Consider the following 144,179-nt stretch of genomic DNA (forward strand, 5'->3'; position numbering starts at 1 on the left):
AACCAGGAGTGGATTAAAACCACAGAAAGGATCTGTCCACACAATGTTGAAACTGAGTGGATGGCCGCAATATATCGGTAAATAACTGCCATTATTTTAATATAACAGACGTTGTTCTAAAATAGCAGCAAATATTTGCCATTAAATGGCGGCCATCCACTCAATTACAACATTGTGTGAACAGATCCTTTCTGTGTTTTTAATCCACTCCTGGATTTTGTTTGCAATATGAGGACCACAATACTGACTGAAATATACGTAGTGTGAACCCAGCCTAAGGCTATATCCCAATATGTAGTGAAGGAACCAATGTTCAAGTCTCTTTTCACCTGTTAATAGCAAGTAATGTATAAACATAACTTCAGTCAGATGTACAGCTGTTGGCTGCTTGAAGTGAAAAGATGGAAGATAGCAAACACTGTGAATTGAGCGATGTGCCTGTATAGGTGGTAATTTATGCTAAGCTGCAATGACGCACTGTCTGCTGAGGAGAGACAACAGTGTCGTAAAGCAGTGAGTAACATTGCTGACAATACCAAAAACAAAAAGGATATAATTTCACCCACACGCCACACAAAAAAAAAGATAAAATTACAAGTAATTGCTTTCACGTTTATTGTTGTTGGTCACATACCTATATGCCAGCCCTGGACATACCGTCATACATATATATAGTCCTCTTATGTCTAAAGCCCCCCCATGGTTTAGCACACAGTGCTCTTGCATATGAGACTCCTGGACTATATCGCTTCTTGGTCACTTCAGAAGATGCCCAGACATTGGCACATCTATGGGAGATGGAGATACCGGGCAAGTCCTCTCTTCTGTCACGAGTGATCCTGCGTTTTCCGAACCTCACCTTTAACACTTCTTATGGTGGTCTGTGAGATGAGGTTTCCTCAAGGTGCGTTCACTCTTAGCTTATATGTGCAATTTAATACAATTGCCGACAAAGTGCAGTAGAAACTTTTCCATCCAGCAGAGGCAAATTTTTTTTTTTGGTCCGTATTTTACAAAAAAAAGGCTAAGATACCAGAGAAAATAAGCTACTTACTAAGGACAGGTAACAGGAAGGGCAAAGAGAGAATAAGAAATGCACAGAATTTACAGCGTAAATGCTAACGGAGAACAATACGTCTATCTGAAATAGCCATTTTGGTCATAAGCTTACAGTACACATGTACACTGCCAATAAGAAAGTCCCCCTCCCCACCTTATACCCTCCATTCATTGTCTATTGCTTCTAAGAGTGAACGCAGCTTGAGCTAGATTTCCATGTTTTCTCTTGTGTGGGGTGGTATAGGGATGGCGCAAGGGGGGCTATAATTATGGCTTCTTGATGTTGGAGTACCTTGCCATACATTGCTCAGCAATGTTGGACAGCCCCCAATAACACTGACAGTGTACATATTCAATTGTAGAAAGGGGCAGCCTGCACCCTCTGTGTTATTAGACGCCACCTCCATCGTAAGGTGGTTACAAGAATGAAAAGTCTTGACCAACCCAACCCCGTCGATGTAACTTTTTCCTGATGGAAACATTCCAGCTTCACTAATCTTGCTGTTCATTCATTTCCATATCTGACACCAGAATGTTTTTATCGATGGATCCATCCGGGCCGGTGCTGGTGCGGCTGTATCTGGCGCTCTCAAAAGCTCCCTGCTGAGCGGCCAGCTTCCTGCGGCGGTACAGGTAGATGATGACAACGATTAAGATGCACAGTGCAAAGGTGGATAGCACTACAACCGCCACGGCCGTGCTGTGCTGGGGTAGGACTGAGAAGATAGAAAAATAGTTAGAAAACTAGAGAGAATATTATCTTGTTCGGTAAACGAACATCCCCAAGATGGAGTTATGTTTACAAATTATCAAATACAACATGGAGAGAAAGGAGCGGCTGCACATCCCACCTATGGCTGATACTAATGCCGCTAGGCCTATTTTAAAAACCAAAGCCAGGATGTTGGTATGTAATTTGATCAAACCATATTGCCCCGTGTACCATGTGCAGGTCAAATTATCGATCGTTACAAATTATCGATCGTTTTAATAAAGGTCTGACATGTAATAGTTATAAGTAAGGGTCCTATTCCACGGGCCGAAGAGGGCCCGATCAACAATGTAAACGAGCGGCGATCTGCTAGATCGCCGGTCGTTTACTGGGTCAATTCCACGGCCCGATGATCGTTGAGCGAGGAAAGGTACCCTTTAAGGCTTGGAAAGCCCCTTTAATAGTTGCAAATAAATTACTGAATTTTTAAGAAAATCTTTTCCCCAGCACAGTGAGTATACATCCGTGATTCCATGGTTGTTTTTACCTATTCCTGCATACAGTGGCTTCTGACCACGATTCCCTTTTATCTGTTTAATACATTTTAAATCCTAATGTACTGTAATGGTGTTACATTAATTTCTCAGGATTTGTAAGGAGTACAAGTTCTGTAAAAACTCTTTGCTCCTGTTGAACCCGTTTACCCCAGAACTAAGCTTGTCCTGTTGTACAGTTATTATAAAGAGCTGTGTCATGCAGGTTAGTAAGGATGGGGATCTTAATAGCAGTGTGACGGTAGAAGAAAGTATATTTTATGCCCAGCTTACTGTGTGTAACTTATTTGGGAGAATATCTACACTGAGTGCCTGTACTTCAGTGTGTTATGCATTGTAATAATACCCATGTGTTACTTACCAGATCTGTCCATTTTGGCTTCCTCCACTATAAATGATACAAAACAGATGGATTATTTCCTGCTTAACTTATTTTTAAATACATTTTAGAATTCACACAAACTATGGAACTGATTATTATACCAAAACCCCTTTGGACCATGTGTAACACTGCTCAAAATCTACTGACACCTAATGCTGAATGGCATTGTTTTATATTTTATATTATGATATTATATATTGACCAAGTATGAAATGTCATATAGTACACATCATTTTGTACCTGCTTTTAGGTCTGGAATATCCATTTTTACAGTGATCCTTCATAAATGACGGCTTAATAGGGAATATCACTGCAGAGTCCCCCATTGATCTACAGTATTATGCAGGGGGTCCCCAAGCAAGTTTTTAGCTTCTTTGTAACTCTACCCCAGGGTAAATGAAGCATTGCACAGTTCTCACTAAAATCAATTAGCTGAGATAGATAGATAGATAGATAGATAGATAGATAGATAGATAGATAGATAGATAGATAGATATAAGATGGTCACAAGCAGCCCCCTACACAGCTCTATTGGAGGACAGATGAGATAGCCCTTGTGTGGCCATTTTAGCTTACCTCGAGACACTTTGCAAATGACCCCTTTGCTGATGTTGGTGCAAGAGCCCAGACTCCACACTCCATTGCTGCCTTCAATCCAGTAACAAGAGTTGGGGCTCAGTAGACTGGGACCTGAGTCTTGTTGCCCCCAGTTGGAGTAATTTACTGGAGTGTTATCATTCCATAGAAGTGAACCTTCTGCGATAGAAGATGACACAGGCACACATATGTTAGTTGGCTTTGCATCACTAGACATACAATGCTGTTTTCCACTGTTCTTTCTAAAAGTTGTGCAGTAAAGTTATCTTAAAGGGCTCATCCATTTATATAGCTGACTATAGCTGAGAGGTGGGAGGTGCCACTGGCCTGATTGCCTAGAAAATCATCTGGCGCTGGAGGACACTCCTGCTAAGTAGGTTTGTAGAATGATTGCATAGGCTTCCAGAGAGCCCACTTTCCTGGCCGTGTCTCCCACTGTCACTGCTGGCAGGAGATGCGGTCAGCTGCATAAATGGAAATATCCTTAAATGAAGGAACAAAGAGATGCCTCTTCCCTGCCTGGATTTAAGATGTATATTTCCTTTCTTCCATTAAAAGAATATAATATGTTGTATTAAAAAATATGAAATACATGACCATTACATTTTTTTCTTTCTCTCCTCTCTTGAGATGGGGGGGGGGGTGGTGAGTTAATATGAGTAATGTATCACGTTACTGAATACTATATGTAATATAAATGAAATATGATGTAACTCTTGTAATGGTATTTAATGTATTTTATAATGGAAAAGAGAGAGAAAAAAAAAAAAAAGATTCACACCTCTGACGCTGAAGGACATGCCAAGCCAGGCTCCCTTGGCCTGAGTCTCGTATGTCTGCAGATGTTCCCATACGAATAGGTTTTCAGTCTCATCGACGATGGTCAGCACCTCTCCGCCAACTGCAAGATAGCAAAGAGAACTCAGCAAATTGCATTGCCTCACCTATGAAAAGGTTTCCGCTAGGATCTACCAAATTCTGTCAGTCCTTACACAGCAGACAAAACAAACTGGGACACCATATAAAGGATTCAAGAGGAAATATGTGACATGCTTCACTGGATGCTATGTTACACAGCTATTATGCAACGCTACAAAAACATGGCCACTTTCTTCCAGAGACAGCACCACTCTGGTCTCTAGTCTGGGTGAGCGACCTGAAACCATTCGCCATATTACACAGAACAATAGTCATTAGTTAAGATCGTTGCTAGGATTGTTTACTCCATCTGATCCCTGCAAATGAACGAACAATGTGGAATTACAATGAACGATTAGCGAATAAGTGCGGAATTAGAGCGAACGGTTAACAATTATTTTAGGGTCAGCTCAAAAGATGCGATTAATGACACACAAACAATTTTTTGATCGTTGCCTGCATTCACACTAAACGATTATCGATTAAATTCGAACAATATAACGATTTTTCGCACGATAATCGTCTTGTGTAATAGGGCCTATAGTTCTATTAAAGTGATTGGAGCTTAATTGCAAACCAAACCTGAACTGGAGACAAGAGTCGTCTCTAGACGTAAGTGGCCATGTTTTTGTAGCTCTGGATAACCCCTTTAAAGCCTTGCATGTAAGCACGGACATCTCCATAATAGGGTAGCATATGGAGGCACCATACAAGAGCACATGGAGTGCCTACAACTTTATAGCTCAGGGATGTAAGGACTCTGTGTGTCTCTACAATAGGATTTACTGTACTGGAAATAATATATACTACATTGCACATTGAAAGAGTTATAAAGCACATTGCAATCATAGCTGTAAGCATTGTGGTTGCTATACTATGTATAGGTATGTTTTTCACATATCTGAGATCCTGGAAACATATATGAAGAATTACCTTTCTGGCATCTCTTGGCTGCATCCTTCTGGCCCACAGTAACCTCCATGTGGAAGGAGTAGCAGTAGTCACGGAATGGGACCCAATCAGAGTCGCCTACTGAGTTAGGGCAAGTCGTGTTTATACTCCACTTGTGAGGTTTGGTTGATGCTGTCCAAGAAAAAAAAAAGAAAACATAAGGCCTTATTCACACATCCCGTGACGTTGTCCATAATTGAGGATCCATAATCACGGTTCAAATTAGTGCACATTGATTTATATTGGGCTATTTACACAGTCCGTGTTAATTTTGATCCGTTATCCATTTTGTTAAAAAAAGGAAATGTCCTTGTGCGGATTGAGATTGCGCTACGGATTACCAATAGAGGTCTATGAGATCCGTATTTTTTATAATTGACATCCCTAAAAAACCAGATCGAATCTACGTGTATGCAAACTAGTACTATTCACATTTTACCAAAACAGATACAAAAACGGATGCAATTACAGATGCAAATACAAATGATTTTCCACGGATCACGGGGGGGAAATAGCGTGAGGTTTTGCAGCCCAGAAAAATGACTATATGTGTGAATGAGGCCTAAGGATAAAGAATACTGTGTCTCCCATACTTTCCTTATATATTCCTTACTTGATGTAACTTGCAAGAAAGAGATAATAAATAAATAAGACTTACGAGTGTTAAAGCTGCAGATAGCGCCAGGTAACTTGTGATCACAATCTGCTGGGCTCCATGTTCCCTGCTCATCCATATACACACAGCTACTCATGTACTGGGGCTCCCCATCTCTCCAGTTGGTGTACAATAACCCATCGTTTGTGAGCCAGGAGTATGATCGACTACCCTAAAATAATCACAAAGTGACTCATTACAGTGTAATACCATGTAGAGAACCTATGTATATATGGCATATTGTATCTAAATTTCCTGCATAGACAAAAATGATAAATTCTGTCTGCCTGCAGCCACCACTTGGGTAAGGTTAGAAAATGACTGTATTCTATGACTGTATATATTTTGTACATGATTTAGAATTCTATAACTGTATGCAGTGTTGGCTGCAAAAAAAAACAGAATTTGATCATCCGTACTATTGTTGTGCTGACTTGCCAAACTGTTCGGGTTCAGCAATGTTCTCCAGACCCCAACATTCAGTATTTGACTCTGGACTTTGTATCCATATCTTCCAGGACTCCTTGGGTGGTATCCAACTTCTCCAGACGTTGAGTGTTCAGGTTCGGAAAACATTGATGATCAGGCTATTCTGGGGATAAGCCATTAATATCAAAGTCCTGTAAATTCTCTTTGAACCTGTCATCACTTTCATGCTGTCTGAACCATGAGACATCCAGTGGTTCATGATGGCTTTTGCCCACCCTGGCAGCCCTGATTGATAGATATCTTTTTATAGCCAAAAAGGGACTAATCTATAAATGAAAGCTGGAAAGGCAGCATATTGGAAGCTGATGACTCAAGGAAACTGAACACAGGTTCCCTTTAAAGTGTCACTTCACCAAACTTTTGACATGTCAAAAGTTTTGATCGGTCCGGATCTGATTGGTCAGACCCGTACCGATCGGGAAAAGACGTGCTACAGCTCTTCCTTTTCCGGGTTTGTCTCACGTGATCAGTTGAACAAATTAGTTGGGCTCCATAGAGCGCCATTATAAGTCTGACTGATCATATGACAGAGAGCCGGCAGAGGATGAACTGCAGCTCGTCTTCTCCCGGCTCTATTTCATGGTCTAAAAACTCAGACCCGGACTGATTAAAACTTTTGACATGTCTCTATGACATCTGTGTAGTGACACTTTAAAGGGGTTATCCAGCCCTTATCCGGCCACTTTTCCCCCCTACTGTTGTCTCCAGTTCAGGTGCGGTTTGCAATTAAGCTCCATTTACTTCAATGGAACTGAGTTTCGAAAGCCCGCCCAAACTGGAGACAACAGTAGAGGGAAAGTGGCCATGTTTTTGTAGCACTGGATAACCCCCTTAAGGATGTAGGGGATTCAAAAGTGTGGACAATGGAGCCTGGATCATTGTTAAGAAATTTTGGGTGCATAAACAAACAAGAAGCCTGTGAAGTTTTAATAGGTACCAACTTGTAAAGTGATTTATAAATTGGTGTTGTAAAATTGCTGCTTACATCTTCATTGGAAAGCCCGATCCATAGAGGTGTTTTCTGTCCGGTGGCAGCCAAGGTCAAATAAGCTTGTTGGAAAGGGTTGACAATGCTGGCTAGGGTGGCATTACGGGTTTCACACAACAGCCGGGCGTCAGACCAAGTCATTGGTTTTTGCAGAATCAGGTAAGAGTTGTTCCTGTAGCGCAGAGTGGAGCCAGGAGGGAATGGGAATGGCTCTGGAGGGGGGCTCAGGGCGGCCACTGCAAAGGAAAGGATAGGTGCAGTTACAGAATAAGCCCTATGCTTCCATTTTTTTGGTAGATCAGTAATGGCTCAAACCTTTGTTTATCTGGCACATGTAGCCATATTTTTCCAGGCAGAGTTTGTCTTCCCATCGTCCAGTGAACTGAGGTGGAGAACCATGCCAGACTGCCGCACAGCTAATCTGCACATAAAACACATGGCAAACACATTATAGAAGACTCTACTACCACATGTACATCTGCATTGATAGTCTGCTACTTATCACAGTTAAAGGGAAACTATCATCACTTTTTGTGTTTGATTTCAGCCACATGTCCAAATTGCTTTTTCAGCCGTCAGACCTCCAAATATCTGGAAGCAGTGAAATATGTCCCCTTTACACATTAGAGAACAGTCAGACTATCCAATGTGCATTGTGATGTTTGCAAAAGATGTCCGAAAAGAATTGTCATATATATAAAGCTAGTGGGCACCACTAATAATCAAGGAGTGCTTAACCAATGCATATAAGTAGTACATCATCCTCTCAAAAGAAAAAAAGCATATGCACAAAAAATGGTAGCACATCACAAAAATTTTTATTATAACACTGACATAGATACAAAATACAACATAAATAAATGAATGTACAGGAGTAGTAAAATGAGGGAGACAACACCCCAAATACTGCTCTACATTAAAAACACTAAAATGTCACCATAAGTCCTGCTGGTGTTCCAGCCAGGACTAATCTACCACTCTGACCATGGACTGTATGTACAATAACAAAAATCCAACATCTCTACCTTGACAGGGACCCAGTAAAATAAAATATAACCACAAAAAATGGAGAATAGGAAAAAAAAATAATTGGAAAAGATCACCATATACAGTCCAACAGAATGAGAGTCAGATGGGATAAAGAAATCACCCACGCGTTCCGCCGTCTAGCGGCTTCCTCAGGGATCTTTTCCAATTTTTTTTTCCTATTCTCCATTTTTTGTGGTTATATTTTGTTTTACCGGGTCCCTGTCAAGGTAGAGATGTTGGATTTTTGTTATTGTACATACAGTCCAGAGTGGTAGATTAGTCCTGGCTGGAACACCAGCAGGACTTATGGTGACATTTTAGTGTTTTTAATGTACAGCAGTATTTGGGGTGTTGTCTCCCTCATTTTACTACTCCTGTACATTCATATATTTATGTGGTATTTTTGTATCTATGTTAGTGTTATAATAAAGATTTTTGTGATGTGCTACCATTTTTTGTGCATATGCTATTTTTCTTTTGAGACGAAAAGAATTGTCATGATCATTTTTTTGACGTCCGCGGTGATAACGTCTGTAATTCAATACATTGTGTGCATTGGACGTCCGTCTTTCCCTTGACTTCAATGCATTGCATTGCACTTAGTTATATCGCGGCAATAACGGACAGGTTTTTTTTATTGCAAAAGCAGCCGCCTTTTCTCTATTTTTGATGTGGTGTGAACATAGCCTGATAATGCAGGCTAGTTGCAAACAGCATGCTTTCAGGGTCATTTTTTAGGTCATTTATTCATGTAATTCTATGCTCATTCTGGCCTAAATAGTCACATAGACAGTCCTGCATAGTAAATGACAGCTCTTTATATGCACACAGATAGTTGTTGCCGAGTAGAACCACCCACTTGGCCAGAATGAGCAAAGATTTACAAGGGTAAATGTCAAGTTATCCTGGACCTTTTCCCTATCCTGGATCTTTTCCCATAAAACTATATATCAATCCACTCAGCTCCTCCTGCACTATGAGATGTTGCCTGCTGACGAGACTGTTTTCTATATGACAAGCTCCCTTTAATTCCTTTCTAAACGTGGAAACCTCCTATATGAGGTGTTTCCATGGACTTCGGACAAAGACAATATTGTCTAGTCACCAACAGACCATAGAAAAGAAGGTAGTGCTTACTTACCATCTTCCCATTGGATGCACTCTGTCTGGATGGGGCACCTGGAGCCCAGTTCACAAAGGACAGTGGCTGGCCTTCCTCCCACTGGAACTGCTGACGACCATTATGAAGACCAATCCAAAGGTCAGTGGTTATATTTGGAAGAATTGACGTAATGAAAGCTGGCATGAAACAAGAATACGTATAGAAGATGAGTTTATGAGGTCCCTATCACAAAACACCAATTCAAGTCTCACTTTTCAAGTAAAGCGTTATATACCTTGTTCCAAGTAGTTGTCAATCGTGGCAATTTCTGCTGAAAGAATTTTGCAGGAATCCCGAGCTTGTTGCCATGTCTTAATATCAACCTTATTGTCTGCTCTTATACCGAAGCACTGCAATAAATACAGTCAAGAACAAAGCCTTCAGATGAGAAACATAATGTAGCATAGATGTAATGACTAAATCTGGTAAATCTGGACGACCACCACTATGGCCACTGCCAGGCTGACGGTGACAGATGGGAAGGAATGGTTTCATGTCTGCTGTAACCTACCTTGTTCAAGAATGGCAACCAGCCCTTAGGGCAGCCTCCAGCATTGGGTGATGGTAGAGGGGGTAGGGTGGGTGGTGTCGCTGTGGATCCGTTGACCCTTTTACAGATATAGGGTAGCGCAGTGATGCATTTCTGATCGCCCCATTCTGTTTGAGAAACATAATGTTACATCTTGGTAATATGTTGGACCTTTTTTACAGTATGATCTTACAAACCTATGTAAAAATTTATAAAAGTTTTTACAGTGTACACCATTGCGTGTGATTGCCATTTGGCATGCAATTGCTGTCCCTATGGTAATCATTCACAAGTTAATGCACTAAATGCACCAAATATTTTCATGCATAAACAATTGGGACCTTCCAGGCAAAACAAATTGATGGCCTATCCACAATATAGGTCATCAGTCACTGATCGGCAGCTGTTCAGTGCCCGCAGTTTACAGTGACCAGAAGTTTTGTATAATAATTTTGTCAGCCACATTCGCAGCTCACAGTTTCAGCTGTTGGTATAAGGTGTATGAGGGTCTCCTGACAGTCCACTGACAGATGATGGCGATGGAGAAACGGGTTGGGTGTAATGGAAAATCATTGCCCAACCCATTTGTTCTCTGAGAGGTAAGCCGCAGCCAGATCAGTGTTACAGAGAATGAACCTGTGTATGGGGAGGATGGGGGGAGAACATCATTTATTGAAGGTGTAAGGGGACCTTTACTTACCACGGTTTACCATTGTATATACACATTTCTTCTCTCTTGTAACACGACCTGGCCGACCTTGAGCCCAGTTTACAAAATTTAGCACAGTCCTATCTGACCATCTGGGGGGAAAAAAACATAATCGGGATCATAAAAATTTCTCTTTGTAATAAGATAAACCTTCCCATTGTTACTTGTTCTACTGAAATAGTTTACAACTGAAGGTACTGAAGATACATCTGTCCCTATATGAAATGTCGATATGAACAGTATTTTGCCGAGTGGCACATGACTACATTATATTTGTCTAAAAATCCCAAAATATTCCTATACATAGCTAAAAAGACGAAATCTATGAATCCTAAAATAAAAAGAACATGATTTACCTGAATCTTGCATCATTTTCATAAGTGTGAAGTCCAATCCACCAGTGCTGCTCCTGTCCCCGAGAGAACTTACCAAAAGAAGAGGGAATGAATGAGAATTGAGACATCAATAGAAAACTGAACTGACAATATTAAAGGAAACCTATCAAGAGATTATCAGGTGGTCCCTGTCTCTCCATGATTGGCTATCAATCAAAACCAGTGGGACAGAGAGAAGCTGCCGAGACATCTGGATGACTTATGGTTCAGGCAGCATGAAAATGATGCCAGGTTACTTTTAAAGATATAAGAGCCAAGATCATATGGTTATCATAGTTGATACGTCATGGCATCTGGATACTCAAAAAGCTGATTTCCCATCAATACATACATTTTCATGCTATATTGTGGCACATACAATTAGTTAAAGAGGACTGGTCACCACTTTTGAACAGTCTGTTTTAGTAAACACTTTTATTATTTTTACTAGAAATGTACAACTAAATAGCCAGCTGGGTGTTACCAGAGCCAAATAGTTTAGGGACATGCCCTTAGCTGGTAACACCCAGTTGACTTTTTAATAATAAACTTTTTAAACTAAGAAATAAAAGATCAACACAACAATGAGAAAATATGCTCCAGAACCTTTTAAGTGTTCAGAACTCCTTTTAGCTTATACATACAGTTAAAATATATAATATATACAATTAATTAAAATAATTAATTAATTTGATTTAATTGAAATATCCAACTTAAAATTTTTTATTATAACTGTACATAATCACCAGGGGAGGCTAACATACTTGTATATCATCATTGAGTTTAATGTATACATTGCAGGCAGTAAGTTCCTGCTCTGGGTTGTTTCAGGAAGATCATTTTATATTTTATTTCTATATCTATGCAGGGGCTTTGGTTCTCTATGTCAAAAGAATTGAGCCCCATTATAAGATTAACATACAAAATATACCTGCTGGACAGTGACAGATTGTGGGCAACAAATGCCATCATGAAACCTAGTCCTAAGGTAAGTTTTCTCTCTTCATTGTGTTATGCATGACAAACCAGTAAAATTAGACCTCCAAGTCTAATTGTGAATATACAGTAGCTACTTATGCTTGTTCTAGGAGCCTGGGATTATCAGAGTGGTAGGATTAGAATAGAAATCATTTGAACCCATCACTTGGTCATTTTATAGTCTGTACCTTCTGGAGATTTTGCCCCAGGAAATCCAGCTCTGCCTGACTGTGAACAGACACCAACTCAGCCCTGAACCATGTGCAGATCCGCTGCGCCTGAAGCCATGCCGAGCGATGTTCGAAAAATTTATATTCTGCATTCTCAAACTTGACCCACTCACTGTTTCCTGCTGGGAAAACAATGATATAACGTAGCATAAAGTCAATTGTACCAGCAATTGTTAAGGATAAGAGAAGCAGCGCACTACATAAATACAGATAAAAAGAATAAAAAAAGGGAGGAAAGCTAACCTTTTGGAACGTCTGGCTCTTTAATGCTGGTTCCTAGAAATACAAGAAAACTATAGGATTAATATATTATATAAACTCTAAGCAGTAAAATAATGTTAATGACATTCATAATTGCATAGACTTTAAGGAGATTCTTTCAAATCTTATCCTCGCAACTTTAAAGGAAACATAAAATATTGGAAGTAATGAATTCATAGGAGCGTACCTTTGGGAAGCTTGCATATCCAGTCTGTCTGAGATTCACATTCGAGGGCCACCCACTGCAGGGATGAAAGGTCTAACATTGCGCATCTCCTGATGTCATCATTATCCTGATTGCTGCGGTCAAAGTTGTGGTACACATACTAAAAGGGAAAACAAACTCAATGACATGATTTGCTGTAATGTTTACCATCTACTTAGGAAATGAGTTCTCAAACTAAGTAAACACTCTTGTGACTGTTTTATGTCAGTTATGTGTTGTCCCAACACATTTTCTCTCTATTTTGTAGGTGACTGATACTTTATATGACACTCTTGTTCACATTTTCTTTTTTATTCTATTTAATATACTAAAATAAATGAATAAATTATTGAAGCAATCCAATAAATAAAGTTCATAAAAAATTTCTAACTGATATCACTATGTGTCTCCATGGTAACAGACTACAAATTACCCTCTGCAGTCTGATCCTGCAGCCACCCTTTCCATCTCTCTATTATTTCTTGTTAATGTAAATTTAGTAGTTCAGAGGGAGGTGACCACTGGAAGAGAGAATGACCGTGATGTCAGTCTGTACAGGTCTGCACATCCCATCTATGGCTGATACTAATGCCGCTAGGCCTATTTTAAAAATCAACACCAGGGTGTCTGTATATAATTTGATCAAACCATAATAGCCCCTTGTACCACGTGCAGGTCCCCTGGTTCACACGGGTCCCTACGCTAACTCCACACCGTGTCGGTCAGTGACCGCCAACCCCGCAAAGCATGCACATGCAGGGAAGGGAGGCCATGGAATGGCCCTGCAACCCCAATGTCACAGGACCAAACCCAAAATGCCCCACCAGAACCCGGCCAGCACCACCGGTGGGGAAGGCTGGTTTTCGAGTCTGTTACCATGAAGACACATAAGATTACCTAGGAGCTGTAGGTGCAAAACAGTAGGAGAAATATTATCAAAACTATTCATGAAGTTGCTTTGATTGTCAGACTATTTTAGACTATTAAAAAAAAAAAATCTAGTTTCTTAAAGGAGAAGTCAGGAAGGGAGAAAAAAAGATAACATGCACTTGCCTCCCCGGCTCCAGCGCTGGTGGCTGCATACCACCGCTCCAGTCCCCCGCTGCTTCCTGGTTAGAGCGGGGACCTAAGACATGACATTCCAGGCCCACTCAGCCGGTAAAAGGCGGGACCGGGCAGAGGCAGGACCCTATTACAGCCATTGACTAAATGAGCAGGCCTGGAATGTCACATCCTAGGTCCCCTCTTTAACCAGAAAGAGTCCGGAGACTGGAACCGTTGTTATGCGGCCACCAGTGCTGGAGCGGGAGGAAAGTGCATGTTATTCTTTTCATCCGTCCCCTCCCTGACACTTTTGAAAAGTCACAACAAAAAAAATAAAAATAAATATGTTTAGAAAAATTAATAATTGAATAATCTTTATTGACTGAACAATATAGCATATCTTACCGACTGTCCATCACTCCATCCCCAACTTTGGTCATCACCGGGATTTCCTCGGTTAAGGCCAATCCAAAACCAATGCTGTTCATGGACCTCAGGATCTGATTCACTAAGAAATTCAAGGCACATGTACAAGGTGTAATAGGTGTAATAGGTGTAATCTATATAATAAAATAGAATGCTATTTCTGACCATTATATATATCCTGTATATGGTATTGTTCACCAGTTTTCCCTTTCCAGGCTCCAACTATAATTTTCAGTTGTCCCTAAGCTATTAGGCCTATTAAAGACTAGCTGCAATGATGTCTCCCATACACTGCACACAAAGAAGACACACCCTCTGAAGCAGCAGCAGCATGGGTGACATTAGAGCGCAGTACTGAGCAGTGTAATCTACTAAGGGTAATATATAACACCTACTAGCACTTTCAGCAGCTTCTCTGTGCTTTACTCTCCTTTCTCATTTAGAAGGAATTCCTCCTCTCCTTTCCCTCTCTATTGTCTTAAATGGGCAGCAGGACACCCAATACTTCTGATCCATCTGCAGAATGATTTTAGCAGTTCTGCTGGGATAAGATTGGGAGCAAGGGAGAGATGGAAAGGAACCTGACTAGTGGAAAAAGAGGATTTTCTTTAAGATATATTAGAAAATTTCACATATTGCTAGATTTCAGCTGACCCTTTTGTTCTCAGGGAAATAAGCTGCTACCATAGCTTACTCAGCTTAAAGAAGCATCTATAAGAGAATGGGAGACAAGAATTTAGCTCCCTTGCTTTGTCTAAAAAACAAAACAAAAAAACTCCCACACTGATTGTAATCCCACTATATAAGATCATGACTTATAACAGAAAAAGGAAAAAGCGTCTTACTGGGATATAAAAATTTATTTTTATTCAAGAAATAAAAAAAAAACCACACACCAAATAACAAATAAATAGTACCACTGAATGAAAAAAATAACTAAAAAAATACAAAAAAGAAGGAACATACAAACAAAACACAAGGGAACGGGGACCCAACACAGAGCAAAGAAATACAGGACTCCAATTACCAGTAAACCAAATATATAAGCAGCAAATGTAGACAGCGACAAAGACAAAGAGCGTATGTTTTCTGTTATAAAAAAGGAGTATTCAAAGCAGGACAACTCTTTTAATTCCTGAAATTTGATTGTTTTAATCTAGTGCCTAACAAAAGATGACAACCATTTTTATCCCTAGTGCACATACTAGAAAAGGCAGAAGTCTGGAATAAGGATGGTCCGAACCTGCCGAGGTTCGGGTTCGTATGAACCCAAACGGTCAGCAATGATTCCCGCTGTCTGGCCGCTCCATGCAGCAGGCGGATACAGCGGGAGGACCGCCTGGAAAACTGGGATAAAGCCTATGGCTATGGCTGTATCCCAGTTTTCCAGGCGGTCCTCCCGCTGTATCCACCCTCTCCACGGAGCGGTTGGATTCGGACCATCCCTAGTCTGGAACTATCCCCTGCATTTTGCAGGTGTCTCCTTATGGCAATCTAGTCTAGTGCGAAGAAGAAAACAAAGTAGATGGCCAGACTACATGGGAGTCTAATGCAGATTTACCAAAATAGCTCCGTCAAAGCTTGGGTAAAACAGCGTATATTTAGGAGAAGGAGAAATATATAAAGACTAGTTAACACCTACCCAAAGATCTTGTTTAATAAATGGGCAACATAATGTTCCTCTTCAATACTGGAGATACTTAGCAACTGAGCTCCAACTTCTCTGCAGGATTGTTGAGCTGTGCTCCATGTCTTCTTTTCCTGCAAATTTTCTGAATGAAAAACCTAGATGGGCAATGAGAGGCCAGCCATTAGTAACAAGTCGGATTTTATATGTGAATTGGACCAAAAAAGTAATAGAAGTGACATCTATAGTTATAGGGTTGCAGAGGTAGCAGTCACTTATAGGCCCTGGTGTTCTAGGCTCCCCTGCCTCATATAAAGACTTCAGTGTTATATATGGCACATTGGAGGTGATAGGCATTATGCAGCATTGTCCTGGTGGTTTGACATACCAGGGTCCATGTTTAGCAAGCTTGACCTTTTCTATGTATCATTATAATAAAGACACTTTTCTCCCATCTTACCTTATAGCAATGCCTTAGTGAGGGTGCAGAGCTCCAGTCATCAGGGCAACTTCCATTAATGCTTGGTGTTGGCCGAGCCGCAGGTAATAGAGGAACCATGGGAAGCAGAGTCTGCATACAGATGTACTTTGATCGGAACGAATCGCAGTCCTTTACCTCCCACAAACCAAGGGACCTTCCAGTAGCTAACACAACACATCCCCCTTTCTCATATCCTGATGGAGGAAGAACACTATTAGAATAAAGTCTTTAGTAGTGTTTATACTAAGTGACCCATTTACATGTAGGATATAATAGGATTCCTCTGTATTTTGTTACCTACCAGGTTCATCTCTGTTCCAGTGAGTGTAAGTCACTTCTTCTCCATTATACCAGCGAAAAATCCCAGTGCGGTTTATATCCTGCAGTGCTGTCCAGTAATAGCTCCCATCCGACTCATACAGAAGACTATTAACAAAGGCCTGGTCAAACCTACGGAGGGGGAAGGGAAGATTAAGGTGCTATCAAACATACTCATCCATTATTCTGTGCATTCAAATACATCAAGCATATATTTTCCTCTGGTTTTTATATGGTGTCTTTTGCTTTGCTTTTTTTATGTTTTGAATCATTCTAATTCCTAATTTTTCCTATGATTTGAAGTCTTCAGGCTGTGGTCACATATTGCATTTTCACCCCGTTTTTACTCAGTTACACAGCAAAAATGCAATATGTGAACACAGGAGGTATGTAACTACTATATATATATATATATATATATATATATATATATATATATACCATAGTGATAGTAGCAGTATACAGATAAAGCTGGACAGGCAGGAGATGGGTCGGTCATGAGGGAGGTGAAGTAAGCTAAGGGCTCTATTACATGTGGCTATTATTGTGCGGAAAATCATTAAATCATTCTTATTTAAACAATAATCGTGCGGTGTAACTGCAGACAACGATCGAAAAATTTGTTTGTGCGTCGTTGACAGTTTATTATTATTATTATTATTTATTTAGATCTGACCCTAAAATTATCGTTAATAGTTTGCTGTAATTCCACATTTGTTCACTAATCGTTCAGTGTAAATTCCAAATCGTTCCTTTTTTTGCTGGGATAAGATGGAGTAAACGATCGCAGTAACAATTGTGACAGTCTTAACTAACGACTATCATTCTGTGTTCAATATGGCGGTCGATTTCAGGTTAACGATAAACGGTCTTGTTTGCGATGTTTTTTGTTAATCATTAAAAATCACTTCAGCTAATAGGACCCTAACACAGGACAGACTACTTTCTGGAACACATAAAGTCATGTCATTTTCTGGTGGTTAGAATGCTGGTCATGTCACTCAGCTACAGTACTCAGAAGAGCAGGAATAAAAAAAGATGGCACTGAAGGAATAGTGTTGGTGGGTGTGGATTACAAGGGCAGAAAAAAAAAACCTGAAATTCCTTCTTTAGGGTGAGTTCACACGTACAGGATCTGCAGCACTTCTGCAGCAGATTTGATGGCCCAGATTAGATTCAAAGCAAACCTGCTACAGATCTGTAGCAGATCCTGTACATGTGGACGCACCCTAAAAGGGGTTGGCCACTTTATAGTAGAATTGCTCAGCGTTTTACACTGCTCCATGGCCGACATAGAGGAGCATGTGACTGAGCCTGTATATGCCTATGGTGGACACTGGGGCAGGGGCATGGTCACATGCTCCTACATGTCGGCCATCTTATGGACAGACTAACCACAAAGCAGGACAGCACAGCCTGGAGGAGGGGAGTCTGATATTAGCTCTATGAGGTACGCAGGGGGCTGCTGTCAGTATATATATATATATATATTGAGCATAGCTCCCAACCGTCCCGGATTCCGTGGGACAGTCCCGTTTTCGGGGTTCTGTCCCGCGGTCCCGGAACGGCCCCCCGTGTCCCGCATTATGTGTGGCCCGACCAAAAAAACAATAAACCAGTAACTCACCTGTCCGCCGGTCCCAGCAGCTTCTCTCCCGGCAGAGCGCACACTCCCATCATCCTCCGGGGCGGGGGTATACAGACACTGACTGTGCCGGAAGTAATTCATATAGAGGCTGCAGGTCACTTCCGGTACAGTCAGTGTCTGTATACCCCGCTGCCTGCCCCGGAGGATGACGGGAGTGCGCGCTCTGCCGGGAGAGGAGCTGCTGGGGCCGGCAGACAGGTGAGTTACTGGTTTATTGTTTTTTTCGTCGGGCCACACAAATGGGAGGATTGGCTACTATGTGGGGCGCTATATGGGAGATTGGCTACTATATGGGGGATTGGCTACTATGTGGGGCATATATGGGGGATTGGCTACTATGTGGGGCATATATGGGGGGATTGGCTACTATGTGGGGCACTATATGGGGGATTGGCTCCTATGTGCGGCATATATGGGGATTGGCTGCTATGTGGGGCACTATATGGGGGATTGGCTACTATGTGGGGCATATATGGGGGGATTGGCTACTATGTGGGGCACTATATGGGGGATTGGCTACTATGTGGGGCATATATGGGGGGATTGGCTACTATGTGGGCACTATATGGGGGATTGGCTACTATGGGGGGATTGGCTACTATGTGGGGCACTATATGGGGGATTGGATACTATGTAGGGCATATATGGGGGGATTGGCTACTATGTGGGGCACTATATGGGGGATTGGCTACTATGTGGGGCACTATATGGGGGGATTGGCTACTATTTTGGGGGATTGGCTACTATGTGGGGCACTATATGGCGGGATTGGCTACTATATGGGGGGATTGGATTCTATCTGGGGCACTATATGGGGGGATTGGCTACTATGTGGGGCATATATGGGGCATTGGCTACTATGTGGGGCATATATGGGGGCATTGGCTACTATGCGGGGCACTCTATGGGGGATTGGCTACTATGTGGGGCACTATATGGCTTTTGGATACTATGTGGGCACTATTGGGGGGATTGGATACTATGTGGGGCACTATAATGGGGGATTGGATACTATATCGGTTATTTTGGGGGGGATTGGATACTATATCGGGCACTATTCAGTCAGCAGCATGTGGTGACTGTAGGGGAGTGGCTATGGAGGGTCGCTATGGGGGCGGGGCTATGGAGGGTCGCTATGGGGGTGTGGCTATGGAGGGTTGCTATGGGGGCGTGGCTATGGGGACCGCGGCGCACATGTTCCTCTTTGCTCTTTGCAAAAGTTGGGAGGAATGATATTGAGTACACTTACTAATACTGTACACTGAACTATTTTACTATAAAGTGGCCAACCCCTTTAACAGCAAATCACTGTGGTATTGAGATGCTGCTATTGACAATGCGGTTTTCACAGGTGACACATGGGGAATATTTCTAAATGTGTTTCACCAGTGAAAACCATGTAAAACTGTGGCTACTTATACATATGCATTATAATATTTAAAAAAACAAAGCAACAAAACAATTAAAAAAGCATGAGCCTTGTTATTTTGAATGATGCAACTTTATGAAATGGGTCCTACCTGTTCCGGATAATAACCAGTCTAGAGGCACGATCAGAACATGATTTAATGGCTTCATTGTATGTCAATTGCTCATCACTAAGCCAGTAACAAGACGGACTGTGCCAGTTCCAACCCTAAAGGAAGCAAGGACATAATGTGAATCAAAAAGCTTTTTACTCTGAAATTAAGCAAACAGCAGGGGCGTAACTAGAAATAGCTGTTCCCCATAGCAAACCTTTTCAATGGGGCCCCCCCTCACCCCCCCCCCCCCCCCCCCCCCGGTCAATCCTCTATAACGGTGTCTGGAACTCTGACTCTGCCCCCCACCCCCAGTGTACATGCAAGTACGGCAGAGCAGAGGGGACCTGCACACGTACACCTACGTCTAGAGCCGTATTTATCGCTCCGGCACTAAACCTGAAGATGTTCCCTTTTCACTCACCAATTATCATCATGATTTACTACTTTATAAACAATCACATTGATAATTGATCACTCTTCAGCTATGTTCCCATATTTGCGTCACCATATGCAACTCCAACCAAACCCCTATGCAGTACCCAATAGCCGTATGGCCAATAATCCTGGTAACAGCACACGACTTCTGGGGAAGAAATGGATGCATGGTTTTTGCCACATGCATTGTCTAAATCTTTTTTTCTACATGATCTGCATATTGTCTGTGGCCATCCCATCACAGGACTGGTAGGTAATAGCTTCAGAAAATACACATTTAACATCACCATACCAGACCTGGTACCGCCATACTGTGACTAGATAATACCATCATACCAGACCTGACCAATACCCCCATACTGTGACTGGATAACACCGCCATACTGTGACTAGATAATACCACCATACCAGACCTGATACCGCCATATTGTGACCAGATAATACCACCATACCAGACCTGATACCGCCATACTGTGACCAGATAATACCACAATACCAGACCTGATACCGCCATACTGTGACCAGATAATACCACCATACCAGACCTGATACCGCCATACTGTGACCAGATACCACCATACCAGACCTGATACCGCCATACTGTGACCAGATAATACCACCATACCAGACCTGATACCGCCATACTGTGACCAGATAATACCATCATACCAGACCTGATACCACCATATTGTGACTAGATAATACCACCATACCAGACCTGATACCGCCATACTGTGACCAGATAATACCACCATACCAGACCTGATACCGCCATACTGTGACCAGATACCACCATACCAGACCTGATACCGCCATACTGTGACCAGATAATACCACCATACCAGACCTGATACCGCCATACTGTGACCAGATAATACCATCATACCAGACCTGATACCACCATATTGTGACTAGATAATACTATCATACCAGACCTGATACCGCCATATTGTGACTGGATAACACCGCCATAGTACCATTTTGGGGTAGATGAAAATTATTAGTCTCTTCTTATTTTATAGGATTTGATATGACCATTAAAAAATATAATAATTCTGGTCCTGAGTACGATGATCACCACACAGGATCCATACGGTTCTATTTCCATACATTGGAGGTCTCCACGTGTGGTGATACCAAAAATGATTATTTGTCTTTTACAATTTCAAGTAAAATGGAACAATTCATATTCATATACATGAAAGACTATTATTATGCATAGGGATGAGCTTTTCAGTTCTACAGGAGCTAGTCACAGGGTAGCTTTGTATCTAGATTGTGTGGGACTACAACTCCCAGTGTGGTATCTATGCAATCTGTGCCTCATTTGCGTCTTTGGGGGGAGGGGGGCACAGACAGCAGGCCACAATGGGAGTTGTAGTCCTTCACTGTTACAACTCCTGTAGAAGAAAAACCCACACTAAGCTGCTGGCAATAGCTGTGTGTAAGCAGCCACCATGCTCCCCCCTCCCCTCCCTCCTTATCAGTGACAGAGTTTACTTACTCAAGGAGTTGTCACTGTCTGAGGTCCGGAGGCAGGAAAGGGTCAGAGGTCATCCCTCCGTGCAGGCAGAAAGCAGAATCAGGTAAGTGTCTGCTCCAATAAGCGCTGCCCCGCACAGTGACGTGAGGGGGGAGGGGGGGGGAGCGTGGATGCGTTATCTCCCTCTCTATGCTCTGTGAAGGTGTCAGTCATGCCGGGCCCTGTGTGGGCGGCTGTGGCACATGCTTCTCTGTGCAAACTATTCTCCCCTGGTTAGCTAGTTTCAGGACAAACGTCCTGAACGGCTAACCAGGGGACATCACCCAGGCTGACCTTGCCGCCGGGCCCCTTGATGAGGCGGGCCCGTAGCAGCAGCTACTGCTGCTACGGCGGTAGTTCCGCCACTGGCAAACAGGTTTTCCATGATTAAAGGCAGCTACATTGCTATGACATACAGCTATATCTACAAAAGTTGCACAAACTGAAATCAATTCATATTTTTTGCTACTTTATACTCTCAGCTGGAATTCTAAAGTGTCCAGCAGAGAGAATACCTGGGAGGTCCGGATACTGGTTGCTAGGCAACCAGAGATTGCAGAATATGATTTGGGAAGGGATATTTAGCGGTAAAGGCATACTGTGTTACAGAGAGGATTATCAATGTGATGCAGACAATTTTCCCAATGTATATTAAAACTTCTCCATCCAAAATTGTGAATAATTGTTCTATGAACCCCTTTAAAGGGGTTTTCCAAGCTTATAGAAATATAGAAAGGTACCTAGGTGTGATGGCTAGTTGTGGTTATGCCACAATAGAGATGGGGTAGTTTTTTTTTTTTTTTTTTTGCTCTGTGCTAAACCTTTGTTTTGATGCTACCAGGGCTTGATGGTGAATGGGATCAACAATGTGACGAGCTACAGTTACCATGATTCCTTTTCCCTGTCACACATTCTATTTCCAGTTATCTGTGCGTCCCTCTATTACAGGGTGTATGATAGCGCAGTCATAGATCTAATACTGGGAGGCCTTCTTGCTGTTCGATTAGCTTCATATGATTTTATTAACATTTTGTAACACAAGTCACAGAAAGGTTAACAGGACAACAGAGGCAACCCAAGCAGAGAGCCTCGTCGATGCATGTTATCGACAAGAACATCATAAAGATATAAGTAACAAAAGAAGAGGATTAAGGAACAATAAATAATTTCATCATATAGTATAATCCACATAAAGCTTATACAATTATTATACATGGTTGTTGCCCAAAGGTAAAAGGGATAGGTCTGCAACAAACGCATAATACAAATTATGTAATCATTCTAAGTAAAAGTAGAGAGTATATAAAGTGCACCAAGGAAGATCAAAGGCATTAGAAATATCTCCAAAGTGAGTGAGATCATTGTGTAATTACTCATATAACATGATATGGTAAATCATTCTGCCCAAACTTAAAGAGTGTCTGTTAGGCCTTATACAATTAATGGCCTCTCAGGCAGGGGTTTCAGCAGTCAGGGCCCTATTCCACGGGACGATTATCGTTCAGATTAACGTTAAATCGTTCAAATCTAAACGATAATCGTTCGTTTGAATAGCAGTTAACGATTAACGACCGAACGAGAAATCATTGATCGTTTAATAAGACCTGGACCTATTTTTATTTTTGTTTTTTATTATATTTATTTTTCCGTTAGCAAATCGTTCGCCTTGAATAAGATGTTGTTCGGTCGTTCGCAGTAGTGACGAACGCAATAGCGCCGACAAGGCGACTGCAAGAACGATCATAAGTAACAATTATTGTTCCATGTAAATGGGTGAACAATTTCAGGTCTTTCGCAATAGCGGTCATTTGGATCGATTATCGTTAACGATTATGTGAACGATAATCGTCCCGTGGAATAGGGCCCTCAGACCTAATGACGATAAGCTGTTTAAAGGGGCCATGATTCCTACAACCTCTTCAACGTTTATCATTACCTGCATTGACGTACTAGTGGCGGTGCCAGGTACTGCAGCAGCAATTAAATGGGATAAAGCTAAACCATCTTGTGTTGCTGTAGAATTTAAAGTGAATCAATCAGCCCAATTGCAGCTAGTGTATAAAGCTCCTGTGCAGCTCGTGGCATGTAACGGCTGCAGCAGCAGCTTGATACCCCAGAAAATGAAGTTTAATCCTCCCGCATGTGGCAGGGAGAGCTGCAGCACATAGTCACCTGTGAGTGTCTAGTCACCGCTCTCTACCTGTCAGCGGGATGTGTGACAGGCAGAGAGGGCAGTTACTGCGATGCAGACAGCTTGTCCCATTGCCATCTGCGGGGTGCACTCCTTCTTAGAAGAGTGATGCGGGTCCCAGGGATGCTGCTAAGAAGGAGCGCACCACGCAGACGGCCCTGGAACAAGCTTTCTCCATTAGGACTGGTAAGAGGTGCCTTGACACCAACAGTATTTGTTGTGTGTTCTCCCCTAGACATACGAGCAGCGTGCAGGGGATACAAATTCCACACCATTTATCACATAGACAGTTACAGTCCAGGTCGTCTGAGACCTGTCGTACTATAGAACTCCTATTGGACTTGATCGCTGCTCCTTAGTGGATTCCATATTATTTTATGCACACTAGATTATTTCATATCTCTACTAGTGACTGCAAGTTAGTACTCCTCAAGGGCTGTTTTTAGTTAACCTCAACCCGTAATATACCCACTGTGAGCTGTGCCATCTCCTAGTATATTTTTTAAAATTTCTAGTATATTTTTGTTTCAGTTTTGCTTTGGTAAACGGAAAATCGCAAAACTGAAACGAAAATATGCTGTATTAAGTAACTATAAACTAAAAAGACTGCCGCTAAGGGAATCCCATCTAATGCATTAGCGCCAGTCATTTGAGTGTTTATAGTTACTTAATACAGCATATTTTTGTTTCAATATTTTTCGTTTACCAAAGCAAAACTAAAACAAAAATATGTTTTAGTGTGATTCTTTTAGGTTCGATTTGTGAATGTTTGCGAATTTGCTGTGAAATTTGCACATTTTGAGAAGTGAATTTCCAAATGCTTTGCTCATCTCCAGTTTTCAGCATTCCCGGTCATCCTTCAGTCTTTATTTTATCATATCATAAATGCTAAAAGTTTTAATGTTGCCTTGCTATCCTTGCAAATCAGCAACAGCAATTATATCAATTTTACTTGTAACAAATATGTGCTCACCCTAACCAATTTGGATTGACACTGTCACTTGTACCAGAAGAAGAGGCTGCAATGCTTATATGAGTGTTTAGGCCCCTTCAAACAACTGATCAGCAGTGGTGCTGAAAGTTGGACTTCTTCTGATCTAATGCTCAGTTTTATAAGGGTTAATAATATCCTTACGGCTGTGTTTCCACCTATGCATTTGGAATCCATTGCTGGGATTGTTGGCAACATTGTGCGTTTATTGGGAAATGAACTGGGGATGTGGTTTCCACCAGTGACTTGTCTTACAGCAAACCTCATGGACATAGACAAAATGAACGTCTCCAGACCCTACTCTTTGTATGGGACACATCTGTGAACATGCTCTGTGGGCGCAGTCTATAGCTAATGGGGGCCCAAGTTGTGAGCAACAGTTATTGTGTGCACCTCTATTATCTATACACTGGTGTCACCGGTCACTATACTCACATATGTGATGATAAGGAGGGCACTGCTAGTATATGTTTTGTACAGGACAGGTAGTTACGGCTTGGCTATAAGATAAAAACTGTAGATTTTAGAATTATATTACATAATAAACATAGTAAAATGGTAAAAATCAAAAAGTCACCAAAAATTCTTTAAAAATGTTTAACATAAAAATTCGATTTAACAAATAGGTCATTTTTTGATTCCCTTTAAGGTGCCTATACACCTTCAATAACTATGAGCTAAACCATAGTTTACGGTCTGTCCCAGAGTAGAGGGGTAAACTGCAGTCAGTCAGCTCTGGCATCGGATTATCCCTTCGAGAACAAAAGGGTTGGACATTGAAAATCCACTACCCTTCTCTTCAAAAACACAGTAGTGGATTATAACAGGGGCTTTTCGGGCGGCAGCCCGGGGCCCTGAGCTCCAGGGGGGCCCATGACCACCCAAAAAGACTTATACTTTCAGTGGTGTACTGTCTCCTGGATACACTTTCGCCATGATTTGAAAAAAAAAAATCACAGTTTTTTTTTATGGCAATTTTGCACAAATCAGGACATCATGACATTCTCTGTCCTGTACTATGAACGCCAGGCTAGTGCTGCCATAGTTACAGTGGGGTAGGGGGGCCCAGGCTTGGTGAACAGCCCGGGGCCTATGGTAAAGTTAATCCGCCCCTGCAAAAAGATCACCTGTTAAATGAGTGGCAGGTTCGGATGACTTTAGTATACAGTGGATGGGCACTTTTAGGATATGTAGTCAAAACACCTGTACAATTGGATGCAGAATTTACTGCTATGTAGAAGCTGCCTGGCCAACTATAAGCATGGGCCGACATGCTGCGTATGAGCACCAATCTCGTACATCGGCACTTGTTATTCGGCTCCAGCCTGTGTAGGCAGGGACGTATGAAGGTTATCGTCTACAGTTTTAGTATGAGATGTTCATAAGGTCTCCACATGTGCAGACATGCTAATATAACTATATTCTTTAGCGTTTGTGGTGAGCAGCTGGCATTGAGAGACTGGCATACTTCCTGGTCATTTGGGGGATGTATGATTCATCCAAAGTGAATCTACGAATCCTTACATCAGAGATTTCACAGTTCAATATCACCTTAAAATAATAAATATCGGCACTTCTATTAGTACCTTTTGGCAGGGTCCTTGGTGGTCCTCAGTGGTCCCCTGTGTGGTTTGTCCAGGCTTCTTGCAGATAGACGGCAGAGTCTGATTGCACGGGCTGTCATTCCATTTACCCTCCTGTTGGGAAAGTATTCAAGAATAACAAGCTGAAGATATTACTTGAGAACTGGTGAAATAGCATATTGATCTTGGCCTTGAATTGAGCTGCCTGTGAACGGTCCCATTGTGAAGCCCCCCCTTTGGTGGTCTTGCAATACAGAACTCATAAAATGGAAGTCATGTTAACACAATAGTAGACATGGCAGAGGATCAGGCCGGTGTATTGTATGAGTAGCATAAACTACTTGTCCCCAGGTTGTTTGTGGTATTGCATCACAGCTTTATTTCTGTCAATAGACTTCAGCTACAACAACAGACATTACCAATGGCAAATTATGTGCAGTTTGTGGCCAGGTTGTGTGAATCTGGACTGTGGGTTGAAGCAGCCAGGCTTTCCTAAACCTGTATCCAACTCTTTAAGAAAGCACAAACCTATGCATAAAAGCATGTGGTTTAGTTTGGATTTTCCAAAGGCACACACGCCATAATACTAATACATAATATGACAATGCCCCCATGATAAAAAAAAAATCCCTTTCTCACCGGCCCCCAGATGGTCACACAGTCCTCCATACTATCCCTGAAGTTGTTGGGCTCAAAAGGATGCCATGATGTAAAAGTGACGCTACTTCCATCTGACCACTCAAAGTTCATCTGGTGCTTGATATCATTCAGTCCAATCCACAACTCCTCCACATCTGAAAGAAGAAAACGCTGAAAGTTCAGACACTGATGTAAATTGCAAATTTCTGGCACTTTCTGGCACCAGTTGATGTGAAAGAAATTTTTGTTTTGCTGGAGTACCCCTTAAACTTATAGTCATAACTAGCGACTATTGCTCTGAGTGTTATGGTGAACAATTTCAGGTCATTCCCAAAAGCTCTTGTTTCCGAATGTTTATTGTTAATCAGTGATCGTTAAAAATCGCTTTGTCTATTAGGATCGATCTGAAAGAGCAAGCGAGTAGTGGCTGGGGGGGGGGGGCATGGGGAGCTGTGGGAGGGGCTCCCCGGAGAATCTTTAGCTTGTCCGGGAAGCCCATAGAAGATAGTGGCGGTCTGCTGCCTGTTACATGAAGCAATTCTATTCTATGAAGAAATTCGTTCTATTTTTTTTTCAACATGTCGAAAGACGCTAATAGTTACTTTTTAACAGGAGCTATTACACCATGTGATTAGCAGCCGTTATAGCTAATAATTATAATATATATATATATATATATATATATATATATATATATATATATATTAATATTATAATCGGCCAAATATGTTCGTAATAGGACCTTTAGACGCCGTACTTCAACTACATCTCCTCAGGCAAAGCATATGAAAGCAAAAGCATATAATGGCAGAAGTTGATCTTACTCCTTCATGTACTCTCTATGTGCATCCTGGCTGTTAAAGGGGTTATCCTTCCAAACAATGTCAAGTGCCACTCCTAAGACAATGAATAGAGCGCTGTCTCCCTCCACCAGTCATCTAGTTATCCCCTATCCTATGGATACAGAATAACTTCTAATTGTGGGATAAGCCATTTAAAGGGTTGTCCTATCGGGGAAACCTCTGCCTATTTGTTTGGACACGTAGATGTCACAACATAGACATCAATTATGCCTCATTTCTCAATAGAACAGAGAAAAGATACTGCAGACAGGGTATGTCCCTGATTTTTCACCTTGTTTTATCTGCTTGGTGACAAATTCCAGTTCCAGGAGGCTGTGGATGCTGACAAGGTTGCCCTCACTCCTCACACACGTCTTTCTTGCTTCTTGCCAGTTCTTCTTCTCACTTGTTAGACGGTAACAGTTTGTGCCGTAACTCTGCCATCCAGAATCACACTTTACAACATCTGGCTCCACAGGTTCTACAATAAAAAGGAAGAACATCTATCAAAGGTGACAAGAATCACTAAATAACAGCTGGAAACCAAGCAAGCGTTATTGCCTTCAAATAAAAATACATTGCTGTCATTACTTGGGGTGTTACCAAGTTCAGATTTAATATAGATTGATAAATCTGCCGTACAACACTTGTCCCATGGATCAGTGGGGTGACTGCTGTCAATCACCCTGCGAGGTGCTCCATGTCTATTCATAGGGACCCAAAAATTCCGTCATGTTATCCGTTTACCTGCCAGAAATAAAAGCAGCAGCTGCTGAGACGCTACAGGGCATGGGAAGGAATTACACTGCAGTACTGTGGACATGCAGCTGTAGGTACACTGTTATTACCCCAATTGCAACTGCATTCAAATTAATGAGTGCTAAGAGATGAGAGGGAAGCATTTATTAACCTTTTAGAAACACAGCACACAGCCAAGACTTTCTCTCTCTTTCCTGAACATAGCACATGCTAAGCCCCACCCCCAATTCCTGTATTTTGTCCTGATTTAGCTGTTACTAGAGACAAATTTTCCCTGACAATATGCAGCAGACAGTTGATCACAAAGAAAGGAGACACCTAGTAGCCAAGATTTTCAAGCTGTTTTCTGTGTAATTTTTTAGTAAATTAGCTGATTAGCAGACAAATGTTAGTAATCATTTATATCACATAGAAAAAAATTGAACTGATTTGTACCTAATGTTTCTTCTTTGTTACACTGAGCAGTATGACCTATATGCATGGCAGTAAATTAAATTAATGTATTAGGCGGCTTCTGTAGCATCTGTCTCTACCGGGACATTGAGAAAAATCTGTAGTGATTGGTGACCTCTATATCATTGCATTTGCTATATTTTTATCACACAACTTGCAATCGATATACATTGCAGTCAGTGGCCTGTGAGGCACCTTTATCAGAATCATTCCTCAGTGAATTTCCACTTCATATGAATGCACTAGTATCTGTGTAAAGATTGTCTGCCTCAGCAGGGCGCAAGGAGAGTGACGTTAAAAACATCATGAGACCTGCCAACTGGGAAAGAATGCAGGGCCCCTGCTAAGCAATGCTGTATATCGTTGTTCCAGTTACTAAATTCTGCTAAAATGGAAAATTCACAATTTCGTTAGCCAGAATATGATTTAATATTGTGGAAGAAAGACTGTGCCATGGAGTCACCTATATTATCTGTGATAAACCCAAGGGGTTATTGCTAGTGACTTTTCAATAGTATGACCTTTAAGGCTATGTTCACACTATGTAAGTCTCCGGACGTAGCGAATAAGCGAACGGAGATTTACGTAGTTTGCGTACAATGGAAAGTATACGATGTACGGCTGCACAGTTCACACTACGTACAAACTGTGTTTCACGGACGACATGGATGTGGAGGGCCTGTAGTGGAACCCCCCTTCCTCCACGACAGCATCTCCAATATGAACTGTATGGATATGTGCAGCGATGTAATGACACAGGCCTGGGGTAATTCACCACAGGCCTTCCACATCCGTGTCTACCATGAAACACGGAACGTGGAAATAAGGCCTTAAAGGGAATGTCTCACATTAAGAATGCAATCTAATGTGCAGGCATCATATTGTACAGCGGGAGAAGTTGAGCAGATTGATATATAGTTTATGGGGAGACAATTCTATAATTGTATAACTTGTCTTTTATTCAGGAAAGTCTCTGCTCATTCTACACTAATTTGTCTAGTGGGTGGTCCTAATCAAAGACTGACAGCTCTCAAAGCAGAAATAAAACACAAGGTATGGTGAAACTTTTCCTGCAAAACTATCTGCTCAGTTTCATGCCATGCTGCCTGCAGACTAGACTGCATTTACAACATGACAGGTTCGCTTTATGGCAGTCTTGCAGAAAACATGTTTAGGGTACAAACCCACTTGACGTATTTGCTGCATGAATCAGTCTTAAAAATAAGCAGGCAAAACGCAGGTTGGCTTTATACAATTGTTCTGCAATAAAATACGCAATTGCGTATTTTTGAAGCGTGAAGCTACATGCGTTTTTCACACAGGTTGTTAACAACTGATGCTTTGCTAACAACAAGCTTCACACTTCAAAAATACAATTGCGCAATTGCGTATTTTAACGCAGAACAATTGTATAAAGCCAACCTGCGTTTTGCCTGCTTATTTTTAAGACTGATTCACGCAGCAAATACGTCAAGTGGGTTTGTACCCTTAATCTCCTTTACTGACAGGGCAGTGTTGCTTAGTTTAAAGAGTTGGGGTGAGCTTTGTAGCACAAGCACTAAACTTTAACAAAGTTTTCCTACATGTACATGTATTTTCCCTGTAGGGAGTCAACAAGATGGAGGATTATGAGACACATAAGACATCATATTTTTGTTAATTTTCACTTTTCACTTAATTTTGTAATAGGGAATAGAAAAGGATTAGGATTGTAAAACAGGTACATTTGCTATTTTTATTTTCATGTTTATAGCCTATTCCGTCTAGGCACATTTACCACTCACCTACAGGAGGGAGGTTCCTCTTGGAGCTTTTCTTGCATACATAGGGCAGAGCATTATAGCAGTTACGGGTCTGCCAGGCACCAGACATCTCTGTACGAATCACCGCACAGCTTTCTTCTTCTGAATTGCTCGGCTGATCTAGAAAACAGTCAAGCAGCATTATTAGAATTATGGACTATTTATTCAATGAAGAGCTGGCTTTTTTCATGGCACTCAGACAAGCACGGGCAACAGCTGTAATGACTTATTTCACTAAACAATTCTAATAAACCACCCTAAATAATGTCATTCTATCTTCCATCCAAAAACATGCAATCATTGTAATGTAATAAATCACAGATGCAGAGTACTTCAGCATTTAATGCATTACATATCATGATGCTGCAAGCTTTAGTTTGACCTTTTCAATGGTGAGCAAAGTGCTAAAAGCCAATTTAAAGCTTGCAATGTAAATTTCAATGCTGTATCTTTGTATGTAAGGGTCAAATTATGGTTTTCTACATAACACACCTTGACTATTTCCATATACGACATTGAAAACACTCCAGTACTACTATTAATATCACAAAATGGCCAAACATGGCATACAGGTGGCGGAAAGAGAAGAATAAAGAAAGGGGTCCTACTTACCACTCTCCCAGTTTAAGAACTTTAATGGAGATCCATCAGACCACTGCCAGCCTCCATTAACATTTATATCATTGAGTCCTATCCAAAGGGTGGAACTGTATCCAGTCAGGAGGCCTGTACGGAAAATAGGCAATGTGATGGACATGACTGACATGAAAGAAAAACGGAATACTATAGGATCCATATACATCCTCTATGAACATGAGCGTAGAAACCTATAAGGTCGTCCTAAACAGAAAGTATGGCACAACTGTAAATAGAGCCTATCATTATCCTCGATCAGCCTAATATTGTGTGGGTCCTCTTTGTGCTGTAAAACTGATCCATTAAAGAGTGCCTGTCATCAATAATAACTTTTGACATGTCATCATGAGGTGAGGTACATGTATAGGTGTTGTTGTGACAACTCAGCCAAAGATGGGATTGTCATGATGCCAGTGCTTGTCCAGCACAAAGGTGTGATGTTGGTACCTGCTTTGTGTTGTGGCTGGCTGTAATCCCCAAATGGTCGGTAATCTGCCGGGTTTGCATGGGTCCCTCTGGTTCTTGTCACGGTAGTCCTGAGTGGCAATTGACCCACCCGGACTATCGGTACTGCCACCCACAGAAAGGGGTAAAATAACCCAAGGTGTGCAGATGATGTGTATGGGTGCTGGTGAATATAAAGGATGACAGAGTCCCGGTGATATAAAAATAGACCAGCTTTTACTGTAAAGTCTTTCAGTAGTACAACACACTTCAGTAGAATAGATAAATCTTCACATAGACTTTAGTGCTTAACTCGTTTGTGCCCGGGGAGGTGCCTGGAGAAGTAGAACAGTAGAGAGGCAGTCGCAGCAGTGCCTGAAGAGCCAAGAGTAGAGTAGAGGAGAAGAGCCAGTCAAAGGAGCCCCGACCCAGTGCAGCAATGTACACCACCAGAACCTCTTGAGAAGACTTTGTAGTGAGAAGTTAACTTGCACCCATGTATAGACTATATCTGACCACCTTGTGCCCTACAGTGTCGAGTGACCTATCCTAATAGGGTGATACAAGCCCCGGTTGTGGTTATCCGGGTGAAGCTAAGTTCCTGGAGGTGTCCCAGTTACCTGCACTGTGAGATATTATACATAAACCTTCCTTGGTAGCTTTGTCCTATCCAGGCTAGTTTCTCTTGTGTTTCAAGATACTGCCCTGCACTTTTTAGACGTGTTCTCGGTGTGGGTTAGGGCATTCCTGGACTCTTCTCCCTTTAGTGTTTAGCACTGCTTAGAAGGTACAGTAAAAGTAGTAGTAAAACAACTGGTTGTCTCTAGCTGCATCTGTACACTACTGTGTCTCAGACTAGACTGAACTCTTGGCCCTGGCTTGGCTACCGCAGGGACGTTTGTTCTGTGTGTCTTTCTCCCACGAGAATCTGATTAGAACTGAACTGCACTTCCTCCACCAAGTAACTAACTTCCTAAGTAATCTACTCTGTGAGTGGTGGGGATGAGTGTGTGCATAAGAAAGAGGGAAAGTGATAGATTAGAAGTAGAAAGCACCTCCCATAGGTCAATAAAAGCACATGGTACACAGAAATACAAAATACTGACATCTAGTGGTAATACTTTAAAAATACCTTTATCACCACTTAACCTGGAGAAAGAAGCTTTTACGACAGGTGCACAAGACAAAAGAAAATAACTCCAGTTGTGGGACACCACAATCAGACATATCAAAAATAATTGATCACAGTGTGTCTCACTGCCGAGGCCCTCTTTAATCTGGAGTTATAGCTGGGGGGAGAGAGTGGCAGCTGTGTCATCATCTCCCCTGCTGTATCCCATAATGGCCAATTCCAATAAAGTAAGTCTATGAGAGTACATTGTAGGAATTTGTGTTCGGCCTTCGAGTGGATCACGTCACTGTTGCGCTCTCTCCCTATATATACTGATCACAGTGGATCTAAGCAGTGAGACACGCTGTGATCAATAACTTTTGATATGTCTGATAGCAAGTCAAAAGTTATTTTTGATGACAGGTATGGTTTACACAAAACTCTTGAAAGGTGTCAAGTTGCTTCACCCGGCCATATCTCAGAATTGAGACCTAATGTGATTTTTAATATATAATATATCTCACAGCTGACAGGCACCATTGTAACCGGATAACCAATGTTTTAAAGTTATAGCTGATCATTGTATGTAAACCATGAGTATGCCACTGTTTGCTCTTAACCCACCATTAATGTACGTCTGCTCATGTATCTCATTGATGCTGAGTAGATTGGCATCTTGCTGCAAGCAACTGGTCCAAGCTTCTCCCCATGACAGCGCAGACTGGAAATTAAACTGGTAGCAGCTGCCGGTTAGTGGATCCTTATCCCAGAACGCTTCACAGTCCGGGTCTGAAACACAGAGAAAACACAACAATGCAGCCATTAGTCTCTATCAGCCTGAGAAACAGCAGCTAAAGTACATTACATCTTAGAAGGAAGCCAGACTAAACCCATTAAAGCCATCTGAATAAACATGGATATACGGCAGATAAGATCGGCACATTCCAGCCCCAGCTCCATTGTACCCGTAATGTATGGATTTTTTTTAACCTTCATTTCAGACAGAACGGCAGACCGTAAAGAGTGAAGCACTGAATTTATGATGTTTCAGCAAAACAATGGATATTGCAGCGAAAATGGCCATAAACAGGCAATGCCTAATGGTAGAAAATGAAAAATAAAGGAAAACAGGCTGCTGGCTGGAAGCGTCTAATGTATTTTTTATGATGGGGACATATCTTTGATGAATCAGTGCGCTCAGACTGAAATGAGACTGCATGTCATACAGCTCGCCAAAATGATAAGGTATTCCACAATAAACATGTCCTTTATTGGCACGTATGAGGAAAGAAAAATTAAAAGGAATGTTCACCAGTAAATTATTATTATTATTATTATTATTATTATTATTATTATTAAATATTACATTTATTGCAGAGAAAAATAAAAATTGTGAGAAAGCAAGTACTAATTCTGTTCACCGCTTCAGAGTGATTGGAAACATATTGGGGCCGATACAGTATGTACAGCACCCAGAGAGGGGAGACTGACTAGAAAACGCATTGATGACTACATTAAATGGGTTATCCAGTGCTACAAAAACATGGCCATTTTCCCCCTACTGTTGAACTCAGTTCCATTGAAGTAAATGGAGCTTAATTGCAAACCAAACCTGAACTGGAGACAACAGTAGGGGGAAAAGTGGCCATGTTTTTGTAGCGCTGGATAACCTCTACCAAAAGGGCAGAAGGAATGGAGTATGGAATACATTTACACCTAGTAGACGGAAAGATAAGGGCCCTATTGCACGGAGCGATAATTGGTCGAATAGGGCTGATTATCGCTCTGTGTAATAGAGACAACGATCAGCCGATGACTTTGATCATCAGCTGATCATTGGTTTAGGTTTGGACCTAAAATCGTTGGCTGACAGTTGCCCAAACACCTGACACCTTACCTCTTGCCGCTCCCGGTCTTCTCTCCTGTGCTCTGCACCTTCCCTATCCCGTCGGCTGCAGCGTCTGATCGGCCTGTCAGCTGCAGCCCTTACTGCCCGATTATCGGGCCATCTAATAGGTCCAGTAAACGAGCCCCAATCTAGTAGATCGGCGCCCGTTTACTAAAATGATCAGGCCGTAGTCGGCTAATGTAATAGGACCCTATGTGGGACTATATTTACAGCATCCAAAAGAGGAAGGAGATTGAAAACTTTCTGGGGAAAAGACTATAAAGAGAGACAGGGATCTTATGGGGGACTTTATTTACAGCATCAAGAGGGGGAAGGAGACTCACTAAAAACTTAGGGCCCTATTAGACAAAGTGATTTTTCTTTTTTGCCGACGATTTTTGGGAATGACCTGAGATTGTTCACCATAACACACAGAGCGATAGTCATTAGTTACGATTGTTACTATGATCATTCACTCCTTCTGATCCATACAAAAGGAGGAACGATGTGTACATACCCGGAAGATTAGCAAATATTTAGGGAACAATAGTGAATGATTAACAATAATTCAGCTTAAAAGATGTGATTAAAGACACGGCACAACTAGAGGAGGAAGCGAGCGCCAAGCTGTCAGATCAATGCTTAATTCCTCTTCAATCATCGCTTGCTGCCTGTTCTATTACACACACAGACAGCGAGCATGAGTAGTGGCAAGGGCCGCGGGAAGCTGCAGGAAGGGCTGCCTGGACATGATCCTTAGATTGTAAAGTCAGCGGCAGTCTGTGCCTCCATTAATATTGAACAGGGAAAATCACAGCAGATTGTCGCTGTCGAGTGCATGTCGGCTGTTCGTGTTCTTTACAGGCGCCATTACACCAACCGATTATAGTCCGGAGTGGCCAAGTAATAGTGTATTAGGGCCTTAAGCCTTTGTCCATACACCCAGAGAATACAAACATCAGTGAAACTATGGTTCAAGCTGTGGAACCAGCCTTGTCATATATTACATGATCATGATATTAGGTATATACTACACATCTTTTACAGTTATCACTGCACAGAAAATTGTCTGGCCAAAATGGATATTCTCAGGCGATAAACTGTTACAGGCAGGAGTTCTAGGAGCCAACCTGGTAGGACCGCATTACACGGCCTGATTAGCTAAATCGGCGCGCTTACTGAGCCTATTACACGGCTGGACGATTGCGTAGCAAGGGCTGTATAGATGTATATATTGTTAAAGGGGTTGGCCACTTTATAGTAAAATTGCTCAGTGTACAGTATTAGTAACTGCATAGCTCCCAACCATCCCGGATTCCGCGGGACAGTCCCGTTTTCGGGGTGCTGTCCCGCGGTCCCGGGAACGGCACCCAGTGTCCCACATTATATGTGGCCCCACCAAAAAAACAATAAACCAGTAACTCACCTGTCCGCCGGTCCCAGCAGCTCCTCTCCCGGCAGGGCGTGCATTCCCGTCATCCTCCAGGATGGGCAGCGGGGTATACAGACACTGACTGTACCGGAAGTGACCTGCAGCCTCTGTCATGAATTACTTCCGGTACAGTCAGTCAGACTCTGTACCCCGCTGCCTGCCCCGGACGATGACGGGAGTGCGCGCTCTGCCGGGAGAGGAGCTGCTGGGACCGGCGGACAGGTTAGTTACTGGTTTATTGTTTTACTGGTCGGGCCACACAAATGGGGGGATTGGCTACTATGTGGGCACTATATGGGGGATTGGCTACTATGTGGGGCACTATATGGGGGGATTGGATAATATGTGGGGCACTATATGGGGGCATTGGCTACTATGTGGGGCACTATATGGGGGGATTGGCTACTATGTGGTGCACTATATGGGGGGATTGGATACTATGTGGGGCACTATATGGGGGGATTGGCTACTTTGTGGGGCACTATATGGGGGATTGGCTACTAAGTGGGGCACTATATGGGGGGATTGGCTACTATGTGGGGCACTATATGGGGGGATTGGCTACTATGTGGGCACTATATGGGTCATTGGCTACTATGTGGGGCACTATATGGGGATTGGCTACTATGTGGGGCACTATATGGGGGGATTGGCTACTTTGTGGGGCACTATAAGGGGGATTGGCTACTATGTGGGGCATATATGGGGCATTGGCTACTATGTGGGCACTATATGGGGCATTGGCTACTATGTGGGGCACTCTATGGGGGATTGGCTACTATGTCAGGCACTATATGGGGGGATTGGCTACTATGTGGGGCACTATATGGGGGCATTGCCTACTATGTGGGGCACTATATGGGGGCATTGGCTACTATGTGGGGCACTATATGAGGCATTGGATACTATGTGGGGCACTATATGGGGGCATTGGATACTATGTGGGGCACTATATGGGGGATTGGATACTATGTGTGGCACTATATAGGGGGATTGGATACTATGTGTGGCTCTATATAGGGGGATTGGATACTATGTGTGGCACTATATAGGGGGATTGGATACTATGGGCACTATTGGGGGGATTGGATACTATGTGGGGCATTATAATGGGGGATTGGATACTATATAGGGCATTTTTGGGGGGATTGGATACTATATCGGGCACTATTCAGTCAGCAGCATGTGGTGACTGTAGGGGAGTTGCTATGGGGGCGTGGCTATAGAGGGTCGCTATGGGGCGTGGCTATGGGGACCGCGGTGCACATGTCCCTCTTTGCTCTTTGCAAAAGTTGGGAGGTATGGTAACTGTACTCACCGTATATACTGACAGCAGCTCCCTGTGTACCTCATAGAGCTAATATCAGACTCTCCTCCTCCAGGCTGTGCTGCCCGGCTCTGTGGTGTTTTGGTCCATAAGATTGCTGACATGGAGAAGCATGTGACCAGGCCCCGCCCCCCAGTGTCCACCACTGAGCCTGTTTATGTCTATGGAGGACACAGGGGACAGGGCATGGTCACATGCTCCTCCATGTCAGCCATTTTGTGGACTGAAACAAAACAGAGCAGGGCAGCCCAGCCTGGAGGAGGGGAGTCTGATTTTAGCTCTATGAGGTACATAGGGAGCTGCTGTCAGTATATACAGTGAGTACACTTACTAATACTTTGTACTGACCTATTTTACTATAAAGTGGCCAACCCCTTTAACAATGTCCGTGCAGCCCTTGCTTTCACATAGAAAATAAAAAAGTTTATATTTACTCATGCTTCCTTGATATCCTGGTGCCTTTTGCCTGTGTGTCCTTCTCCCTGCAGAATCGCCAGATTATTGCTCCATGTAATAGGGCCATAGCTTCAGCTGATCCCTGGAGCTCATTCCTGGCTATTCATTTAGAAAGGACATTGCCTAATGGCCCTATTCCACGGGTCGTTTAGAGAAGCAATATCGTTCGTATTCGGCCGATATCGGCCGCTACGAACGATATTCGTCCCGTGGAATAGAGTGCAACGATCAGCCGACATCGTTCATGTCGGCTGATCGTTGCAGTCGCTTGTTTTTCAACATGTTGAAAAACAAGCGACTGATATAGCAGCGATCTGCTGCCGTCGCTCCGTTGAATAGGAGCATCGGCAGCAGACGCTGCTATATCCTATGGGCTGCCCGGACGATAAGCGATCACCCGGGCAGCCCCCCCAGCAGCTCCCCGCCGCCCCTCCCGCACTCACCCACTCGCTGCCGCCGCGTCGAATAGCGGCGGCAGCGAGCGGGGAACGAGGAGCAAACGAGCGCTGAGAGCGCTCGTTTGCTCCTCCAAACGACTCGTGGAATAGGGCCATAACAGTATCCCATTTCAACCAAGCCATTGTCCCAGGTCAAGGAAGCTGAGATATGGGACATTGTTGGGGCCGGCTTACGTACATCCATGTTAGCTGTCCGTTGTGACATGGGTTGGTCAAGGTGGTAACTCCCATGTATCAGCCTATTGGACCGCTGTGAGTGTTATAGAGGAAGAACATAGGAATTTTGGGGTTAATTCAACCGAATAGTTCGGACAACTACTTAAAAAACATAAGAACTTACTTTTTACAGGACAGAAACCCCACTTTTCATCTTTGCCGTAGTCAACAGTGGTTGCACACCAGAGATGGCCATCTTCCCGCCCTGTGCTCGTGCAGCTATAGAACCACTGATTGTCATACTTAAAGGGGATGGCACAGGGGCGGCCATTGGAATTTCCTTGAATAGTATAAATATCTGTGTAAAGAAAGAGAAGAATAAATGCTTGGATAACAGGCAGTTCTTTTTTTTTACTAAAAGATGTTTTAAAGGAAATCTAAGGAGTAGAGTTACAATAAAAGTAGTTCCTATTATAAAGCAGACCATACCATTGAAAATAAATGATGAGAACAGTTCTGGTGCTCCTGCTCCTCCACCCGCACAATGACCTTTGCCTTTGTCACAAAGCATGCCCACAACAAAATGAAAAAGGCATTTTCTAATACTCTATTCTTAAAATAAAAATAAAAAAAACATTTGATACATCACAGTGTTGATCTTTCAGGGTTGGGGTGCTGAGACTACCATGACTGCTAGAATGAGCAGGGAGAGGGAGTCAGCTAAGAACTACTCTCCTTGTCTCTCTACTCATTGCAAAAGACTGTCTCCAGCAATCTGAGATATGGAGAGAAGCACTTAGCTGAATGCTTCTCCCTGCTCATCATACTAGCAATCAATGGGTGCCCCCACAACCAGGCCCTTACAGGGGTTATCCACCAAAAATATTTTTCTTTTAAATCAACTGGTTTCAGAAAGTTATATAGATTTGTATTTTACTTTTATTTAAAAATCTCAAGTCTTCCCATACTTATCAGCTGCTGTATGTCCTGCAGGAAATGGTGTTTTCTTTTCAATCTGACACAGTGCTCTCTGCTGCCACCTTTGTCCAAGACAGAAACTTTCCAGAGCGGTACAAGTTTTCTACAGGGATTTGCTCCTGCTCTGGACAGTTCCTGTCTCAGACAGAGGTGGCAGCAGAGAGCATTATGTCAGACTGAAAAGAAAACACCTGCAGGACAGACAGCAACTGATAAATACTTGAGATTTTTAAATAGAAGTAAATTACAAATCTATATAACTTTCTGAAACTAGTTGATTTGAAAGAAAAAGATTTTCAGTGAAGTACCCCTTTAAAATCTTTTGACAGCACGTGTCTGTACAGATTTCAATTCAATCACGAATACTGACCTTGCTACTGTTTTGTAGCCAAATGGTACTGTATCTTTTTGCACTTACCATTTATTGGAAAAAAAATTTTTTTTTTTTTCGTTTCTATGACAAACTATTTGATAGGTACTTACCTCGAAAGGCGGTAGAACAGATGCTTTGGTTACTTCCAAATATCAGCCATTGGCTTTTAGCTTTAGCTGGTGGCAGAGATAAGCCGGTGGCATTGGAGGCCTGGGGTAGTAGTGCAGAATTAAATACTTCTATGAAGAACTCACATCTCCCAATAAAGAAAAGGTTCTCATCACATTGGTGGGTGGAGAGTGCACTCGATGAGTAGTTGGTAACAGATATTAGGCATTGATAGTTGCCGAGATTGAAGAGCCGCCTTTTTGAAACCCAAACCCATTGCTGTGCAGGTGAGCTGGTATTACACGGCCGGGTAACACGAACCACCGAGTCCTGAGTCTCTAGGCATCCTTCCACGTCAGGGCTGTATATAAGAAATGGGGCTGTGTCTAGGTGAAACAAAAACAAGAAATAAGTAAGTAGAAGTAAAGCTAGTAAAGCTTTGTTGCAAGCACCTACTACTCTTTCAGTAAAAAAATATTTGCTCAAGTTGCTTCTCACCTTTCCCCCAACTAATCTCTCACTGTGTCCTCTTGTTCCACAGTATTCCAGATGTGATGTCAATAGAGCCCTATACAGCAGGATAGCAATCTCCCTCTTCCTTTTGGTAATACCTCTAGCTATACATATGATTTGCTTTTCCTACAGCCTGGTTGCATTGGTGACTTATTCTAAGGTGTCAGAAATCACTACCCCTAAATCTTTCTCTTCTGAAGTCTTTGCTAACACAGAGCTGCCGATATAATACTCCTTAGGATTCCTTTTAACCAAGAGCAATATTTTACATTTGGAATCATTGAACTGCAGTTTCTATTGTTTTGACCATTTATCTAGTGAGGCTTAATCATTTTCCATATTACTGACACCACCAGGAATATCAACTATCAATTGCACTTTTTGTGCCATCAGGAAACAGACAAATCTTACCTACCAAACCGTCTCTTATGTCACTTACAAACATATTATAATTAGAGATGAGCGAACCGGCTGAGGTTTCGGGTTCGTATGAACCTGAACTCTCGGCTTCTGATTCCCGCTGGCTGGCCGCTCCATGGAGAGGGTGGATCCTCCAGGCAGTCCTCAAGGTTGTATCCACAATCTCCATGGAGCGGGCAGACAGCTGGAATCAGAAGCCAATAGTTCAGGTTCATACGAACCCGAACCTCGGCCGGTTCGCTCATCTCTAATTATAATAAACAGGACCCAGAGCAGACCCTTGTGGCACACCACTTGTAACCAGTCTCTGCTCATATTATACATCATTAGCAATGACCCACTGATATCTATCCATAAGCTAAATCTATCAATAAATCCACTTAACTATCTAGGGATTAAAGGTCCCCATACACTTTTTGTCAACCGTACCTGCTGCTCATGGCAAGTTTGGCCATCATTATAAAGTGTAGGGGGTTGTCCCAACAGTCCACCGATAGACAGTGTCAGTGGAGATAGGGGTCAGGCGCCACCAGAGCTGACTGGCTGCGGCTTAACCCTCCCCGTAGAAAATGCTGAACAGGGAGTACGGAAGTGAAAACTAAGTTATTGAAGGTATGTGGCCACATTAAGTCCAGTCCTCACTTACTGCTATTAGCTCCTTATAGGGAACTTTGCAGAAGTCCAAATAAGCGATATCCATGGCACCACCTTCGTCCAACACTTTTCTGACATAACCCGAGAAATCAATGCTGACTGGCATTATCAATTCCTTGGATATCAGAACAAAGTGAAGGTTCTGGAGTGGCCATCTCAATCTCCTGACCTCAGTTTTATTGAGCCGCTCTTGGGAGATCTCAGGCACACAGTTCATGTAAGACAGCCCAAGAATCTACAGGAACCGGAGGCTTTTTGCCAAGAAGTATGGGCAGCTTTACCATCTGAGAAAATAAAGAGCCTCATCCACAACTACCACAAAAGACTTCAAGTTGTCATTGATGTTAGAGGGGGCAAAACATGGTATTAAGCACTGGGGTATGTAAACTTGTGATCAGGGTCATTTGGATGTTTTTCGTTGTCATTATCATTTAAAAAGAGAAAACACAGTAGTTTCACAATAAATGGCCTCACCCAACCACTAACCATGAGTGGGGAAAAAAGTTTTGTGTTATCATTCATATTCTTTGAAAAAAGGACACAAAAGCAAAAATTCTGCCGGGGTATGTAAACTTTTGAGCATGATTGGAGCTATTCTCCCTATCACTAATATAAGCATTCCCCCTGGTTACTAATATAGGTATTATGCCTAATTTCTGTTAAGCCGCACATTTTCTTCCTCATCCCCTCAGTAATATATCTGAAGAATTTTTCATTTCCCTCCTCAACAGATTTTGCCATTTCTTCCTCTTTTGAGGTTTTAGTAGAATTTATAAGCTGCTTTCCCTCCCTCTGTCGGACTTATCTCTCTGCCAGCTACAGTTCCACTCTCCCCATACACCCAGGCCCCCACCTATCAAATATTGACGTGTATCTGACAGGGCAGGGACACTTTAAACCATTACTGTTATTTGAAGTAATTTTTGATATGTCATTAGACTTGTCAAAAGTTATTGATCACACTGGATCTGACTCCTGAGACTCACTGTGATTCTGAGATACAGCTAAGGGGGAATGAGCAGCAGCATGTGCCTCTCCCCGCCACTACTGCACTCTTGGCAGTGAAACCCAATGCAATAAGTAACTTTTGACATGTTTGCCCATGTCTATGGTCAAAATGTTAACACAGACATGATGACACCATTGTGTTCAAGACACAGCTTCCAAGGGTATAACTTAACCTGTACTAAAAAATGTAGGTACAAGATATTTTTGTTACTTACTTATAGGGGTTTCTTTCAGAAACAGCACCATGCTTGTCCTGGGGATAGGGGTGGTGCTGTTTGTGCAAGAAAGCTTTTTTTATTGTTCTTTGTAAGCATTGATAACCCCTTTACATTTGCTTATATAACACTGTAAGGCTATGTTCACACAAGGTATATTTTCATAAAATTACAGCCGTTGTACCACGGCCTTGATTATACACGTGGAGTATACACGTGGTATACGCTTTGGCCGGGATCCCTAGCGGCACCGCAAACAACTGACATGTCAGTTTTCTGTGGCCCCTATTCAGTGAATAGCGGCCGCAGAAAACCATGTCAGTGCACACTGTGGAGCAAGCGGCTCCGGACGCTCGCTCCATAGTGTGCTGTGGGGAGTTCTGATGCAGACGCACACAGATGCACACGGACGCATCAGAACACTGCGGACAAAAAGATCATTCAGCCGTCACTGCAGTACCGCCTGGGATGATCTTTTCAGAGACCGGCCGTTCTATGATCCGGCCGGGTCACGGAACGGCCAGTCTAATACATAGTCTGCACATAGCCTAATGCTGTATGTTCTCACCACTTACTGTATATCACTGGTCTCCAGCTGTTGCAAAACTACAACTCCTGGCATGGTGTGACTTGGAGTTTTGCAACATCTGGAGAGCCACACGCCGGAGACCTTTGACATACATTATTTTATGCTCCCAATAGGACTCACAATGTAATTCTCCAATTTTGTAGGAATCTAATAAAACTACTAGTGTATATTTGGAGTATGACAGCAGACCGGAGTACGCAGAGGAAACTCAACATACAAACTCGATTCAGATTTTGGTTAACTTTCAACTAGAGATGAGCGAACCGGGTCCGAACCCGAACGTTCGGCATCTGATTAGCTGGGGCTGCTGAAGTTGGATAAAGCCCTAAGGTTGTCTGGAAAACATGGAAACAGCCAATGACTATATCCATGTTTTCCACATAGCCTAAGGGCTTTATCCAACTTCAGCAGCCACCGCTAATCAAATGCCGAAAGCTCAGGTTCGGATCGACTCCAGCATGCTCGAGGTTCGCTCATCTCTACTTTCAACCCATCATGAGCGCTAACCACTGTACCACCATGCCCCCATACAATGTAAAAAAAGGTTATTCTCTACTGTAATGTTTTAATTCACTGCCTGCAAGCAGAGATCTGCAAAATGTTGAGGAATTTAGTAAAACTTTGTTGCCATCAGCCATCAATCCCTTTAGGAGGCACCAGACTGCCAACAACGTGCCGTCATAGATACATTTTTTGGACTACAAGTTCATTAAGTTTACTGTGATTTAATTTTAAACATGACGGGAAACCAAAACCAGAGTTAGTGCAGGAGAAAGAGAGAAAATACACACTCAGGAAATGGAGCGCGGGGCTAATTCCTAGATGACACGTATAAGGCTGAACTCTTCACATGGGTCAAAGTTATTATGGGCACATACCTTTAACCCACCCACATAGTGATAATGACTTGGTGGAATAAACCAGCACATGCATGGCATATGTAGTATGACACTGCAGTCACTTAAAGGGGTTATCCAGCGGAAATCTTTTTCTTTCAAATCAACTGGTTCCAGAAAGTTATATGGATTTGTAATTTACTTCTATTTTAAAATCTCAAGTCTTCCCATACTTATCAGCTGCTGGATGTCCTGCAGAAAATGTTTTCTTTCCAGTATGACACTGTGCTCTCTGCTGCCACCTCTCTCCGAGACAGGAACTGTCCAGAGCATGAGAGGTTTTCTTTGGGGATTTGCTACTGCTCTGGACAGTTCTTGTATCGGACAGAGGTGGCAGCAGAGAGTACTGTGTCAGACTGAAAAGAAAACAATATTTCCTGCAGGACATACAGCAGCTGATAAGTATGGGAAGATTTTTAAATAGAAGTAAATTACAAATCTATATAACTTCATGTTCATGACACCACTGAAAGCAAGGGGACAATAGGTTTTAATGGTAGGACATGTATTGAGTAATAATAAGCAGACCTCTCAAACTGTTCGAGTTTGGCAACATCCTCAGAACCTGAACGTTCAGCATTTGATTCCTTGCGGCTGCAGAAGTTGGATGCAGCCCTAGAGAGTCCTGGAAAACATGGATACAGCCATAGTATATCAATGTTTTCAACTCCTGCAGCCATAGGGAAACAAATGCTGTGTGTTTGGGTTCGGAGAATGCTGCCAAATTCTGAACTAGTAATGAGCACCATTACTCTACATTTTCTTCTACTGATATGGGACGACCATGGGGGACATTTATGAAGTCCGGCGTTTTTCCCCGCATTCCAATTCAAAAGAAATGAAGTTCATCTGGTGAAGAACTTCACAGACAGCGGCCGTTCTGTGACTCAGCCGGGACACAGAACGGACGCTTTCATACTGCATGTGAAGCAGACCTTAAAGGGGTACTTTTTACTTTTTACTGGGCGGGTCCCGCATTGCGGCGCTCCGGTGCCCGGTTCCCGGCCACTTCCGGGTGTCTGATGCGGGCCCGAGACATGACGTCTCAGGTCCGCTCAGCCACTCAGTGAAGTTTGCAGATTTTTGTTAACTCTCAGAGATACGTGAGCAGCATTAAACAAATCAAAGGGTGATCTGCCTTGTTGAATTTTTATTCGGGCGTTTCCTCTTACAATCATTGGCATATTTTGAAAGTTGTTCATGAAAAATAACAGATGTGCACCATATGGCATGCTTAAATAGGTTGCAAAATTTCTTATTTCTCCACTATTAAGGTGCCCATACACATTAGAGGAAAGTTGGCAGGATGTCTATGGAGGAGGCTTATTCCCTTATTAGATTGCAACATGCCTGAACCCTTGTTTCCATAGGAGAAAAGCCTCTGTCTTAGGTGTCTGGCAGCAGCTTAGCCCCAATTCCCCAATGACAACATATACACGTTCTGCAGAGTTATCGTCCATAATGCATATAAGTCGATAAAACAGAAGTCCAGTTGGGGACTTAAAGGGGTTATCCAGTTCTACAAAAACATGGCCACTTTCTTTTAGCGACAACACGACTCTTGTCACCAGTTCAAGTGCAGTTTGCAATTAAAGGGGTTATCCAGCGCTACAAAAACATGGCCACTTTTCCCCCTCTCTTGTCTCAAGAAACTTAATTCCATTGAAGTAAATGGAGCTTAATTGCAAACCACACCTGAACTGGAGACAACAATAGGGGGAAAAGTGGACATGTTTTTGTAGCACTGGATAACCCCTTTAAGCTCCATTCACTTCAATGGAAGTGAGCAGCAAAACCCCGCCCAAGCTGGAGACAAGAGTGGGCTGTCTCTGAAACAAAGTGGCCATGTTTTTGTAGCGCTGGTTAACCCCTTTAATATGTTAAGACATCATTGTTTACCTCATCTGTCAATTTGGTTTCACTGTTAACCATCTGCTTTTATTATAGCATATCCATGATAAGTGATTACAGCCTTGCCATATTGTCTAATAGGGAACTGAGGTAGGATGAAAGCTTATGCTTTACACTGCAGCTTAACACAAGCCCAGCACAGGCTTACTAGAAAGGTATTGCTTCTAGAATGAATGATGAAATTAACCCCCTCCCGCCGCTGCACACTAATGTCGCTGCAGCCTATGCCTGATGCTGCAGCGACGTTAATTTACTGCACAGGATGACACAAGCGTAGGAGCTGCGTCTGGGTCATCCACGGCGGGTGAACATAAACATGACAACTCTCAGCACCGGAGACTCTCAGCAAGACCGCAGCATCTATAGGACTCCGGAGAGAGAATTCTCCCTCTACAGAGGGAGAATTGTCTCTCCGGTTTCGATCGGGGCTCTGCGAACAGATGGCAGAGCTCAGATGGTAGCCATAGAAACCGGAAGCCTCAGGCTTCTGGTTTCTAGCTACGGAGGCCGGCGGGGGAAGGGAGGCAAGGCAGGACGCGCGCCTCTGACCCCTCCCCTCTTGCCCCTGCCGCTGTCACAAGATTATGACAGTGGCAGGGGACTTAGGAGAGGTGACAGAGCTATGGATCATTGTGATCCATTATGGATCATTATGATACCATAAGCTGATGTCTTAAAACGACCTGGGCATTGAGGAATCAATGATCCCAGGTCGTGAAAAGGTTAATCCACTAGGAAGAAAATTAATATAAACATTTTTATCATGAGATTGAAAGTGATCTCCTACCCCCAGGATATCCTCAAGTATTTGATCAATGGGGGTCTGACTACTGGGACCCCCACTGATCTTAAGAATGAAGGTCCCTTGTGTCCCAAGTGAATGGAGCAAAAGCATGCTTCCTTCCGGGGCAAAAAAGATCACTTGTTTCATGATCTTTAGAGGTCCCCAGTGACTGCAACCAACAATCATATACTTATTAACTATCCTGTATTAGAGAGAGTTAGGCTTGGTTCACACTACGTTTTTGCAATCCGATTTTGCGGAAAAAAACAGATGGAAAATGGATGCATTTGTGTGCATCCGTTTTGATCATTTTTCCATTGACTTCAATTATAAATTATGGATTAAAACGAATCCTTCTAACCAACACCAAAACATAGTCGACCTCATTTTTGTGTGCGTTTTTTTTTTTATAATGGAAGTCAATGGAAAAAAGAGTCAAAACAGATGCGCACAAATGCATCCGGTTTTTTTTCCATCCATTTAAAAAAAAAAAAACGTATAGGAAAAACGTAGTGTGAGCCCAGCCTTAGGCTGGGTTCACACTGCCTTTTTTCCTATCTGTTAAATATATCCATTTTTAATTGGTTACTTGGTTAACGGACAGCAAAACATAGTCAACACTATTTTTGTGTACGTAAAAAAAAAAAATGCATCAGTTTTTTTTTTTTTATTATAATGGAAGTCAATGGAAAAACAGATCCAAACGGATGACACACAATTGCATCTGTTTTGCATCTGTTTTTTGCCATAAAATATTCACGTTAAACGGATAGGAAAAAGGCAGTGCAAAATCTGTAGTATAGTTACTCACGTCAAATGCTCAATTATATTTGTAGGGTAAGAAGAATTATTCACTTTCTCTCCCATGGCTTATATGTAAAAGTCAAGAATGTGTTGGAAATATTTGTAGAACAGTGTAAAAGACCTTTCCTATGATCCCCTAAAAACCTATTCGACATCCAGAATTATTGAGAGGACGCAGAAAGACATGCCAATGTAAACATGCTAACCGGGCTGATGTGTGCCATATGTTTAAAAGGCCTACATCAAGTTTACAAGAGTTACCAGGGTTTTCCCAAACATACATCGTTTCCTGTGCCCATACAACAATGTCACCATTGTTCCTGTTTGCATTCAACGCTGCTTGAAAAGGAAGCAATACTCTATATATAGGAAAATCTTACAGGTTTTCACACCACTTCAGGGATGGACAAAAAGCAGGTCATGTTTCAGGAAAATGCAAACAAGTTTTTAAAATAAAGAATTCCCATACTACAATGACTGATAGGGCATATGGGAAAAGACAGCTCCCTCAACCATTCAAAATGTATAGACATAATAAAAAAAGCGGTCATCACATGGGACTTCAGCCCCAATTACACAGGGCGATCTCCGGGAACAACCGTCGACTTGTCAGGTCAGCGCTCGCTTGTTCCCTGTGTGTGTGTGTGGGGGGGGGGGGGGGGGTCGGGGAGCTGAGCTGCGGGAGGGATTGTCCAGGGAGCCCATAGGAGATAACTCCTATTACACATTGCGACTGTGGCAGATCATTGTTATCAAGGTTGTTTGTCTTTCAACATGTTGAAAGGCAACGATCAGCCGACATTGTGCATGTCAGGTGATCGTTGCCTTTTAATACACAAATCGATTATCGTCCGGAATGGCAAATAATGGGCCAAATACGCTGATAATCACTTTGTCTAAGTAGATTGCAGACCTGCTCTGTAAGTTCGACGGACCAACCTGACACTCAAATGCTCTGTAATGGTACATTTCCCTTTGGTGGTGGCTCATCACAGTAGTAACCGCAGTATACTGGGGAAGGCACCAGGCATGCAACTATCAGCCGGCTTCTGACGTGCCACCTCTAACACTGTGGTCTTATGGCATCCAGGTCCTGAAAAAGACAACAACTGGGCACAGATGGAGTGATGTGGGTCACCAGGCATCCAAGGGGAAACCCCATCCAGTGAATGAGGCTTTGTTGCAGAGAAAAGCAGTAAATGAGCTGATGCTTCTAACTAGCAAAGTGGCCTCTTTATTCAGATAATCAGTCACAATCATGGCAGTAAAGCCCCTCTCCAAAGTCATCACGACATACACTACTGTACCCCTTGTAGCCATAACATTTAAGTCACCTGCCTAATATTGTGTAGGACTTAATCACACCACCAGAATAGCTCTGAACCATTTAGAACTCTAGGTTTCCTGTAGTATTTGGCACTAAGATGTTGTTGGCAGATGCCTTTTGGAGTGTGGCTGGGGCATTAACCTATTGAATGGGGTCATTGCCGTTACAGAATACTGCAGTCTTGACGGTGTGTGTATGTGGAGTCACAGTAACATTCATGTGATATCAGGATACAATTGCCCATCACACTGCCCCCACTGGCCTGTCTTTTTTCTATTGTGCATCCTGGTGCCAACTCTTCCCCAGGTAAGTGAAAGACATACACCCAGCCATCCACATAAGGTAAGACATGACCCATCACACCAGGCCGCCTTCTTCCATTGTTTCAGGGTCCAGTTCTAATGCTCGTTAGCTTATTGTAGACAATTTTGGCAGTGGACAGAGCCGAGCTAGAGCACATCTTTGATTCCCTGTGTGATCTGACTCTTTTCTTTCATAGAGAGCAGGAACTATTTCAGCATTTCATTTTACAGTAGGCATCCTGTGGGATCGGACCAGATCTGTGGGATCGGACCAGATCTGTGGGATCGGGCTAGCCTTTACTCCCCATACACCTCAATGGGACTGGGATGACCCTGTCACTGGTTCACCGGTGGTCCTTCCTTGGAGTACTTTTGGTAGGTACAAACCACCATAAACCAGGAACACCGCGCAAGGCCTGCTGTTCTAAAGATGCCAGTAGCCATTGTCAAAAGACAATGATATCTGCTTCCCTATCTGCCAAATTGTAACTTGAGTTAAGCAACACGTGACACTGCAACGAAGCCTAGAACTTTTTGGAAAATAGTACAACTTATTCTAAAGGGTTAATATCTGTACAACCTCCTTCTTCCATGTGTCCGTAATAGAGACTGAGGGATTTAATAAGCCTGTCCCTTGGACAAAGTCACACCCATCTCCAAGAGAAATGTAGAACACAGATCCCATTATATCACAAGTGACCACAGAGCTGACCCACTAGGGAGCTTGTAAAAACCTTGGCTGTGTTTGGTGGGGTGTGAGGGAGGAGACAGAATGAGGTCAAGAGCCCGATGTGTCGCTGTACATGAGGGCGGCCTATTAAATCATTTCAACAGTTAACTACTTCAGCGCCAGGATTCATCAAAAATTCGAGACAAGTATAAAAATAAGAAAAAATATGGGTGGAACGCATATCTATTCATCTATACACGTGAACCATTACGCTCTCCTACGGTAACCTCATGTAGGGCGCATAGTCATAATAGATATTACTGATGTAGTGGACCACACAGGGTACCATAACGTACAGTATAACAGTGATCCACCCAATGACCATCCCGTACCCTTCTAGATATAGTGCAAATGATCAAAATAATTAATACGAGTATCCACAACCCAATCGGGTCAAATCCAACAATAAAAAGCAGATAATCGTCCACTGTTCCCTACCGTTGTGTATAATCACACAACCTGTAGACAGACCATTTATAGCAAATAAAACTGCATAGACCCAAGGGAAACTCATCATATTGCACTATCCTAAAAGGTATCACTACAATGTTTGTCTCGAAAACCATAATAGGTTAGAAAGAACGCACGAAACTAAATTAGGGCTAAAGCAATAAAGAAACAATAATGATGTGTCTATTTTACACAAATAATAATAATAAATGTGGCAAGTCATGGCTGGTGCATATTTCAACAAATGGAGGTGTATGCAAACTATAGATACCCCACCAGGCTACACTTATACTGAGTACCTACAGAAAACAAGCATAACTAATCTGTTCGTTAAGACCCAGAGGACTTACAGTCTTAAGTCTAAAAGTCCAGCGACATTCCTTTTGAAGAATCAATTTATCCCAGTCGCAGCCACGTCTGGGAGGGCGCACTTTTTCAATGCCCACAAAGGATATCGCTCTCAAATCACCATTGTGGACCTCATTCATATGTTTTGCAATGGGCGTGTTCTCATTTCTCCTAATATTGCCAATATGGTCCTGAACTCTCTTTGTGAACTCTCTTATTGTTTTCCCTACATAATCAAGAGGGCATGTACATCTTGCCTTATAAATCACACCTCGCGTACGGCAACCTATAAAGTCTCTTATCTCAAACTCCTCCCCCGTAATCGAGGAGGAGAATTTTTTGTTTTTTTGTAAAAATTTGCATGCAGAACAAGATCCACAGGGAAAGCAGCCACTGGGTGGCTTGGGGAGCCATGTTCCATCCTTCACTGGGACAAAATGGATTATTCTGTCTCCAATACTTCTCCCCTTGCGATAAGTAATCGCTGGGTATGATGGTATTACCTCCTTTAGGACAGGATCCATGCGCAAAATGTCCCAGTATCTCCCCAGAACTGCTCGTACTTCCCTGTGCGCGCTATCGTAGGTGCCAATCACTCTCATAGTCTCATTCTTTCTTCCTTTTTTCTTTTTAGGTACCAGGAGTTCAGACCTCTTAGTGGCGGAAGCCACCTCCATCGCTTGATTAATGACCTCATTAGGGTACCCCCTACTCTGAAAGCGCCTTTTTAAGTCATTCTTTTCAGTCTCAAAGTCTGAGGGCGAGGAACAATTGCACCTCAGACAGAGAAACTGCCCTTTGGGGATGCCTTTTTTAAGGGGAAAGGGGTGCCAGCTATCCCATCTAAGCAAGCTATTTGTAGCAGTGCTCTTTCTGAAAATAGTGGTGCTAAGGGAGTAATCAGGATTTTTCATGATTTTTACATCAAGGAAATTGATTGTATTTTTGTCAATTTCACTTGTAAACCTCAACCCGATAGGGTTGTTGTTCAACCAGTTCATGAAGTCCTGAAACTCCTCCCTTGAGCCAGTCCACACCAGCATAACGTCATCGATATAACGTGACCAAAAGGGGATATTGGTGGAGTAGATGTTGTCACTGTCCCCAAACACCAAACGTGCCTCCCACCATCCCAATAGTATGTTTGCATAAGTGGGGGCGCAGGGGCACCCCATTGTGGTGCCCCTGCGCTGATGGAAGGCCCTCCCACTAAAGGTGAAGACATTGCTGGTAAGGACTAGCTCAAGTAAATCAAGGATAAACTGATTATGTTTCTGATGATGTATCCCTCGTGAGCTTAGAAAGTAAGCCACCGCCTTTAGGCCCCATTCATGGGGAATTGAGGAATACAGGGCTTCGACGTCCACACTGGCCAAGAAACTTTCCTCATCCAGGGTTAGACCGTCGATCTTTCTAAGCAAGTCCATCGTGTCACGGGTATAGGACGGCAATGTTTCCACAAATTCCCTCAACACTCGATCCAGATAAATTCCGGCATTCTGAGTGAGGCTGTTAACCCCGGACACGATCGGTCTAGCTTTCAAGGGATTTGTGCCTTTATGCAATTTCGGCAAACCATAAAATGTTGCCATTTGGGTGTGATCTGGAAACATAAAGTCATATTCAGATTGTGAGATAACATTCTCATCCCTTCCTCTATCCAGTACCCCTTTCAGTTTTTTCTTTAGTGTATGTACAGTATTAAAATCACAGGGTTCATATGTAGAACTATCTTTAAGGATATCCATACACATCTTTTGGTAATCATTGGTGTCTAATATTACCAAATTGCCCCCTTTATCTGACTTCTTTACAGTAATAGAGGTATCACTTTCCAGGCTCTTTAAAGCATTTATCTCCCCTTTACTTAAATTTGTATTAGGGGGTGGTTTGATTTTTTCCAGATCCTGTGTCACCAGCATCAGGAACGCATCAATGCAGGTAGGATCACCCACCGGTGCGTCCCTGGTGCTTCTAGGACACAGATATGTAAACGGGCCCTCTCCTCTATCTCTCTCATTCTCTTCCAGCAAAGCTGCAAGATCCCTTGCAGCAGGGAGTTCACTCCTCGAGATTCCCAATTGGGCACTCATATTTTCTTCCCTTGTTCTATGGAATTTAAACCATCTCAGCTTCCGAATGAAGAGATTAACATCTTTAGTCCATAGGAAGGGGTCAAACCTATTCACCGGCACATAGGATGAGCCCTTCCTAAGCACTGATAACTCATCCGTTGTGAGTGACCTGGAAGATAGATTAACCACCTGGTTCTCTGAGGAAATACACATGGTAGTATCTAGTTCTTGCTCCGTAGGGGGTACCCTACGCGGTGGCGACTGGGATAAATTGATTCTTCAAAAGGAATGTCGCTGGACCTTTAGACTTAAGACTGTAAGTCCTCTGGGTCTTAACAAACAGATTAGTTATGCTTGTTTTCTGTAGGTACTTAGTATGAGTGTAGCCTGGTGGGGTATCTATAGTTTGCATACACCTCCATTTGTTGAAATATGCACCAGCCATGACTTGCCACATTTATTATTATTATTTGTGTAAAATAGACACATCATTATTGTTTCTTTATTGCTTTAGCCCTAATTTAGTTTTGTGCGTGCTTTCTGACCTATTATGGTTTTCGAGACAAACATTGTAGTCATACCTTTTGGGATAGTGCAATATGATGAGTTTCCCTTGGGTCTATGCAGTTTTATTTGCTAAAAAATGGTCTGTCTACAGGTTGTGTGATTATACACAACGGTAGGGAACAGTGGACGATTATCTGCTTTTTATTGTTGGATTTGACCCGATTGGGTTGTGGATACTCGTATTAATTATTTTGATCATTTGCACTATATCTAGAAGGGTACGGGATGGTCATTGGGTGGATCACTGTTATACTGTACGTTATGGTACCCTGTGTGGTCCACTACATCAGTAATATCTATTATGACTATGCGCCCTACATGAGGTTAACGTAGGAGAGCGTAATGGTTCACGTGTATAGATGAATAGATATGCGTTCCACCCTACGTCACTGTGTGTTCCAAATCCTGAATCAGCTGAATAGGACGCATTAGTGGTGATCATGTGATGACTACGTAGCCCTGACGGAGTGAGTTTCTAAATCACGTGACGGTATCGGGACAACCCGGAAGTGCTAACAGCGAGACTGGAGTACATCACACGTGGGGGCTACAGCAATACTGAAGCGAGCTAGTTATCAGGTGTGTATCCGCAACCCAGAAGGGGCGGAGTTATGTGTATTTAAACCAGCATGTTTGTATACTAGTAAGGGGACGCCATACGCGCGGCTGGCACCATACGTGCAGTCTCTACCCTTCCCTTTTTTGTTTGCTAAGTGGCATTTGAATATCCTTTTGATCCCCTGATGATTCCTCCTACAGGAGATGAAATGCATTGGGACACAGCCACGTGTATTAGTAGGGTTTAACTAGGGACCCTAGGAGTGAGTGTGGCGGAGTCGCCCTTTTTAGGGCGGGAGCTCTGTTTGGAGGGACAGATTTATTAGGGTGTAATAGGACAGTGTCAGGGACCGGCTGTCCTATCTCCCATTTCTGTATACACTCAACTGTGTTTTCTCCCATTCACCTTACCGGGAGATCTCAGCCACCTACGTGGAATCCATTCAGGATTAAGGACAGCTACGGCGATGTGAATGTTCCACTGCCACTCCAAGTCATTCCGACTCAACAGTCACCGTTGAGCGGTAAGATAAACATTTTCCTAGTTTTGGCACTTTTGTTTATGTCTGGTTTACATCTTTGGTTATTCATTTTATATTGAGATTATTAAAAGTTACATGTTAGATCTTATTTCTATATACCCTATCTCAGTGAATCATCATACATTACCTGGCTGCAGGGCTGCTTCTCTGCGCTGTCTTCATCCCCGGGTCCCGCACGCTCTATCTTCTGAATGGCCAGTCAGCTGACGGAGCGCTCAGCCAATCACAGGCCGGGACCGCCGCGGCCTGTGATTGGCTGAGTGTGGCCTGTCAGCTGACCGGCCATTCAGAAGATAGAGCGCGGGGGACCCGGGAAGGAGACGGAGCGGAAGACAAGCCCTGCAGCCAGGTAATGTATTGCTGCAAGGGCTGCAAGGACATCGGTAACGATGTCCTTGCAGCCCTCGCTCAACGATCATCGGGCCGTGGAATAGGCCCAGTAAACGAGCAGCGATCTAGCAGATCGCCGCTCGTTTACATCGTTGATCGGGCCCTCCTCTGCCCGTGAAATAGGACCCTTAGGGAGAGTCCAACTTGTTCCACGTTTATACCCCAGTGCTTACAAAAGAACACAGACAACTGGTTGCCTCCTCATATGGAATATATGGGACCAGATGGCCACACACCTTACCTAGACCTCCAGCAAGGACCCACATGAAACTATACCCATAAAGATACTGTGACAACATGGACAATGAATCCTATTAAAGGGGTTATCCAGCGCTACAAAAACATGGCCACTTTTCTGCCTACTGTTGTCTCCAGTTCAGGTGCAGTTTGCAATTAAGCTCAATTTACTTCAATGGAACTGAGTTTCAACACCCCACCCAATCTGGAGACAACAGTAGGGAAAGTGGCCATGTTTTTGTAGCACTGGATAACCCCTTTAATTTTTTATATAGTAAATGGTTCACAGACAAAATCAAAATCTTATTATATACTGACTTACAAGCATGTCCTCACTGTAAAGGTGGTATTCCCTGCACAGAGTGCTTAACATAGATACAGGCTGCTCCTACACAAACACATCCTGAGTTACAGGGTAAACAGCGGGCGGAGATTGACACAACCCTTTGATCACCCTCTTGACAGAGGAACTACAACACAATTAGTCCAGACAATGAGAATTGTTGTAGCTTATACTATAAATCCAGATCCCTTTGCCCTTGCGATTGTGACTTTCTCCCTGTAGTAATAGATGAGCGGCCTGGGGGGAATTTGGTAGTTATCTCTCTTTTCCCACATAGTTCTTTAACTAAAATCGTAAAGTCAGGCGATTGGTAAATATACAGAATAATTTTAAAGCCTACATGTATGCAGAAATATGGGGACATAAGTTATATATATCTAAGAGAGCAAATAAAGGCCTTTTTAGATGAGCCAAGCAAGGGCAGATCTCTTTTTGTACGATCAGTTGTCCTAGGAACGTTTATATGCCCAATAATTGACCCCTGTAAAAGAGCTTTAAGATGTACAGTTCAACAGATTTATTGCATTGTACACATGCCAAAGCGCTACAGGACAACCCTTAAAACATTACTGTGACTTGGAAAAAAACTTTTGACATGTCAAGAAGACATATCAAGAAGCACAAGTCCAACAGCACAAAGGGACCAAGTCCAATATATGGCCAAACAGAGATGTGGGATTCACATTGGAAGGTCAGCTATCCCTAAACTGACCAGTGGATATCAAAATGAAAAGAAGTCCAACAGCATCCAAAGTGTAAGGATTTTATTCCATCACCAAGCAGATACAGCAACGTTTCGACCCCTTGGGGTCGAAACATTGCTGTATCTGCTTGGTGATGGAATAAAATCATGTCACACAAACACGTCATACCTTACATGTCACACAAACATGTCAAACGTTTTGATTGGTCGAGGTCTGGGTGTTCATACCCCTGCTGTCTCTAGTTAGAGCACCTAGTTGCAGAGGTTGGGATCTAAAATTTTCTATAGAACCGGACACCAGCAATAGGAAAAAGAATATATGGTGTCTTTTGCTTTAACATATGGCTGGGCAGCAAAGCACATTTCTCTCAGCTCTAGGTGGGGTCTGAACACCTAGACCATATGTCATAGTTCTTGATAGAGATGAGCGAACCTGACGAGGTCCGGGTTCGTATGAACCTAAACTCTCGGCATCTGATTCCCGCTGTCTGCCCGCTCCGTGAAGAGGGTGGATACAGCCGGAGGACCACCTGGAAAACTGGGATACAGCCTATGGCTATGGCTGTATTTCAGTTTTCCAGGCGGTCCTCCGGCTGTATCCACCCTCTTAACAGAGGCTGCAGACAGCGGGAATCAGACGCCGAGAGTTCAGGTCCATACAAACTAGTTCTTGAAAAGTTCTCGGAATCGGGTTCTGCCAGAGGGATTGCAGACTACATAGACTGCCTCTATCATGCTGCTAGGGGTCACAGAAGAGCTAACCTCTGCCACAGCCCGCCCTGCTACATGCTACTCACTGTGGTACACCAGCAGTTTGTGTCAGATGTCCTATACCTCCGTGAGTCACAGTAGTCAGAACCCTTCACAGATATGTCTTCCTTCGGCCATTTTAAAATTTTAACATTCTAGACCAAGTCCTAAAAGCAGAGGGTACCATCCCTTTAAGGACCACACAGTCATTCAGGTTGTAAATTAACAAGACCATCACAACAATTACTTCCTGAACATTTGCCAGGTTACACATAATAACTCTCCAGACAACTTGTTGCCAAACACTCAATTCTCTATAGAAGCATATGCCCTGAAGTTAGTTTCCAAACGGCTGATGCATCATGCATTCATATTAGATACAGGGTTTTTTTGCCCCATGTTGTATCTATGTATCACAGCTTGTGTAAATCCACTTGTAGTTGTAGGCAGAATACATTAATTCATATAGTGGGAGATTTGTGAGTCAGAAAGGTCGACATAGCTGTGGTCTATTGCATAAGAATGGCTGAAAATGTGGCCTAGGGAGGTTAAATATTTATATCCAGTCATGTCTGTAACTTTTCAGGAAATAATCCTGCAGCACTCATGCGAAAGGCATGTCACGCCTCGCAGATGTACATGAAAATCCTTACGTCGGGATGTGTTGATATAAAATAAATAGGGAGAGATTCTGATGGCTCATGTTTTACATACACAGGACTTCCGTTCAGTTCGGCATGTAAACGCTTGTCGCTGATCTAGCACGGTTACCCCTGCTGTTTTAATATTTTGGTCCCTAATTTATTTATTATTTATTATTAAATTGTATTGGAAGAACGTAATGCTGTTATCAATACGGCTGCTTGTTAGCCTCTCCATATACACCATACACTACATAACTAAATCTCCCAATTTTGGAGAGATTAGCTGATCATCCAATGTTTATAGGGGCTTCCCCATTCTCCAGGTAGAACCGCGGAAGACAACAGTCTTCCCAATTCTTTTGTTCTCTGGGAAACAAATCATTGGCAGTGGCTTTCTTCCCTGTCTCATAATAATACATGCACACACAGCTAAGCATCCTGTGCATCTTGGGAGAGATAGCCGTCTGCCAATCAAAACCCAATGAGCATTGCACAGACAGGTTAAGGGTGTGTTCTCAAACGCAAAACCTGTGTGTTTTTAAGGTCCATTTACCCCTTATTAATTGAGCAGCCAAGGTACACGAATAAGAGAGAGGTCCATTACTCTATGACATCACCCATGTACAGGGATTGTCCTAATGGGATGAATGGGATAAATGTCAAACAAAATATAGCCGGCTGCAGATGCATTTCAAACTCTAAAATAATAAAAAAAACATAATAATAATAATAATAAATATATATATATATATATATATATATATATATATATATACACACACACACACACACACAACTGTCAGAACCTGTTTTATTTTGGCTGGAAATTTCATTAACATTATGTCAGCTGCAGAGGCCCCCCCCCCCGAAAGTTCAGGTTCGGATCGACTCGAGCATGCTCGAGGTTCGCTCATCTCTAATGGGCACCTTTAAGTTGACCTTTGTGAGGTAGCTTTATATTCAAATCTGTGCTATACTGCTATAAGAAGCCCTAGAACACGTCTGGGGATTTAAGACAGATGACTCTCCAGAAGGAAAGTTTACCCCTACCCTGTGGACAGCTGTTTTGGGTTTATTGCCGCTTGTCAGAGGGGCCACAGAGAGGCTGATTATCATGGGTGTAATTTTAAAATGTACCTGTCCTCATAAAAAAAAACTTTTGACATGTGATAATGACATGTCAAAAGTTCGGATCAGTCCAGGTCTGAGTGTTCAGACCTGTACCAATTGTGAGAACCAGTGTCGAGAAGACCACACTGCTCTCTGCTCTGTGTCTGTGAAAAGAGTTTGGCTCTATAGACTTACATCAGGAGCCTGATTTATCATGTGCCTCAGCGCCGGGAAAGGACTGTGTGTAGTGCAGTCTTCTCCCAGCTCATTCTCATGATCGGTACAGGTCTGAACACTCAAACCCAGACAGATCTAAACTCTCTATCACATATCAAAAGTTTTTTTTATGATGACAGGTACACATTAAACCCCCAAAGATAATGGGGGATTAGCTGCCCTCAGCTTCCATCATAGGTATAATGTTTCTCCTTGAGAAAGGAGTCATAACATGTGTGAAGACTTAAAGGCCGTAATGGTAATTCTGGGATGTAGGATATGCAGAGCAGCTCTCTCAGACATTTTCTGTATGAGGGGAAACATCCCTGACACAGTTGTCTACAGTAAAAGTTTCTTCTGGAAAGATTTCTGGCTTGGCATGTATCCCCAGTCACATTCTAAGGCTTCTTACAGGAGTCAATCACTGACTTGGAAGTAGAGTTGCTTTCAGTGGCCTCAGAGAGCTGCTTTGCATAGTTCTAGAATTCCCAGTGGAGAATTAATGGCCTTTAAATCAACACATGTCTTTTTGATGCTTTCCTCAAGGAGCAACGTTGCTCCTTTGGCCTTAAAATTATGGAATGCTACAGAGAAGACACTTGGGGAGAAGAACCAAAACTGATGAAAAAGAAAAGTAAAATAACTGCTCACAGGTCACCAAATTCATATTCCGAAAGGTCATGACTAGCTAAAGACAATACAAATAAGATAGCTGGCAAACTTACAGCTAAATCTCCCTGTCCTCCATATACACACAGCACTCAGCTAAGCTGAGCGTTTATGTGTTTATGTGTTTGGAATGGAGACAGGGGGGTACACCACTACAACAGGCTCCTCTAGGATTATGAAGATAGTCATACAGACTGAATTTGGCTAACACATGTCTAAAGTGTATGGGGACCAGGCCTGTATTTAGAGTTCATGCTGCCCTAGGCATTTTGACCCCCCCCCCCTTCCCCCCCCCCCCCCCCCCCCCGGGAGACACTGGAGGTCAGGGGGAGAGGTTGGGGGCAGGGGAGAGGCTGGGGGTCAGGAGGAGAGGCTGAGGGCAGGGGGAGAGGCTGGGGGTCAGGGGGAGAGCCCAATGCAGCGCCGGGGTGAGTTTCCGGCACACACAGCCTGACAGAGGCCGGAAGCTTACAGCTGCAGCCCCGCGGTCCCGGACTTCTTCCCGTGATGTGACGTCATCGCCAAGCAGGAGAGAAGATCGAGCATCACAGGGCTGCAGCTGTGAGCTTCCGGCCTCTGATGGCACTCCGCTGGTCGTTGGTGCATAAGGTGGAGTGATCCAGTAGTATGTGTAGAAGGAACCCGGCAGTCACCAGATGAAAATGAGCTTATTTATTCAGTGCAATATGAATTACGTTACATCAAGTACACTTTTCGACCAGGCATGGCCTTCTTCAGCTCAAGCTGAAACGCGAAACTTGATGTAACGTGATGCATATTGCACTGAATAAATAAGCTCATATTCATCTGGTGAGTGCCTTGTTCCTTCTATACCTAGCATGTCAGAGAGGACAGCGTGAATAGCCCTATTGAAATCAATGTGTTGTAAATTTGTCTGTAATTGCAGATCCGCAATTACGGACAAAACTATGCAGCGGGTGAAGGCAGCCTAAGGATAGTCAGAACTCTCACAATATACTCCCCACATACTCCCAATCTACAAGAATAGTAGAAATATAGGAAGAAAGAAGCAATTAGAGACCCAGACAACAGCGCATGGGTTTTATGTCATCTCTCCAGACACTTTTAGAACACACTTTACCAAAACATGTTTACCTTGGCCTATTACCTGGTCTATAATCGTGAATACTAAACTCCAAGAAGGAGAACCCAGATGACATAAAGAAGAAGAACATATCACATCCAATGTGGAGTGAAGCGCGTCTCCTAAACATTCCAAGTGAAAGCATCTGCTGATGACTTGGCTAACTCAGAATACGAGCCCGGTCTATTACAGACAACGTCCTACGTCAAATGAAAGTTAAATACACAACTTGTGCCCCTGATTCACAAACTCTGTCTAGTCCTGCACAAAACATTGTTAAAATTCCACCGTATGTGGTTTATCAATAGTCTGTCATGCCATAGTGAGCAACGTCAGTTTTTCAAGTGTTAACTTTTTATAGTGCCCCCCTCCTACAACTCCTACAAGTGACCAAGTTTCCTTAACACCTCCCCCCATTGCAAGAAGTAACTGTCCAAGCAGCTTCTGCTATTTCTTAGTTCTTTAATTTTCATCGCCCCCTGCCAGGTCACCGCTCCCTGCTGTGCTCCCTATACTAGCCAACATCTACTCAGCAGAGTTAAATAAAAAAAAGGGGGTTTAGAGTAACCCCTTGCACAGCACATTCCCAGCTCGGACCATACAGCCAACGACTAAACTTTCCAACATGAACAATGAGAAGTTATGAGTTGCAGCTGGCAACTCTTACATGCTAACACTTACCTGTGCTGGCACTGCCAAGTTGAAAATCAGTAATAGAGACCAAGAGGGCGCATTTTAAAAGGAATGTGATCCACTGGGAGATAGCTGGATGCCTGCTGCCGAAATACATTCTAAAACTAACCTCCGGCTTTCCTGCAAAAGATGCAGGGGAGAGAGAGAGGGAGAAAGGAGGGAGGGGAGGAGTAACCAAAAAAAAAAAAAAAAGGGAGGGCCAGATGAAACAGATGAAAAACGTCTGTATGTCTCAGCTTGTGTGAGTGTTAAGTCAATGGGCTGGATCAGACATTACGTAAGCAAGTGTGAAAACTGGGGGAAGATCTAAAAGAAGTGAACAGCCACTTGAAAAAACTTTTATTACTTTTGTGTTCAAGCATTTGTTCACAAGAAACAAGGAGGGCATTACCTATAAAATTTCTTCATCCTGTTTGGTTTGTGTCTTTCCTTTTTTTTTTTTTTTTTACTCTCCGAACAAATCTCTGTATAAAGTTCCCTCTTTATATTTCCAAATTTACACAAAAACTACATGTGTGATGCCCCTCTAAGGGTATGTTCACATGGGGCAAATATAAGTGTGCGGAACATCCACAGCATATAACAGAAGCAGCAAAGTGAAAGGGATATAAAATAATATTGTGTGACGTGGGACGGATTCCAAATCAATTTATGCTGTGGAATGGCTGCAGATTTTTTGCGTTGACTTCAACAAGAAAGTTCAAATTTACCAAAAAAGCTGTGTATTTGCAGCGTGTATAAGGGTCATATACTGCTAAAATTGCACCACAATTTTGGAAACAATTTGGTCAAACAACTAGCTTACATGTTGTGATTTAGATACTTATCGGAATATCTGACCAAATGAGGCATGGCTTTGGTAGAAGAGGTATGTACCAAAATGTGTCAGAAATCAGTGTAACCCTATTCGGACCCTATTTCTGTCAACTATTAGTTGGTGTAAACTTAGACTAGACAGCCGATGTACTTAATATAAACAGTATAGCCAATGTGATAAATGTGGTGCCATTTACACTTCTGCAAATTGCTGCCCATGCGTCAGTACAGTAAAGCAAATATTTAAACAGTTTTAGAGCTCCTGGCGTCATAATGAATGTTGATGCTGGGAGCCCTGAGGTCCAGTCCACAGAATATTGTCAGTGCATGGACAATTCCATCAGGAAAGTCTGTTTGGAGCCACGTGGACTGTTCAGTATCTGAAAATAATTGATTTAGACGGACACCCGAGAAATCCCATTGACTTTGATGTTTTGTGGATTTTACACAGCAAAAATTTTTGCCTTGTATAGGCGGAATGGCCTTTACATTGTCGGCTATGGGTAATTGGAATGCAGGCACACCCGAATATGCCAGCATTCCAATTTAAAGGAAATGAAGTTCATCCGGCCAGTACTGCAGTACCGGCCGGGATAAACTTCACTTACACCAGCCATTCTGTGACATGGCAGCAGTAGTGGATTACAATAGGGGCGTTTCGGGCGGCAGCCCGGGGCCCTGAGTTCCTGGGGGGCCCATGACCACCCAAAAAGACTTATACTTTCAGTGGTGTACTGTCTCCTGGCTACACTTCCGCCATGATTTGCAAAAATCACAATCATCTGTCCTGTACTATGAACGCCAGGCTAGTGCTGCCATAGTTACAGTGGGGTGGGGGGGCCCAGGCTTGTTGAACAGCCCGGGGCCTATGGTAAAGTTAATCCGCCCCTGCATGGCAGTGTCACAGAACGGCCAGTGTCATACTGTGGTAGTCTCTTGTGGCATCCCCTCCCATTATATAGCATACAAATAATCCTACTAAGTATGACCATACAGTAAAGCACATACCAGTGCCATATGTTGGCCAGATAACACTTCCATACATTTGTCAACATAAAAACCATATACAGTTCTACCATACCACACAGTGCCAAAATAAATAGAGCCATGCAGTCATAGACCTCTTCTTTTAGCTGATACATAGTTAAGGTTTTTCTTCTTTTTTTTTTTTTATGGCTGATAACAAAAGCAAATGGCTGATGAGACACAGCCTGTTGTCAGTGACCTCTACTGGGGTTATCTTCTGTTTTCACCAGAGAATCCTAATGTGAATCACTGTACAGTTTTGAGCTGAATACTTCACTTGACAATTGATTCTGACAATGTGTATCTGGCTTGGTTTTTCATTCAACTCAACGCATTTTGGGCAGAGCACAAGGCAAATGTGTAAGAAAGATTGAGATAGAGGATGAAACGCTGCAAGACGGCCAAAGACATCAGATAACTATTGTCTACAGCTATCAGCCCTGATCTTACTGGTAACATACATGAAAAGGAGAAGTGTGGACTTATGGAAAATTCAGGGTCATTCAAAGTGTATCTTAGCTAAAGATGAGCCTTACTCATCCGAACCTGAGCATGCAGCATTTGATTACTGCTGGCTTAAGAAGTTGGATGCAGCTCTGGGAAGTCTTGTAAAATATGGATACAGCCTATGGCTGTATCCATGTTTTCCAGGACTCCCTAGGGCTGCATCCAACTTCTTTAGCCTTTGGTAATCAAATGCTGCATTCGTCCAAATGTTTTTTTGGACGAACAATTTGCTCATCTCTAGTCTTAACTTTTTACAACTTTTTATAACTCATAACTTAACTTTATGATTGGTCAGGGTCCAGCTGCTGAGACCCCTGATCACTAGAAGAAAGGGACAGAACTCATCAGATTCCTTTGCCCCTTAGTTTTTGATCAGCTTTTCTCGGTATGGACTTCATAACAGTCTCTATATTTCTGTCATTGCAATAGTACTTCACTGGTTGGGCTTTCCAGGGAAAGCCAAGCAGAAACAAAGGGACAAAGCGTTCAGCTGAGCACCAGGACCCCCACCGACCATAACTTCTGACATGTCAGAAGTTATATGAAAGTTTGGATACACTTTAATCTCTGATGGAGAGAAACTGAATACTTTCTCCCAAGTCTTCCTACATATTGCAGAGGGACAACTTATAATCTTATTTTCACGGGACCCTTTTAACAAGTGAAAAGTGGAGAACCCCTTTAAGTGACTATACAGTATATCAATACTGTGATACAGCAATATCAATATCCACCAATTCAAGACCCTGATATGTAGCAACATTTTTTTTTTTTAATTAAAGGGGTACTCCGGCTAATAATTTTTTCCCAAATCAACTGATGTGAGAATGTTATACAGATTTGTTTGTCTTCCAATACTCATTAGCTGCTGTATGCCCTGCTGGAAGTGGAGTTTTATTTACAGTCTGACTCACTGCTCTCTAGTGACATCTCTGTCCAAGTCAGGAACTAACATCCAGAGCAGTAGCAAATCCCCATAGAAAAGCTCTCCTGCTCTGGACAGTTCCTAACATGGACGGAGGTGGCAGCAGAGAGCACTATGTCAGGCCGCACCACTTCCTGCAGGACATACAGCAGCTGATAAGTACTGGAAGACTTGAGATTTTTAAGTAGAAGTAAATTACAAACCGGTTGATAAGAAAAGAAATAAAAATTCACAGGAGTACCCCTTTAATTTATATTCAACCTTACACGTCTTGATTGCTTCATTTACCATGCGTTTCAGTCTTTACTTCTCAGATTCCCTACTGGAGGTATTTAGCAGGCGGCTGATAAAAAGCACAAACCCCACTTTAAAACTTCTCATTCCTGGCTCAGCAATTCGGTGATCTCTAGTCTGATCTTTAATCCAGTGGTCACTCTGTAAGCTAATTGTTAAGGCAATGCTGTAATCTAGAGAAGCGTCTGCAAAGTCCATACAGACAGATTCTGGATTATTTGAATATGGCGATGGTAACCCCGCTCTCTACTGCTTGTCAGCTGGGATACTATAGAAGCCATATGTTAGCTGTAAAAGGAGGAGGGAAGGTTGGCTCTGATGTCACATATATGCTAAGCATATGTTTAAAGTTAACATGTACGTGTTAACCACTGACACGTGATAAAGGATCTCAAGCAAAACTATGAATATATGATGTAAAGACCAGAAAACAGTCTAACCACAGGAGAAATGGCAGTGAAACGTAGACCATATAAAATGCTGAGTGTTATAGTTATCCTCCATGTAATTTGGGTGGGAGGAAGGGAATATCTCTGTAAAATAACCAAAAACCCTATACTATAGAATATGAACTAAAATCTTATGGCAAAACCCAGCAGAGGGCAGACAACAGTTATCCTCTCACCCTCATCTTAAAGCGTTACTGTCACTTTAAAAAAACATTTGGACATGTCCATGGGAGTTCTATGATGTCTCCTCCCGCTTTTTGTAATTTTCGGTGTAACCTGCGCTTAATTGACGTTTGTTGTAATGTTTTTATGCTGTTTATGTGATTTGTGACCCGTGCTTAACTGGCGTTTTGTTGTATTGTTGTTCTTATTCTGAATAAAAAAACAACAACATTTGGACATGTCACAAGTTTAGATAGATTGCATTTTGGGTGTTCAGACCTATTGCAAGAGCAAGCATGTGGTGGAGCGCTTCACTCACATTGTAAGTTTTTTTATGTTCGTTTTGCAGCCATTTTTTGGACGGCTGTCATTCTGGTGACAAAATGCGCCAGCTTTATGCAAATTAGGCCGTCATTTGCATATAACAGCTGCGCTTGGGAACCAAAATGACGGCCAAAAAATACATTGTGTGGACATAGCCTTAAAGTGTTGTGGTACGAACAAAGAAAAGTAACAAAAACAGGGCGATTTTTCAGGTCGCAAGCAGTTTCCAGTTGCATAAAACAAGGGCCCTAGTGGATAGCCCAAAACTCTATAGTGAATATACAATATTGCGACAATGTTGTAGATCAGATCTTTTACATTGCTGGAGGGTCTGCAGAGAGGGATGTCTCTACAATCTCTTGATCATTTGTCTGCTCCATATGTCAAACTCAGGCCCTACAGCTGTTACAAAACTACAATTCCCATCATGACTGGACAGCTGAAGCTTCGGTTTTTCAGGCATGATGAGAATTGTAGTTTGTGTAGCTGGAACCCATGGTCTGCTCCTTTGCTGCACTCAGCCTTTGGCTATGTGCACACTACGTAAGTATCGGGACGTAGCGCGTTCCGTGAATAAGCGGCCGGAGATTTACGTAGTTTGCGTACAATGGAAAGTATACGATTTACGGCGGCACAGTTCACACTACGTAAGAACTTACGCGAGGATCGTACACGGTGCCGTAAAAAATGAACCAGACCATTGTTTGAGGACGAAAATGCAGTAACTTACACCCGTAGCGTAACATGCGGTCCCGTACGTAGTGGTGATTGCTTCATTTTTGCACTTTTCTTTGCCGATCCAAAAGGTTCTGTGGGGTGTCCGGTGCTAGGCAAAGATATCCAAGTAAAAGACCGCTGTCAGATCGCTACGTAGGGCGCTCGGGAAGCGTAAGTAGACTACGGGCGTAAGTTCGCGGACCGTACGTAGCCGGCCGCAACTTACGTAAATCCCCGGCCGGAGTTTAACACGTATATGTCCGGCCGCGAAAATATGCGGCCGGACATATACGTAGTGTGAACATAGCCTAATGGTGCGTTTACACAGACATATTTATCTGACAGATCTTTAAAAGCCAAAGCCAGGAACAGACTATAATCAGGGATCAGGTCATAAAGGAAAGATTGGGATCCATCTTCTTTTCAAATCCATTCCTGGCTTTGGCTTCCAAAATCTGTCAGATAAATCTCTCTGTGTAAACGCACCCTTATGCTGGGTTTACACGGAACTAATTTTCGCGATAACGATCGAATTCGAACGATAATCGTACGTGTAAATGCGGCGAACGATCGAAAAATCGTTCATTTTGATCTTTTAACAGGTTCTTAAATCGTCGTTCGCAAAAAATTCGCCGATCGTTCCGTGTAAACAGTCGTTCACTGATTTTACCTATGTGTGAGATAGGCTTAAGCCATCGCAAAACGATCGCAAAACAAATTTTCTGTATGATATATATCGTACCGTCTAAACGCTGATCGTTATTAAAAAAAAATCGTTACTTCAAAATCGTTAATCGTACAATCGGGCGAATTATCGCTCCGTGTAAACCCAGCATTACATCCCCTAATAAATGGTGAGACGTGCGGCTGATGTTGTAAGCTCTTTCATCAGCTGATTGCTGGACCTATTACACAGGGTTACAACATTAACCTGTTTGGCAAATAATTGCTTCATGCAATAGGGCCTTACTTTGAGAGTAATGCTGGAAATGTCACTTATGCTACGTTTACACGGAGCGATAATTCGCCCAATCGATCATTAAACGATTTTGAAGCAACGTTTTGGTTTTAATAACGAATAAATTGTTATAAATTTAGACGAATAAATTTAGATGAATAAATCGTTAGAAAATTCATAAGAAAAATCGTTATTGCGATCGTTTGTAAGATCGCTGAAGCCCATCTTTTACATAGGGTAAATCGGTGAAAGACTGTTTACACAAAGCGATCTGCCAATTTTCAGCGACGATTTAAGAACATGTTGAAAGATCAAAATGAACGATTTCTCGCTCGTCGCTTGATCGTTTACTGTGTTTACACGGTATGATTATCGCTCAAATGCGATCGTTTATGCGAAAATGCAATGCCGTGTAGGGACAGCTAACTTTCACTTGTCAGCTATCGCTTCATTCCGACATGTCAAAAAACAATCGTCTGTCAGCTGCACATCACCCCTGCAGTAAGGGATGTGCAGCTGACGGCTGATTAAAGTAGAGGATGATCATCGCTCGTTCACACTCCACACCTTTAGCAAAAAACACAGTAGTAAGTGCAAAATGCAGAATAGAGTGCAAATCTTTCATGAAGGGTACACTCGCACACTGTGGATTTTCTCCAAATAATCTTCAGCAGGTGAACATACCACAATATCATTTATTTCTTCTCCTGGTTTTGGCTAAGGGTAGCTTCACAGGTACCGGATTTGCAGCGGATTTCACGCTGCAAATCCTGGAAGAGTGAAAATTAGGGATGGTCCTAAACTGCCGAGGTTCGGGTTCATATGAACCCGAACGCTTGGTATCAGATTCCCGCTGTCTGCCCGCTCCGTGCAGCGGGTGGATACAGTGGGAGGACCGCCTGGAAAACTAGGATACAGCCTATGGCTATGGCTGTATCCCAGTTTTCCAGGCGGTCCTCCCGCTGTATCCACCCTCTCCACGGAGCGGGCAGACAGCGGGAATCATTGCCGAGAGTTCGGGTTCGTACGAACCCGAACCGAACTCGGTTCGGACCATCCCTAGTGAAAATCTATGGGGTTACATAATTTTCATTCTGCGGTGGATATGTAACCCGACCCACACTACATGGATTTGCAGCGGATTTCGTTGCAAACTCGGTACGTGTAAAGGTACCCTAAGATAGTAATCCAAACACTACATGTGAATCCAGCCTAAGGCCTGCAATTACAATTTTGGTTACCTAAAGGGGTTACTAATAAATATTTACTTACATGTTGTGACAACTGTCATTAGCAGAACTTGTTATGGCAGATTATAATCCTTGTACTAGTTAGATTCTTACAAATTTATCGCTGTGGAAGCTACCATCTCCTATTTGGTTGAAGGGTCATCGTGTTAAGGTCATGTTGACAGTGATACCAAGCAAGTGTTTTTATACAGATTTTGACTGATAACACAAACAATTTAGATGTCTGTAAACACATACAATTAACTCAATCTAAACTCAGAAGAGCTGTCATGCCAGTCACACCCTAAGGACAGGAGTGACACTGCTCCTGGAAGGGAATACCATGACTGAAATATCCTGAAATATCTGCTGCGTATTTGCTGCGTATCTGCTGCGTATACGGTGTGTGTGTAAAGGGGAACTATCAGCAGGTTAAACAAGCTTAACCTGCTGATAGCCCCTATAGCGCTGGGCACCCTGAGGAGGAAGTTATGTATCTTACCTTCCTCCTCAGGACCGGTCTTGCGTTGTTAGTCGGGGTAAACTTCGCTCCAGAGCACCGTTAGGAGCAATGCTGTGTCACCCGGAAGGAAAATATAAAGGAAGGACTTGTACTTCTTTTTCCCGTTGGATCCACTTCTGGTTTTGGTACAAAAACTGCAGTCGTGGTTTTCCAAAAAAATGCCATGTGTGTAAAAGTTAAATAAATTAAAGGGGTTATCCAGCGCTACAAAAACATGGCCACTTTTCCCACTCTCTAGTCTCCAGGTCAGGTGTGGTTTGCAATTAAGATCCATTTACTTCAATAGAACTGAGTTTGAAAGCCCCAACCAATCTGGAAACAAGAGAGGGGAAAAGTGGCCATGTTTTTGTAGCACTGAATAATCCCTTTAATCCACTTTTCCCCCTACTGTTGTCTCCAGTTCAGGTGCGGTTTGCAATTAAGCTCCATTTACTTCAGTGGTACTGAGTTTCAAAACCCCAGCCAAACTGGAGACAACAGTAGGGGGAAAGTGGCCATGTTTTTGTAGCACTGGATAACCCCTTTAAGGAGAGAAGGCTTAGGCATATTAAGTTTTAAGAGGAGACTGGCAATGACTTGCTCCCCGCTCCCCATTCAGAATACATGTATGCTTGGCTGAATCATACATTCATGTGGGGATAGAAAAAAAGCTGTCAACAAACAGGGCATTTGGCAACAGCTATCTTATGTGTCAGTGCCCCATTAACTTTCATTAGGAGGCTGTATTATCACGTGACACATAAACGGAAGAGGACCGCGCTGAGTGTGGACTTCTCCCAGCTCATTCTCACGATCGGTCAGGGTCTGAATACTCACACCCGGACCGTTTTAAAATTTTTGGGATCACAGTGTCTCTTTAAAGTATCAATGGTGCAAAAAAAAAAACAAAAAAAAACAACAACTTTTAATATGTCATACAGCATTGTCGGGGAACCTCTGATCCTCCAGTTGTTGCAAAACTACAGTTTCCATCATGCCTAGACAGCTAAAGCTTTGTCAATTGATGGGAATTTTAGTTTTCAACAGCTGGAGGACCAAAGCATTACCACCACTGCTGTATAACATGTCAAAAAATTTTAATCGGTTGTTGTCTGGGTGCTAGAACTAGCTGGGAGAAGCACTTGGCTAAGACGGACTCCATAGCCGTACATTAGAATCTAGCTCCTGCAGCATCACAGGGAGAAAAGAGCTCAGCCAGGTGCTTCTCCCACCCCGTTCTGGCACTCAGACCCTGACAAATAAAAACTTTTCACGTGTTGATTTTTTTTTTATAAAAATGACACTTTATCAGATCTAACCTTACTGTACTTCTAGATCTTTTCCACCTATTTATATAAGAATACCACAATCCTTCTGCACCCAACAATACATTAGTCCAGCATCTCGTTCTTGCTATTATCTCATAGAAACAGCTACCAGGCTTTAACACTTCCCTGAATCATGTAATCCACCTACACACTGCAGCAGAGCGAGCACTTAACCCCATTTTCTGGAGCCCTCCTCCCACTTATTCCAGACCTTGACATGACACATTCCACCTCTATTCTTTGTTCTCCTTTTCCTTATAAGAGTGACCTCTGTGTAATGCAATGAACAGCCCACACCGTTTCCAATGATTGTGGTAACAGATGACCCATAGGATAAAGGTATACACTGTTCTGTAGGAGTATAATGGATCATATAGGTAGCATGGACACATCACATAATACATACTTAGTATACATACGTAGTGTTTATATCATAAACCCCATAATGTATACATTTCTTGCATAGCTCCCTATACTGTACAGCTCTACAACCAGCCGCCTTCACCCCCTGCTGAATTGTTACAGGAAGCTCTCTGTCTCTCGTCCCCCCCCCCCCCCCCCCCTTTGGCTTCCTACAAGGCATCAAATAATACTTTATTAGAACCAGATGGAGATTTTGGGATGGGGCGGGGAAATGTGGGGGAATGTAGACACCATTGTAGCAAACGCTGCAATTTTTGTAATCTTCCTTTTTTTCCATTATCAGCTGCAGACAAGGAGGACGGTATCAGCCGTACACTCATGCAAACACCATTAAATTATATACTATTTATTTTTTCTCGTTTGTCCATACCTCTCCGGAGAAATATGCTGCTGGATGAGGATCCTGATCTCTAAAACAGATGTGAGCAAAGCCATCAACCTAAATCTTCTCTGCCAAAAGGAAAAGGAGGGGAGGGGGTGCACTAAAGCAAGAGATAGGTTTCCAGCTGCCGGCTCTACTACATATGCCTGGCTGCCATGTGGGACCTAAAGGTGAACCGATGACCCGACCATAACCAGCCGATGACATTCCTTAAAGAAAACCGAAGAAACTTGAAATTGTGATGACTCCATATGCAAGAAAAGTGATATCATTAATTACCAAAAAATTATGCAAAAATACAGCTGTAATTTGGAGTTAAAAAACAGCATTTTTTTGCTAAACGAGGTGGTAAATAATCTGCTCATAATCCATTAAGGCCGTTATTCTATACTGCGTGCACACAAGTTGGCTAATTTCCCATTGACTTTAATAGAGCACATTATTAGGCTATGTTCCCACTAGGTAAAAATAAGGGCAAATAACGGCCATTGTTGCAAAATAACAATGGTCATTATCATCAATAACGGATGTTATTTGCCCTTATTTTTACCTAGTGGGAACACAGCCTTATATTAAAAATAAGGGTACGTTTTTACTTCAAAATTACGACTTTATTTTGTTTTTATTTTACTGTGTGTGAACACAGCCTTATGGTACGGCCACACATGGTGGATTCTCTCAACTGGAATGTAGGAAATCTGCAACATTTTCAGTAGGAACAAAGTGGATTTCTTAAAGGACAACTCCGGCCAAAACTATTTTTTAATATGTTATTACTTACGGAAAGTTAGGCAAATTTCTAATGTACATTAATTATGGGAAATGCACATATAGGGCTATTTCCCTTAACTTAGTAGATCAGGGAGATTTCAGATTCTCTAAAAAAACGTGACGTCACGAACCAGGGGTGTAATTACAGTGGAGTGTCCAGCAGGGGCGCACTATATATAGAGGTCAATGAGTATAATTGACAATGAGTACCATTGACTTCTATATATAGTGCGCCCCTGCTGCACACTCCTTTGGAATTACAATGGATGTGTATGTAAGTGTAATATACAGTGTTTTTGATTGAATACATTTATGGAATACTTTGGGGAGCAAGTGTCCTTGCTCCCCAAAGTAATCCATAAGTGTATTTAACCCCCCTCCTCCTGCTTCTTCTTCTGGGATCCGGCATCCGGGATCTGATGGCTGACTCCCCGCCCCGGCTGCCGCTCTCACATACCGGCTCCCGATGCTTCCTGGTGTCCCCGGCCGGCACGTGTGGGAGAGGGGAAGCATCGGTAGCCGGTATGTGCGAGCGGCAGCCGGGCGGGGAGTCAGCCATCAGATCCCGGATGCCGGATCTCGGAAGAAGCAGCAGGAGGAGGGGGGAGCGGGGGGCATTATGTCTCCTGTATGATGAGCGGCGCCCGGACACTTGCTCCCCAAAGTATTCCATAAATGTATTCAATCAAAAACACTGTATATTACACTTACATACACATCCATTGTAATTCCAATGGAGTGTCCAGCAGGGGCGCACTATATATAGAAGTCAATTATACTCATTGACCTCTATATATAGTGCGCCCCTGCTGGACACTCCATTGGAATTACACCCCCGGTTCGTGACGTCACGGTTTTTTTAGAGAATCTGAAGTCTCCCTGATCTACTAAATTAAGGGAAATAGCCCTATATGTGCATTTCCCATAATTAATGTACATTAGAAATTTGTCTAACTTTTCATAAGTAATAACATATTACAAAAAAAAAAATAGTTTTGGCCGGACTTCTCCTTTAAATCTCATCAAAACGCTGTAAAAATTTGTGTGAGAGGGCTATATTGTGATCATCACATTTGGGGGAGATCATGCTCTCATGTAATGTCCAAAGTCATTGTATGTGACCGTTTACTGCTGCATGCAGTAGCCGTTTTGCCCCATGTGGCGAATGTAATATGGTACCCATCCCCTCTTGTCTCGGAAAGTATACTTGTAAGATGTGTGCAGGACAGAAGGGAGTAAACAAAAGCAATACCTGTTCAGCTTCCCAATCCACCCCTTTAAATCTGCAGACTATTAATTGGGGTGCTGGATATACTGCGGATTGTTTTTCAGATTTTCAATGGGAAATTTAAAGGTGTTACACATCTGCAACTTTTTGCAGCACTACTTAGCAATTTTAAAAGAAACCTGTCATGACGGCCTTCTTCTGGATCAGAAGCGGGACTCTCTGTTAATATGGAAGTTCGGGTCTGCATGGATACAGAGACGCAATGAGGGCATAATGCTCCCGGCTCCCTTTGGATCAATATAGTTTGTGTAGTCTGGGGGAAATAAGGGGGGAGACTGAAATTTTATTTATGTTAAAGAGTTAAATAAGGCTCAGATATGAGAAAATATTACTTTACTGAAAGAGTAGTAGCTTGGGACAAACTTCTAGCAGATGTGACTGGTAAATGCACAATAAGGCCTTATTCACACGTTCCGTAATTTACAGATCCGTATTTCCGTATCCAAGTTAGTGCACATTGAAGTCTATTGGGCTATTCACACGATCAGTAGCAGAAATGGATGAAAATCAATCCGTAAAAAAAAAAAAGGACATGTCCTAGTGCGGACCCGGTGTGGACCCATTTTTTTTTGCGGATCCTCTCATTGAAATCAATTGGTTACAGATTGTTTACGGATTGTAACATGTTGGCATCCGTATTTCCGCAAAAAAATACGGATGAAGTGCATTGAAAAGCAATGAGTTGTAAAGAAATGGAAATACTGATGGAATACGGATGGAATACGGATGTCCAATCCGCAAATTCTCACGGGTTGTTTCAGGACCCGAAAAAATTACTGAACGTGTGCATAAGGCCTAAGTGAATGTAAACCTGGAAAATTTTTCTGCATTTTACTCTATTTAAAGTAACACTTCAAGGCTATGTCCATACAGTGTAATACAGCAGCCGCTGTATTACATGTTCCTGCGGCTGATAAGGTAGTGTCTTTTTCCCATTTGGCTTGTGAACACCTTTGGGTGTCTCCGCAATCCAATTAAGCATTGCACACAATGTAAAGTATGGCCAGCAGCCGTACTTTACATTGTGTGCACAGCTATTTTCTACATCTGCTATTCCCCCGAACTGTGCCATAGAAAATAGGAAAATAGACATGCTCATTTTCTGCGGCTGCAGTTCAACATCGACCGTAGTGTATACTGTGTGTATACACTACGGCCGTTGCCTGCATCGAAATCAATGCAAATGTATTGATTTAATCACCAATTGATGTTCTTTTCACTAAAAAGAATGGCCGTTGTTAATTAAATGAATACACTGTGTGAACACAGCCTAAAGTTAATAGATAGATGACAGATAGAGAGAGTTTTAGATATGAGATAGATGGACACATAGTAGATAGATAGAATCATAGGCTAGTCAATATAAAACCTTCAATCCAGTGCAGAGCTGCATGATCCTGCATCCATAGTCCTAATGGTCATCATTGTCATCAGATGCATAGCTGCTATAATGCAGTATCTACCAGAGCCCACAGCATAGGCTTATTATATAACATGGAGAGGCTAAAGTACAGTGTAGGACTGTCGTGGCATGAGCCCACCTTATCGTGGTGGGATGGTTTACAATATTTGCAAATGGTAACTAAGAGTCTCTAAGAGGACTGAGCTGCTGCACTTTTTGTGTTTTTGTGTGTTGGTATAAATAGACTATGGTTAAGCCAATTTTACAAAGCCAAATGGACCCTTCTTTGGCATATAAAAGTTACACATAAGCCAAAATAGAACTGGTGTAAAACTCTCCGACTCTAATAGAATGCGGCACTTTTCTGGAGCCTACTATGCAACCCACATGCTTTAACCTCTTAATGACACATGATGTACTCGTACGTCATGCATCCGCAAGAGGTGTTCAGAGCGGGGCCGTGCGGCGACCCCGCTCTGAACCGCCACGATCCCGGGTGCCGCGTGTAGCCCGGGACCACGGCTATTATCGGGCACGGTCCGATCGCCGTGCCCACTAATAAGGTAATAAGATGCAGCTGTCAAATTTGACAGCTGCATCCGATTACCTTTTGCAGCTCTTCCCTGGTGTCTAGTGGCGGAGATCGCCCCCCCCCCCCCCCCCCCCGGGACGTTGTCCTGGAGGAGCAATCTCCGTGACTGATGCCGGCCGGGGTCCGCTCCAAGATGGCGCTGATCCCAGCTCGGCACTCGTTTGTTTTCGGCTGCTGCAGCCGATCTCATTGATCTTTGCTGTATAAGTATACAGCAAAGATCTCAATGAGAAATCAGTGTACTTATACTAGAAGTCCCCAAGGGGGGCTTCTAGTATAAGTGTAAAAAAAAAAAAAAAAAAGTGTTCTCATTAGTAAAAAGCCCCCTCCCCTAATAAAAGTTTAAATCACCCCCCTTTTCCCATGTTTTAACCCCTAGGCGACCTCACCGTTAATGACACGCTGCAGTGATCACGCTGCAGCGTGACATTAACTCCTTAAACGCCGCAGTATTTAAGTGTAAGTGACTGCGGGGGTCCCGAACGGACCGCCGGATTAAAACGGACTCACCTTCCTCCATGCGGTCCGATCGGCGCTCTGGTCACTGAGCCTGCACAGTACTGTATGTACAAGTCCCCCAAAGGGACTTCAAATATGTAAAAAAAGTTAAAAACACCAACACACTACCCCAAAACCCCTCCCCCAATTAAAGTCTAAATCACCCCCATTTGCCATTATATAAATAAAACATATAAAAATAAATAAATAAACATATAATATACCGTAGCATGCGTAATTGTCCGATCTATTAAAATATAACAAGCGTCATTGCGACTGGTAAACGGCGTACACGAAAATAGGGAAAAAAGTGCGTGGATTACCGATTTTATGTTACATTATATATAAAAAAAAAATATAAAAAGTGATCAAAACGTCAGATCTTCACAAATATGGTATTATTAAAACTAGAGATCATGGCGGAAAAAATGACACCCCATACAGCCTCGTAGGTGAAAAAATAAAACTGTTATAAGCGTCAAAATAGCCCATTTTATTAATATTTAATTGCCAAAAAAAAGGATTTCATAAAAAAAAAAAAATAACATTAGAGAATCTGTGTAAACCTGAATATGGTTGTGTTCGGGCTGACCTATAGAGTAATAGTATCATGTCGCTTTTACCATATAGTGCATTACATAGACACAGGAACCCCCCAAACATTACCATATTGCATTCTTTTTTCCTATTTCACCTATTTATATCTTCAGAAATAATATATTTGGCATTCCGTCATACATTAAAAAGTACAACTATTCCTGTAACAAATAAGCCATTACATGGCCTTGTAGACAGAAAACTGAAAGTGCTGGAGCTCTTAGAAGGGGAGGAGGGAAAAACGAAGACGCAAACATCAACATTTGCGCGGCCCACTGGGTCCTTTTGGGCCTGGTCCTCAAACGGGTTAAATAAAAGTAAATAAATAAATAAATAAACAGACAAACATGTTTGGTATCGCCACGTGCGTAAACGCCCGAACTATTAATTAATCCCATTCCTGATCTCGCACGGTAAATGGCGTAAGCGCCAAAAAATCCCAAAATGCAAAATTGCTCATTTTTGGTCGCATCAAATCCAGAAAAAATTTAATAAAAGTGATCAAAAAGATATGCGCAATCAAGGTACCGATAGAAAGAACACATCATGGCGCAAAAAATGACACCTGACACAGCCCCATAGACCAAAGGATAAAAGCGCTATAAGCCTGGGAATGGAGCGATTTTAAGGAACGTATATTTGTTAACAATGGTTTGAATTTTTTACAGGCCATCAGATACAATATAAGTTATACATGTTACATATCGTAATTGTAACGACTTGAGGAACATGCATAACAAGTCAGTTTTACCCCAGGGCAAACGGCGTAAAAACAAAATACCCCCCAAATAAAAGAAATGCGTTTTTTTGTTCAATTTCACCACACATTGAATTTTTTCCTGGTTTCGCAGTGTACTTTATGCAAAAATTAAGCCTGTTATTGCAAAGTACTTAGTGGCGCAAAAAATAAGGGCTCATCTGGGTCTCTAGGTGGAAAAATGCAAGTGCTATGGCCTTTTAAACACAAGGAGGAACAAACGAAAACGCAAAAACGAAAATTGGCTCCGTCCTTAAGAGGTTAAAATAGGTTTGGTGTTATTACATAGAACACATGTATATATGTCAACAGCACCTGTAAATGACTGTGTGTTGCAAAACAAAGAAATTGAGTGGATTCCATTCCAACAGATTGAGGATTTTATCTGTACATTCCAAACCTTAACTACGTTTGCATTGTCATGCCCTATAAAACTTTCATTCATTTACTTGCTGTTGCCAACTACTAATGGCCTCAGACTTGCATATATGGTTTTTGAACACCATATTTATGATGTACAAGTGCCACATTTTGGGAAATCTCCTGGAAAAAATATTGGGAGACCTCCCATATTAGAAGAAAGTCCAGTGATGGGTCAGCACACCTTAATAAATGTGGATATATGTATCTCCTTTGAGCCAATTGCCTGGGTGGAGCTCGACAGACCAGAAAAGTACCCCGGACCTTGGGGCGGTATTCGTATGTATTGCAGAAAAAGAGGAAAGTCTCCGGCTCTCATAAAATAACCAATTCTTTATTATAAATTCATTTAAAAGGCCTTTTAAATGAATTTATAATAAAGAATTGGTTATTTTATGAGAGCCAGAGACTTTCCTTTTTTTTCTGCGACCTCCCATATTCAATAAAGACAGTATTATGTTTGGCCACCATTTAGGTGGGTTCCATTGAGTTTACCAGGATGGTATATACCATAGTGAAGGATCCAGTAAAGAATGTATACTGCACACAATGTATACATCAAACTGCTGACACTATTATATAGCTTTTGGGACAAGGAGACACATGGGACCTTTTATATATCCAGCTGTTGTTCCAGGATGTAGATAAATGCTTTCCAGGGTAAAGAGTCAAAGAGGCTTTCCCAAGCTCCTGAACACCTGCAAGCTGGAATGCAGCCTCCCCCCCCCCACACACACACTTAAGGAGCTCCGGAAAGCCTCTTTGACTCTTACCACCATATAGTATAAGCATGTTTCTATATTTTGGAATCACAGACAGATATATGAAAGGTACCAGGTGTCTCTCTGACCTAAGAGCTATCTAATAATGTCAGCAGTTTGGAAGTTTGGAATGTGAATTTCAGCTGACAGATTCCCTTTAACATGGGGGTCCACCTATGACAGATGTCACTTCTTGTATTTAGAATAAACTCCAGGTTGGGGCTACAAAGAAAATAGAGAAAAAACAGCATGAACACAGGATCAGGATCACATATAGGAGGACATTCACAAACAGTCTGCTCGAGGCGTACGCCAGGGAGAAGGGGGGAGCTGGGGGTAGGGGGCTTGGGCACGGCAAGGCAAGGAGGAGGAAGCGTAAATCATGATCCAAATCTATGCCTGCTGGAAGTTGGTATGCCAGGCATAGGTTCAGGGCCCCAGCTGGATTCACTAAGAGGCATGCGCCTCTTAGTGAATCCGGCCGGGGAAAAGGGGACAGGGCCTAATTTAAGACCGGCGCATGAGTACGCCAGTCTTCATAAATCCCCCCCATAGAGGTGTGAAGTGGCACAAAGTCAAAGACATTACTGCAAAGAGAAGTGCTAAACGGGAAACAACATGGCACACAAATGTCCCTAAATACACATTAGAGAAAAGTCAGACCAACCGCTGTTTTAGCCTGGCTGTCTAATGGGTATGGAGGCCCCTAATGCTGCGTTTACACGAAACGATAATTGGCCCGATAGTACGATTAACGATGTCGGAGTAACAATTTTTTTTTCATAACGGTCAGCGTTTAGACGGTACGATATATTGTGCGGAAATTCGTTTTGCGATCACTTAAGCCTATCTCACACATTGGTTAAATTGGCGAACGACTGTTTACACGGAACGATCTGCGATTTTTTTGCGAATGAAGAACTACGGTTTTGGAACATGTTGTAAGATCAAAATGAAAGATTTCTCATTCGTCATTTGATTGTTCGCTGCGTTTACACACACAATTATCGTTCGAATTAGATTGTTATCGTGCGAATTCGCACGATAATCGTTTCGTGTAAACGCAGCATTACTCTCCCAATGTTAGGGAAGAAAAGCATCAAGCATGACTAATTTCAATGCCGGATCATTTTGTTTTCCCTAAATACATCTCTGGCAGTGTCATTCTCTTCTACTGTATAGCAGTGCTGTGCTGTGAATGGCCAGACAAGTAAGAGAAAGGAGGACCTCTATGAGTACTACTGGCGCTCAGCTCAGCTCCTGCCCCTTGAAATGGAGAGAGAATGTGAAAGTATACTTTAAAAGATATCATCAAAGAATCACATGGCTACTACGAGGGGAAAAAAACCACCATGGTAAAAATGCAGTAGCAGGCCACACAGCTGCCGGTTGTAGGAGGGGATAATTTTTTTTTTTTTTTGCAGTTCTCTCTCTGCTTACTGGAAATCTGTACATTTTTGCCATATTTATGAGGTTAGTCCTCAGCCGACAGTGGTTTCACGGTGGTTTAGAAAAACGATATTAAATGACAACCATCTCTAGTAAAATTTATATGGACAAATATCCTCCCTGAACGTGGCCAGAAGAAGCACTGCTGGTGCCCATAGGAAAAATAAACCTAGCTAGTCTTCACTTAAGAGCATGAATTTACAGCTACTCCATTGCGGAAGACAAACTATCTGCTCCTTGCTTTATGCTACTGTTTTACTATGTAAATCAGCTCTCCTTTAGACAGTGGCAAATCACATGTACCATAGGCCCGAGGCTTGTTCTTTGTGTGGTATACATTACATTGGACATGCAGTCTCTTGTACAGTTGTAGCACTACTAATACAAGTAAATTAAAGGGATATATGTCAGGAACTGAAGGGATTAGAGATGAGCGAATCGGGTTCGGGTTTGAGTCGATCCAAACCCGATCACTCTGCATTTGATTAGCTGGGGCTGCTGAAGTTGGCTAAAGCTCTAAGGTTGTCTGGAAAACATGGATATAGCCATTGACTATATCCATGTTTTCCACATAGCCTTAGGGCTTTATCCAACTTCAGCAGCCACCGCTAATCAAATGCCGAAAGTTCGGGTTCGGATCGACTCGAACATGCTCGAGGTTCGCTCATCTCTAGAAGGGATGTTACATTTTAAGGTTATTTCTGGAAAATATCGTCGGGAGGCGGCCAAATCATTAAAAAAAGTCATTTTTTTGCCAATATTATTACAAAGTGTTAGCATGACCTAATAGTTATATAACAAAGTAAAATAACTTTATTAAAGCAATGTGTTAAAAATAAATTGTTACTCTCCACGGTATCCCTTAGTAGTACAATAATGGCAACCATAGAGGGCTTCAGAAAGCCTCCCTGCTGCAACGGCTGATCGGCACCCCATGACTATGTCAATTATTGGAGGCTTGATGAAACTAGCACATAACTTCTAACCACTTAGATGCTGCAGTTGCTATTAAACATGGCATCTAGGGGGTTAAATTAGATCAGCTCTAGCTCTGATATTAGGCACCGATGGAAAGTGTTGGCTGCTGATTGTAGACGGCATCTGCTCTGTATGGAGCAGACTGGGCTACAGTCGGTGTTACAAAGGAATGCATTGCAAAATGTGTTTCATTTGGTTTGCTCATCCAGTGGTTGGGCCGTATACTGCCAATCCTCATTATTTAACATTAAGAACAAGTATAGCAGTATGGAAACAAGCCTAATTTCAATTATGATGGAGAAAATGATCACTTATCAAGTAAAAAAAACTGCATGGGGTCACTTCCATATACTAATGCAGCCAAACCTAAATGGATTAAAAAAAAATTGGAGTGTAAATCTTCTTCTAGTTATTGTCAGCAAACAACCAGGTCCCTGACACTTGCAGATCTCCCTCTGGTGGCTAAATGAAATGAGTTGTAATTACGACTTATAATTGTGAAGCAGTAAATTACTGTGGAGTCTATTTTGCTATTATACTAAGTGAAGTATAAATGATCTCTGACCAGATAGGTGACATTTGTAATATTTCTATTGACTCTATAAAGGAAGCATGCTGGAAAGAATAGTTTTTCTGGTATGTTCTCATTTTAGTCTGAATTACTATAGTGTTTTATCCCTTGAGTTTTTACTCACACAGTTATTTTTTTTTCATTTAATAACGGCCGTTGTTGCAAAGGCCATTATTAAAAGAAAAAATACATTGCATTGATTTCATGGAATCCCAGCCGGAGTGTATATACACATAGGGGGACATTTATTAAGTCTGACGACTTAAAAATGTCCCCACATCTCCGGCGCTACGGAGATTTATGTGGAGGCGGACTGCCTCTACATAGATCCTGTGCGCTCCGGTGTGCACGGCCGAAAACCTACGCCAGCTAAGGACTGGAGTAGGTTTTCGGCGTATCTTTTAGAGAAAAAAATTGTGAATCGCACGGACTATGAGTCCGCGCCCCCCCCCCCCCCTTCCGGCCCCTCCACCCCCCCCCCCCCCCCAGCGTAAAGAGCCGGTTTGCGAATATTTTATTCGCAAAGCGGCCATTTTGCTAGTAAAATATTCGCAAATCGTCTCTTTACGCCAAAAAACATATGTACGTCATGTACGGGATTCTGCGGCCGCAGAAAAATCTGACATGTCAGTTTTGTGCGCCCGCTATTTATTGAATGTGCCCACATCAAAAGTAGTGAAGTTCGGTACTGGTCAGGATGAACTTCACGGACACTGGCCGTTCTGTCATACAGAGTGTGAACTCGGCCTATAGAAGTATGTGGGAGAAAAATGCCAATGTTTCTTTGATAAAATCCTTAAGGCTACAAACCCATTTGGCGGGTCTGCAGCGAGTCTCCTTGCTGCGCTTTTGCAGCGAGACTCGCTGCAGATCCCAGTCCTATACTTTCATTAGCAGAGAAACTCGCAGCAGGGATGTACATCTCTGCTGCGATTTTGTCTGCAGCCCGCCCCATTAACCCCCTAGCCGCCGGACATTATACATTACCGGGTCCCCGGTCCTGCTTGCTTCGGGGCTCGGTGTCTTCACGGCCCGCCCGGCCAATCAGTGCGCTACGGCGGGGCAGCGCTCTGATTGTCTGGGCGGAACGTGCCGGGAGCCGCCGAAGCAAGCAGGAGCGGGGACCTGGTAATGTATATCCTGCCCGCCCCCCCTGCAGCCCCGATCGCCCCCAGCCCCCGGCCGCAAGATGGCCCCCCGCACCCCCCGGCCGCATGATGGCCCCCCGCACCCCCCGGCCGTGCGATCGCCCCCCGATCGGGGCTGCAGGGGGCTGCGGGGGGCGATCGTGCGGCCCGGGGCTGCGGGGGGCGATCGTGCGGCCGGGGGCTGCGGGGGCGATCGTGCGGCCGGGGGCTGCGGGGGGGCGATCATACGGCCGGGGGGTGCGGGGGGCAATCATGCGGCCGGGGGCTGCGGGGGGCGATCATGCGGCGGGGGGGTGCGGGGGGCGATCATGCGGCCGGGGGCGATCGGGGCTGCAGGGGGGGGGCGGCAGGATATACATTACCAGGTCCCCGCTCCTGCTTGCTTCGGCGGCTCCTGGCACGTTCTGCCCTGCGGCAGCGCACTGATTGGCCGGGCGGGCCGTGAAGACACCGGGAGCCCCGAAGAAAGCAGGAACGGGGACCCGGTAAAACCAAAATAAGTGGTGACTTAAATGAACATATTTAATCCAACTTTGTCATTTAGTCCGATCTCGCCTTCTGCATTTGTTGCTAGTATGAGGCGGCTTTCTTTTTGTAATAATATTTTATTTACATCTATACCTGCTGTTCCTTTTACTCGCTCTAATCCTACAAATTTTAAACAATCCGTTCTTCCTTGGTGTTTTTCTTTTATGTGTCTTATTAATCTAGTTGCTCCTTTGTTTGTCCTACAAGAATAAACGTGTTCGTATACTCTTCGGTTTAGTTTTCTGGTAGTTTTTCCGATATAATGTACCCCGCATTCGCATACTAAGGCGTATACTACCCCTTTTGTTTTGCAACAAATAAAGTCTTTTATGACACAGGTGATACCGCCTAATGTAACGTTTTTTGTTTCTAGGCACTGTTCACACCATGCACAAATGCCGCATTTAAACATTCCTTTTGGCATTGCTGTGCATATCCAGTTCGGTTCTTTTGTTTCTCTAAACCGGCTGTGCATTAGCATGTCTTTCAGATTTTTACATCTTTTAAAGGTTACTAGAGGTTTTTCTTGGTATATTTTGGACAGAATCGGATCGTTCTGTATAAGGTACCAGTTATTTTGTATGCTGCTGGGTATTAAGTTTGCTATGGGGCTAAACTTAAAAGCAAACGCAAATCTGGAATTTTGATTCTTATTCTTATGTTTTTTTTATAGCTTTTTGTATGTATGCCTCATCGGTGCTATTTATCCTCCTTAGTCTAAGGTATTGGCCGTATGGGACTGCAGTTTTTACGTGTTGTGGGTGGTAACTGTTGAAATGTAACAGTGTGTTTGAGGCTGTGGGTTTTCTATACCTAGTGGTTTTTAGTACGTTGTTATCTATTTTGATCAGGACATCTAGGTATTTGATTTCTTGTGCATTTATTTTGCTGGTAAAGGACATGTTGCATGTGTTTCCGTGAAGATAATTCATGAATTCTTTAAACTCCATTGGGGTCCCTAACCAGACAACAAAGATGTCATCGACAAAACGCTGATAACATCTGAGGTATCTCGAAAAAGGATTTTTCGGGGTGAATATCATTTCTCTTTCAAACTCTGCCAGGAAGAGATTGGCTAAGGTACATGCGACGGGCGTACCCATCGTTGTACCGCCACATTGTGTATACCACGTCCCATTAAAAGTAAAGGTGTTATTTTCTAAAATGAATTGCAAGCTGTCACATATAAATTGAATGCAATCTTTGTTAGTTTCTGTATTATCTAGAATAGATCTTATTGTTTTCACTGCTAGGTGTTGAGGTATCTTGGTGTATAGGCTTTCTATGTCAATTGTAGCTACAGTGCCTAGAAACAAAAAACGTTACATTAGGCGGTATCACCTGTGTCATAAAAGACTTTATTTGTTGCAAAACAAAAGGGGTAGTATACGCCTTAGTATGCGAATGCGGGGTACATTATATCGGAAAAACTACCAGAAAACTAAACCGAAGAGTATACGAACACGTTTATTCTTGTAGGACAAACAAAGGAGCAACTAGATTAATAAGACACATAAAAGAAAAACACCAAGGAAGAACGCGCGAAACAGCTGTAATCACCCTGCTTCGTCAGTGCTTGGCGTCTACTATGTGGCCCTAGATGTCCGTAAGTTTTTAATGCACGCTTAAATAAAGAAGAGATCACGAATCTGGTGAGTGCCCTCATCTTTCTTCTTATGAAGTGGATTTGTATGCTTCCTGTATTTTCCTGAGTGAGCACCAACCAGTGATCCTAGATAAAATTTATACTAAGTCTAACAACTCCGAACAACAAAAAAAGCTCCTAAGCCGGAATTAGCAGCAGTGCCGGTAACTGTGTACTTTTTCTTGGAAGTGTATAGTATATAAATACTTACTTTATACAGATCCAAAGTTACAGCCTGTATTTATTATAGTCCAGAGCTGCATTCACAATTCAGCAAAAAATATAGGCACCTATAATCAGGGCCGTCTTAACAAAACTATGGGCCCCTGGGCACAGCTGCGGACTGGGCCCCCCAACACAAGATCAAGTCCCCGCGTCCCCTCACAGTGTTGCTGTGCAGCCCCATGTGGAGAAAAAGAAATAGAATACCCCCCTGCATGCCCACATATAGAATAGCCCCCCGTGTACCCTCATATAGAATACCCCCCTACACCCCCCCATATAGAATAGCCCCCATGCATCCCCCCATATAGAATAGCCCCCCTGTGCATCCTCCCCTTATAGAATAGCCCCCCCTGTGCATCTCCCCATATAGAATAGCCCCCCAGTGCATCCCCCCATATAGAATAGCCCCCCTGTGCATCCCCCCTTATAGAATAGCCCCCCTGTGCATTCCCCTATGTAGAATAGCCCCCCTGTGCATCCCCCCCCCCCCCGTGTGGCCACATGTGAAGGGGTTTTAAAAGAAAATTAAAAAAAAATACAACTCACCTCTCCTCGGGCCGGATCTTCAGTTGGCAGCAGCTTCTCCCTGCTGCTGCAGCGCGACGGCTCCTCTCTCCACTCAGGTCCTCAGCGGCGTGTCAGGGAAGTGACGTCACCGCTGGGGACCTGATGTAGGTGCCTGCAGACGTGCGTCTGCGGCTCCTGAAGGATCACTGAGGCCCGGAAGAGACTGAGGGAATAGCGCGGCGGGCGGCACCGCTATTCTCTCAGTCTCAACTACTGCATCACTCGGTGGTGAGGAAGACCGGACCGGGCGGCACATGCCCCCCGGCCCAGCCCGCCCCTGGTCTTTCCCTTTCTGCAGGGTAGGCGACTGCCACTGGGGCCCCCCATGAGTTATAGGGCCCCCGGCAGCCACCTACCCTGCCCAATGGGAAAGACGGCCCTGCCTATAATGCAATATACACAGATAAATAAAGGATGACAATGACCTGAATGACAAAGACAACAAAAAAGGTATGTGTCACCTATATATTTTTTAAGGGGTTGGCCACTTTATAGTAAAATAGGTCAGTACAAAGTATTAGTAAGTGTACTCACTGTATATACTGACAGCAGCTTACTGTGTACCTCATAGAGCTAAAATCAGACTCCCCCTCCACCAGGCTGGGCTGCCCTGCTCTGTTTTGTTTCAGTCCACAAAATGGCTGACATGGAGGAGCATGTGACCATGCCCTGTCCCCTGTGTCCTCCATAGACATATAAAGGCTCAGTGGTGGACACTGGGGGGCGGGGCTTGGTCACATGCTCCTCCATGTAAGGAATCTTATGGACCAAAACACCACAGAGCAGGGCAGCACAGCCTGGAGGAGGGGAGTCTGATATTAGCTCTATGAGGTACACAGGGAGCTGCTGTCAGTATATACAGTGAGTACACAGGAAGCTGCTGTCAGTATATACAGTGAGTACACCTACTAATACTGTACACTGAGCAATTTTACTATAAAGTGGCCAACCCTTTTAAGAATTTTTAAAAAACATTATTAAGGCAGCCATATTGCCATATTGAGAATGGAGTGCACCCATTGACTTTTATGGATGTGTTTTCTAGACCTCTAGATGCTCTTTAATCTGTTCAAAGATCATTGGAGGACATTTGTCAAGACCGGCCAAGCCCCATTCCCATTCACCCCACTGGATTTACTTTGTAAATCCGGCGGGCAGAGAAATCTACACCTGTTCTTGAGCAAGTGTACATTTCTACCAGGCATAAACCATGATAAAACCACAGAAAAGGCACGGATTCTCCATGGCTTACACCAGGGTGCATTTTGATAAATGTGCCCCATTGTGTTATAAGGGAAGCCACACAGCCACACAGTGAGCCAGCAAGAAATGCTGGGTGATTTTAGCTCTGAAGTCCTAAAGGAGCTCTCGCACCAATATATCAAAACCCTCCCTGTCACATGCTCTTTTACTTCTTGAGCTCCAGAGTGATCAGTGTTGTAAGTCCAGACAAGAACAAACATGTAGCAGCAATACCTACACGGACCACTCATACCACTAGATGGCGATGCTAAACAAAAAAAAAAATTAATACCTTCCTATAGGCACTGGGCTTATCAGTTTGTACACAAGCAGTAGGAGCATCTAAGAAACCAAGAGAAAATAGTCAACGCTGAGAGCGGTATTTAAACAATGTAAATGTGTATTGATGGTGGTATAAAGGGGTGAAAAAGCTCCACTCCACTCGATTAGGCCTCTGTGGCTGCTGGGACCGATCTATTGCTACAGTCTGCAATGAGGAATAATCACTTTATACTCCACCCATTCCTTGCTTCTCTGGTCAGCTACGGTGTATGGTCTTATTCACACATTCAGTGTTTTTTCAGGTGTGCAAAGTCTCTCGCTATTTTTTTCTGTGATCCGTGGAAAATCGTCCATATGTGCATCAGTTTCCATAAAATGTGAATAGTACTAGTTTTCATAGATTTGATCTGTGTTTTTTTACAAACGTCACCTAAGCCTAAGGCCTTATTCACATGTCCTGCAAAGTGGTCCGTAATTGCGGAACCATAATCACGGATGAACTTATTGTCCATTAAAGTTCTATTGTGCTATTCACACATTCAGCTTTTTCACAGATCCGAAGTCCGATCCGTGAAAAAATAGGACATGTCCTTGTGCGGATTGTAATTTCGGTACAACTTACCAATAGAAGTCTATGGGATGTGTCCCATCATATGTTGCAAACAACATGGAAGACTACCATCAACCCTGCTACCGAACCCAGAGGGAAAAAAATAAATCACATAAAAGAAAAACCAGCCTACTACACAATAAGGGAGGTCAGCCCCCATAGGTCTGCAGAGAGAGGTATGGCCTGTGCAGGAGGAGTGAACAATATTTTTGTTTAGTGTTGCCCCCTAGTGGCATTCATATGTATAGGATGAACAAGTAAGAGAGATATCAGACAATATGACCAATATGACCATAGATCAAATACTTCCACCTAATATAAATGCAATGAGAGGACATGTTCTGCAAGTCCAAACACTGGCAAATAATAAGTTACACAATCTACAATGACAGGCTGGTAAGTCACTGCTCCGGTAACACAAGTGGCTGAGAGCAGTTCCCCCATAATTGGTGTTTAAGGACCCTTAATCTTATAATCTTCCATAATCATGGTAATGCAACTTGAAATGGTTTATTTTGACATCCGTAATCCTCTTTACGACAGCAAACAAGATAAACAATGCTGACCTCCTGACTATACCGACTGATCGCATAAACTTCTCCACATCCCGTGGTCTGTACAACAAAGCAAATTTGAATTAGAGGGGTTCATTTCTCATAAATTGCTTATGATACACACCTAAGCTGCTGCAGAACCTCTCTTCTTTATGTGTGGATAACAGTATTCCACTCTTAAAGAAGAAGTCTGGAGATTTTAAATAACGGATAGCCAGCAGGGGCAGGGGGGAACATGGTAACAAAGCACTACTCACCTCCCCCGGGGGTCATCACGAATGCAGTAAGTATAATGCACCACATTTCCAGGTCTAGCGTGGGTGGGGGGGAACACGGGCAAGGAGGCCATTCAAATACATAACACACATTACAAAGTTGTATAACTTTGTAATGTGTGTTATTTTGTGAGTAAATGTTTAGCGCCGCACTACCCCTTTAAAGTGTACCATCAGGCCAGGGCTGAAGCACTGGGGGTGGGCCGACCCACCCACAGTGGGAGGAATCCCCTAATACCTCTATGATGCGGCTCCATTAGAATCAATGGAGCTGCATCATAGAATGGTAGGAGTTCCCTCCCACTGGGGGTGGGTCGGCCCGCCTCCAGTGCTTCAGCCCTGGCCTGATGGTACATTCACTTTAAGGCTATGTTCACACTACGTAAAAGTACGGCCGTTAGTTAGTTAGTTAATACGGTTGAAAAAAGACACATGTCCATCAAGTTCAACCAAGGAGGGAATGGATACAGGGAAGGGGGAGGGGTGATAGGTTCTATACATATGCATTTATATTATTTTGGTCTAAGAACTTGTCTAGCCCTGTTTTGAAGCCCTCTACTGTTGTTGCTGTGACCAGATCCTGTGGTAGACTGTTCCACAGATTCACAGTTCTCATGGTAAAGAAGACTTGTCGCCTCCGGAGATTGAACCTTTTTTTCTCCAGGCGGAGGCAGTGCCCTCTTGTCCTTTGAGGGGGTTTTACCTGGAACATCTTTTCCCCATATCTCTTGTAGGGGCCATTTATATATTTAAATAAGTTAATCATATCTCCCCTTAAACGTCTCTTCTCCAGACTAAACAAATGTAATTCTTTTAATCTCTCCTCATAACTAAGATGCTCCATTCCCCTTATTAGTTTAGTTGCCCGTCTTTGTACCCTCTCCAGCTCTAGAACATCCTTTTTATGAATCGGGTTCCAAAACTGGACGGCATACTCCAGATGAGGCCGCACCAAAGCTTTATAAAGCGGTAATATTATATCCCTGTCCCGTGAGTCCATGCCTGTTTTAATGCATGACATTATCCTACTGGCCTTAGAAGCAGCTGCCTGACATTGTGTGCTGTTCTGTAGTCTATTATCTACAAGTACACCCAGATCCTTCTCCATCAGTGACTCTCCCAGAATAACTCCCCCCAGGACATATGATGCATGTGGGTTATTAGTACCCAGGTGCATAACTTTACATTTATCCACATTGAACCTCATTTGCCAAGTGGACGCCCAAACACTCAGTGTGTCTAAGTCATCCTGTAACATCTGCACATCCTCCATAGACTGTACTGTACTACAAAGCTTGGTGTCATCTGCAAAGATAGAAACATTGCTGTTAATTCCATTCTCAATATCATTAATAAACAAGTTAAACAGAAGAGGGCCCAGTACTGACCCTTGGGGTACACCACTTATTACCGGGGACCATTCGGAGTAGGAATCATTGACCACCACTCTCTGGGTACGATTATTAAGCCAGTTTTCAATCCAGTTACACATTAAATTTTCCAAACCAATAGACTTTAACTTACCCATCAGACGTCCATGAGGAACTGTGTCAAACGCTTTTGCAAAATCCAGGTACACTATATCCACAGCCGCGCCGCCATCCAGGCTTCTACTTACCTCTTCATAGAAACATATTAGGTTGGTTTGACAGCTTCTGTCCTTAGTAAAACCATGCTGGTTATCACTTATAATACTATTAGCCACTACATATTCCTGGATGTAGTCCCTTATAAGCCCCTCAAATAGTTTCCCCACAATGGACGTTAAGCTTACGGGTCTATAGTTACCTGGGGAAGTTCGAGAGCCCTTTTTGAAGATCGGCATTACATTTGCCTTACGCCAGTCCCTCGGCACAATACCAGTAAGCAAAGAATCACGGAATATTTCATACAAGGGTAGTTGCCATCGGATAAGCTCCAGCCGGGATCCCATGCGGCTCCGCAAAGAACTGACATGTTAGTTTTTGTGGCCGCAATTCACTGAATTCACTGTAGGAAACAGTCAGTTCAAGCAGCTCCATCCTCTAGCTTCATTGTGCGCTATGGGAAGTTCTGATGCTGGTGCACGCTGATGCGCCCGCATCAGAACACTACGGTCATAAAGATCATGCCGGGATGATCTTGGCACAGACCGGCCGGTCTAATACGTAGTGTGAACATAGCCTAAGGCTGTATTACATTACCCAATTTGCCAAAAAAGTGAGCATCGATCTGCTAGATTGCCGCTCACTTAGGGTATGTGCACACTATGGAATACGCATGGAGACCTCAATATTTGGCTGTGAATTCCGCTGTGCACCCAAAGAACTGTTGAGTCAACTTGTAATAGGAAATATCCGGATACTGCCTATTACAGGTTGTATTGTCCTTCATGCTTTTATTTTGAATATATATTCACTATCGTTCATTTTTTGTATACATTTATTTTGATTATGTTTATTATTGTGCATTTTTTTTGTATACAACTATCCTATACCCGGCCCCTATTGCAGATGTTTTGGATTCCTGTTCAGTGGGGTGTACACCCCTTATCTCTTTACAGTTTAGCATGTTTTTGGTTGCGCTGTAAGTACTTGTGTTGCACCAGATTGCTGTATTGTTATGTACAGTGGTGCCCCATTTCTCTATACTGTGCAAGTCTAAGAATGTTAACCTTATGGGTGTGTTCCCATATTCAGTTTTTTTATAGTGTTTGAAGCCAAAGCTGGGAATAAATCATAAATGAAAAGTGGCTCACAAAAGAAATATGAACCTAAAAATCTGAACGTTTATTTTATTTTTGGGCTTAAATTTTCTTAAAGGGGTATTCTGGTGGAAAACATTGTTTTCAAATAAACTGGTGCCAGAAAGTTATACAAATTTGTGAATTAGTTCTATTGAAGAAGAAAAAAAAAAAAAAAAGTACTTCCAGTACTTAACATCTGCTGAATGTCCTGCAGGAAGGGGTGTATTCATTCGAGTCTGACACACTGCTCTCTGCTATCACCTCTGTCTGCTGCCAGGAACTGTCCGGATCAGTATCAAATCCCCATTGAAAACCTGTACTGCTTTGGATAGTTGCTGTCGTGGACAGAGATGTCAGTAGAGAGCACCATGTCAGACTGGAAAAAAATACTCCACTTCCTGCAGGACATACAGCAGCTTATAAATTCTAATGAATGAGGTTTTTATTTTTATAGAATTAACAAATTTGACACCAGTTGATTTAAAAAAATTTTTTTTTTGCCAGATCACCCCTTTAAATATTCCACACAAACATAACTTTTCATATGTTGCTGCCCAGGATGAGATTAACAATTAATTCCATACCTGTTATTACCTATTCAGCCTCCTTCCCCCAGTTCTGAGCTGCTGCTTTCTGCTGAAAAAAAAATCTGTGTGTGACCCACTCTCTTTCTCTGTCTCCCCCTCCCTTCTGAGCTGATAGACCTGGCCGGGTCACAGAACGGCCGGTGTTACTGAAGATAATCCCGGCAAGACCTGGCGTACCAGGCAGATGATCTTCATTTCTGGTGAATTTGGTTGCGGACGCACCCATGTGCGCCCCCACCCCAATTCACCACTGCACACAATGGAGAGTGCGCTTTATTGTGTGAACTGACATGTCCCTGTAGGCCACTGTTCAATGAATAGCGGACGCAGAAAACGGACATGTCTGTTTTTCGTGCAGCCGGATGGAATCACGGCTGGAGAGTATACAATGTGTATACGCTCCAGCCAGAATTCCATTCATTGAAACATAATGTATGTTTAGCATAAATCAAGTCCGTTGTTGCAAATTGCACCAACGCCATGATTTATGCTAAACATACGTTGTGTGAACATGGCCTTAAAATGGTACAAAGAGCTCAGGACGTTAGCCCTCTCTGTACCAGGCTGCTGGTAGCTGGCGTGAACCGAATGTTCGTGCCGACTAATCAACCATTTAAACGACAGCAGCATTTAAATGCTTTTAAAAAGGCTTCCACTGTGGTCTAGTGGGGGTATCTGCTTCTAACGGTGCGACTGCAATGCAATGAAAATGCATTGTGAATGCATCATTTAATTGCAGTGCTGAATCAGGTTATTGTGTAAGGTAATGCTGCGTTTACACGGAACGATAATTCTCCCGATCGTACGATTAACGATTTCGAAGTAACGATTTTTCTTTTTTTTAATAACGATCAGCTTTTAGACGAAACGATATATCGTACAGAAAAATCGTTTTTCGATCGCTTAAGCCTATCTCGCACATAAGTAAAATCGGTAAATGACTGTTTACACGGAACAATCTGCAAATTTTTTGCGAACGACGATTTTAGAACATGTTCAAAGATCAAAATGAACGATTTCTCGCTCGTCGTTTGATTTTTCGCTTCGTTTACACGTACGATTATCGTTCGAATTCGAACGTTATCGTGCAAATTTGCACGATAATCATTCCGTGTAAACGCAGCATTAAGTTCACACAGCTTTTAATTAGCGTTAATTAGCACTATTTTTCTGTGAATTGCGCAATTCAGTAAAATAGTTATTTTAAAAGCAAATTACACAATTCATGGCAATATAGCGCTATATAACACTAATTAAATGCTATGTGTGAACATAGCCTTCCTGCATCAATTTGTTGCTATCCAGCCGTCCTTCAATGCGTTAACGCAATGAAATTCCAATGTGTGTGAATACACGCTAAGGGGTTCGAGGATCTGAACAACTAAAGCGCAGATATGTTTGGAAGAAACTACTCTACTCAAAAAAATAAAGGGAACACTTAAACAACACAATATAACTCCAAGTAAATCAAACTTCTGTGAAATCAAACTTTCCACTTAGGAAGCAACACTGGTTGACAATCAATTTCACATGCAATTAGCAAGACACACTCAATAAAGGAGCTGTTCTGCAGGTGGGGACCACAGAACACTTCTCAGTATCTATGCTTTCTTGCTGATGTTTTAGTCACTTTTGAATGTTGGTGTTGCTTTCACAGTCATTGTAGCATGAGACGGACTATACAAACCACACAAGTGGCTCAGGTAGTGCAGCTCATCCAGGATGACACATCAATGCGAGCTGTGGCAAAAAGGTTTGCTGTGTCTGTCAGCATAATGTCCAGAGGCGCTACCAGGAGACTGGCCAGTACACCAGGAGACGTGGAGGAGGCCGTAAGGGGCAACAACCCAGCAGCACAACCGCTACTTCCTCCTTTGTGCATGAACAAGAGGAGTACTGCCAGGGCCCTGCAAAATAACATCCAGCAGGCCACAAATGTGCATGTATCTGCACAAACTGTTAGAAACCGACTCCTTGAGGATGGTATGAGGGCCTGACATCCACAAATGGGGGTTGTTCTCACAGCCAAACACCGTGCAGGGCGCTTGGCATTTGCCAGAAAACACCAGGATCAGCAAATTTGCCACTGGCGCCCTGTGTTCTTCACAGATGAAAGCAGGTTCACACTGAGCACATGAGAGTCTGGAGATGCCATGGAGAGCAATTTGCTGCCTCCAACCTCCTTCAGCATGACAGCTGAAGCAGTGGGTCAGTAAAGGTGTAGACCTAATGTAGCTGGAGTGTGTCAGCAGTTCCTACAAGATGGAGCTATGGCCTGTCTCACCAGTTCCCCAGACCTGAATCCGATTGAGCACATCTGGAACATCATGTCTCGCTCCATCCACTAACGTCACATTGCACCAGACTGTCCAGGAGTTGGTGGAATGCTTTAGTCCAGGTCTGGGAAAATATTCCTCAGGAGATCTGCAACCCCATCAAGAGCATGCCCAGGCATTGTAGGGAATTCATACAGGCACATGGAGGCCACACACAATACTGAGCCTCATTGACTTGTTTTAAAGACATTACATCAAAGTTGGATCAGCCTCCAGTGTGTTTACCCACCCCCTTTATTTTATTTATTTATTTTTGAGCAGTGTAATTTCAAATAGGGTAAGACGATCCCTGTAAGACAGCTGTAATCTTGACTTGCAAAGTAGTGAACAAGAAGCAATTTGCTATATTACCTCTGGCTTTGTCCTTGCTTCTTACTGTATTTTTTTTTTTGTCTTTTGCTTAAATCGCTAAAGTAAATGTGGAGAATTGATCAAGGCGACATGCCAGTTTTAGTTTTTTAAACTAAAGTGAGATTTTTTTTTTTCTCTCAAAATTTCCATTGGTGCAAAAAGATTACAAAAAAATATGCAACTTTTATAGTGCTGGCAAACTTATAGTAAGTTTGTTCAAACCTAATCACTCTACTGTTAAATCTCAATGCCTGGAAAACATGGATACAGCCCTAGAAAACCTATGACACATCCTAGACTTTTTCAGGCTGCAGACTAAAGCAATCAACAACCGTGTGATCCGGTTCAGCAGAATTTGCTGTAAGTTTGTTCATCTATAGTCCTTTCACTTGGCTTTTGTGTGTGAAACTACAGTATATATTCTCTCATCACAAAATTGTATGTAAAACATATGTGCACCGTGCACTCCAAGAAGAAATATGTGCAAAACAGCCTTTATGTCTGTGTCTAGCTTCCATGCCTGAAACAGCATTTAAATAGTTGCGTCTACATAGTGGTGAATACCCTCTGCATGTTTCTTCTTTAATTGAACGCTTGCTTTCTTTATGCTATGAGAATTAGAGCACCATCCGAGTGACGTACTACAGTAATACTCCAAGTGGGTTTTTGAATACCTAAGAGAAGTTAAAGGTCATAGTGATAATTGCAATATCTGTACTGTTGGCTTGAAACTCACACTGGTTTAAATGACAGCTCGAGTTAAAGCAAGGAAAAAGAAAATGAAAAAAAAAAAAACACACTTTTGTACCAAAAAAAACATTAAACTTTCAAATGTATTTTAATATCAGTATTTTTTTTTTTTAATTCTTGGATGTTTCATCCTAGACTTTCAGTTATGAATTAATACACATTTTGTCCTTCAAGTCAAAATGAGCAGGAAAAAATAAACAAAACAAAAAACAGTATTTTATTATAATTATTCCTAGAGCAAAGTGAAACCCATATTAACAGAAACTAATCATTTGGAAGAGAGGATGGGAAGCGGACATGTACAGTAGGTTGTATTCTGTGAATGATTTGATGATATTTCACCACAAGTCAATTTGCATTCAGGAGGAATGAAAATAGGAAGAGATTCAAAAGATTTTTTTTTAAAAAAGCAACAAAGAAAAAACACCACGACCGCTCAGGAAGTAGTATTACCACGAAGCATTGCAGCAATGCTAAATTTAAACTAAGTTTTCTAGTTTGAGAAGGCACTCTCTTATTGTCTTGTACTGGCTCCGAAGCCACTAATTTATTGGTTTATATTAAGTTTCTGGCTTTCTTTACAGCCGTTTTGGTTTTATTTTTTTTATAGCCAATGTTTAAATCCAAGAAGCAGTTTTATATTATATTGTACAGCAATAAAAACAAAGCTGCCTCTGGACATTAGTGGCAATGTGTAAAGGCGTCCATCGAGGGGCTTCTTGTCCGATCTCAGTCAACCCATTCGTACATGTTATGGTAACATGGTCACATGTAGAGGATGAGCTGCATGTCTATAACTGAAGTAACTTTGCAGGCTGGTAATATATGCAGCAGAAAACCCTGTGGATTTGAGGGCATAATGTTGATTTTTTTTTTTCCCTCCCCAAAAAACCATAGATGGGCGAGATCCACTGCAAATTCTAAAAAGCATCTGCAAACTTCACAACAGAGACAATAGATTGGAGAGATAGAAGTGTTTCCACCAGAATTTGTGCTCTAAAAATGGACAGTTTTGGCCCTTTTTTTTATCAGCCTCTAAGCCACCATGAAAAAAAATGGAAGCACTCAGGCTGTCTAGTCTTAGTTAAAAGGGTCTAAAACCTAGGTAGCTTATCTCCACCAATGGCTTGACAATGTAGCAGATGCTCTGCAACCCAGGAGGTTAGTTAAAGCAGCAGCAGGAGTTGAACGCTACTGTTAAAGCAACATCTGGATAAGTTTGTTGTACTTCTCTCTCGAGGCCCTCTACACATCAGTCCGATTATGTAACTTTCAATACAAACATAAAACATAAGAGAGTAGTTGTTACTAAGGCATCTATAACAATTTGGCTTCTAAGAGAGACAATTGTCAATGACGATTTCAATACAAAGGTCACATTCTGCTTTAAACTCCAGTCACTCACAAATCTTCAAGGTGCAGAGTATATGCCCAAAAACTGCATTCTACAAAAGGTGTAAACAGGCATAACACACACCAGCATCATGTGAAATATAAAAAAAATTTAAGGATTAATGGAGACGTCAAAGAACAGAATTCAAAGCGAATCTTTTCTTAAATGGTCTATAAAAAGTGTGGTGTAACGGAGGGATGAGCAACCCATCTGTGCTTCAGCTGTTAGAAAACTAACCCAAAGAGAAAAGCGCTTTATCACCAAGGAAAAAAATAAAATAAAATGTGCTAAAAGGGCTGCTGACCCCTCGTAACTGCAGAATAGTCTCAAGTAACGGAAAGAAAAACACTAAGCCAACCTTCTCAACGTCTTAAAAAGGAAACGGATTTAAATTGGAAAGCTTGGGGAAAAAAAAAAAGTTTACAACGGGAAAGGCTGATTATATATCGTCCCTAGTAATATGGATTTCACTTTAACAAAAACTATGATATCTGCCAGATCAACCCTTCAGAGAGGGCTCAACACCTGCACACACAGCAAGCATCCACTGGGTAGAATGAGTTACCAGTAGGCCTCTTGATTTACTATGGACAATGAGTGGAATGAGCGATACCCCCAATTTCCTAGTGGCTTGACTGTAAATGTTTTGTTAACAAAATGGAAGTCAAGGCATGTGCAAGTGATGGGTCCGCTTCAATGGAGAGGTTAAAAATCACTTTAACTCCCGGGAAGAGGGCCTTCGATTCTTATTTATAAGGAAAAAGAAAGCAAGCCATGGGATTTGGTTATCCTTTTGGCTATTTTATCTTGAGTGTTTAATAAAATGGATGAAAGGGAAAACAGAACAGGTTTAAATATCAACAAGGGGCAAGTACAGTCTACTAGGTTCCCACTTCTGAAAACGTGTTCAGTAAAAAGTCAATTCCGTGTATGCAACGGTTGTCAGCTGTATAGAGGATCCAGAAGTCCATGGAGTGGGGTGGGGGACAGAGGGTTTACGTCCATTTCTACAGCCTTGTAATTTATCGGAGGTCCATGCCAAAAAGATTGAGGCTCTTGGGCAGCATGAGAGTCGATTCCTCTCAAGACTGCATCAAATTCAGCGATTTGTGGCTCTAATAAGCCGGAAATTGAAATGTTCCATGGAGAACTCACTACTCTCCATCTAAAGGAAGAGAAGAATTACAGAGTAGCCAAATAACTAACTGCTCTGCCAGCTTCACCACCGTAATGGCGCAAGGTGCAATGTCTCATGTGCCAGTCCTGCAGTCTCAGTTTGACAAGCTGTTGTTTGAAGAACCAGACGTTGAGGCTATTGCAGCAGTGGCTGGGCTACTGGTGGAGACCGACTTACGGATGTGTGGCAATAGATATGGGTCGGATGCCAATTGGTGGACATCTATCCGATCTTCCTTCCTATAGGCAAGGCAACGACGGATAAAAGCCTATAAAAATAAGGTAATGAGTAATTATTTTTTTTTTTTATTTCAACAAATGTTTTCAACAATTTTACACATACAGGGAAGATAGCTACCTTGGCTTCTGGGGTCACAACTGGTTTTGGAGGAAATTGCACCTCTGTGGCTTTCAGGATGGTGTTCTCTTGTAATATGTCTTGCTGAGACTGGTTGTGACCAAATGGCTATAAACACACACACACACAAAAAAAAAAAAAAAAGTCAGAACTGTCTACTAGCGATATAAGCAGTGTATTAGCAGTAATTGGGTATTTGATGTTGTTTTTGTGATGTCATTTAAAGATATGAAAAATGTTACACACAACTAATTTTAGGCCCAAATTACCTTTCGCCCATAAAGACACTGGTAGAATATTACACCTACAGACCACACATCAACCTTGTTGGAGATTTTTGGGGGTTCCTTTCCAACCACAAAGCACTCTGGAGGCAGATACCTGGGGAAGAGAAAAAAAATATATAAATATATAATCTGTCCTCACAAGAACATCAGATGTTGCCAAAGGCAAGAAGTCTTCACTTTGATGTTGCCTGAACCATGTGTGGAGGTTCCTGGTGCTTTTCTGCCTGCCTTGCCGACCATGGCTGATAAATCTGAGTATAGAGACCCATCAATCATGGCTGGCGGCGAAAGGAGGAGCCACTAGGGACCACCAGTGGGGACTACTTGTAGCTTAGCCAGCAAAAAGTAATAAACAGGTTCCTTTTAAGCATTTAAAACTGCAAGGTCATGATTATAAAACCAAAAAAAAAAAAAAGTATTTTTCATAGTGCTAGAGACTTTCCCTTAAATTGTTAAAACAAGATCAGCACACATTAATCTAACCACCAGGGTGATGTTAGAAAGTCTGATTGCTGTGGGTTACACCGAAAGGTACTCTATTAGTCACAGGAAAGGGAGTTTCATGTCCCCCAGTCAATGGAGTGGAGTTGGAGCATGTGCACTGATGCGGTATTAAATTTCTGCACTTTTCCACCTAGAGACCCAAATGGGTTGGGTTTACTCCGTTCGCCCTAGGGTTACTGACTTGTTATATATGTTCCTTAAGTTGTTACGATTACAACGATATGTAACATGCATAACTTTTATTTGATTTGATGGCTTGTAAAAAATTAAAACCTTTTAAAGAAAATATACGTTCCTTAAAATCGCTCTATTCCCATGCTTATAACGCTTTTATCCTTTGGTCTATGGGGCTGTGTAAGGTGTCATTTTTTGCGCCATGATGTGATCTTTCTATCGGTACCTTGATTGCGCATATACGACTTTTTGATCGCTTTTTATTACAATTATTCTGGATTTGATGAGACCAAAAATGCGCAATTTTGCACTTTGGAATTTTTTTACGCCGTTTACGGTGTGAGATCAGTAATGTGATAAATTAATAGTTCGGCGATTACGCACGGGGCGATAGCAAAGATGTTTGTTTATTTTTATTTATAAAAATGGGGAAAGGGGGGTGATTCACACTTTTATTAGGGGAGGGGGCTTTGTGTTATTAAAAATACATTTTTCTTTTACTTTACACATATACTAGAAGCCCCCCTGGGGGACTTCTAGTATATGCACTCTGATCTCTGAGATATCCATGCAGTATAGTTATACTGCATGAATCCATGAGATCAGTGTTCTATTGCCTTCGGCTGCTGCAGCCGAAAGCAATAGAATGCCGAGCCGGGATCAGCGCCATTACGGCGCAGACCCCGGCCCGGGATGGATGCGGGGATCGCCCCACCCCCCACCATCGCGCCGGGGATCGCCCCACCCCCCACTAGACCACCAGGTATGGAGATGAGCAAGTATTTAGAAGCAGCTGTCAACTTTGACAGCTGCTTCTAAGTACTTAATTAGCGGGCACGGCGATCGGACCGCTAATAGCCGCGATCCCGGGTGCCGCATGTAGAGGGGGTTCGCCGCGTGACCCCCCCCCTCTGAACCCCCATAGCGGTGCAGCTATGGGTTAACACCTGTTACCAATCACTATTCAGTGATACAAGTGGAGAAAAAAAACTGTATAGAGCAAGGATAAGGAACCTTGGCTCTACAGTTGTTGCAAACTACACCTCATCATGCTTTCTTTAATCTTTGGCTGTCCAGGCATGATGGGAGTTGTAGGTTTGCAACAGCTGGAGAGCCAAGGTTCCCTACCCTGGTATTGAGGGACCTTGACACCACATCTGTATTTTCATACAGGAAAAAAATGGGGAGTGATCCTTTCCAAAAGTTTTACTAGTAATCAATAAAATGCCATATGGTGTATATTAACACAAATATGCATTTACAGTGGATTGAAATAACCAAGATCTCTTGCTGCGGTATTTGTATTGAGGCCAACAAAGATTTAGTCCATACTTCAGTATTACGGAAATAACATTGTAGGAATTTTTTACTTTGAAGGACAATTCATTTGGAGGATATTTATCCCCTCAAACAATTTTTCAAAAGTCGATATGAATGGAATAGATCTATTCTACTAGTATTACATTTAAGATATGTGCCACCAATACCATAACTCATAACTGAAGTCAACCAGTTTCAAGGATGCTTACCAGTATGTGCCAGCTCCTTGTGACGTAAGCTCCATGCCATCCACAGAGTTATAGCTGTCATCGTCCATAATTTTAGAGAGTCCAAAATCTGTGATTTTTATCTCTCCGCAGGCGGTACCATTAACCAAAAGAATATTGCCTAAAAATGTAAAGTTACATTTAAGCATATCGCAATCACTACAGTTATACTGTGGTACTCAGCCTCTATAGGTCTGCACTGTCATGGCACATGCTTTATACTGGTATAGATGAGTAAACTAGACCAAAGGAGTAAAAACATGGCAAACATACAGAGGCTTACTAGTAATGTCATTGAAGGCTTTCTAATCAAAAATACTAGAATGTAAGGCTAGAAAAGACCCAGTTAACAGAATGATATAAGACAGTATGACATACAGTGAACAGACTACTACTTGCCTGGCTTCAGGTCATAGTGAATGATTGGTGGTTTGATCTCATTCAAGTACTTGAGGGCATTTACAATCTGCATTATGATGGAACGTGCTTCTTTTTCAGACATAAGCTTGTGTTGCTTCAAGTAGAAGTCAAGATCGTTGCCCTCACAGTACTCCAGCACTGTGCAGAACCTGCAGAAATATCAGGATATATTTTTTTAAAAAAAGCAGGCAAGTTGGGCACCCTGAGGAAAAGAGACAATGTGTATTCTTTTGTTTTTCAGCCTCTACAAAGCAAGTAGAGACAGCAGCATTGAGACAGACAGCTACTTGCAATACTGGCAATTACATGATAGCTTGGTGCCACTTTCCCGATCTAACAAAAATTCCTATAGATCAGGGGTACTCAACAACTTTTAGTGAAGGTCCACTTACCGGGGTCTATTGTCAGGTGAAGGTCCGAGCTGAACATCAGTAGGAAACATGTTTTGTTACTTTGTCACAAATGTTCAACTATTTACATACAGAATTGCTGCTTATTAGCGGGAAAACTGGAATTTTTTTCTCTCTCACCAGGCCTTTGATATTAGGTACAAAGGGGGTGACTGCCCTGGTAGTATATAGCCTCCCTGTTGCTCCCCCAGTATTGTATAGCCCATCTGTGCGCTCTCCCCCAGTAGTATATAGCCCCCTGTTGCTCCCCCAGTAGTATATAGCCCCCCTGTGCGCTCTCCCCCTGTAGCTCCCCCAGTAGTATATAGCCCCCCTGTGAGCTCCCCCCAGTAGTATATAGCCCCCCTGTGCTCTCGCCTGTAGTATATAGCCCCCTGTGAGGTCCCCCCTGTAGTATATAGCCCCCTGTGAGGTCCCCCCTGTAGTATATAGCCCCCTGTGAGGTCTCCCCTGTAGTATATAGCCCCCTGTGCGCTCCCCCCAGTAGTATATAGCCCCCTCAGTAGTATATAGCCCCCTGTGAGGTACCCCCTGTAGTATATAGCCCCCTGTGAGGTCCCCCTGTAGTATATAGCCCCCCTTTCCGCTCTCCCCTTACAGATGGCCTCCAGACAAAAAAACAAACAAAAAACAACTCACCTAGCACCTCGTTCCCCGCTGCGGCTGTCTTCTTCTCCTGTCGGTCCGGCCCCCGGCTGATACGCGCTCTCTGGGGACGTCCCGGGGATTCCCCAGCAGAGCGCACCTCAGTGTGCGCCGCCGTCCTGTACTTCCGGGAAGTTCAGGACGGCGGCGTACACTGAGGTCTGTGGTGTGCGCTCTGCTGGGGAATCCCCGGGACGTCCCCAGAGAGCGCATATAAGCCGGGGGCCGGACCGACACTGCCTCCAGCCCCACAGGCGTACCGCAACCTAAGGACAGTATGCCTATGGGGCGGGAGGCAGTGCGGTGGGGAGCAGGACCTCCTAACCACCCCGGGACGGACCGGATTCGGGGCGGTTAGGAGGTCTGACCAGGGGTCCGGACAGCTGGCCTCTGCGGTCCGCCAGTTGAGGACCCCTGCTATAGATGGTCCAGTTACAGCAAAAAAAAAAAAAAAAAAAAATCGCAACCAAAAAAAAATTTGGTGTTATTTAGGGGTTAACAAATTATTTGTATGGATCACAATACTAAATAAAATGCACTGCCATTTGTCACACAAAAGATGATGATGTGCATCTCCTGTAGAAGACGCTATAAAGAAAACAGCTACTTACGAGTCTGTATCAAGGGAGAAGTAGTCATATAATTTGACTATTCTGGGATGATCCAGCTCCTTGTGAATGCGATATTCCCTGCAGGCATGTCTGGGGAGATACATTTAACATATAAATAAAATGAGACAAAACTGCATTAAGTGGTTTAGTTAAAAAGGATCTGTCAAAATGTATGTTGAGCAATGCAGCTAGTGTTATTGTGGAGGTTTCCCACCGACATCAAAGAGGAATTCAGAATACAAAATAAACTTGCAATGATTTGATTAATGAATTTTGCTGCAATCTTTATGAATATCTGCAATGGCGGATTTTGAACATACCGACGCTACATAACCTGCACCACAATGCACTTTTAGTACAAGATTTAACTCAGGATCCTCCACAGTATTTCTGTTCTGTGTATAGCTACTGTGTGCGCTTCTCTCCCTGCTCAGTCGCATGACAGAGCAGAGAGAGAACGTGTCAAGCATGGACTCCTCATGGTTTGTTCTTGTTATCATTTGGGGTCTGAATATTTAATAAAACAAACTTACTTGTGATAATTCTCTTTCTTTTCATCCCTCCAGTTTTTATTTAACTGGTGAATTTTCACAGCTACATATCTTTGCTCCGTTAGGTCAAATGCCTGCAGGATGAAATATAAATAGTTAAATAAAAACATACATTTAAAGTGTCACACTTTCCTAAAAAAAAAAAAAATCAAGTACCAAAAAGTGATTTTAGTCAGATTGCAAATTAATTATTTTTTTTTTTTAAAGCAACACATTAAACGGAACAACATTAAAAACATTATAAGGGTGCCTTCACGTACCGTATCGCTGCGTATTTAACTTTTTTATCACTGCGTGTCTGGTGCGATTTTTACATGCGAGTTTCGATTTTCACATGAAAATCATGTGAAAATCAAAACTCGCATGTAAAAATCGCACCAAACACACAGCGTTAAATACGCATACCGTACGTGTGAAGCTACACTTAAACAAATAGCAGGCTACAGCGGATGTTTTGAAAAAGTTTCTTAGCATATGTTTGCTCTGGCAAGTGAGAAGAGTAGAAGTGTGGGGGTGGGGGGAATGTTTTAAATATGGCCTGCAAATTACTTCTATGGAGGAATTATGGCTGAGATCGAGATGTGACAGTGTGCCTGTGATCATGCTCTGTGGAGGTAAACAACAGGCAAGGAGCATTCTGCATCACATGCTGTCAGGACATAGAAGCCTCCCTGCCTGCCAATCACCCCTGCGAAACACAATCACAGGGCTCTGTCTCTGTCTTGATGCCTACATAAAAGTCAGCCCTACATAGACTTCTCATTTGTTGGAGCAAACATATGGTAGGAAACCTTATTAAAATATCCATTAGGCACTGCTATTGTTTGTTTGTTTTTAACGTTAACCCTGGTGACTTGTTCCAAGATGACAAGACCTTAACAGAAACTTACTAAAGGGGCAAGGGGTACCACAAAACAAAAATAAATAAAAATACTAACAGCCGAGGTCTATGTTTGTGCTTCTTTGCCTTATTAGTGTTATAACATATTGCACATACCTTATACACTTCACTAAAACCTCCTCTACCGAGCAGATGAAGCAATAGATATCGGTCATTTAGCGTTGGATGGTCTTTAAATCTGCAAAAAGTTAACCAGAAGGTTTATCAATTCAGTTGGCTAGAGTGACTAAATAAAGCCATAGTTATTCTCTTATAAAAACGTAATAATAATCAAAAAGGAATAAATTTTTTTATATAGATAGTTTTAATTGCTTTAATGCATTTACATCAAGAAAATTGAAGCAAATAAACAAGCATTTAAAACTATAGCATTTCGTGTATACTGCCCTGTGCATGCACTCTTCCAACAAGCCCCTATTCCAAGTTTACCTACTAAATATATCTTGTGGGGGGGGGGGGTGCAATAGAGTGGAGTATGGCTGAAGGATTGGACAAAACAGTGGTCAGTTGGTAGTATTTAAAGGAATTATCCTGCGCTACAAAAACATGGCCACTACTCCCCCACCTCTTTTGTCTCCGGATAGGGTGGGGTTTCAAACTCAGATCCATTGAAGTAAATGAAGCTTAATTGCAAACCACACCTGAACTAGAGACAATAGAGGGGGAAAAGTGGCCATGTTTTTGTAGCGCTGGATATCCCCTTTAACTATGGAGACACATGGAAACTGTCAGAACACAACTGCAATTTTTTTCACAATCATTTTTTTAAAGACTAAGACTTTTAAGCACTAAATTCTAGTCTACTGCAGATTTCACCACTGAAGTGAAAGATCAAATTTGCTACAAAATCTGCATTTTAACAAGTGGATTTGCTGAAATTTTAAGGTTTCACTTGGAAGTGCTAGGTGAATACATTTCATGAGTGTCTTTGACAACACAAAAGGCAAAGATGATGTCCATTTATAGCTGTTATAGAATCTACTTACTGTGAATTATCTTCATTATGTATTCGTTTCAACTCCCTAATGTGCAAATTCCTTACTCTTTCAAGACGTTCTAGCTCTGCTTGTATTTCAGCTTCTTCCTGCAAAAAGTAAATTAAGAGAATTTAGATGCAATCAAATACAATGAAGACAAAATTAAGATGACAATGATGCATTTCTTACTTTTTTAAGGTGACCTAGTCGGAGCTTGAATATTTCCTCCTGTTCGTGATACTCTGCTAAAGTTAACCTGTAAGCAAAACAAATCTTTTTAAAACTAGTGGTATTCTTTAAAATAATAAAAAAATATAAAAATTTTTTTTTTTTACTACACAGCTCAAAAGTAAAAATGAATGACACACTCCCTGTTTTTATGTTAAACTTTCTTTGGTGCATTATTACATTTTTAATTTTACTATGTAGATTAAAATAATCCTTAAATCCTGTTGGTTTTTTTTGGCCACTAGACTTAAAATTAAGCAGCGGCTTCCTGCTCTGTACAGAACAATTCTCAGCCCTCCTTATCATCACAGACAGGAGTACAGTGAGAGGTGACACCAGTATACAGCTAACAGAGCTGCATGTAACAGCTGCTGTTCACAACTCCACCCTCATTCCATGAACTATGAGCCCACAAAGCATGCTCACAAATGTGTGCCATACAAATAGGGTCCAAATGACTTTAAAACTATTTACAGCTTTTTACTATAAGACATGCAAGGCTCTCAACGTACGTTTCATTTTCTGCACCATTGGTCTTGTTTTTTCGTTGCTTCTGCTCATTATTGGCTGGTGGAGTCTGCCCCATCGCAGGAGGCTTCCGCTTAGCTAGCAACTTTCGTTGTCGCTCAATCTCTTCCCTTTGAGAGTTTATTCGTTCCTGCTGCCTAGATAAAAAAAAATTAAAATAAAAAGCACAATAATGGATCTTTAATCTGTAAATGTATTACACAAGAACAAAAGAGATCTACAGAAACTTGTTAAAAAAAAATAAAATATATACAGCTAATCTCATAAAAGGGAAAACACAAAACACTCCCACTTGAATAGGTCTGGCTGCAATTTCCAGAGTACAGAGGGTGAACTGAGTATTGGTGGGTGTCCAAGTAGTAAGACACCAGTGATCAAAAAGTGATGACAAATCTGAACTCAATTTTACATATGAAAAAAAATATATTATACACCTCCAAATTTCATCAAATTTCAAAGCAAACTTGGCTTACTTGATGAGGTTCTGAAAGGCATATCCATCAGTCCATTGCTCAGTGAAGGAGGCTCCATGGCGGACAGTAGTGAAGTGACCTAAGCGCAGACGATCCTGCATACTTTTGTCTCGACATGCCATCTTCTCTTGTTTTGACTGCAAGGAAACAATAGTTTTAGGAATAAACAATCACAGCACTGTAGGAAAAGGTGTGTCAATGAAAAATATCAGACTATAATCTTCTACTTCAAAATATTTTTTCATGACTATAAATTATTATTTCGCACAGAATGCACATGGAAGCTTAACAGGTTACACTGTGACAAGTAAGCTTTATGGTCCTCATACATATATATTCTAAAGTCTAAAGTGTATTAGGCAAGCTGTTTAACTTCCTGGCCCTTTAGATCTCAGAAAGATAATTTGCCATAAGAGATGTCTGGAAGCAACTTACCCCCTCAGCTCATCCCATGCAGAACAAATAAATCTAGCATGAGGTGGGGACTGACGGAAAAATCTCAAAAATCAGATTTAAAAAAAGACAGATGGGAAAAGACCAAAATTTCAGGGGGAGAATAAAGCAACTTTAAATAAGAAAGAACTAGAAAGAGAGCATAGACAGGACTGCTAGTGTCAGCTATATACCAGTCTTTCAGATGTAGGTGACTGTAAGCTTTTGTCTTTCAGGCATGGCGATTGCCTGGCATGACAGTGACATGCGTGCAGCTCTGGATGAGTGTTTGTATGGCGTGGGCTGGTGTCAGCTGTATACCATTTACAAGCTGTGAGCGACTGCTTGCTATGCGATTGTCCCAGTGGCATTGCTAGTGTGTCCATGTCAGGTGTGCATGGCCGTGGAGTCGGAGCTAGTTTTGGCTTGAGTCAGAAAAAAAATGTACCGACTCCAGCTTTAAAAAATGTAGAATTGAATTTTGATATGTTTTGGTCATGAATATATATTATGAGCAACATTCTAATAGGACACTGGCCCTATTACATAAGGGGGGTCATGGAAAAGTTATCGGTCACTATTTGGCAGTTTGTTTCTGAGCTGGAAGAGTCCATTGTGTGGGGGGAGATCTATGCTGTTCTCTTCCTGGATGCTGGATGACTGTATATGAGCAGCAGTGTAATATGAAGATATACTGTGTAATATAGAGGAGGAGGAGAAGACATAAGTAGTGTAGCAGTAACTTCTGTCCTCAGTGTGGTGTTATCACTGTGTGACCCCCTGTATATCACTATGGCTGACCTCTATATCACAGGGAACTGGCATTGTTAGCAATGTTTCTTTAAGTATGGTGAATATTTAGTTAGAAACATAGAAGATTGTCAGCAGGAAAAGGCCACCTGCTCCATCTAGTCTAGTTGTGAGTAGTTCCGGACATGGAGGCTGGAGACTGGCTGCATCCACTGCACACACAGAGCAGAATCTGCTTTATATACAGTATTCCTTTATTCACTCAGAAGTTGCCCCAGGATCATGTAGGACATTAGGGAGAAGCTGCTGAGCCAGTGTGATAAATAACTCCCCAGGGAGTCGGACCTGATAAAATTCAGGAGTCGGAGCTGCGGCTGGCTTACCGACTCCACAGCCCTGCAGAAGTTGCCAAAGTTTATTACAGCGAATTAGTATATTGCAGGCTAGGGCTGTTGAACGCCTACATTGTGTATCATGCCCTGATATAATTTTTTGTCATTATAGGAAAAGTAGTTATGTTAAGTGTTACATCAGTGGTTATGGTACTTGTTTTAGCTGGTAATTTGCTTTACTGAGGCAGAGTTAGATTGTCAAAGATCATTTCTTTTGTGCTAGGCAAGTAATATATACAGTGTAATTACAGTGATCCCTGAACTTTCAATGGCCTCGAGTTACAACATTTTCAACATACAATGGTCCAGAAATTGTAAGTAGAGACCAGACTAAACTTACAACGCTACAGACAGTCAGGATCTGCGGCAAATGTGAATAGCTAGATGATCGACCAATAAATGTGTCCATTTTACTGTTAAAACCCCATTATTACTGAAGTGTATGCAGTGATTGGCTGCCTAGTAGCGCCCTCTACAGTACAGTGTGATACTAAATGTCCTGTACTGCTCTTTACCTATGCCAGGAGGAGTTGCTCCTTTGGGTACCAGGTGACGGCGGCTTTATTTTATTTATCTGGGACCCTATCTGAGCTGTGAAGTACCCTGAAAAGCTCTGGTCCTGATAATAAAAGTAATGTGAAGTCTCCAGTCGCTCTTGACTGTTCTATTTAAGGACTTACTTTATTTTTCTTTAACTCTTCATTGAGCCTACCCTAGCAGGAGGGTTTGGGGAAGGCCCTAGGTAGCTGCCTCTAGTCACCTACAGGGACGACCCTAGCTAGCTGGAGGCACTGAGGTTGTAGTCAACACAACAGGTTATACTCTCCTCCTTTGGCTCCAGTTCTCTTCAGCTCCAAGTTAAACACAGCAAGGTCAACTCTTAGGCTATGTGCACACTGAGGAATTGTCGAGGAATTGAAGCAGAAAGTTTTTAGGCAGAATTAAAGTAGAATTTAAGCCCCCCATTGACTTCTATAGGATTCCTCTAGCAGATCTACAGCAGAAAATTCTGCTCGGAAATTCTGCAGTGTGAACAACAGAGCAGAAAACCCATTGAACACAATGGGACTGTGCTCTGTATATATTTTACAGGAGGAATTTCAAGCTGAATTCCTCAGTGTGCACATAGCCTTACAGAGAAATTGAAAGTCCTAATTTTACATATTAACAAACGTTAAAAGGGTATGTCTGGTGAGCGAAAGATGGCTAAAGTCTTCTACTTGCTGGTGCTGAAACTTTTTTTCTCCCCCTCCAGGACGTGGGGAGGGGACAGTGCTAAGTTGCGATCATGTCCAAAAGCGGCTCAGTGTCACTGCAATATTGGAGATACTATGCAGCTATTTGACATAATACACAAAAAGGCAGACCAAGTGCTTCTGTCACTTCACAGCTGGCCCTCCACTGATCACAACTTTGGACACTAGTGGGAAGCAGGCAAACAACCTAGGTGAGCCTTAGGCTGGCAGGCACCAGAGGAGGCCTGGTGCTTTTATCTCACGTTTCTTCACTGACCTGGAGGCAGTTAAGAGTTTACACCAAATATGCTTTATGACCAAATACAATATTTCATAAAATGAAGATGTAATGGAAAACGTACCTTTTCTATAAGTAGTTTTTTGCTCATAGTAACACATCGGTTTAACCGTTCTTTGTACTTTTCCAGCATTTTCTTTTGCTCATCCATTTGCCGTCGGAGGTCACAATTTACCTAAAAAAGGCAATATAAAAGTAAAACAATTAAGTGACTAAATATGTTTTACATCTAGAAGTATAAGGTATAAGGTATTAGACATCACAACCTAACCCTGTAAGCAAGCCGAGCAGCCCTTGTTATATATAGAAAATAATAAAGATGTATACTTACCTGCCTACGCTCCCCCAATGTCCTCCTGACTTTTTACCAAAGTTGCCACAGATGTGGTGAACAGAAGGACAGCGTGAGAGCATGGACAGTTAAGAATACATCTTAGTTTCTTTTCGCTTTCATCGGCCGCGCATCAGCTATTACCTAGCAATGCAATTTTTATTAACATGTTGAAAAACGCCAGTCAGCCAATGATCACCTTTTCATTGTCTACACGGAGCAATATCTGCCCAATTCAGCAGAGAATCCCCCGAGTAATAGAGCACTATGGCCCAAGATAGGCCACTATGAAAGTCCTATGAAATCCTATCACGTTTATGCTCTCTCCACAAACATATGAGGCTTTGTGGTCTACTTATAGGCATTAATCATTTAATTATAAGCAGTTTGGGCTGTGTTAATATAAATGTATCATTTCTGTATATTTAGCACCAAAATTAGGAAAGATGGAAAAGACTCTGATGAGTAAATAGGAATGCAAAGCAAAGACTAGCCCAGGAGGCTGAGGAACAAGCAGATTGTCCATCAAGATTTTCATCTTGACCAACACTACTTCCTACTGAATTAGCCTTTACACAGTTGCTATACATGTGGATTCAGGAACGCTGTATATTTCCTTGGTGTGAAGCAAGATTTAAGACATACTGCTTAACAAACACCATAAAACACATACAATTTATTGATAAGGCAATGATACAGGTTCACCTATTAGCAATGGTAACAAAACACACACAAGGGGACATCTTATGCCAAGGGTAAGACACCACAAAGACAGAAAAAGATGTGGAAAATAAAAATACCACATACCCTTAATAAGTCATCTATTCTCCCTTCCTTTTTTTCTAAGTCAGAGTTTTTGTTGTTTTCAAGAGCAGATATTTTATCCATTGTGAGGTCAGACTGTAAAAAAATAAATTGAAAATGTATAGTTAGTTGTAAACATTTTTTCTTATCAAATGTGCATCTGATTATTTCTGATAATACATTTATTTTCCTACCTGCGTTTGTCTGTGCTGGACGGAAATCTGTTTGATGGGGATACAGGAATGCTCTAGATTCACTGGTGTGGAGGAGGGAGGGCTACTTTGACTCTGCAAAAGAAATTATTCTTTAGAATCAAAATAGATAGAATCAAAAGATAATCAAAAATGATGATAAAACATTTTGGTCTGAGAACCTTAAAGTAATAGACTTCTCACAAAAGTCCCAAGTGTCTTTCTTCGGGCCATATTACACGACCCGATTAAAAAGCAGGGAGTGCAGACAGTGAGGGGTTGCCCAAACAATCCTTAGATCGTCCAGTCTGCCCATTGTGGTCAGCGCCGGACTGCTGCCGCTGCTCCTATTGCACACAGCGAAGGTGCAGCAGACCATCGCTTTCGTTATTGTTGAAGGACCACGATGAACAGACATTGTGCATGTTGGCTGATCATGGTCTTTTAACAGGCGCTACTTTTACGATTTAGTATCCAGAACGGCCAATAATCCTTTGGTGTAATAGGGCCCTTGCAAATTAAGCAAGGACAGATCTAGATCACATAAATATGCCACATCCTTCTTTGCCCTTCCAATACCTGATGTTCTTTCAGTGCCGCGGTCTTGGTGGGCCACAAAAATAAAATGGCTTACCATAGGACTACTAAAGAGAGGATTTCATTTAATATGTTAAGACTGAAAACCTGTCCTGTGTCCTGAGAAGGTTTAGTTTGGGAAAGTTCCCCCCCCCTCCCCCCCCCCCCCAAACAACAAAAAAAAACCAAATCATAATATGGTTCATTGACTTAGATGAAGCTGTCCTTTAGTGAACATCAAAGACAGAAGGGGATGCTGTGAACCTATGAGCAGGAGGAAACATGGAGGATCTGGCATTGATATATTAACGGGGGAATATAAGGTTAAAGGGAATGTGTCATTAGAAAATGTTTAAATCACATTTAATTCCTTTATTTATATATCACTTTACAACTTTAAATCTTTACAACTTTAAATCCAAATTAATCTCTATGTCTTTTGTAGACTGTGGGTAGAAACCACTTCAAACAAAGGAGAACATACAACTTCCTTACAGATGCTGCCCTTGGTGGGATGTGTGTTAAACATGAAAAATGTAATCTACCTGAAAGCTCAGAGATCAGCATCTCCTTGCTCTCAAGAACTTTTAGACAGGTCACAAAGCATGCCTACTAAGCTTTAAGGGATAGTGCGGCGGTAAGCAATTATTCACTAAATAACACACATAACATACATTACAAATTTGTATAACTTTGTAATGTTAGTGAATGGACCCCTTCCCCGTGTTTCCCCCCCACGCCACCCCCGGAAGATGACATCATTGTCACAAGATGGCGGACAGGAGTCGACACGAATCAGGTGAGTATAGAGCACTACACTTCCGGGGGTGGCGTGGGGGGAAACACTGGGAAGGGGTCCATTCACTAACATAACATACATTACAAAGTTGTATAACTTTGTAATGTGTGTTATTTAGTGAATAATTGCTTACTGCAGCACTACCCCTTTAACTTTTAGCTTAGCACTCAAACGTAAGCTAGGAAGGAAAAAGTGTTTTCAGGACAAAAAATACTGAAAGAGTAAATCAGGAAGCTCCTTCACAACTGGATCTCATGGGTCAAGCTAAATTGTCGTTAAGAATAAAAGATTTACCGGTAAGGGTAATGGATTTGATAAGGAATGTTGCGGTGAGGATCTGGCAACCGGTGGAACGCTTCTGCCTGGACTTGTCCCCGGGCCACTTCCCCCAGCAAACTGCATTAGGATTTAAAAAAAATAAAATAAAATGTTCAGAAATAACCTAAAGCTACTTTACAGAAACCTATATTGATGGTCTAAAACAGCATGGTTATCTCCTGGAAGATACTTAGAGACTTTGCTAAGGAAAAACCAGCCAAATCACAAAGCCATCTCAACTCCTTATAATGTATTCACTTGGTTTTGGCACCAATTTCTATCACAATTCCCAAAATATATATACTTTAAGTGACAAAAAGGTTGTTGGTTTTTTTTTTTTGTAGAATGGGGACTAAAAGAAGTACTAGGTCACATTAATCTTACCTCAAAATAATCACTAATTTTATGTCCCCTAGGAGTGTTCTTCCCTAAAAATTAAGAAATGAAAGAAAACATTTATTTAAAAGACAGTGACAAAGAAACAATTAAGATGACTAGACTGTACTAGCAAAAAGAAGCTAGCAAAATCTTGAGAACAAGTTTCCTTAAAGAATCAAACAGAGGACAGGAGATGTGGGGTTTGACCATCAGGGCCCCTACCGATCACATTAACGTAGGAAAATTGCCCCCCAGATGAACGGAGCGACACTGCACACATCATGTGGCCAGCACTACATTCTCTACAGGGCTTCCAAACCCCTGAGAATACCTCTTTTAAAAGGAGGTAACCAGCACTTATGTTGCTGCCCATATTAAAAAAGATAAACATTAGAGATGAGCGAACCGGGTTCGGGTTCGAGTCCATCCGAAACCGAACGTTCAGCATTTGATTACCGGGGGCTGTTGAACTTGGATAAAGCTCTAAGGTTGTCTGGAAAACATGGATACAGCCAATGACTATATCCATGTTTTCCACATAGCCTTAGGGCTTTATCCAAGTTCAGCAGCCACCGCTAATCAAATGCTGAACGTTCGGGTTCGAATGGACTCGAACCCAAACCCGGTTCGCTCATCTCTACTAAACATCTCACACTTACCTCTCCACTCTTCCCTGGAGTCCTCCTGCTGTGTCTTTGGGACCCTTGCTGAACGCAGCCGCTGTCACTTCCACAGACAAACTATTTTTGGCAGTGACAGCCTGCACTGACCGAGATAGGACAGTGCTGCAGCTGGCGATTGGGTGAAGAGGCTGCCGAGACAAGTTTGTCTGTGGAAGTGACAACAGTTGCAGTTGCCGGGGGATCCAGAGACACCACAGCAGGACATTGGGGGAGCGTGGGTAGGTAAGCATAAGAGATTTGTTATGTTTTATATATAAGCAGCAAAATATAATGTGCCGGATAATCTCTTTAAATCAGGGATTAAAAACCTTTGGCTTTGGCTGTCCAGGCATGGAATTAAAGTTTTTCTGCAGCTGGAGGAGGAAAGGTTCCCCTATCCCTGACTTAAAGTAAAAGGGTTAGCTTTGCTTTTATATTAAAGGAGAAGTCCGGCAAAATTTTTTATTAAAGTATTGTATTGCCCCCCAAAAGTTAAACAAATCCCCAATATACACTTATTATGAGAAATGGTTATACAGTGCTTTTTTCCCTTTCACTTACTACTGCATCAAGGCTTCACTTCCTGAATAAAATGGTGATGTCACGACCCAACTCCCAGAGCTGTGCGGGCTGTGACTGCTGGGGAGGATGATGGCAGGGGGACACTGAGGGACACAGGGCACTGGAGGGACACTAAGCATCCCTCTGCCATCATCCTTTCCAGCAGCCACAGCCCGCACAGCTCTGGGAGTCGGGTCGTGACATCACCATTTTATCCAGGAAGTGAAGCCTTGATGCAGTAGTAAGTGCAGGAAAAAAGCACTTAATGTGCATTTTCTGTAATAAGTGTATATTGGTAATTTGTACAACTTTTGGGGGACAACATAATACTTTAATAAAAATTTTCGCCAGACTTTTCCTTTAATTAAGGTTCAAGATCTCTTTGGTGGACTTATGGTGTTTTATAAATTACATAAGAGATCTTGTTATTTATCTTGCACATTACCTTGACTAGTTTCATACGGTTCTGCTTTCCTCTTGCGGTTCCTCTGGTCATTCTGTTTTTTCTCCGGAGTCTGCTAAAGAGAGACCTTTTAGAATGACACAGAAATATGCACCTCTGTCCTGCTATATTAAGGGAAATCCTGCACTCGCATTCAGGGTTTTGGATAAATATCAAAACAGATAAGAAAGATCAATCACTAGATTTAACTACAATTTAAAATGCTTCAAATAGAGTTCCTTAAACATATTGGAAAAAGTAGAAATGTGGATGTTATCAAAGCAAAACTGGAAATGTAAACCGTTATGTATATAATGAAAACGTCATGCAAACATATAGGTCAGTCATGCCCCGATTGGTTGTCAGGGCACAGTGAAAGTCCTAATTTTTGCAACACATGATGTAGACTTTTCTCTTAGGTCTGTGTTCCCTAAACTGTGGCAAAAAAATCCCATCATGTCCGGACAGCCATCGATTGGGGAAAATTCATGTAGATAGTTAAAAAAAGTTTAAAAAGTATAAATAAAAACCTCCAACACCACGAGTCACGGATCAAGGGGCGCAGGTCCAGAAAGGAAAGATGAAATTGACGTATAAAATATATTTAATGAGACTCAACGCGTTTCGGAACCGCACCGGTTCCTTTCTCAAGAGTCATAATGTTCTACAAAAAAACACAGTACATATAAAGGAAATGGACATGACATCAGAACAAGGGGGCGGAGGAGAGCAACCCCTTTTGAGCAGGTGCATTATATCTATCATTACCAAGTAAAAACCTCTACTTATAAAAATATACACACATCAGATATAAAAAGGAAATATATCCAATAGGATTCCCTATTAATCAGCTGTTTATATCTATTAGACGTAGATTCTGACATTTCTTCCAGAATCGTAAGTCTTAGAGAAGTAGGGTCAGAATTGTGTTTAAGAAAATAGTGTCTAGATAAACTATGTAGTAAAAAAGAATTCCTAATATTAGCGCGATGTTTGTTCATGCGGGACCGCACCGTCTGAACAGTGCGGCCCACATATTGTAGCTGACAAGGACATTCTAAAAGATAAATCACTATGATAAATCACATATTGTGAAGAACACTAATATGTATTATAAACATGAAATATTTCATTCGTTACTGAGGATTTAAAGAGTCACTGTTGCATTTTTTTTTTTTTTTTTGCAGAAATCAATAGAAATCCAATTACAACACAGACATCTAGTTACATTGCATCGTATAGTGCCAATGGTATTTGTTTTTATTCCTTTGTTGCTGGTACTGGCAACAGTATTGCAAAGCCTCCCAGGGGCAAGTTGGCTGCGCAATGTTTTAGTCCTACGAAAAATTACCGTAGGTTGACTAGGAAGAATAGGTTTTAAAACTGGGTCACTTAAAACAATATTCCAATGTTTAGTTAAAGGGGTATTCCCCCCAAGAGCAAAAAAAATGTAATTCTTCCAAACCTAGCTGGCCTTAGGGCCCTATTCCACCGGACGATTATCGTTCAGATTATCGTTAAATCGTTCGAATCTGAACGATAATCGTTCGGTTGAAATGCAGTTAACGATTAACGACCGAACGAGAAATCGTTGATCGCTTTATAAGACCTGGGCCTATTTTTATCGTTGCTCGTTCACAAATCGTTCGCATTGAATAAGACATCGTTCGGTCGTTCGCAATAGATATCAACGCAATAGCGAATAAATAGCGAAGAAAAACGATCGCAATTACGATCATAAGTAACGATTATCGTTCCATGGAAATGAGTGAACGTTTTCAGGTCTTTCGCAATAGCGGTCGTTTGAGATCGTTAATGATTATGCAAACGATAATCGTCCGGTGGAATAGGGCCCTTACTCACCAAGCCTCCCTGAGTATTTTGAGCCGTCTCCCGTCTTTCTAGCTGCTGCCGTTCCTGAGTTACAATTTTTCTAACAGCGATCTATATCCAAGATAGGAAACTACATTTCCCATCATGCAATGCTTCTGCCTGATGATCCTTATGACAGTCTGTGGAACTACTGCTCCCAGCCATCCCATAAGTGTCTTCCACTCTGTCCTAGATTACAGGGGATGATGCAACACATAGGGCAGAGTGGAAGACACTTATGGGATGGCTGGGAGTAGTAGTTTTACAGACTGGCATCAAGCAAACATGATGTCCCCCGCTGTATCTCATCCCCCGGTGGCCGCCCGCGTCACATCCACCCCCTGCCCCCCCCCTCCCAAATCCCAGCAGCAGATGAGATACAGAGGGGGGACGTCATAGTGTGATGCCAGTCTGTGGAACTACTGCTCCCAGCCATCCCATAAGTGTCTTCCACTTCCACAGGGGATGCCATCTGATCCCCTGTAATCTAGGACAGAGTAGAAGATAACTTATGGGACGGCTGGGAGCAGTAGTTCCACAGACTGGCATTACACGAACATGATGTCCCCCGCTGTATCTCATCCCCCCCGGTGGCCGCCCGCGGCACGTCCACTCCCCGCCCCCCTTGCATATCATCTCCCGGTGGCTGCCTGTGGCACCCGGCCCCCCCCCCCCCTGCATGTCACCTCCCGGTGCCGGCAACGTCCACCACCCCCCGGATCTCACCTCCGGTACCGGCAACGTCCACCATCTCCCACCCCACAGATCTCACCTCTTGGTGCCGGCAACGTCCACCACCCCCGGATCTCACCCCCCGGTGCCGGCAACGTCCACCACCTGCCACCCCCCGGATCTCACCTCCTGGTGGCACGCCGCCGCATCTCAACAACCCCCCCCCCCGACCCCCATCCGCGGGCGGCCACCAGGAGGTGAGATACAGAGGGGGACATCATGTTCGTGTGAAGCCAGTCTGAGGAACTACTGCTCCCAGCCATCCCATAAGTGTCTTCCACTCTGTCCTAGGATATGGCAGAGTGGAAGACACTTATGGGATGGCTGGGAGCAGTAGTTCCACAGACTGGCATCACACGAACATGATGTCCCCCCGCCATATCTCACCTCCTGGTGGCCGCCCGCAGGGGGGGTTGTTGAGATGTGGCGGCGTGCCACCGGGAGGCGAGATCCGGGGGTGGTGGACGTTGCCGGCACCGGGAGGTGAGATCCGGGGGTGGGGGGGTGGTGGACGTTGCCGGCACCGGGAGGTGACATCCGGGGGGTGGGAGGTGGTGGACGTTGCCGCGGCCGGCACGGTGAGATGCGCGGGGGGAGTGGCGGACGTTGCCGCGGGCGGCCGCAAGGAGGTGATATGCGAGGGGGGCGGGGGTTGGTGATATGCGAGGGGGGCGGGGCGGTGGACGTTGCTGCAGGCGGCCACCGGGAGGTGATATGCGAGGGGGGGCGGGGGGGTGGACGTGCTGCGGGCGGCCACTGGGGGGGGGATGAGATGCGGGGTGGGCACAGCCGGCTCCGGGAGGTTAGATGTGAGGGGGGCGGGGGGTGGACATGCCGCGGGATGAGATGGGGGGCGGCCACCTGGAGGTGAATTCGGGATGGACGGCCACCGGGTGGTGAAATGCAGGGGGACGGGGGAGCTGCTGTCAGAGAGGGAGACAGTGATCATCAGCAGCAGCAGTCACTGTCCTCCCTCCCTTCAGTGGACTGGGTGAGAAGCGCTAACCCGGCCCATTGAAGAGATGGAGGACACGTGATGCCGTCTCGGAGGGTGCAGGCCAGGAGCAGGGAGCGTGTCGGGCTGGACTTAGGTCTGATGATTCTATGCATTCGGTGGGGGTGAATGCAGCTGGATAACAGCAAAACTGTGCAGAATCCATAATAACTTTATATTGGAAAGATGGAAAGCTAGGGGTGGGCAATGTATTAATGCAAAAATAATTTTTTGGGGGGGAATACCCCTTTAATATTCTTTAATATTTCATTTTTATTTAAAATCCCTTTACATATTTAAATAAAAATGTGAAGGGATTTTAAATAAAAATGAAAAAGATTTTTTATCAGTTACCAACACAAATTTTCCTTATTTTTATTATTTACCAAAAGTGCACAAATGTGAAACTAAACCACCAGGCAGACCTATTATTTCGGGGGTGGGTTCTCTTACGAGTAATCTTTCTCACTATGTTCATTTATTTCTCCAGAAATATGTTTGCGAATTACCGTCTTTTTTGAGAGATTCGTCACAACTTATTTCGGAACTTCAGTTGCTTTGCTTACCTTCTGATTTTTCTTTTATTTCATTAGATGTATCAGCACTTTATTCTAATATTGATATTGAATTGGGTCTTAAATCAGCACAATTTTATTTGTTTGGAGATACTTCCTTACCTATGGCACAATATACTTTCATTTTACGCAGTATGCAGTTTATTATAGAGCATAATGCTTTTACTTTTGATGATTAATATTTTTCGTCAAATTAAGGGCTGTGCGATGGGCTCTCGTTTCTCCCCCAGTTTTGCCAATCTGTTTATGGGTCGTTTTGAGGAAGAGCTCATCGCACAGTCCCTTGCCTCTGATATGTATAAACAATTTGTGTTTTTTTATCGTCGCTATATAGATGATTTATTTATGGTGTGGACAGGGACCAAAGAGGATGCGGTTTTATTTGTTCAATTTTTAAGTCAAAACAATTGGGGCATTAATTTTACTCTTAATTATGGGGAAACTAGTTTAGAATTTTTAGACCTAATTATTAGTAAAGATATATTATCCAATAGTATTAAGACCTCTACATTTTTTTAAAAAGTAGATGTTAACAGCTTTCTAGATTATACGAGCTGTCATCTCCCTAACTGGCTCAAAAATATACCTTACGGACAATATCAACGTATCAGGAAGAATTGTACCCTAGATACTGATTTTCAAGAACAGTCAAAAATCCTATACGATCGTTTTGTTAATAAAGGTTATCCTAAACGCCTGTTATCTAGTGCTTGTAATAAAAAAAAATAAAAAAATAAATGTAACACAAAAAAAGATTATTGATAAAATGTCTAATAAACAAAAAATTGAACAAAAATCTGATACTTATAATAATTTCAATACAGCACTAATTACAGAATATAATTGTGGTACGCAAGAAATTAAAAGAATATTAACTAAACATTGGAATATTGTTTTAAGTGACCCAGTTTTAAAACCTATTCTTCCTAGTCAACCTACGGTAATTTTTTGTGGGACTAAAACATTGCGCAGCCAACTTGCCCCTGGGAGGCTTCGCAATACTGTTGCCAGTACCAGCAACAAAGGACTAAAAACAAATACCATTGGCACTATACGATGCAATGTAACTAGATGTCTGTGTTGTAATTGGATTTCCGATATTCCATCATCGATTTTTAAAGTGTCACGGTCGTGAATTTTTTTTTTTTTGCAGAAATCAATAGTCCAGGCGATTTTAAGAAACTTTGCAATTGGGTTTATTATCCGAGAAATGCATTTTTATCATGAAAAAGCAGTTTGAAGCTCTGCCCCCTGTCTTCATTGTTCTCCTATGGAGAGAGCTAAAGAAAAGACCAAAACAGGACAACAAAGAGTTAATCTACAAATCCCTCACCCGTTATCTCTTCTGACCATCACCAGTGACCTGTCTGAGCTCAGATTACAGCTGTCACCCAGCTCCGTGCCTGTAATCCTCTTATCTGCTTTCTGCTGCCGGCTAACTCCCTCCTTCCTCCTCCCCCCTCCCCTCTCCCTAGAGCAGACAGGGTACGACTCCTGCAACAAGTCACAATTTTCAGATTTTTTGGAGTGGATGAAAAAGAGGAAGGAGGGGGGGACCTGGGAAAAGGCTTTTTACATGCAGATAATGGCAGATTTGGCTAATAAACCCATATACAAAGTTTCTTAAAATCGCCTGGACTATTGATTTCTGCAAAAAAAAAAAAAAAAAATGCAACAGTGACTCTTTAAATCCTCAGTAACGAATGAAATATTTCATGTTTATAATACATATTAGTGTTCTTCACAATATGTGATTTATCATAGTGATTTATCTTTTAGAATGTCCTTGTCAGCTACAATATGTGGGCCGCACGGTTCAGACGGTGCGGTCCCGCATGAACAAACATCGCGCTAATATTAGGAATTCTTTTTTACTACATAGTTTATCTAGACACTATTTTCTTAAACACAATTCTGACCCTACTTCTCTAAGACTTACGATTCTGGAAGAAATGTCAGAATCTACGTCTAATAGATATAAACAGCTGATTAATAGGGAATCCTATTGGATTTTTAGGATATGTTCTCTAGCACCAGGTGGTCTAAATGAAACGATAGAGAATACCAAAGTATAAATTAATTTTAATGTGTGCATATTTATATGTATATATTTCCTTTTTATATCTAATGTGTGTATATTTTTATAAGTAGAGGTTTTTACTTGGTAATGATAGATATAATGCACCTGCTCAAAAGGGGTTGCTCTCCTCCGCCCCCTTGTTCTGATGTCATGTCCACTTCCTTTATATGTACTGTGTTTTTTGTAGAACATTATGACTCTTGAGAAAGGAACCGGTGCGGTTCCGAAACGCGTTGAGTCTCATTAAATATATTTTATACGTCAATTTCATCTTTCCTTTCTGGACCTGCGCCCCTTGATCCGTGACTCGTGGTGTTGGGAGGTTTTTATGTATATCATTCCCTTGGGATAGCGGGAGTGGCTGCGGTCCTTTATACATGCCTTGATGAGTGTTGTGCCTCTATCTATAGCACAACCCCACCAGGTGAGGGTCTCCGTATACGCCGTTTCCTCCCTGTCTTTTATACCTTTGATCCGCGCTATGGAGCGCTGTCCCCTTGTATTTTATTTAAAAAGTATAAAAACTTTTTAGGAGGAGTGTACATAAAGTTATAAAAGGGTTGTCAGAGTTAATCATTTGTTGACCTATCCCTAGAATACACCATCAAGGGCATAAAGCTGCAATGGCAGAGACCACATGGACAAGAGTGACCATGTGTCTGTACAAAGTGAAGCATGATCAGTATTTTACTCAAAAGATTTAGGGTACAAACCCACTTGACGTATTTGCTGCGTGAATCAGTCTTAAAAATAAGCAGGCAAAACGCAGGTTGGCTTTATACAATTGTTCTGCGTTAAAATACGCAATTGCGTATTTTTGAAGCGTGAAGCTTGTTGTTAGCAAAGCATCAGTTGTTAACAACCTGTGTGAAAAACGCATGTAGCTTCATGCTTCAAAAATAAGCAATTGCGTATTTTATTGCAGAACAATTGTATAAAGACAACCTGCGTTTTGCCTGCTTATTTTTAAGACTGATTCACGCAGCAAATACGTCAAGTGGGTTTGTACCCTTAAAGCGACTCTGTACCCACAATCTGACCCCCCCAAACCGTTTGTACCTTCGGATAGCTGCTTTTAATCCAAGATCTGTCCTGCGGTCCGTTTGGCAGGTGATGCAGTTATTGTCATAAAAAAGTTATTCTAAAATTGCATCCCCGTGCCCTACGGGCGTATCTGTGCCCTAACTTTGCACCACCCCTCCATCCCTCCTCCCCGCACTCCTCATCATTAGGAATGCTCCAGGCAGATTGCCTATTATTCACCACCTGTGTTACCACAGCACAGGACCTGTGCAATGTTCAAACAGAAGTAAATGTTCCAATGGCATTCCTAATGATGAAGAGGGTGGGGAGGAGGGACGGAGGGGGTGGTGCAAAGTTAGGGCACAGATACGCCCATGGGGCACGGGGCTGCAATTTTAAAATAACTTTTATGACAATAACTGCATCACCTGCCAAACGGACCACAGGACAGATCTTGGTTTAAAAGCAGCTATCCAAAGGTACAAGTGGTTTGGGGGGTCAGATTGTGGGTACAGAGTCACTTTAAAATTCACAAACTGGTATCAAGCAAAGGGATAGGTCACCAATGTTTCAACTTCAACCCCAGCCCCTTCTACCCTGCACATCAACATTTACAACACTGCAAACTAAAATACTAGATTCCCGACTAGTTGTAAAATGTTACTATGCCTTAAAAAAAAAAAAAAAAAAACCAAAAAACACGTCACACAGATGTGTCAAATGTTTTGATCAACTGGCTACTCCTGGCTCTATCAATCTAGCAATTGGTGGGAGTTTGAACTCAAACTTTTGACATATCTGTGTGACATTCCACAAGGCAGTTTTGTTTTTGTTTCTTTAAAGTGACTCTGTACTCACAATCTGACCCCCCCCAAACCGCTTGTACCTTCGGATAGCTGCTTTTAACCCTTTGAGGACCAGGCCCAAAATGACCCAGTGGACCGCGCAAATTTTGATCTTAGTGTTTCCGTTTTTCCGTCCTCCCCTTCTAAGAGCTCTTGCACTTTCAGTTTTTTATCTACAAGGCCATGTAAGGGCTTATTTGTTACAGGAATAGTTGTACTTTGTAATGGCGTCATTCATTTTACCATAACACGTATGATGGAATTCCAAATATATTATTTATGAAGATATAAATTGGTGAAATCGTAAGAAAGAATGCAATATGGTAACGTTTGGGGGGTTCCTGTGTCTACGTAATGCACTATATGGTAACAGCGACATGATACTATTATTCTATAGGTCAGCCCGAACACAACCATATGCAGGTTACACAGATTCTCTAATGTTATATATTTTTTTTAAATGAAATCCTTTTTTTTGGCAATTAATTATAAATAAAATGGGCCTATTTGGGCGCTTATAACGGTTTTGTTTTTTCACCTACGGGGCTGTATGGGGTGTCATTTTTCCCGCCATGATCTCTAGTTTTTATTAATACCATATTTGTGAAGATCGGACGTTTTGATCACTTTTTATTAAATTTTTTTTATATATAATGTAACATAAAATCGGTAATCCGCGCACTTTTTTCCCTCTTTTCGTGTACGCCGTTTACCATTCGCAATGACACTTGTTATATTTTAATAGATCGGACAATTACGCACGCTACGGTATATTATATGTTTATCTGTTTATTTATTTTTATATGTTTTATTTATATAATGGGAAAGGGGGGTGATTTCAACTTTTATTGGGGGAGGGGTTTTGGGGCAGTGTGTTAGTGTTTTTAACTTTTTTTTTTTTACACATTTGAAGTCCCTTTGGGGGACTTTTACATAGATTAGTTTGATTTCTACTCTGATGAATGCTATGCCATAGGCATAGCATTGATCAGTGTTATCGGCGATCTGCTCATTGAGCCTGCCTGTGCAGGCTCAGTGTAGCAGATCGCCGATCGGACCGCACGGAGGCAGGTGAGAGACCTCCGGCGGCCCGTTTTACCGATCGGGACCCCCGCAGTCACACTGCGGGGGTCCCGATCGGTAAGTGACAGGGGACTCCCCCTGTCACTTACACTTAAACACCGCGGTCGCGCAGCGATCGCGGCGTTTAAGAAGTTAATGACACGCGGCAGCGCGATCGCTGCACCGTGTCATTACCGGTGAGGTCCCGGCTGCTCACTGCAGCCGGCCCCCACCTGCTATGAAGCGCGCTCCGCTCCGGAGCGCGCTTCATAGCGGGAGAAACACCCAGGGCGTACAGTTACGCCCTAGGTCGTCTGGGGACAGACTTCCATGGCGTAACTATACGCCCTGGGTCGTCTAGGGGTTAATCAAAGATCTCTCCTGTTTTCCTTTCGGCAGGTGATGCAATTATTGTCATTAAAAAATACTTTTAAACTTGAAGCCCCGTGCCAAACGGGAGTATCTGTGCCCTAACTTTGGACACGCTCTCTGTCCCTCCTCCCCACCCTCTTTATCATTAGGAATGCTCCAGGCAGATTGCCTCCAATTCCCCACCTGTGGCAGGCTGCCACATGGGCTGGATCGTCAAAGGGGTTATCCAGCGCTACAAAAACGTGGCCACTTTCCCCCTACTGTTGTCTCCAATTTGGGTGGGATTTTGAAGCTCAGTTCCATTGAAGTAAATGGAGCTTAACGGCAAACCACACCTGGACTGGAGACAACAGTAGGGGGAAAAGTTTCCATGTTTTTGTAGCGCTGGATAACCCCTTTAAGGACCTGTGCAATGTTCAGCATGGAGAAAATGTTTCAGTGGCATTCCTAATGATGAAGAGGGTGGGGAGGAGGGGCGGAGGGGTGGTGCAAATTTAGGGCACAGATACTCCCGTTTGGCAAGGGCTTCAAGTTTAAAAGTATTTTTTTAGGACAATAACTGCATCACCTGCCGAACGGACTACAGGACAAATCTTGGATTAAAAGCAGCAATCCAGTAACTAACTAATTTCTTGAGGGAAGGGGGGGGGGGGGGGGTTAAAGTGGTTACACCTTAGTTACCATGTGGCGTAATAACTGTAGCGCAGGTCTGCATGTTAGGTCTAGGGATCTGCATTGTTTTGACTTTATCTACATGTGGTCTGGGCTGGAGTGGCTTTTGCACAAAAAAAATAAATTGCCTTTCATCAAAGTCGCAAATCATATGAAAGACGTAAAACCATGGATGATGAAACCTGTGTCATGCATTTTGAAGATGTCAACGTCAAATTTCTTCGCAAATTAACTCCTTAAGGAGCGGGCCAATTTCCATTTTTGCGCCTTCGTTTTTCCCTCCTTGTTCTTAAAGAGCCACAGAGCTTGCATTTTTTTCACCTAGAGACCCACATGAGCCCTTATCTTTTGCGCCACTAATTGTACTTTGCAATGACAGGCTTAAAGGACAACTCCTATGAAAAACTTTTTCCCAGTAATTGAAGCACATTGCAAAGTTATATAACTGTGTAATGTGCTTCAATCACCTATCTGCCTCCCTTCCCTGTCTTTTCCCCCCTCCCCACCAGGAAGTGCACAGTCACACAGACCTGATTACTGTCGTCACCAGTTTCTTCTCTCAGCTCCTTGTGAGGATGAGTCATCAGCAGGAGGGCTGCTCTAGCTCCTGTTACACCAACCTCCCCCTCCCCTGCCTTGTCAGGTGACTCAGCTTGCTCAGTTCCCATTGGTTGAGCAACTGCAAGCCATCTGAGTCATGTCACTTGCTCACGGAATCCCGGCACATAGGCAGCTCCCCCCTCCCCTCATACTCTCTCCTGCTGCCGAGTGGACTCAGTAAGTGAATGAGTCAAGTCACTAGGGAAGATAAGCAAGTGACACGGACTCAGATGGCTTGCAGTTGCTCAGCCAATGGGAGCTGAGCAAGCTGAGTCACCTGACAAGGCAGGGGAGGGGAGGCTGGTGTAACAGGAGCTAGAGCAGCCCTCCTGCTGATGACTCATCTTCACAAGAAGAAGCTGAGAGAAGAGCTTGGTGACTACAGCAATTAGGTATGTGTGAGTTTAGTGCACTTCCTGGTGGGGGGTGGAGGGGGGAAAAGACAGGGAAGGGAGGCAGATGGGTGATTGAAGCACATTACAGAGTTATATAACTTTGTAATGTGCTTCAATTACTGAGAAAAAGTTTTTCATGGGAGTTGTCCTTTAATTTTTGCATAAAGTATGCTGCAAAACCAAAAAAAAATAAAAAATCATATGTGCGGTGAAATTGAAAAAAAAACAAAAACAAAACGCAATTCTTTTTCTTTGGGAAATTTTTGTTTTTACACAGTTTGTCCTATCGGAAATCGGTACGATTAAAACGATATGCAACTTGCATAATTTTTATATTATTTGATGGCTTTTAAAAAAAATAAAACCTTCAACAGAAATAAAACGTTCCCTAAAATTGCTCTATTCCCATGCTTATAACGCTTTTATCCTTTGGTCTATGGCAGGCATGTCCAAAGTCCGGCCCGCGTTCCGAACTTTTACGGCCCCCCAGGTATCCGGCAGCAACATGCCACTCTAGTGCACAGAAAAGGAAAGCCGAAATCTCGCGATGTCCGAGATTTCGGCTTTCCTTTCCCGTGCACTAGAGCAGTGTTTTCCAACCAGTGTGCCACGCACCACGCTCCCGGTCTCCCCTGATTGGAGGAGCACGTCCGGGCCAGTAGGTGAGGGGGACGGCACCCGCGGCGAGCATCGATGGGGGAGAAACAGGAGAGAAGGAGGGGGGAGAGAAACAGGGGGGAGAGAAACATGGGGATGGGGAGAAACGGGAGAGAAGCAGGGGGGAGAGAAACATGGGGATGGGGAGAAACGGGAGAGAAGCAGGGGGGAGAAAAACATGGGGATGGGGGAGAGAAACAGAGATATCCCTTTTGTGTTTATCGAAACAGGCCCAGGGTTCACACTGAGAGAGTATAAATACATTTAGAATCTATATTATTAACTATATGTATAATATGTACTGTTTTAGTGTCATTTTGGTTGGTGGATTTTTTAAGTATGAAAAGTATGCCGTTTTCAATAACCTTTGTAAAAAAAAGTTTATTTGCATTCATTTTAATGGTCCAAAGAATGTCAAGCAAAATGGTCGGCCCCCGCACATGTTCACTTCATCAAATTTGGCACTCTTCGAAAAAAGTTTGGACATGCCTGGTCTATGGGGATGATTGAGGTGTCATTTTTTTTGCACCATGATGTGTTCTTTCTATTGGTACCTTGATCGCGCAAATGTGACTTTTTGATCGCTTTTCATTACAATGTTTCTGGATTTGATGCAACCAAAAAATTTTGCACTTGGCGGGTCTTTGCGCTTATGCCGTTTACTGTGCGAGATCAGGATTGTGATAAGTTATTAGTTTGCGCAATTACGCACACGGCGATACCAAACATGTTTGTTTATTTATTTTTATTTATAAAATGGGAAAAGGGGGGTGATTCAGACTTTTATTAGGGGAGGGGATTTTTATTAATGACGACATTTTTTTTTTCACTTATACATTAATTAGAAGTCCCCCTGGGGGGACTTCTTATATAACTACACTGATCTCTTATAGAGATCAGTGTAGCTGTATAACACAGCACAGATCCATGAGATTGGTGCTCTTTTGCTATGGTCTGCTGCAGACCATTGCAATAGAATACAGAGCCAGGATCAGCGTCATTCCGATCGTCCCGCTCCCGCTAATAGCCGCGGTCCCGTGCTGCAGATAGCAGTCGGGATCGCGGCGCAGCTCCCCTCTGAACTCCTCTCATGGACATATGCCAATGACGTCATGGATGGGGGCTGGGCTAAATGGCGCTAGGTGCGGAGCGATGTGGCACAAAGGCTGTGAGGCCCCGCCTACATATACCAATCCACAGGTGATAAAAACGGCTTTTTTCCAGAACAAGCACCATGAGGTGTGATATAAAATAAGTAATGAAAGCTGTAACATTTACCCTTTACACCTGTGGAGAGCAGTCAAAATGCAAATAGGGGGCGACAGTGTCATTTTAAGGTGTGGAGCAATGATAAATCCTCCCCTCTGCATGCTATACTAAACTTAAAGGGAACCTGTCACCCCCCGTGCCGGGGTGACAGGCTCCCGACCCCCCGTTAGAGACCCCTATACTTACCTCATCCCGCCGGGTCCCGCTTCTGGATTCGGTCGGGTCCCGGAGATCTCAGCCGCTGCAGCCCGGCGCGCGCGCTGACAGATGAGTCCAACGCTCATAGAGAATGACGGAGCGCTGGACTCTCCTGTCATTCTCTATGGGTGTTGGACTCATCTGTCAGCGCGCGCGCCGGGCTGCAGCGGCTGAGATCTCCGGGACCCGACCGAATCCAGAAGCGGGACCCGGCGGGATGAGGTAAGTATAGGGGTCTCTAACGGGGGGTCGGGAGCCTGTCACCCCGGTACGGGGGGGTGACAGGTTCCCTTTAACACTATCCAGCACCAATAATGACCCTTACATGTAAAAAAAAACAAAAAAAAACGATGTATGATAAATTCTGGGAATTCATGCTTTCACCAGGTCACTGAAAATATTTAAAACTAAAATAAGCAAATCAAACAGCTGTTCTAATGTGACACGTCAAGTGATGGTTACGTATTGGAATAAAATTGTTCTTACCTCAAGTTCTTTGTCACTCAGAGAACCCAGGCTACACAAGCTTTGGTTAGAAGACTCGCTATTCAATTGTCCCTACAATATAAAAGACAAAGTTGTCAATTTCTTATACAGATTCAGAAGCTCTACAATCTTCTCTATAACACTGTTATTGGCTTTAGACTGAGGTCATACTGCAATATTTGTTTGCATGGGACTCAAAGTGCCATTTCGATAGTAATGCAACCTCAATGTGTCCCTAGAGGAAAAGCTAAAGATGACAATTATAAAATGTCTGACCCACACAGATGGCCAGAAAGTTGCCTGCGACCTTTGTTTGCATATGGAAACACTGAGGTTACGCTGACATTTTGCTGCCATGCAGCAGTGCATCCAGAAGGCTGTGGTATTTAGTGGTTTATTTAGTCACAAGGAACTTATTAAGCTTCTCACTACAAGAAACACTTATGTTATAAGAGAAAATGGGAAACTACATGGGAAATAAATGATTGAAGAGGTTATCTGGTATAAGAAAAACATGGCTGCTTTCTTCCAGAAAAAAAAAAACGACTCTTCAGTTCAGATGTGGTTGGCAAATAAACTTCATTCACTTCAATGGAACAGAGTTGCAACACCTTATGGAAACTGGAGAATAGAGTGGTGCTGTTTCTGGAAGAAAGCAACCATGTTTTTCTAAGCCTGGATAACCCCTTAAGAAAACTATGTATAGAAAGAATAGAAAGGATATGACCAGCTAATGCTGGGTTCACACCTAAAATGGGAAGCTACCAGGGCAGAACCCATTCAAGTTAATAGGATCTGTCAGGCGCAGTTTGACTGCAGATGAATATAGACAGATTTTATACAGAAAAGGGCACAAAAAAATTGCCCATGTCTGCAAGAAAACATTAGACTAAACTAAATATAAAACTTTGAAAAAGCCATCCTCTGCCAAAGGAAAGGGTATTCCAATACTAAGGCATCATTCACATGACTGTATTTGCTTTGTATATTTGCAATCTCCTAAATACTTTGCAACAAACTTGGCAGTATTTTTACATACCAGTATTAAATATACAGCATCTAGGATAGGTTGCACACATGACAGATTCTATTTTCTCTCTGCAACATGGTTGTCATATCAGCACCATATGAGTTTCACAGCGTTTAGCTCAGACATTTTGTCTGCACAGCAGTGATCCAATGAATGGACCAGCAGCACCCTCCACAGCCAGGAGACTGGGGTGTTGCTGTGCCTGAGTTGTCAATCAGGTCCAGCAGCCTCTTTATTGTTTGCATCAGTTTCAATTGGCTCACTTGAATGGGACATAGCTGCAATCTCAAGAGCAGATGCTATGAAAAAGTATGGCATGTGCAATGCAAGTACGAACCAGCGCAAAACCCGATGTGAACACTAAAAGGCTAAAGAATTGGCCAAAGAGAAGCAGGCAATTTAAACAGTTGAGGGGCAGGGGTGTTGCAAAGTGGACGCTAAGGGCGCTATTCTACAGTAACGATAATCGGCCCCATTTGGCCTGATTCGGCCGATTATCGCTCTGTGAAATAGAGAGAACGATCAGCCGAAGATCGTGTCATCGGCTGATAGTTAATTTAGGGCCAGACCTAAAATCATCGGTCCCCCACCGCGCATCGCTACGGTTGAATAGCGGTGTACAGCGGGCGACCGACGATTTGAGAAAAAGCAGCAGCAGCATACATTACCTGTCAGGTCTTCTGCTCCGCTCTGTCTTCCTCCCCCGGTCCGGCGCGCTCTGGCTTCAGAATGGCCTGTCAGCTGACGGAGCGCTCAGCCAATCACAAGCCGGGACCCCCGTGGCCTGTGATTGGCTGAGTGGCCTGTCATCTGACAGGCCATTCTGAAGCTAGAGCGCGCTGGACCCAGGGAGGAGGACGGAGCGGAGCAGAGCAGAAGACCTGACAGGTAATGTATGCTGCAAGGGCTGCAAGGACATCGGTAACGATGTCCCTGCAGCCCTCGCTCACTGATCATCAGGCCGTGGAATAGGCCCAGTAAAGGAGCGGCGATCTAGCAGATCGGCGCTCGTTTACATTGTTGATCGGGCCCTCCTCGGCCCGTGAAATAGTACCCTAAGACAGGTCATCACTCCTGCAAGCCTGCATGACCCTTTAAACAAAGCCAATCAGGTGACACACCTAGCAGACCAGTATACAAACATACATGCCGATTACCTTTGCAACCCCAGCTCCTGTAAATCTTGCTTCCAACAATTCCTGGCGCCGAGGGTCCAGGCTATGCAATTCTTCCATCATTTCCACTGCAGAAACAATAGATGAAAGGATGAATCATACATTAACACATTATAATATATGATATCAAACTGGTTAAATAATGTGCGCCTTAAAACATCAGAAGCTACTATTACTTGTTATTGAAGAATCATGTACATGGACGACAGTTTTCATAAAGTTCATTGTAAGAAGATTTTTTAGGGGTTGGGGTGGATCAGATTGTTTGATTCCAGCATTGTCTCTGTGATCTCAATTCATTCTGTGACTCACTGCTTAAAGGGTTTATCCAGCGCTACAAAAACATGGCCACTTTTGCCCCATTCTTGTCTGCAGTTCAAGTGTGGTTTGCAATTAAGCTCCATTTACTTCAGTGGAACAGAGTTTCAAACCCCCACCCAATCTAGAGACAAAAATGGGACAAAAGCAGCCATGTTTTTGTGGCACTGGATAACACCTTTAAATCTACTGATTCTAAACAGAATAGCTACAAGGCTAAGGGGCATATAGACAGTTTGGGGGTAAACCCCCAAATGACTCTTAGGGTGCGTTTACACAGAAAGATTTATCTGACAGATTTTGGAAGCCAAAGCCAGGAATGGATTTGAAAAGAGAATAGATCCCAGTCTTTCCTATATGACCTGTTTTCTGTTTATAGTCTGTTCCTGGTTTTGGCTTCAAAGATCTGTCAGATAAATCTGTCTGTGTAAACATGTTCATTCTTCAGCGCGTACAGAGCAGGAGCGCGCCTCCCATAGACTCCCATTATGAGCGGGAGGCTAACGGCATTCCGCGGCAGACAATTCCGTCGCGGAATTCCGCTACCTTTCCTCAGTGGGAACGGGGCCTTAGGCTGTTTTTGGTGTGTAGGGAAACTTTTGCAACCGGTCTGGACACTGTCCAACTGCTCCTTACCTTTCTGACCCAACAAAGTAAGTTATAACCTTGGACCATATAATGTGTTTAATCTAGAGATCACATACATGACAATTTTAGATTACTGTGTAATCCCCTTGAATGCTTCTATAAATAAATATTCAGCTGGAGGCGCAGGCTGGATAGCTTGTCAGCTGATCAATAGTTATATTAACTGGTAAGACTAACGACTAAAGGCCATTGAAGTAAATGAACAACATGGATTAGTAGGATAACGTTGCCTTAGATGGGTATGGCCATCTTAACTAAAGCAGGGCGGTGCGGGCGTCCTCTCTAGTGTAGCCCTGGGCGCGGGCGTCCTCTCTAGTGTAGCCCTGGGCGCGGGCGTCCTCTCTAGTGTAGCCCTGGGCGCGGGCGTCCTCTCTAGTGTAGCCCTGGGCGCGGGCGTCCTCTCTAGTGTAGCCCTGGGCGCGGGCGTCCTCTCTAGTGTAGCCCTGGGCGCGGGCGTCCTCTCTAGTGTAGCCCTGGGCGCGGGCGTCCTCTCTAGTGTAGCCCTGGGCGCGGGCGTCCTCTCTAGTGTAGCCCTGGGCGCGGGCGTCCTCTCTAGTGTAGCCCTGGGCGCGGGCGTCCTCTCTAGTGTAGCCCTGGGCGCGGGCGTCCTCTCTAGTGTAGCCCTGGGCGCGGGCGTCCTCTCTGCTCCACGTGCAGTTTTACACCAAAGGAATGTAAGTGAATAAGAAGTGAAAATTACAGATTGGGAATCAGGGTCTTTTGAGCTTTTCACTGATTATTGTATTGTCTGTAGAAGGGGTTCAGAGTCCCTTTAACTTCACAATGCAACCACTGACCATCTCAGTAACCAAACATGGCAGGTTTGTTTTTTTTTGCATAAATGTGCAGGCGTGATTCATGGCAGGTTTCAATCGACAATTATGCCATGTCTGTGGCCTCAAACTCCCCAGTGAAAATGGAGCTTTAAGTAATACAATCCAGCTACTGGCAGTAAAGTACAGGGACTCTACTATCACCGAGGCCTTAAATGGTTGACCTTTTTTCCCTCCTATGACTGTAAATCAATGCAGACAAAGCCTCCTTCTGCAAAGAGGAAACCACATGTAACAACACAACATTTTATGCTATTCAGATGCATCGGCCTCCATATTCACTATAAGAAAGGTATTTCATAAGCTTTGCACTCTGACCTCCCCCCACCATCTATTAAATGCGGCCTCTCTCTAAGAGCAGACACCATTTTACCTCGCTCGCCACATACCTCCCAAAACAGCTGCTGGCAGGAGAGGAGGGGGGCCGAGATGGATTAAGCTACTATACACATACAAGCGCTGAAATGTTAAACATATTACAGGAAGCTTTATTAACAAAACTCAAATCACACAGACAAGTCCCACAGTGGAGGCTTCAGACACAATGATCACAAGCTATTGTGCCAGGTTGACGTATCACGCTGCAGTCACATGATTAGGAAAAATAACAGAGTGTCTTTACAAATTATCATTTACAATTGTAATGAATCTGGCACGACTAAGCCGGGTCAGAGCTGTATACAGACAGCCCTTACCTAACTACTGGGAGTTACACGTCTCACCTAGTCAGCAATTGTACCTTTAGCTCTGCTACTTTCCCCCATATAACATGACACGTCTACGTGACTATGGAGTCATGACTCTGAAATCACAGAAAAATCCAGTTTAGAAGTCACATGAGTCAAATGCCCCACCACCTGTACCCTGTGACTGTCATCCAGCAGGTACTATAAGCCTGTATGTATTACCAACCTTATGGACACATTCATACACTGATTGTGCTTAAAGGGGTTATCCGGCATTAGGGATTTTCTATAGAATGCTCCCCCATTGTTCTTGCTGACAGTGACGGCCCGCTCAACCAATCAGTGATTGGCCAGTGGCAGGGATGCAGTGAGCGGGGCAACAGGCGATGACGAAGGAATACACCAGGGGAGTGTGGAAACATAAGCACAAAAAGTTTATGTTTTCCAACAGGTTAGCATTATGTAAACATGTCTAATGCCGGATAACCCCTTTAAGGGCCAGTTCACACATACAGACTCGCAGCTGAAATCTCTCTGCAAGTTTTGCAGCGAGATCAGCTACGAGTCAAGGTTCTGGAAGGTCCCAGTACTACAAACTCGCAGTGGTCTGAAAGCGGGAGAGCAGGACGCCGGGACCCCTTGCAGCAAGGAGAGGCAATGTATACACAGACAGCGGAGCAGGAGCCGGGTGGGAGCAGATGGGGTTAAGGGGGCGGCTGCATTACATACTAGTATGTAGTACTGGGACCTGCCAGGACCTTGACTCGCAGCGAGATTTCAGCTGCGAGTCTGTACGTGTGAACTGGCCCTGAATTGACAATCAATACTGTTATCTCAGATGCAAAAATGGCAGTATCTTGGTACCAAAGATACAATATTCCAAGCAAACATATTAAAAAGAAATAATCCTCCCCTCGGCTGTGTACTATACCTTTACTGCCAATTTATAGCAGGTATTCCCTATTGACCTCAATAGGGATACATATTTTTGTACAGAAATGGTGTTCATTTTACACTGCTGTGTGGTTGTATCCTACAATGTCACACTGCAACACCACAATACTACATGCAATGTGATGCAACCATGATGACGAGACAGTTGCTGGATTTCTGGTCGCACATTGCAAGCAACTCTCCCACCATTAAGGTTATTATTAGAGATGAGCGAACCTTGAGCATGCTCGAGTCCATCCGAACCCGATCGCTCTGCATTTGATTAGCGGGGGCTGCTGAAGTTAGATAAAGCTCTAAGGTTGTCTGGAAAACATGGATACAGCCAATGACTATACCCATGTTTTCCACATAGCCTTAGGGCTTTATCCAACTTCAGCAGCCACCGCTAATCAAATGCCGAAAGTTTGGGTTCGGATGGACTCGAGGATGCTCGAGGTTCGCTCATCTCTAGTTATTATAAGGTCCAGTTCACACTGAGCAAACACGACGCAATTCGCCGTGCTCAGTGTCCTGCTTTGAGTGAATGGGAGAGTGCGCGCCTGTCCGCTTCCGCCGCTCTCCGCTCAAAGAACTAACATGTTCATTCTTTGAGCGAAGAGGAGAGGAAGCGGACGAGCACGCGCTCTCCCATTCACTCAAAGCAGGACACTGAGCATGCAGTGTTTGCTCAGTGTGAACTGGCCCTATAAATCCCTAGTGACTCATGTTGATACAGGTCAGCATTTTCTTTTTAGTGTCTGGTGGCAAACCCTAAATGACAAGCAATTCACAACCAAATTGTAGCCTTTGTCTTACAGTGGCACTACAGAAGGTCTTTTTGTAGCCCAGATTTTATATATATGTTATAATTTCTCCAACCGACAACAAAGAAGTTTATGATCTTTCCTCATCACATGACCAGATACAATTTTCTCCTTCAGATGTCTCTCTTTCAGTGACTACAAGCAGAGATCTTGACAGCTGTAACAGCTATATACAAAGATGCATAGTTAACTTACTAATAAATAAGTAGTCACAGAGTACAATGTACTCACTGAACTTGTCACAGGAGTCAAGGAGCATAAGCTGAGAAGGTGCACGATAGATAGAAGTCCCATACATTAGACAGCGCTCAGGTGACAATTATCTCTATAAATAATAGAGCTGTCACATCATTCTACACACACATCATTCTGCTACAGTCCCTTGAAAGTAAATTCCATAACTCACTGACATACTTACAATTAAATTAGATTTCAAAATGGTGGCAAATCTGCCTAGACAAGAAAATTCCTTCTCTTGCACAGCAATTGGTGATAAAATGAGTGGTGGTGGGCCTTGGGATTGGTTGCAAAATGTATTAACCAGCAAAAATATTTTTCTTTCAAATCAACTGGTTTCAGAAAGGTTAAATAGATTTGTAATTTACTTCTATTTAATTTCTATCTCAAGTCTTCCCACACTTATCAGCTGCTGTATGTCCTGCAGGAAATGTTTTGGGGTTTTTTTCAGTCTGACACAGTGCTCTCTGCTGCCATCTCTGTCCAAGACAGGAACTGTCCAGAGCGGGAGAGGTTTTCTATGGGGATTTGCTGCTGCTCTGGACAGTTCCTGTCTCGGACAGAGGTGGCAGCAGAGAGCACTGCGCCAGACTGAAAAGAAAACAGCATTTCCTGCAGGACATACGGCAGCTGATAAGTATAAGACAACTTGAGATTTTTAAATGGAAGTAAATTACAAATCTGTTTAACTTTCTGAAACCAGTTGATTTGAAAGAAAAAGATTTTCACTGGACAACCCCTTGAAGACAGTGGACACACCATGAGAAAACTCGCTCACTCCCTACAAGTTACAAATATTCTCTTCCTTATGTCACTTCATGGGAAGCACACGTGTTCTCAGGTGCACACAATGTTATTCCTCAGCAGAACCTACTAAATACCATCAATATTAAGCAGCACACGTGTTCTCAGGTGCACACAATGTTATTCCTCAGCAGAACCTACTAAATACCATCAATATTAAGCAATGTTTTTGTAGTATATTATGGGACATAAGTTTGATTAGAGGAGGTCCATTTATTAGCCAATTTTATTAAATTCAGTTCACATTTAGCTCAATTATTCCAGCTGTACTAGTCATAAAAATAAATAGTACTTGCTTTGGTCTATTTTTCCCTTTTTTGTCATATAAACACCTTAAGGCCCTGTTCACACAATGTATCATTTCAATAAATAACAGCAGTTTTGGCAGTTTGCAACACCAGACGCTATTTATTGAAAGTGTCAAATGACATTGTGTTCTATGGAATCCTGGCTGGAGTGTATACAAGTTAATTTTGTGCGGCACGAAACTGACTGCGCAGACAACGTTAAGTACGGCTCCAGACGTACTTCACTTTCTCTGCTATGGTTATTTGAAAGGCGGGCACACCCGAACATGCCCGCTTTCCAATTCGAAAGAAGTGATGCTTATCTGGCCTTTACTGCAGTACCGGCCAGGTGAACTTTAAGACAGTGGTCGTTCTGTGATACAGCCGTGTCTTGAAGTTGTGATTGGCCGTTGTCTTACAGTGTGTGAACTTGGCCTAAAACTGTTAAAAATGACAAGCGAGGCCCTGAAGTGCATTATATTAGTCTTGAAAACAAAATGTAAAACAAAATCATAAATAAAAGTTCTCCGAAATGCTACACTTAAAAAAAAAAAAAAAAAAAAAAAAAAAAGGGAAAATTTGAGACTCATTATGTTGGTAACACAAGTATATTTTTGAGCCTCAAACCACAACGTGAGAACACCTTTGAAAAGTATATACTTTTTAGCTTTCCCCCCACTCATTATGGTACATAAAGCCATTTTTTCCATAAGTCCTGCTTAGTGTCTCTCCTACAGCCCCTATACTGTGGTATATGACCTGTTTCCCCTCTATACCTGTGCATAGTCTGTATGGTTTTCCCCTTCAGACTGCCTTGTATATGATGTTCTCTCTCTTCAATCTTTCCCCTCTGTCCTCTATCTGAGCTGTTTTCTTCTTTACATTTTTTTTTAGCCATGATTATTTTTCTGCAGAGGTATCCGGATATTAAAAATGATCCTCTATCCAATGTATAGACAGGGGACCTCCACCAATGACCAGAAGGCATATTAATTGTGCTCTTATTGAATGGAACGAGTGAGGAAGCTTGGCCACCAATCATTATTCATTCTGTATAGCAGGGGTACTCAACAACTTTTAGTGAAGGTCCAATTACCGGGGTCTATTGTCAGGTGAAGGTCCGAGCTGAACATCAGTAGGAAACATGTTTTGTTACTTTTCACAAACGTTTCACAACTATTTACATACAGAATTGCTGCTTATTAGCGGGAAAACTGGCATTTTTTCTCTCTCACCAGCCCTTTAAAATTAGGTACACATTAGGTACATAGCCCCGCCTGTGCGCTCTCCCCCTGTGAGCTTCCCCCAGTAGTATATAGCCCCCCTGTGCGCTCTCCCCCAGTAGTATATAGCCCCCCTGTGCGCATGCACACACATGCATCCGTTTTTTCCAAAAAAACGGACTGCAAAAACGTAGTCTGAACCCAGCCTAAGGGAGTGCTAAAGGAGAAGTCCAGCCAAAACAAAAAATACATTGCAGAAAGGGTGGTGCAGGAACATAATAAAGTATTTATTTATCCCCCTGTAGCGCCACATCACCACCTCCAGACCCCTGCAGCTTCTGCCACGTCATGGCTGCTCAGCCAGTCAGGGGACCAGAGCGGGACACCACTATAGTCACTGACTGGCTAAGCGGGCCTTCCCAGTTGGGGGAGCTGGTGACATGGCGCTGTGGGGCACAGGTACGGGCAAGTACTGATACTTTATTATGTTTCTGCACCCTCCTGTCTGCAACTTATCTTTTGTTTTCTATTTTTTCATCTAATGGTCTTTGGTTTGTCTAGTCACTATGGGTTATGACAGTGCGCCATAGTGCAAAGGGGACATCAGTTGCAGACGTGTAGAGTAGGGCACACCAGGGAAAAATCAGTGGAAGGTCACATTCACACGTCAGTAATTTTGTGGACCTTACGGACGTGTATTGGAGTGTTCCCCCGTTTGAATCTCGGCGGCACTGTCACTGTCAGCGAACCCAAGCTTACTATAAGTTCACTTATCGCTAGTTGGTTCCCTTACTCTAGTTTAGATACCATCCATCCACTGTTAGAAGGATCATTTTAATAGGAGAAGCAAAAGTATCAGGTACATCCACAGGCTAGCTGCTATAGGTGCTCCCAGAGATCCCATATCCCAAGTCTTCGGAACATCATTGAGGATACATTCACATTGTAGTTTTTCAGGACTGTATGGGATGTCCGCAATCAACAAAAAAATCATGCCTATTACATACATAATTTATATTTTTTGATGATCAACAAAAAAGGGTATTAGTTAAGGTAATAGTTAAATTAGTTGGAATGGTTTAAAATTATTACTCATCTGTATTATTTATGGATCTGCGAGTGTTACAGATGTTTCAACCGTAAAAATGAAGGATCTACAAAAATTACGGAAAAATTATGGAACAATCTGCACCATTGGTCAGTACTAGAGCTTGTCAGTCATTTTTGCAGATGCAAGTTTTGGGAACTGCAGATCAGTAACTATAGGGGCAGTGTGAACTGCCCAATTAAAATCAATGGGCTTTAAATTGAGGACCTAAATGTAAAGGTATCTAAAATTGTATCATGTGACATGCGACAATCCACATAAAATTATGCTTGCAAATAGAACATTACTTCCAAACCCTGCCAACTAATATAGTGTAAAGAAACGGTATTTATAAAAAAAGAGGTGACTGCATCAATACCTGCCTCCCTTCACCGTGCTGAATTAGCTAAACAACTAGCATAACAAAAACGTGACACTTCCTACTGTAAGTCAATAGGCTCCATGAGTGTTCCATAGCAGCCATGATGGCTGACATGACACAGTGTAAATCAGAAGCGAGCTGAGCATTGCTCCAAGGGCGAGGCCACAAGTAGCTTCCATCCATACAAAAACCACAATGGAATCTACTCTTATCACAAATCTGTGCAGTTTTTCAACGTGTTTTTTTCCACCCTGTTTTTTGAGATAAAAAACAAAGCAAGAAAACAAACAAAAAAACTCTGAATACCAGATCACGATGTGGCTGAATTCAGACGTTATGTTTTGGCGGATTTCCTAAGGGATTAGTCTCATGTACCGTGAAACACGGAACCTACAGACGGGTAAGTGATATAGTGCACTCTATACCCGCCAGGCAATATGTATCAATATGATGCCAGGAGCGGGAAAAGAGGTTACATCTTTGAATCTTCATGCCACTATAATAACACAGCCTCATATTGATACATGGTGCTAGGTGGAGATAGAGTCCACTACAGGGCTTACCTGTCCATTGGTTTTGCATTCCACAGAAAGTAAAAATAAGGCTGGGTTCACACTGTGTTTTTGCAGCCCATTTAACGTATCAGTTTTTAAATGGTTACTTGAAATGTACACAACCACGTCAACCCAGTTTTTCTGTACACTAGAAAAAAAAATCCATCTGATTTTTTTTTTTTTTCTTAATATAATTAAAGTCAATGGAAAGGTGGATCCAAATGGATTGCGCACAGTTACATCCTTTTTATTCGTAAAATGTATATGTGAAACTGACTGCAAAAACACAGCCCTTTGATCACAAGCGTCAAACTTGTGGCCTTCCAGCTGTTGCAGAACTACTATTCCCATCATGCCTGGACAGCTAAAGGGCGTCCAGGCATGATGGGGATTGTAGTTTTGCAACAGCTGGAGGGGTGCAAGTTTGACGCCTGTCTTAGGTCATATTCATTGTGTCAAACATTTATTGAAAAAAAAAAAAAAAACACTTATGGACTGTGAAAACTCTTCTCCTTATTTTAGTTTTAGGGTACGTTCACACTTAGCGGATCCGCAGCGTATTTTCTGCTGCGGATCCTGTAGGTGTGAACGCACCCTTAAAGGACAAGTGCCATGAAAAACTTTTTCCCAGTAATTGAAGCACATTACAAAGTTATATAACTCTGTAATGTGCTTCAATCACCTATCTACCTCCCTTCCCTGTCTTTTTCCCCCTCCACCCCCCACCAGGAAGTGCACTAAACTCACACAGACCTGATTACTGTCGTCACCGTCACCAAGCTCTTCTCTCAGCTCCTTCTCCTGTTACACTAGCCTCCCCCCTCCCCTGCCTTGTCAGGTGACAGGCTTGCTCAGCTCCCATTGGCTAAACAACTGCAAGCCATCACTTGTCACATCTGACTTGCTTATCTTCCCTCAGACTGACTCCGGCAGGTCCCCCTCCCCTCATACCCTCTCTCCTGCTGCTGTGGACTCAGTGAAGGAGTCATGTCACTAGAGAAGATAAGCTGAGCAAGCAGAGTCACCTGACAGGGAGGGGGAGGCTGGTGTAACAGGACCTAGAGCAGCCCTCCTGCTGATGACTCATCCTCACAAGAAGGAGCTGCCTGGTGACGGTGACAGCAGTCATTAGGTCTGTGTGAGTTAGGACACTTCCTGGTGGGGGGTGGAGGGGGGAAAAGACAGGGAAGGGAGGCAGATAGGTGATTGAAGCATATTACAGAGTTATATAACTTTGTATTGTGCTTCAATTACTGGGAAAAAGTTTTTCATGGCACTTGTCCTTTAAGAAAAGCGAGAAGTTGTAGGGCACCAAACCAGGCGAAAGATTCTCACCAATCTTTGAAGCATTTGTGCCACGCTCATTGCATTGTTCCCGGAATCCTTCCCAATCATCCGCATAGTAGCCGCAGCTGAACGCAACATGTGACACAAAATTGTAGCTCTACTCACTGACATTATGAATGCGACAACCACAGTACATATGCCTATTCAATGGCATCTCATGCCGCCACTGGCTAACACAGGGCAATGGCCATCCACCACACATGCACTCTTCTTTGCTGTCAGGATATATCCACGTAGAACAAACAGCTCTCTTCATATAAACAGCGGCTGAATCCCTTCTAGACAGATCTCATACTCTCCAGCTACAACTCCCATCATGCCATGACCACCTAAAGCAGTGCCCCTTGCTGTTTCAAAACTACCGGTAAAACCAATGTTATGGCTGCCCACTGCCACACTACTGCTGCTCTAGACCAATGTTCCCCAATCTGTGGCTAATACTACAACTCTCATCATGTCCTGATAGCACCTCATTTCCGTCCACTGCCATACCCTACTGCACTGTGACAATGTTCCCCACCCAATTTCCACAGAGCCGTGTGACGCCTCACAGTTTATTGCATCTAGAGCAGTCATGTCAAACTCTGGCCCGTGGTGCCATTATTTTTGGCCCGCCATGCTTTTCCATTGCTGTGTTAAATTTGGCCCACCTGACGTTGCAGCAGATAATATGGGTGGTCCGTAGAGCTGCTTGGACCACCCATATTATAATCTCGTAGGCTGCAGGCAGTTTTTTACCCGTGGCCTAGAAGTATCTCAGTAGTGCCCCAACGCTGACAATGTGGTGAAGTCATCGCACGCATCCTCTGACGGGCGCCTCTCCTGCAGCCGCAGGAAGGGTGAGTCCAAGCTAAGGGGGCAGTCATGAACAACTACAGTAGCATCTGGCTTCTATTTTAGAGACTATTCTTGAGGACTGGCTTCTACATAAGAGACTGTTGGGGGGGGGGGGGGCTGGCTACTATATAAGACTACTGGAGAGGGCTGACTACTATATAAGACACAATTGGGGTGGGCTGGCTACTATATAAGAGACTATTTTAGGGACTGGCTTCTATATAAGAGACTATTGGGGAGGGCTGGCTTTTAAATAAGAGACGATTGGGGAGGGCTGGCTACTATAAAAACTATTGAAGAGGGCCGACTACTATATAAGACAGTATTAGGGGCTGGTTATTATATGGGAGAGCTGGCTACTATATAGGGCACTTACTAGGACTGGCTACTATATAAGACACTATTGGGAGGACTGGCTACTATATAAGACACTATTGGGTGGGCTGGCTACTATTTAAGACACTATTTGGAGGGCTGGCTACTATATAAGACACTATTGGGTGGGCTGGCTACTATATAAGACACTATTGGGAAGGCTGGCTACTATGTCGGTCTCTAATTGTAGGCCTGGCTAGTATGTGGGGCACTATTTGGGGTGGCTACTACATGGAGCACAATTATGGGATTACCTACTACTTGAGGGATAGAATGGGTAACTCATGTTGGGAAAACTACTTTAGGATAGGCAGATAGGCTTTAGGACACAGTCAGGGCATGATGGGTGTTGTAGTTCAGCAACTAGCAGAGAGGCATATATATATATATATATATATATATATATATATATATACACATACATACATATATAATTCCTTGCATTTCCATCCCCCTCCGGCGATTGTATAGTTGTAGCTACTAGGTGTGTATCTAAGCCTTGTAGAGTGTATCTGAGGTATCTCAGCTCCCTGGGCCTGCAGGAATCCAGGCCCCACTTCCACCACAACTTTCCAAGGGCAGCCACCACGTAACTTTATGGAGCCGGGCTGCGGCATGATGGAGCCTGCTGGGAGGGGATGGGGCGCCCGGCCGTGGGGTGAGCCGTGTGATGGCGGAGGATGGGGCGCTAGGCCCCCGTGCCTTACCTCCAGCCCTCGGTGTGTCTGTCCCCAGCCTTCGGGGTCTCTTCCAGCTCGGAGCCCCCCGGGGGGGATGGAGACCTTCGTGTCGGCCCGGCCGCCCTCCTCCTTCTCCGCGCCGTCCTGTTTCTCCAGGCTCCGCTGACTAGGCCGCAAATCCCCGGGCTTTCCTAGGCGCGCAGGCCGGCGCCGCACCTCACCAGCGCGGGGAGTCCGTCATGGGGGGCGGGGGAGGAAAACTCCGAACGACCCCCCCACCCCAGGGAAAGGAATTGGTGTCCCCCCCACCTGGAAAAAGCCGATATCTTTTTACGTCACCAGATATCGAAAAATAATTTCGTATTTCACGTCAAATAGGGGGCGACTGATAAAGGTGGGGGGAGTGGGGGATGGGGGGGTCAGGTAGGTAAAATCGTGAGGTAAAAAAATTCTTGCCAAAAGGGATCGGATCCGCTCCGGAACCACCCGCCCGACTTAATCCGGATCGGCTCGGTTCGGATTATCGGGGGGTAATGGGTTTAATTAGTGTAAACACGATAGTGAAACCGCTGGATTTCTCGCGAGATCCCGAGGCACCAGGGCGCGCGCACACGGAGGGGGAAGGAGAAAAAAAACGCGCCAAGACCGGGGCGCGCGCTCGGCCGCCGGGGAGGGGAAGGGGGCGGATGCGCCCTCAGGAGGGGGAGGAGAATCTCTGGACAACGATTGGTCCAAAGCCGACATGTGGGAGAGCTCCAGACGGCCGCGCCTCCTAAGAGAAACCGAGAAAGACGCGAC

The 144,179-nt window shown here is 42.9% G+C and overlaps 2 protein-coding genes across 6 annotated transcripts; both read right to left on the minus strand.

Moving 5' to 3' along the window:
• Nucleotides 1–608: 608 nt before the first annotated feature.
• MRC2 (mannose receptor C-type 2) lies at nucleotides 609–86,829 on the minus strand. 3 transcript variants are annotated; one of them, XM_069952838.1, is made up of 31 exons: nucleotides 86,760–86,829; nucleotides 74,207–74,340; nucleotides 40,436–40,819; nucleotides 39,159–39,332; nucleotides 33,882–34,046; nucleotides 31,679–31,792; nucleotides 31,049–31,186; nucleotides 28,345–28,533; nucleotides 27,211–27,365; nucleotides 26,575–26,685; nucleotides 19,847–19,962; nucleotides 16,662–16,810; nucleotides 16,340–16,554; nucleotides 15,895–16,037; nucleotides 14,232–14,334; nucleotides 12,765–12,903; nucleotides 12,560–12,592; nucleotides 12,275–12,438; nucleotides 11,091–11,158; nucleotides 10,726–10,826; nucleotides 10,008–10,153; nucleotides 9,732–9,846; nucleotides 9,476–9,633; nucleotides 7,621–7,726; nucleotides 7,303–7,541; nucleotides 5,832–6,000; nucleotides 5,156–5,305; nucleotides 4,086–4,205; nucleotides 3,284–3,463; nucleotides 2,687–2,713; nucleotides 609–1,775 (listed from the first exon to the last, which is right to left on the minus strand). In XM_069952838.1, the coding sequence occupies exons 2-31, from the start codon at nucleotides 74,211–74,213 to the stop codon at nucleotides 1,552–1,554; spliced, it is 4,302 nt and encodes a 1,433-aa protein (XP_069808939.1). In that variant the 5' UTR covers nucleotides 74,214–74,340; nucleotides 86,760–86,829; the 3' UTR covers nucleotides 609–1,551. The 3 variants fall into 3 exon arrangements, with proteins under 3 accessions (XP_069808939.1, XP_069808938.1, XP_069808937.1); XM_069952837.1 differs by lacking the exons at nucleotides 74,207–74,340; nucleotides 86,760–86,829 and adding an exon at nucleotides 61,975–62,109 and having other exon boundaries at nucleotides 12,275–12,435; XM_069952836.1 differs by lacking the exons at nucleotides 74,207–74,340; nucleotides 86,760–86,829 and adding an exon at nucleotides 61,975–62,109.
• A 9,177-nt stretch (nucleotides 86,830–96,006) lies between these two features.
• TLK2 (tousled like kinase 2) lies at nucleotides 96,007–144,102 on the minus strand. Of its 3 annotated transcripts, none has more exons than XM_069953904.1 (21): nucleotides 143,409–144,100; nucleotides 131,309–131,394; nucleotides 129,122–129,193; nucleotides 115,293–115,365; nucleotides 113,631–113,674; nucleotides 113,223–113,324; nucleotides 111,557–111,649; nucleotides 111,366–111,458; nucleotides 110,292–110,402; nucleotides 107,121–107,257; nucleotides 106,632–106,784; nucleotides 106,081–106,147; nucleotides 105,901–105,998; nucleotides 105,011–105,092; nucleotides 103,996–104,087; nucleotides 103,463–103,552; nucleotides 101,776–101,945; nucleotides 101,359–101,497; nucleotides 99,134–99,245; nucleotides 98,865–98,972; nucleotides 96,007–98,775 (listed from the first exon to the last, which is right to left on the minus strand). In XM_069953904.1, the coding sequence occupies exons 2-21, from the start codon at nucleotides 131,387–131,389 to the stop codon at nucleotides 98,602–98,604; spliced, it is 2,091 nt and encodes a 696-aa protein (XP_069810005.1). In that variant the 5' UTR covers nucleotides 131,390–131,394; nucleotides 143,409–144,100; the 3' UTR covers nucleotides 96,007–98,601. The 3 variants fall into 3 exon arrangements, with proteins under 3 accessions (XP_069810005.1, XP_069810006.1, XP_069810007.1); XM_069953905.1 differs by having other exon boundaries at nucleotides 115,293–115,362; nucleotides 143,409–144,099; XM_069953906.1 differs by lacking the exon at nucleotides 113,223–113,324 and having other exon boundaries at nucleotides 143,409–144,102.
• Between the last annotated feature and the right edge of the window lie 77 nt (nucleotides 144,103–144,179).

Source organism: Dendropsophus ebraccatus, chromosome 14 (genome assembly GCF_027789765.1).
Source record: "Dendropsophus ebraccatus isolate aDenEbr1 chromosome 14, aDenEbr1.pat, whole genome shotgun sequence".
NCBI lineage: Eukaryota > Metazoa > Chordata > Amphibia > Anura > Hylidae > Dendropsophus > Dendropsophus ebraccatus.

Coding starts and splice junctions, on each gene's coding strand:
- MRC2 (XM_069952836.1), bottom strand. CDS start 62,083: ATGTATTTCGGCAGCAGGCATCCAGCTATCTCCCAGTGGATCACATTC. Junction 16,555..16,661: donor CTGGAACAGAGATGAACCTG/GTAGGTAACAAA, acceptor TTCCTCCATCAG/GATATGAGAAAGGGGGATGT. Junction 10,154..10,725: donor ATATACAATGGTAAACCGTG/GTAAGTAAAGGT, acceptor TTTCTCAAACAG/AATGGGGCGATCAGAAATGC.
- TLK2 (XM_069953904.1), bottom strand. CDS start 131,389: ATGATGGAAGAATTGCATAGCCTGGACCCTCGGCGCCAGGAATTGTTG. Junction 106,785..107,120: donor GCCTTTCAGAACCTCATCAA/GTAAGCCAAGTT, acceptor TTTTTTATCTAG/GCAGCAGGAACGAATAAACT. Junction 105,093..105,900: donor CATAATGAAGATAATTCACA/GTAAGTAGATTC, acceptor AACTTTTTGCAG/ATTTAAAGACCATCCAACGC.